General features: G+C 42.0%; 1 protein-coding gene across 1 annotated transcript; it reads right to left on the bottom strand.

Moving 5' to 3' along the window:
- Nucleotides 1-47037: 47037 nt before the first annotated feature.
- On the bottom strand, nt 47038-134798 carry LOC126281548 (venom carboxylesterase-6-like). Its single transcript, XM_049980609.1, has 10 exons — nt 134616-134798; nt 113004-113138; nt 107554-107842; nt 102999-103184; nt 89854-90053; nt 83515-83680; nt 78250-78431; nt 67216-67345; nt 62105-62237; nt 47038-47375 (listed from the first exon to the last, which is right to left on the bottom strand). Exons 1-10 carry the CDS (start codon nt 134682-134684, stop codon nt 47228-47230), a joined length of 1638 nt encoding a protein of 545 aa, XP_049836566.1. The 5' UTR covers nt 134685-134798; the 3' UTR covers nt 47038-47227.
- Between the last annotated feature and the right edge of the window lie 9381 nt (nt 134799-144179).

Raw genomic sequence — 144179 nt, 5'->3', positions numbered from 1 at the left:
TTTGTGATAAATGGCGTTGTAACACTCACAAACATCTAAGTACGTGGTATCACGTAACGTTCCGCCAGTGCGGATGTCATTTGTTTCGTGATACATTACCCGTGTTAAGATGGACCGTTTACCAATTTCGGAAAAGGTCGATATCGCGTTGATGAATGGCTATCGTGATCAAAATGCCCAACTGGCGTGTGGTACGTATGCTGCTCGGTATCCTGGACTACATCATCCAAGTGTCCGGACCTTTCGCCGGATAGTTACTTTATTTAAGGAAAGTGTTTAGCCACATGTCAAACATCAACCACGATCTGCAAGAAATGATGATACCCAAGTAGATGTTTTAGCTGCTGTCGCGGCCAATCCGGACATCAGTAGCAGACAAATTGCGCGAGAATCGGGAGTCTCAAAAACGTCAATGTTGAGAATGCTACAACAACATCGACTGCACCCGTACCATATTTCTATGCACCAGGAATTGCATGGCTACGACTTTAACGTCGTGTACAGTTCGGCCACAGGGCACAAGAGAAATTAGGGGACGATGACAGATTTTTTGCACGCGTTCTATTTAGCGACGAAGCTTCATTCACCAAAAGCGGTAACGTAAAGCGATATAATATGCACTACTGGGCAACGGAAAATCCACGACGGCTGCGTCAACTGGAACATCAGCGACCTTGGAGGGTTAATGTATGGTGCGGCATTATGGGAGGAAGGATAATTGGCCCCCATTTTATCTATGGAAATCTAAATGTTGCAATGTGTGGTGATTTCCTACGTAATGATCTACCGATGTTACTACAAGATGTTTCACTGCATGACAGAATGGTGATGTACTTCCAACATTATGGATGTCCGGCACGTAGCTCGCGTGCGGTTGATGCGGTATTGAATAGCATTTCATGACGGGTGGATTGTTCGTCGAAAAACCATACCATGGCCAGCACGTTCACAAGATCTGACATCTCCGGATTTCTTTCTGTGGGGAAAGTTTAAGGATATTTACTATCGTGATCCACCGACAACGCCTGACAACATGCGTCAGCTCATTGTCAGTGCATGTGCGAACATTTCGGAAGGCGAACTACTCGCTGTTGAGAGGAATGCCGTCACACGTATTGCCAAATGCATTGAGGTCAGCGGACATCATTTTGAGCAGTTATTGCATTAATGTGATATTTACAGGTAATCGCGCTGTAACAGCATGCGTCCTCAGAAATGATAAGTTCACAAAGGTACGTGTATCACATTGGAACAACCGGAATAAAATGTTCAAACGTACCTACGTTCTGTATTTTAATTTAAAAAAGAATACCTGTTACCACCTTTTTGTCTACAACTGAGAGCCTTATGTTTGTGACTATTACAGCGCTATCTGTCACATAACGGAAAAAGTGATCCAACTTAAACATTCATATTTCTTAACGTACTACGAGAATATGTAATAAAAATGGGGGTTCCTATTAAAAAAAAAACGCAGTTGATATCCGTTTGACCTATGGTAGCGCCATCTAGCGGGCCAACCATAACGCCATCTGGTTTCCCCCTTCATGCTAGACAAGTTTCGTTCTTTGTAGTTTTTTTCGTTTGACGCTTATTTCGTGAGATATTTGGACCGGTCACCATCAATGGACTACCCTGTCTACTCCAGCAATTCTGGCAACACTTACACCTCCAAGATGCAATATATCCGTCGGTTGAGTTGGAATAGAAAAATCAATCTATCATCTAGAATGCTGGTCCACACATTAACATCGAATCGCTGTCGATAATCACGAGGTCGAGTACCTCCTGTATTCACGTGTGCCCAAACATGCGAACAACCTTCACTAGTAAACAAAGCCTTGCGGTTGAAACCTTCCCGTCTCCTCTATATCTCTTTTGTTACGCAACCTTCCCTTCTGCAGTAACTTATGAAACCTTCCCTCAGGATTTATGTCTCTTGCTTAATAATAACAAATGAAATCTTTGAAATCTTCCATTTGAAATTAATTCTCTTTCTCAATCTTTGCATACAAATTTAAATTCTGCTTATTAAGGTGATTTTCTGATTACTTCGACGAAACATAGAATGTGTCGTCGTCGTGGTCCTCAGTCGTTACCTGTAATAATCCAAAACTGTTCCTTACCTTTTTTACTGTTACTGGATCGCCATCTGACTGCTACATCGAACTGCGACATGAATATACTTACCCTGTTTTACTATACTCTATTAGCTGCTGGTATTTATTACCAAAGCTAACGTTATTCTTTAATAGCAATCTGATGTTACTCTTTAATTAATTTGACTGAAGTTAAGTAATTCATAGTTAAACTGTTTCTTGACAACAATAAAATTTTGAAAAGTTTTACGTTGATGGTTTTTGGGATGGATTATAATCGGTAATGCAATACTGCCGGCAAAAAGTAATTATATTCTGAATGAAATGATTTTACAAACGTTCAAATGCGACTTACTTTTTACAATAACCTTACAACTAGCATTGCGCAAACATACCGTCAGTATTCTTGAGTTTCTGAAAATAATAATTCAATAATATTAGTTCCTCTTATGATAAAAGTTAGCTGATGGTCTCTGTATATGTCTTGTAAATCGTAGCTGGTGGCTGCCAGCCACACCGCTCCTCTCAACCTCTCGCTTCAGACCTGTTACCTGCTCGCTTCACTTCTCGCTTGCTAATGACGTCCTACGAACGCTTAAGTGCCGTCTCTCCCGCCAACAAAGCTTTATGGTGCAGACAATCCCTGCTACCATTACAAAATGTATCAATGAGCGCTCTTTCCCGCTTTTTTCTTAAAATGTATCAATACTCGGTCTCTCGCGCCCTTTTTAAAATTATATCAATGTGCGGTCTCTCCTGCCAACAATACTTTGGTGCAGACATTCCCTGGTACCACAATTATTCCAAACATGACAAACATTAATTGTTCCTATTTAATCCTAATAATAAAATATAGCCCGACGGAGTGGCCGTGCGGTTCTGGGCGCTACAGTCGCAGGTTCAAATCCTGCCTCGGGCATGGATGTGTGGGATGTCCTTAGGTTAGTTAGGTTTAATTAGTTCTAAGTTCTAGGCGACTGATGACCTCCGAAGTTAAGTCGCGTAGTGCTCAGAGCCATTTGAACCATTTTAATAAAATATAAACATCTTTCATAAATTGTGGTTTGACAATAGACAATAGAAATATACACGTCTTACTCGGTGTACAAGATTTTGGCCAGAAAAAATGGGAGCATTGCACAAACAACAGTGTGTTTTCAAGCAGATTTCAGAACCAACCATCCTTAAACAGAGCGCTTTCGAATGACGGTAGACATTCCCAGTCAGCTTACGTCAGCACCACCAACGTAATGTTCCCTAATATTACTATCGAGTAGTTCTCAGCACAACCTCCACTGCAACAGCCTTACAGCCTTTTCAGACTGTTTCTGACCGTCCTGTATGCACGAGGAAGAAAAATTCCCGCACTCAGACTTCGCAGCGCTATTGCTCACATCGTGGCAATACAAAAATCTCTTTCACAAAATTTCGTCACGCTCATGTCACGGACAGTAAATGAGCGTTAACAATTGGCAGTCGGGTAACACTGTAATCACGTCTACGGTAACAACCTCTGTAGGCAGGGGAGCATTGCTGTGAAATAACATTTTTCCTTTGACTATTTACAGACTTCTTGACTGGCGTGTGTACATGTGGGTTTGTCGCTCTTGTGTTGCTCACCTATGTGTAAGTTGCTTTTCCGAACATGAAGTAATAGAATGTGGAATGACTCTCAGTTGTGAGGTCGAGTGCAAGTAGGGAAGTTTTGGAACAACTATTTATACTTAGGATGTTTTTTCAAATTATTATGTTGTTGCTGAATATACATAACAACATCATTATGAGTCAGACATTTTAAGTATAAACAATTGTTCCAAAAGTTTCTTATTTGCACTTTACTACATTGTATTACTTCATGTTCGGAAAAGCAACACACACATAATTGAGGAACACAAGCGCGACAAAGTCACATGAACGCACGCCAGTCAAGAAAAGTGTAAATAGTCAAAGGAGAAATGTTAAGTAATTTGTTGGAGAAACTTTTTCTTTGCTTTCATTTTCTTTGTTTTAAACTAACGGTTACGTATAACTGCGAAGTAAATCTCGTTTCCAAGTGGAGAAGCTGCCACCAGAAAAGAAGCAACTTTCCTTCCTTTCTTTACGTTTATTAACTGTGAATAAGTCAAAATGGTTGAAATGGCTTTGATCACGATGGGACTTAACTTCTCAGGTCATCAGCCCCTAGAACTTAGAACTACTTAAACCTAACTAACCGAAGGACATCACACACATCCATGCCCGGGGCAGGATTCGAACCTGCGACCGTAGTGGTCGCGCGGTTCCAGACTGAAGCGCCTTGAACCGCTCGGCCAGCGCTGCCGGCAGCTGTGACTAGCATTCATGCGCAACATTCATTTGGGTATTAGAAGAAGAAAACCACTACATGAATGTGATACCCTTTATCATTTACCCAAGCTGGGAGAAAGAATCTTCAAGAGCGTGACGCTGAGAGCTCAAAAAGATACACAAAGAAACCGAAACTCGGGAACCCAGAGTGCGGATACAAACCTGATACGAAACGGAAAACCAAGAAAGCACCCTTTCAGAAGACCAACTTAACGCAGTCACTGAGAAGGATTTCTCATGCAGCGAAGGCTAGCGTAGACGGCTGATGCTACACTTTACGCGAATACAACACCTCACCTGATCGAAAGCTGTCCTCCTAAGATGAAGCCTAAAGCTGTACATCTCCTGCAGCGATTACGATCGTAAAATGAAATTAAAGAATGAATAACGGCTGTCATTTACGTATTTAAAAATGTAGTCAGTCTGCTTTAGGCAACTCTCGAACTACTTTCACTTTAATGGTACGAGCTGTAACATTTTTAACGTGGTTGAGCTCTGTGATATCGTTGGTGTGAAAAAAAGCAAATTTTTTTATTAGGTTGGTTGCAATGTATAGCGTTTCGAGTTAGCATGCAGGAAGTCGAGGCTTCGATTCTGGGTGGAGGCAATTTTTTGTACGTAAAAAGTAGTCTGCGTGGTATGGTATCTGCCATCTTAATTGTCATTAATGATTATAGTGGGTCTTGACAAAACATCTGCAATTACGTACTGCGAACACATAAATGGAAATACAATAGTGTTCACTGGTCAGCTTTTAAAGAAGGCTTTTACACGTCGTAGACGCGAATTGTTTCACACCACTACCTCTACTAGATTCCAAACCTGTTTTCTGCGTGCCCTCCCCAGTGGTCTCATCGAAATTATTTGCAAATCACTAGCCAGCCCTATTGGTCACGTTGAGCCCTAACGAAATGTAATGGACCTCAACGTGGCAAGAATATTAGTCGCTATTAATCGATGGGACCATTGGGGGAGGTTACACACAAAACACTTTGCAATCTAGTAGATGCAGTGGTATGAAACAATTCGCGTCGACGACATACAAAAAGTATCTTTACATTTGACCGACGAAAACGACTGTATTTCCATTTCTGTGTGTGTAGTACGTAACTACAAATGTTTTGTAGAAGCCCCACTATAAACGCAGTATGACCCTTAAGACTCCAGATACTGCGACACATAGATTAATTTTAGGAAATTAAACAAATAAGCTTCTTCCCAGGACTGAACCCTCGATCTAACCCAAAAAGCAACAGGAGGAGCTACCGTAACTTGATTACCATCTTTAACGTCTATTTACTGCCCGAAATATGCGCAGGACGAAATTTTGTGAGAGACATCTCTGTATTCCTAATATGTGAGGAATCGCGCTAGGATTTCAGAGTGTGCGAATTTTTCTTCACTCTATATGCAACGGCGCGTCATTCACAATGTTTGCTTCACCTACTAAGCACTTCGTCTGTTACACTACCATCATAATGTAGAAGATACGTTTTAAATACCTGTTCTCAGTGACAAGTAATGGCAATTTCTCGTCGCAGCATGTCTGCTGTATTCTGATGCAGGAAATAGCTTATGCTTCTCACAGTACATCAATCATTGATTCTGAAGTTGATATTCGAATAAAATCCTTTAGCTAGAAGCATACAAGTTGCTCCTATATAGCAAGCCAATCATTTTCCTGCAGGGGAGGCTGCCACAATTCGCATGTTTGGTTTTCTTTATTTTTACACTTTTCACTTGATCAGCGCGAGGTATTCAGAACTGAGGCAATAGAATAAGATAAATACACTGTTTCAACTTAAAACGTGATAGCTCACATTTCGTAGCCGAGCGCCACACGTTACAAATCTAGCGCTGCCGTCATATGTAAAAAGGAGTAAGTTGGTTGTATACAGTTAACGTACGCTCTGTTATCAGGCACATTCTAAGGCTAAACAGCGCGGAAAATAATTTATTATCGAGCGACTCAAAGCTCTTGAAACATCATCAAGCCTAATGTAAAGAATGTAATACAAAAGAACACTAATATTACTAAACAAAGTCAGGTATCCGCCGCTTTTTCGGTTGTTCACACGGACATGTCTTTAGGCCATACATGATTATTAAAATAATTGTAGAAAAACGTAGTAAATTGAAAACTAAAATTACAACTGCCACTTTTACGGACGTTAACACACATCTGTCAAGCGCCATTAATACAAACCAAATTAACCGTAACATTCAGATATGGTGGCTTGATTCCTCTTACGTCTACAAAATATTAGGGTGCAGTATATGAGGAGGGAGCTATTTAGGACACACATATTTACACTGACGACCCAAAACACTATTCCCTTGCCCACCACGAGGTTGTATGCTGCCTGGTGGCGCTGAAGCTATGAGACGCGACAAGGGAAGTATATGAGCGGAACAGAGTCAAATAGGGAATCATTCTACCAGTGATACGTGGCTCATATGCCAAGATTTGCCGACTGAAGCGGCTTTGACAAAAGCCAAATTGTTGTAGCCCAGTGCCTAGGAGCAAGTATCTCGGAAAGGGCGAGGATGGTGGGCTGTTCGCGTGCTACTGTCGTGAGCATCTATGGAATGTGGTTGAAGAACGCTGATATCACGAGCTGGCGACAAGAATCTGGACGTCCGTAGCTTATCACAGAACACAGTGAGAGGAGGCTTGCCACCTCTCTAAGGCAGAATAGGCGGCGATCTGTGGCAGATCTGTCGACATAGTACAGTGCTGGAGCACGCACAAGAGTTATGGTGCACACCGTCCACAGCACAGTGCTGAACATGGTGTTCTGCAACAGAGGACTCCTACGTGTTCCCATGTTGCCCAACAAAATCTTCAGTTACGATTACCGTGGGTACGAGATCATTGAAACTGGGCCACGGATCAAGAGAACCGTGTCGCCCGGTCGGATGAATTCCGAGGTCGGTGGTAGTGACTAGATACGCCGTCATCCAGTCAAATGGGTGCTCGAAACATGCAGCGCACCACGGACGCAGGCCAGTAGGAGGAGTATTATAATACTGGCCATTAACATTGCTACACCAAGATGAAATGCAGATGAGAAACGGCTATTCATTAGACAGATATATTATACTAGAACCGACATGTGGTTACATTTTCACGCAGTTTGGGTGCATGGATCCTGAGAAATCAGTACCCAGAACAACCACCTCACACGTAATAACGGCTTTATTACGCCTGGGCATTGAGTCCGTCAGAGCTTGGATGGCGTGTACAGGTACAGCTGCCCATACAACTTCAACACGATACCATAGTTAATGAAAAGCAGTGACTGGCGTATTATGACGAGCAGGTTGCTCGGCCACCATTGACCGGACATTTTCAATTGGTGAGAGATCAGAAATGCGCTGGCCAGGGCAGCAGTCGAACATTTCCTGAATCCAGAAAGGCCCGCACAGGACCTGCAACATGTAGTCGCGCATTATCCTGCTGAAATGTAGGGTTTCGCAGGGATCCAATGAAGGGTAGAGCCACTGGTCGTAACCACACCTAAAATGTAACGTCCACTGTTCAAAGTTCCGTCACTGCGAACAAGAGGTGACCGAGACGTGTAACCAATGGCACCCCATACCATCACGCCGGGTGATACACCAGTATGGCGATGACGAATACGCGCTTCCAATGTGCGTTCACCGTGATGTCACCAAACATGGATGCGACCATCATGATTCTGTAAACAGAACCTGGATTCATCCGAAAAAATGACGTTTTGCCATTCGTGTACCCAGGTTCGTCGTTGAGTACACCATCGGAGGCGCTCCTGTCTGTGATGCATCGTCAAGGGTAACCGCAGCCATGGTCTCCGAGCTGATAGGCCATGCTGCTGCAAACGACGTCGAACTGTTCGTGCAGATGATTGTTGTCTTGCAAGCGTCTCCATCTGTTGACTCAGGGACCAAGACATGGCTGCACGATCCGTTACAGCCATGCGGATAAGATGCCTGTCATCTCGACTGCTAGTGAGACGATGCCGTTGGGATCCAGCACGGCGTTCCGTATTACCCTCCTGAATCTACTGATTCCATATTCTACTAACAGTCATTGATCTCGACCAACGCGAGCAGCAATGTCGCGATACGATAAACCACAATCGCGATAGGCTACAATCCGACCTTTATCAAATTCAGAAACGTGATGGTATGCATTTCTCCTCCTTACACGAGGCATCACAACAACATTTCACCAGGCAACGGCGGTCAACTGCTGTTTGTGTATGAGAAATCGGTAGGAAACTTTCGTCATATCAGCACGTCGCCACCGGCGCCAACCTTGTGTGAATGCTCTGAAAAGATTATCACAGCATCTTCTTCCTGTCGGCTAAATTTCGCATCTGTAGCACGTTATCTTCGTGGTGTAGCAACATTAATGGCCAGTAGTGAATTTTACGGGGGACATTCTCGTGGGGTCCCTTGGGACCTACGGTAGTAACTGGAGGCAGCATGGCAGCTGGGAAATACGTGAACATTATTAGGGGTCGTCTGTAATCCCTTATGCTTGACGTCTCACCCAATGGCAGTGCCATCTTCGAGCAGGATAACTGTCCGTGACACAAAGCCAGAATCGTGCTGCAATGGTTTCAGGAGCATGTCTTGGTCACCAAAATGTGATGAAATCCCAACTGGGAAGCTATCGGACACCATCTCTGCCCACAAAAAGCAACTGCCCGTAAATTGTGGAAAGTATGTGATCTGGTGCTACAAACCTCTGGACACCTAACAAGGCCTTGTCGAATCCATGGCACGCAGAATCACTGCTGAATTGCGTTCCAGATGTCGATCAACACGTATTTAAGTAAGTAATCGTGATGTTTTGGTCCACCAGTATATTTGCAGCATACATATCTGGTACATAGAGAAATTTGCGCGTACTCACGAAGATAACAAATTTGAAACTACATGGAATTTTTGTATTTAAACCACACGGAAATTTGGAAGATCATTCATGCTGGCTCTGCTGACGTCGTAAAGATGGTAGAGTCGCCGCTTTTACGGGCATGAAGATTTATAATCAATTATAAAATCTCCTGTCTCCAACAACCATATCTCCGTAAATCGCTAAGCAGCTCTCAGCTCTTGGGTTCATGTCCTATACGCATGAACCAAAGTGTTAATAAACACTGTCTGCAGAATTATCGTTTCAGACACATTCTTCATTTTTAGAACTTTATGCAGCTTACCAAATGCTTCCCAAACTGATTTCAATCATCTGTCCTTTTTTTTCCTTGCGAGGCAGTCTTTGTCTTCAGCTCAGTAAAAACGTATCAAGCGCTTCTATGACTTTACTAATTATTCTCTCTGTTTTCTCCCCTCCATTACCACATTGAAGATTCCTTGATACCTCAGAATGTTTCCTATCAAACGATCTCTTCTATTACTCGATTGGTTCCATAACATTTATTCCCCATATCGATTAGTGCCTCTTCATTAATTATCCAATCTCTCTGTCTAAACGTCAGCACTCTTCTGCACCACCACATTTCAACCGATTCTGCTCTCTTTTTACAAATCAGTAGAAGGGCCTGTTCAAGCCTGATGCCCACATTTCATCAGGCGTTTGGCAGTAAATTATAGAAAAAGCGGTAAAGTTGGTGATCGTAACACCACCAACGAAGTTCAAAAGGTCAGACTTGACATGACATGAAAAGAAGTCGGACTTAATGCTGTTGACAGAATTAATCTCACTTAAGTATGACTAATTTTACAGTGATTTAAGAAAATCCGTTAACATAGCGAAAGTCGACCCCGATACTGATTCGAAAGAAAATTATTAAGAAGTAAGAAAATCGCGTCATTTTCGGCTAAAGAAACACTATTGTTTTGTACAACTTTTGTAACTATTTTTATGGCCTTTTTTTGAAATAAATACCTAGCTACGTGATGTTCTGCATTAAGTAGAGAATGTATTTTGTGTCAAATGATATTAATACTAATTTTGTTGTGTTTCATTCGTTTTATAGTTGCTGCATTCACAATAAATTTAATAAATTAATTTTACTTTATATGATTTATAAAAAAAAAAGTTAAAATCCGCTGAACAAATTCATTGCTGTTAAGTGATGTAAGTACAACCTGCCTTGTACATGTCTCTCGGTTGCATCTCATAAAAGCCAAAATAAATTGTGGAAGAAAACGAAACTGACCAGCATTTTAACAGAGTATGAAATATTAAGCGTGCGTGTTGGACGTATTTTATCTTAATAAGGAAACGGTGTTAAAGCTACTTATTTACTTCTATAAAAAGTCAAAATGAATTGTGGAAGAAAACAAAACTGGCTAGAATTTTCATAGATTATGAAATATTAAGCGTTCATTTAGGATGTATTTTATCTTAATAAAGAGATTCTGATAAAGCTACTTATTTAATTTCGTTGAAAGGGTGCTCTTTTTCTAGGAAACATTGTTTTAACACCTCTATAACATAAATAAAGTGCAACGAAGGAAATACTACATCTGTAAGCCAATTAGATGATCGAGAAATGAGGAGGTTCTTATCAGACCATCATCCTACTTCAGAGACAGTACAAAACGGCAAAAGGGGAAAGAAAACTTCAGTGATCAGTTTTTGAGAGCACTTCGTGATGTTAAGATCAGAGGGATAACTTCAAAAATGGCTCTGAGCACTATGGGACTTAACATCTGAGGTCATCAGTTCCCTAGAACTTAGAACTACTTAATCCTTAACTAACCTAAGGACATCACACACATCCATGCCCGAGGCAGGATTCGAACCTGCGACCGTAGCAGTCACGCGGTTCCGGACGGAAGCGCCTAGAAGAGGTGTTCCTGATTTCGTATATAATCGACGGCGGAGAAACTGAGGCCCATGAAACAAAGAAGTGAAAACAGTAAAGAAACTGAGGAATGCTGTGGTTATTACTACACTTTTCACCCTACATCAAAGTTTTACTGTGGCATCGCCATCAATGAAGTCATTTGCATCTTCGTTAGTGTGATTTCGAAAATTGTATCTCTGGGCATTATATCGGTACCTTACTGTTAACATTACCTTGTTTATTGCATGACAATCATTAGTCTTCGAAGTGCCCAATCACCAAGACAACCAAAACGTTTTGTCTCATGTCTTGGTTGGTGCCTCAGTTTCTTTCAGTGCTGCCGCTCTTCTCAAATGCTATTTGTCAACTGCAAAGATGGGACCATGACTGCAACACCTTTGAAAGGGTAACATGAAGTCGAGCTTCTAAAAAGAAACATAACAAAATAGGGAAGATACGAACAGTCTATGCCTCCAGTGAGAAATGGTCGCTGGAGACGATAACTTGCATCAAAGGTAGCAAGCAGTCGTGAAAAATTGCCGAAAATATCATATGTATTCTGCCCAATGGCTTACTAGAAGGACGCAAAACAAGTTACTGCCGCTTCACCGCCACTGCAACTTCCGTTATGTCGCCATCAAAGGCGTCCAGCTAACGCGAAGTTGATGTGGAAAACGCAATATCCGCACACCACAGCCATCTAGCGGGCCGCATCCACACTACTTGCCTTTCGCGGAGCTCACTTAGGCAGCTGCTGCCCCTTGCGGTAGATAGAGGATTCACGACGGACCTGTAGAATTCCTGTGGGTAATTCTGTTCTACGTCATAATATCGAGGGACTGCAATTAATATTTGATTTCTTCCTATTTCGTTTGCCTCTTCGCCGTTTCGAGTAGTGTTGATTTTCGAACACACATTTAACAAACAAGTGAATTTTGAATAAATGAAAGACCTAATTTCGAAAGTAACATAGCAAGATAATATTTACAAAAACAATATTTCGCAGCACAGCACTAGAATATCGGAATAATACCGGAGCTCTGCAATTTGTGGAATATATCTTGTGCTTTGTAGCCGCTTTTAAACGCTCTCTTACGTTTCTAGCGATTCTTGTGGTGCCCTCAGACCCAATAAGAACCCATTCTTTCCTTAACTTCGTTTTCAGATCTCCTTTTGAGTTGATGGTAGTTCTCCTGACCTTCTAAGTTCTTTCAATACTCTCTACAGGATTAAGGCCTGAACAAATTTTGGAATGCTGGAAAAGAAGCCATTCTTTTATTATGTTTTTGAATGATTTATTTATTATATGTAACTTGTGTTTCAGGTCACGGAAATATATAAATCTAGATTTAATTCCAACTTTTCTCCACACCCGTCAAGGTTTACTTCACTTCGGCCCTTGCGAAGTGGACCTTTTTGCCTCGGTTCACGTTATTCACCCGAACGGGATTAGCCGAGCGGTCTCAGGCGCTGCAGTCATGGACTGTTCGGCTGGTCCCGGCGGAGGTTCGAATCCTCCCTCCGGCATGTGTGTGTGTGTTTGTCCTTAGGATAATTTAGGTTAAGTAGTGTGTAAGGTTAGGGACTGATGACCTTAGTAGTTATGTCCCATAAGATTTCACACACACACACACACACACACACACACACACACACACACACACACACACACACACATGTTATTCAAACTGCGAAGTTTCCATGCCACTATTACACTGTATCCCTCTCCTCCGACAGCAATTCGGATAGCTGACTGACTTATTTCCTCACTGCGTTGTTGAAGGGTCTCAATAGCAATTTTAGTGCACTAAAACGTAAAATCTCGCTGACTGCGACGCATCGCACAAGATGTTGAAGCTAATAGATTAATTTTGGGTAGGCTTATATTTTTATACATGCGTCGATTTTTCTTTAAATCACTGATCACTTGTAGGTTGTTTAACCAGTCTTCTCTCTGTGATAATTGTGCAGATAGATCGTAGCCTATGACATGTCACTGAATTGCGAAGACAATTTTCTATTCTTTTAAGGACGCTCATAGTTCTTACGTAAGAAAATGTAGTGACAACAACTGTAAGAATCAGTTTGCTAAAGTTTGGTACTACCTTACAAATATTTTGAAGATCATTGTCCATTATTAATGTCAGAAGGTCTATGGTAAGTATTCGCTTTTGGCAACGTAAATGTGTACTAACTCATTTTCCAGTCGTTCTTTGTTTAAGAATGTGTGAGCTGCGAGAAGCTCGCTCAATTTCATTGTTGGGAATTTGATTTCTGAAGTGAGTCTTATGTAGCAACTTCATAAACTGAATATTCTGAAAATCTACAAAACGCATTTCCGTCTGCAGTTTCATATTATCTAAAATTCATAAGATTTTGTGTTGAAGAAGTGCTTAGAGATGGTCAACAGACACAACTGTTTCTTTATGAAGACAAAGCACGATAAAGAATTAAGTTTTATTAAGAATGCTATTGAAGCCAGAAGCACTGTTGAACGACTCTGCATTCCAGTCTTCATCATTTGTGGTGAATTTTGGAAAATGTCAATATTTAAGATATATTGTCTGAACATATGGCTAACTGAAATTCCAGCATGCAGTGCATGATGGACGCAATCTGAATCCTTTATTTTCTAAGAGTTTAATTCTCCTTAAGCTCTTGCTAAACAGTGAATAGAATGTTACAAGATTGTAGATGGAAAGCTTAACTGTATTTATATTTTTAGAACAACGTCACAGCCCTAGATTCAGTCCATCAGCATAACAGTACAAAAATATAGGTCATAGAAATTTTTGTTCAGCAATATTTTGGACACTTCTACGTTTGTCTGCCGATACTGAGGCTTCATCATACGTTTGGCTCACTATTTTGTCAGTAATTCTTAAAATATCAAGTGCATTGAGTACATTTACTGATAAACTCTGGGCAGTTTTGTAACTAGAAACACCGTGAAAGCCAATAAATATAACTATGGGACCGTCTTGTGTTCAAGAGCTAAGGACAATACTCATTTGTGACTAACAATTAACATCCAACTTTCCATCTTATGGCACTCCGACGAAATCATACGACTGTAACTCTTCTTTAAGGCGATCTTGATTTAAATCGGTAACCGATTCAATTAATTCATTTTTAATTGTGCTTGATTTTCCTTTGAACCCAGAAGTGCTCGGCAAGTGATCACGGTTAAAGTTTTCGTCTCTATGTAAAGGGTCTAGTAATTCAACGTAATTGCCATTGTTACCGGAACTTTCATCTTTAAAGTGTCCTTTGAACTCTGGCCCTTGCTTGCCCAAGAAGCAGACATCAATAAGTTTCTTAATTACTAATCTATTTGATTGAGCAGTTACATTATGTTTTCTGGCTAGAAGTTTGCTTTCATCATAGATTAAATGCTCAATTTGTCCATGACCCAAGAACTGAAAACTCTTTTGATTCTGGAGGTGCCTTCTTGAATTCTGGTGTTCCTGGGCTTTTCTTTTTTTCTCCTTTTCGACTTTTGTAGCACACATCCCGAAACAACCTGATGTCCATTCTTCTTCAGTCCCAGGCTCACCAAACAAAATACATGTGTAACAATACGGTTTATTTGTTACAAAACAACATGTAAGCCAAGAAATTTTTCATACAAGAAAACTGAAATTTTCTGATATAGCCACATCAACTTTTTTAATGACTATGTGTGGTGTTAATTGCTCGTCATTATGAGTGCACTCTTTCGTAAGTCCAGCCTGAAAATGGTAAAATGGAAAGAAAAATTTCTTATCTAATTCTCGAAATAAAGACTCAATTGAATAAAGACTGAAGAGTTCGCTCTGCACAAGCTATAATACAATTAGTTAATCACCTGCGCTAACAAATTATGCTACTAAAACAAGTTATGTTGAACCAGGATTGAAAAGAGCAAGAAATAAAACACCACGACTAAGGCAAGCCTGACCGCCACTCTCCTATGACACACGTGATCTCCAGCAGCCCTGACGGCTGCCACGGGGATACAAAAGGCTACTTCTAGAAGCCTCCAGTGAAGTGTTTAATTTTACAGCATGGATAATCCACTGAACTCTCGAGCCATCGAAAGATGGGATGAAACTGTCGTAACATGCAAAACAAGCTTATACTGTTTTCAACGCATTATTGTACTCACACATGACATTCTGTTCTTTTTTTTTTTTTTTTTTCGCTGAAGCCTCTTAAGAGCTTCTCCCCTGCTTGCGTCTCATTACGATCTTGTTCCCCGGGCGACTAGGCGGAACAACATGAGAGGGCGCGGAGAAACAGTAATGCGATAATGCGCTCATGTTCAGAAAAAAAAAACATAAGACCTTCAACGACCAGAAACACGACGTTCGTATTCACAGGACATGGAAATTAGTGTGTTTTGCAGAAATGATTAGCATTTCAGTCGCCTCAGTTCAGCATGTGTCCTGTTGTCTAATACGCGCAGGGTCCATCATGGACTCTGTTAACTTGTTCAATGCATGATGGCATCGACGTGTATAAGTCACCAATGGCGTCCTGTGAATGCTGCATTGACCTGACACCAAAGTTCATCCGTGTTGCTTGGTATTTGGTCGAGGAGCAGGATCCGTCGTCTCACCATATGACGCAAGTGTTCAGTTGGCGACAGGTCTGGTGATCTGGAGCGCCAGGACAAAAGGCTGACATCCTGTGACACCAGGGTCACGCGTGTTCGTGCAACAACTTGTGGTAGAACATTGTCTTGGTGAAAAATGGTGTCTGCGTTGCGCAGAAAGGGTTTGGCTACAGGTTGCAAGATGTCATTCACGTAGGTCACACTGGTCACAGTGCCCTGGACACCCACCCACCGTCATTACCAACTGTGATCTGTGTTTGGACCCAACAGCACCCCACATCATAAGGTCCTGAGTTGGCGCAGTTTGTCTCGTGCGAATGCAGTCACTGTGATGCACTCTCATTGTCTGTGGCGAAACAAACTGTGTCCATTATTTTCAAAATAACAGGTCCTGGATTCGTCCTACCATGTTTCTGCACGTTTTTCAAAGGTAGGCGGAGAAGTGGATGACGCGCACGTAAACAACGCTGAAATAAATGGCGACGGATTGTCACCTCTGATAGCGTACGACGTGTTACACCGTTCCACTATTGCGCCACAGCCGAGGAGGACGCAGATGTCTCCTGCAATGCCATTCGGATGAGGTGTATATGTTATCGGAGGCTGGTCTGGGTGGTGCGATCTGACCCGTTTTGTCGTGTTCCACCGCATTCCGTCAACCATTCTGCGCTTATCCGTTGCACTGTCGAATCACTTCGTCCCACACAAACAGCAGTTTCCCAGACGGATCTATCACATTCTCTCATGACAATAATGCGCCCTCTTTCAAACCCACTGATTTTACGGTACGGTTCGTGCATATAACTGCGAGGCGTTCTGCAAGTCTGCTCAGGTCAGATTGAGCCAATTCGTTCAGTTCATACCGACAACGAAAGCCGCCGACACATCTTACTGGTAGATGGTGATGCGCCGCGATATTGATGTTGACCCTGAACCCGTGGATCGAGATGGTCCAAATGCTAATAATCTATGCAGAACATACTGATGTATATGTCCTGTGAGTATGAACGTCCTATCTCTAGCCATTCAGGGTGTTCTGTTCTTTTTCCTTTTTGTTCTGAGCTTGAGTGTACTAATGTACCACATACAACGGACGTTTACAAGCAGGAATTCAAGTCATGCACTTACGTGAATGAATGTTAAAGATTCATTCCATTTTAGCAATTTTGAATTAACTGCTTCGAAAGATACGTATATGAATATCTTACTGTGTTTCAGTGATGCTGTTTTATTAACTGTTGTCTCCCTACACATGTGTAGCATTTTGTGTGCGTTTTGTATTTACGCAGCTAACACTGAAAACTATTGAAATCAGAGCCAGGTCCAATGTTAATAGCAGCCTGTGTATATGAACGTGAGATCTACTCCTTGGTTTCTGAATAAAGACTGCACTCAGTAGAGCGCAGTTTGTGGCTCGACTCCAGTTGAGAGATCTCCCATGACAAAGCTTGGCTTCGCGAAATCACAGTATTCAGTGGCCACAATCAGAGTGCAGAAATGGATGCGTTGCTCATGTTACAAAACACTGGAGAGATGTTGTCACATTTCGCCATTATCGACAACCGAATATTTTGTTCCAAACGCAAAATTAAGAACTGCCTAAGGTGTATAAACTAAAACATTTAGCTAAAAGAACCCGATATTAAAAGCAGGAGCTTCAGTCGATGCTCAAGCAATTTCGAAGCGCTTTAAGACATTTATTAGATACCACTCATTAATAAGTCACATAATGCACTTAGATCCTATACTTTAGTTGTCGAAGTACTAAATTCATAATTTACTCCTTTCAGCAGATATGATGTAGCGGCGATTAGTGACGTTAACATCAGACTAAGACAATGCAAGTTTGAATCCCTACACACGCCTTGTTCTCTACTTGGAACTTACATAATTGAAAGTATTTAGTAAAACTGAAATAATCTTCATTTTACACAGTAATTACAGGATGGTGAAAATATAGTAATACAAGTAAGAGTGATGTAATAAAGAGTGTTAGATAATCGAAATTGATATTGCTTCGTAATATTGTCTAGGCATTAGCTTCTGTTTTTTTTTGGTCTTATACTTATTGTTTTTTTACTTTTCATCTTACCAAATTTTCACTGTTTGCTCTAAAAATCTTTCGAAACGATTGCAGCCTTATCATATTTTTTCGACTAAATTCTGGATTCTTTAACACCGTATGCGGTAATAAGGTCATATACCATTTCGTATTATCGTTCACTTAACATTATCTATTTTGTTTTCATCATACACTTGGTTACTATCGTCCCTCTTAGCAAAATTCCAGTGGTTATTCTCACAATCTTTCTAAACCGTTATTGGGTTATCACGTTTTTTCTAAACAGTGACGGGATTCTTTAATGTAATATAAGGTGACAGATAGCTGTAGCATCGTTTTGCATTATCAATCATGCAGTACATTTATTTTACTTCGTCCGAACTTGTTGATTTCTATTTTTCTTTTTACCAAATTATCTTTGTTTATTTTCGCAATCTTTCGAAACCACTTCTGGGAGGAAAACTATTTTTTTCCAAACGAAGTCGGAATACTGTACAAACCTGACACTTCTAAATTGAACACAGTAGGGATCTTTTAGAAGCGCAGGTCTGACACCTTTATTTTACTAGTTTCTTTAATATTTTTTGCAAATGCAGAGTATTGGTTGTTAAAGGTAGAAATCAAAGTACATTGTAGTAAAATAAAACATTATTTATTTTGCTTAAATATTTTCATTAAATATATATTATTTCTTTCTTTTAGCAATATTTGAAAAATAACTGTCTCTGCTAAATAGCTCCACAACATCTTTGCAGTCTAAGTTAAGGTAAACAGGCAATTCATTTTCTGCTAACTTCAGAGGCTTTTTGTTTCTTTCGGATTATCAGTGTAGAGAGAGTTCTCGGTCCACTAAAGCTGCTTTTTATCCATGCGTCACTATTACAAAAAGATATAAAGCTTAATAAACGAACTTAACCCTAGGACGCCTGAGGGGTGGGGGGTTCGTTGAACCAACGATTTTTTGCTTTTGCCCATGTAACTTTTGTACTACATATTCCCATTGAGTTATTGCTTATTGACTATTTTATGAAACGTTTGTGTCACTATATCATATAGAAAATTCCTACTTTGAAAGAAAAAATAAATAAACTTATTATGGGTCCAACAACCTCCCCCCCTTTCCCCCATTAGGCTTCCTTGCTATAGAAAATTTCCCTTAGTAGGATTTCGTATTTCTCATCTCTTTAACAATGCAAGTTAGTTTCTTGTTGGTTGGTATTCTTGATATTCCCAACAATCGGTTTACTTTCAGAGGAAGTGATTGTTGATGTCAGTCAGCTGTTATTTATCTTGTAAACTTGCATTGAGTTAGTGCAGTTCGCTACTGTTCACAACCAGAAATGACTAAGAGAATACGTGACTCATCTTTAGAAAGAGTTCTGAATGAAATTTTAGATGAAGATTCTGACTCAGGGAGTGAAAGTGAATATGAGGATGGTGTTATGGAGTGTGATTGAGATTGGGAAAGTGATGTGGATGTTAGAGAAGATGAAGACAGCGCAGCTTCAGGCAGTGATCTTCAGAATGTTATTGTGGCCAAGTCTGGAAGAAGGTACGTAACCACACAGCCTAGAACTCATGGAGGTCTGTTGCTAATATAGTAAGAGAGCACGCAGAAGTAACTCCAGCTGGTGTTTGCCATTCACCTGGAGAAGCCTTGAAGTTACTTCTTACACCTGACATCATGGATGTTATAGTAAAACATTCAAGTGAAGAGGCAGTTCGGCGAAATGTTACTTTTACTAATGAGAGAGAATTGTATGCCTTTATAGGAATCCTGATACTTCTGGGGGCAAATAAGGACAATTCTGTCAGTGTACACGATCTTTGGTCAGACCTAATGGGTCGGCCAGTTTACAAGGGTATTATGGCATGAGAACGTTTTACCGAACTTATTCCAATCATAAGGTTTGATGACAAAAGTACCCGCCAGCTAAGAAGGGAAGCAGACAAGTTCACAGCAATGCGTGATATTTTCAACAACTACTATATAAACCAGGGGTCCACCTCACCATTGATGAGATGCTCAGCTTCTTTACAGGGCGGTGCCCCTTTTCAAAGTCTTTGTGAAGGACAAACCGGGCAAGTATGGCATCCTTATACGCATGATGTTCGATGCTGTTGACAGATACGTCTTGAATATGGAACCCTATGCAAGTAATGTTCAGAATTTGTCAAAAGAAGAATGGGGTTCAGCGGTTGTCGTCAAACGTCTGGTAGCATCTGTGAAAAATACTGGTCGAAATATTACTACAGACCTATACTACACATCGGTGGATTTGGCAGAAGAGTTATACCGATTACAAAGTTGCCACAGTAGGAACTCTCCACTCAAACAGGAAGCATATTCCAGACATAATGAAGAACATGTCAAATCGAGAGCTATATTCATCAATGTTCTTGTTCACAGATCCATCAAGAGGTAGGCCTCCAGTACCTTTGGTGTCCTACACAGCAAAAACGAAACCAAGTTAAAACTTGCTGATGTTGTCAACAATGCACCAAGGTAAAGGCACAGTTGGACGAGAGAAGAAAAAACCGAGATAAATGCATGTTATAATTCCACTAAAGGTGGAATTGATACCATTGATCAAATGACGCGTATGTACACCTGCAAGAGGGGAACAAAGAGATGGCCTCTATCTGTATTTTACTCTCTCATCGACATTTGTGCTATCAATGCAAACACCATATTCATCCAGCAACATCCAAGATGGAATGAAAAGAAACACAACAAACTTAAATTTTATCTTCAGCAAGCTGGGATGGAACTAGTGAAATTGCAAGTAGAAGAAAGAAGTGCGAATGCAAGAGGGTTATCTAACCAAATTGTTCAATCAATGGAGACTATACTACAAAAGAAAATCAATGAAGTGACAATAGTAGCATGTCAGCCTCCTGCAGGGAAATGTTGATGCCATATTTGTGCAAGAGAAGCTAAAACAAAGAAGCACAAATACAACAATCTTAGTAAACCAAAACAGTATTGTGGACAGCGTCATAAACATGTATGTAACACGCCTTCAGAAAAAATTGTGAAGTGTGTCTCTTGCCTTGAAGTTGAGGACTCAGAGTAGTCTATTGTATATGAACACATCTGTATTTTGTATTGTAATATGTCAATTTTTTATTCACTCAATCCAATATTTATAACAATAAACAACGTTTGTAAACCGATGCCTCAGTTAAAATACATAAACCATTTTGAAAGTTGTAATTTTTCGTCAGTACACCTATTTACTATCTGTGGGCTCGCCGAACCCCCCCCCCCCTCTTAGGCATCCAAGTTAGAGAAAAGGGCTTGGGCGTCCTAGGATTAATTGCGATCCATCCACCTCACACAAAAGAAAATGGAACACCAAACACAAGGCTATGCCACGCTGCAATGGTGCGACAACTGTTAGTTCGCTGGGCTTAGCCACTGCCGTCTCGTTACGGCACGAAACGTTGCGACTTGTGCTGATACGTGACGAGAAGTACTCTGGAGGTCGTTTTATAAGTTTTCGTTAGTTAAAGAACATCGTGAGGTTGACTTACCTCATGCGGTGTGGAAGACTCATAATTATGCGGTACTTAATAGTTGCGAACAGTATTAAATGAAGGGATCCACAGTGATTCTCAGTTAAAACTTCAATATTGACAATATCGATATTTGAGGTTGGTTGCGTTCAAAAACGAGTACTCAATTCTTGTTTGAGTTAAACAGTCGACGTATTATACACGAAATTACAATTATCTTTCATGGTCTTTGAATGATTTACGTAAAATGAATCCTAGAAAAAGTTAAAATATTTTCACGTACTTCGTTGTTCTCATAACATCCAGATAACAACTGCCCAACTAATGAACAATATTTTATTATGAAGTCTGAGTGGAAGCCCCATATTGAAATATGTACTAAAACTACTTCATAATTTTCATTTAATACAGTGTTTCAACGACAAGGCTAAAACAGAAAAACAAGCTCGCACTAAGGAAAGCACTTCATTTCACCTTACCCATATTTCTGTTCGACTGTCAGACTTCTCTGTACAATCTGAACTACATTTGTACTCCGCAAACTTTCTTACAGTGTGTGACGGAGAGTACTTCTCGTATCATCGCCGGATCCTGCCCCTTCCCTCTTCCATTCACAAATGGCACCTGGGGATAATGGTTGTCGTCGAACTTTCGTGTAACCAAAAATTTGTCGGATTTTCTTGTTGTGGTCATTATACGAGACTTAGCTTACGGGGAACAAAGTAATGTGTTGCCCGACTGTTCTCGGAAAATACTCTCTCGGAATTTCAATGGTAAACCTCTCGGCGGTGCACAATGCATCTCTTGCAGCGTCTGCCCCTGGAATTTGTTGAGCATCTCGTTTATTTACTTTCACTGTCAACTGACAGTCCCTACACAACTGCAGAATCTACTCCTCATCTTTGAGACTACGGCTAAACTGAAGGCACACAAATGACTTCATCATGAGGACAATAATGTTTCCTGGAAACATGCTAAAATATGAATCGCTCAATGTTACTAAAAAAAATAATCACTTCACCTTTATTAATCAATGGGTAAATTTCACACCTTCCTTTGTTGAGCTTGGATTACGATTTCAGCTTTTGCTTCTTTTTCGACACTGAAACTCCATTAGTTTCATTACTTGACGCCGAACCCAATTGCAAAAATGCCTCACGAACTATAAAACGGGCAGTAACATCTTGTTACCATAAACTTCTGACACGCTCTTGAATGCGAGTTAAGTTCTAAGTAAAGGCTCTTGAGTGAAGATACGACAACTTTGCTCCCTTCGGATTAAAAGCCGATTTTTATTCCGGATACAGGCGGAGCGGTTCTAGGCGCTACAGTTTGGAATCGTGCGACCGCTATGGTCGCAGGTTCGAATCTTGCCTCGGGCATGGATGTGTGTGGTGTCCTGAGGTTAGTTATGTTTAAGTAGTTGTAAGTTCTAGGGGACTGATGACCTCAGAAATTAAGCCCCATAGTGCTTAGAGCCATTTGAACCATTTTTATTTCGGTTACGTGTATAAGACTGCGTCTTAATTTGAGAACTCAGGTAACGGAAATTTTTTCAGGCAACTGTCAATAGCATCGATATACTTGCAGAAATGCATGATACACACTGTCGTGTCTTACAATATTGTGTTTAGTCACTACAGGCTAAGATCATGGACCACCTTCACAGTGGATTTTTCCATTGTGAAGATGATCCATGATCTAAGCCGGTAGTGAATGAATATATTGTAGGGCAGCACAGTGTGTATCACGTGTTTCTCCAAGTAAACTCGTGTAATGGATTGTACCGCAAGAAATACTGCCTGCATGCCGGGAAGATTGGACAGACAGTCGGGTTTTAAACACAAAAGACGGTCAAATATCGCTTAAATCGAGACAACGGAGAACTCGAAGCCATTTAAGGACAGTTTTGTTTATTTCATCAAATTCTGTCATAGTGGTGTTGTACTTTCCTAGTAGCTCATGTCTTCTCTTTAATGAGTGTCTCCTTGCATTAACGAATTTTTATTTTTTACTTTCGTCAGATTGTATTTTCTTACAGTTGAGTAGAAGCTCCTTACATCAATATACCATTACTGAAGTTCAGTACATCAAAATATCGTTCCAACACCAAAGTGATATTAAAAGCTCTTGAAACTGGGTGTTTTTCTCACATCGTGAATCATAACTTGATTTCAGTACGGAGTTATATACACAGCTGTGTCAGAAGAGATAGGTAGGTTACCTCACTCCATTTTGCAAGTGATAAAGACGTCTGGACCCGGGGTATGGGATACTTTCACTCGGAGCTATGGCAACCCATAAAAACTCCAGTAAAAGATTGGCGGCAGTAGGTTTAACTTCTAGTGATACCAGTTACTAAATATCTTATTAAAATCAAGCTGACCGAACTGGAATCTACACTGATACCGATGGTTGATGCACTGCTCAGCCAGAACATTATGAACACAGACCTACTATCGATACTAACTCGTCCAGGCGAAAGCAGCGTCGCCTGGCGAGGAATGACCGATAATCAGACACACGCACGGTGCATGCAGTATCAGCGAGCGTGCTGTCTGTGTGTAGAATGGGGAAGGCGCACGATCTATCTGAGTTTGGCCGAGGGCAGATTGTGATGGCCCGGAGGATCGGTACAAGCATTTCGGAAACTGCATGACTTGTCGGGTGTTCGATGGAGGACTACTCTGCTGAGTGTCTACAACACGTGGCGAAACCAAGGTGAAACTACGTCGTGGGGTTGGGCGGCCGTGCCTCATTCTGGTCGTCGTAAGTTGGGCACACTGATAGAACAAGACAGACGGCGAAATGTGACGGAACTAACATAAAACTTTAATGCTGGGTAGAGTGCAAGTGTGTCTGAACACAAAATTTACCGAACACTCCTGAAGGTGCGCCGCCGCTGCCGACAACCCATGCATGTGTAAATGTAAACACTACATCGGCAACCATGACCGAAATTGGCACACGACAATTGGGTTGTTTGGGGAAGGAGGCCAAACAGTGAGGTCATCGGTGTCATCAGATTGAGGAAGGACGGGGAAGGAGGTCGGCCGTGCCCTTTCAAGGATCCATCCCGGAGTCTGCCTGGAGCGAAAACGATCATTGGCACTAGACGTTGGCGCAATGGCAGAACGTTGCATGGTCTGATGAATCCCGACACCTTCTGTATAACACCGATGGGAGGGTGCGAATCCGTCGTCTTCCAGTGTAGAATCTTCTTGATAGCCTGCGGGACGTAGATAAGCTGGTGGCGGCTCCTCTACGCCCTGGGGAACATTCACGTCGGCATTCATGTGGTCAGTGGATATCGTGCAAGGCGCCACGATGGCCAAGGAGTATCGTACACTGGCTTAATCGCGTAATGGCTCTGAGCACTATGGGACTTAACTTCTAAAGTCATCAGTCCTCTAGAACTTAGAACTACTTAAACCAAACTAACCTAAGGTCATCACACACACCCATGCCCGAGGCAGGATTCGAACCTGCGACCGTAGCGGTCGCGCGGTTCCGGACTGTAGCGCCTAGAACCGCTCGGCCACCCCGGCCGGCCTCGTACACTGATTACTGACCACTTACGTCCCGACGACAAGATAATGCGCCATGTCACGAGGCCAGGATTGTGTTGGAGTGGTTCGTGGAACACAGTGGCAAGTTCCAGCGGATGCGCTGACCCCCCAACTCGCCAGATATGAATCCGATCGAACACATCGGGGACGTGATTGAACGAGGCGTCAGAACTCATCGTCCCCCTCCACGGAATGTACGGTAATGGGCTGACTTGTGTTTGCAAATGTAGTTCCAACTCTCTCCAGCGACCTACCACGTGTTCATTGCTTCCATACCACGACGCGAAGCCGCTGTTATCCGTGACAACGATGGACTTACCGCCTAATAGGTAGGTGGTCATGACGTTCTGGTTGATCAGTGAATACGTAACACTACTTGTTAGAAACAGCTATCGGAAGATTAACCCTTGCATGCAAAACTAACATCACACGCACATTTTCACATTCTGCACTCCATAGCACCCGTTCTAACACGATATTTTAAATGGAAAAAAGTATTTTTTATATCGTCATGCATAAATATTTGGTTTTAAGATTTATCAGTGTGATATCAAACAGGCGAGACCGTTTTTAATAGTTTTATTAACTTAAAACAGTATGCACTTAATCTTTAATAAATTTAATAATTTATTTCAGTAAATTACATTGTGAAAACTGAAACATAAACCCCCACTATTACGTATCCAAAGCTATTGACAGATTGCTGTTATAATATTGAAAAGAAGAAACAATTAAAGAAAGAAGCATCATATAAATTTTTGCAGTTGTTGCACACTACTCTGCCATTCTGTTGGCGCACATGTTTTGTGCATTTATAGCACACTTTGAAACTTCCTGGCAGATTAAAACCCTGTGCCGGACTGAGACTCGAACTCGGGACCTTTGCCTTTCGCGGGCAAGTGCTCTACCAGACGAGGTACTGGCAGAAGTCAAGCTGTGAGGAGAGGGCGTGAGTCGTGTTTGGCTAGCTCAGTCGGTAGACCACCTTCACGCGAAAGGCAAAGGTCCCGAGTTAGAGTCTCTGTCCGGCACACAGTTTTAATCTGCCAGGAAGTTTCATATCAGCGCACTCTCCGCTGCCGAGCGAAAATGTCATCCTGTATAGCAAAATTCAAATGGCTCCGAGCACTATGGGACTTAACATATTAGGTCATCAGTCCCCTAGAACTTAGAACTACTTAAACCTAACTAACCTAAGGACATCACACACATCCATGCCCGAGGCAGGATTCGAACCTGTGACCGTAGCAGTCTCGCGGTTCCGGACTGAGCGCCTAGAACCGCTAGACCACCGCGGCCGGCCATCCTGTACAGCAGATTTTGTTTTTCTGTTCTCTGAAGCAAGACATAATCAGCACCACCTTTTCTCATAATCTGCCGTACTGTAACTGTTGCTACTGCTGTTTTGTGTTTATGGTACAGTTATGAATTTCTTCGTAACAAGGTATATGAATTTCTATGAAAGGGATTAGAAGACCTTCTGATCATAAACGGTTGGTTCAACTCTATTGGCAGTTCCTTGATGAAAAATCTCTTCCTGTGGAAAGCCCCTCCGTGGCATGTGGGATGCTGTGTTTTGGAAAGAATAAAGGCAGTTAGTGTGCACACGTTCATTACGTTGCAACAGAGAGCCATGATCCAGCGTTTACCTTGTTTCTCGCGTACGTCATTAAGCACTGGCTGTTCCATAATATGCACACTACCCTTCGATTGGTTATAATATTTCACATTTTTTTTGGCTGCCGTTTTGGATCTAGTTTTTGTATAGTGTTATCGTACTGTAATTTACTTAGGATGATTACTCACTTGGTTTCCCTCGGCGAAAAACTAATCAGTGTAATTTCTTTTGTATGCAAACAGACTCGAATTTACTTGTCCGTTATTATGTAGTTTCGTCTCTTCTGGAATTTTTAATTTGTTCATCTTCATTGTTACCACAACAGTTAGGTTTTTACTCAAGAATTATTCTGCTAATGGTACACTTCTAAAATAGCTATCTGCAGTAACATTTCTGAGTGTACCAGCAATATTGCCTGGGATGGCACACTTGGTTCTCTTCCTGTACAAACAATCTCATGAGCTTCGCAGTTTCAGGTTCACACATCCATAATATTTTAATTCCATACTTTTCAGGCTTATTTGGCATATATTGCACGAATCCTAAACGGTCTCTAAATTGAACCAATTGTTCGTCCACTATAACATTAATTTTAGGTATAATTACTTTCCTACACTGTCTTATAAATATTTTCCATACTTAGGCCTAGCAACAAGCTCATCAGTTTATAATCTAGTTTTTCTAAATCTTTTGTCATCAAATCTAATGAATCATCTTCTTGCCTCAGACAGACTCAGACATTGCAGCTCTATATAATGAGCTGGGAAACTTTCTTAGAAAACGTTCCCCAATGGGAGCAACACAGTCTTTATCTGCTCCAGTATGAAGCAAAATTCCCCAGGAGGCGAACATTTCTTGTCTAGTCGTACCATGCCAGATTATTTTCTTGGTGCACAAACTTTCCTTACCTCTGCTTTAGTATCTCACAATTTCATCCTCAGTGTCTACAGGAATAAATAACACCCAAACGTCTTTGGAAGGTGTAAGTGATTATGCCCCTTGATGGTCCTGGTATAAATTGTGCGCGGCGTTTTATTATGCACTCCATAGCATACTACTCGATATATATATAAACCATGGACCATGGACCTTGCCGTTGGTGGAGCGGCTTGCGTGCCTCGACGATACAGATAGCCGTACCGTAGGTGCAACCACAACGGAGGGGTATCTGTTGAGAGGCCAGAAAAACGTGTGGTTCCTGAAGCGGGGCAGCAGACTTTTCAGTAGTTGCAATGGCAACAGTCTGGATAATTGACTGACCTGGCCTTGTAACACTAACCAAAACGGACTTGCTGTGCTGGTACTGCGAACGGCTGAAAGCAAGGGGAAACTACAGCCGTAATTTTTCCCGAGGGCATGCAGCTTTACTGTATGGTTAAATGATGATGGCGTCCTCTTGGGTAAAATATTCCGGAGGTAAAATAGTCCCCCATTCGGATCTCTGGACAGGGACTACTCAAGAGAACGTCCTTATCAGGAGAAAGAAAGCTGGCGTTCTACGGATCGGAGCGTGGAATGTCAGGTCCCTTAATTGGGCAGGTAGGTTAGAAAATTTAAAAAGGTAAATGGATGGATTAACGTTAGATATAGTGGGAATTAGTGAAGTTCGGTTGCAGGAGGAACTAGACCTCTGGTCAGTTGACTACAGGGTTATAAACACAAAATAAAATAGGGGTAATGCAGGAGTAGGTTTAATACTGAATAAAAAATAGGAATGCAGGGAAGCTACTACAAACAGCATAGTGAACGTATTATTGTGGCAAAGATAGACACGAAGCCCATGCCTACTACAGTAGTACAAGTTTATATGCCAAATAGCTCTGCCGATGATGAAGAAATTGAAGAAATGTATGATGATATAAGAGAAATTATTCAGGTAGAGAACGGAGAGGTAAATTTAATAGTCATGGTGACTGGAATTCGAGAGTAGGAAAAGGGAGAGAAGGAAACATAGTAGGTGAATATGGATTGGGGCTAAGAAATGAAAGATGAAGGCGTCTGGTAGAATTTTGCACAGAGCATAACTTAACCATAGCTAATACTTGGTTCAAGAATCATAAAAGAAGGTTGTATACATGGAAGACTCATGGAGACACTAAAAGGTAATACATAGATTATATAATGGTAAGAGAGAGATTTAGGAACCAGGTTTGAAATTTTAAGACATTTCCGGGGGCAGATATGGACTCTGACCACAATCTATTGGTTATGAACTGTAGATTAAAACTGAAGAAACTGCAAAAGGTGGGAATTTAAGGAGATGGGACTTGGACAAACTGACTAAAAAAGAGATTGTAAAGAGTTTCAGGGAGAGCTTAAGGGAACAATTGACAGGAATGGGAGAAAGAAATATAGTAGAAGAAGAATTGGTAGCTTTGAGAGATGAAGTAGTGAAGGCAGCACAGGATCAAGTAGGTATAAAGACGAGGGCTAGTAGAAATCCTTGGGTAACAGAAAAAGTATTGAATTTAATTGTTGAAACGAGAAAATATAATAATTCAATAAATGAAGTAGGCAAAAAGAAATACAAATGTCTCAAAAATGAGATCGACATGAAGTACAAAATGGCTAAGCAGGCATGGCTAGAGGACATATGTAAGGATGTAGGGACTTATCTCACTAGGGGTAAGATAGATACTGCCTACAGGAAAATTAAAGAGAACTTTGGAGAAAAGAGAACCACTTGTATGAATGTCAAGAGCTCAGATGGAAACCCAGTTATCAGCAAAGAAGGGAAAGGTGAAAGGTGGAAGGTGTATATAGAGGGTCTATACAAGGGCGATATACGTGAGGACAATATTATGTAAATGGAAGAGGATGTAGATGAAAGTGAAATGGGAGATACGATACTGCGTGAAGAGTTTGACAGAACACTAAAAGACCTGAGTCGAAACAAGGCCCTGGGAGTAGACGACATTCCATTAGAAATACTCACGGCCTTGGGAGAGCCAGTCCTGACAAACTCTACCATATGGTGAGCAAGATGTACGAGACAGGCAAAATACCCTGAGAGTTCAAGAAAAATATAATAATTCCAATACCAAAGAAAACAGTCGTTGACAGATGTGAAAATTACCGAACTATCAGTTTAATAAGCCACAGCTGCAAAATACTAAAGCGAATTTTTTACAGACGAATGGAAAAACTGGTAGATGCCGACCTCAGGGAAGATCAATTTGGATTCTGTAGACATGTTGCAATACGTGAGGCAATACTGACCCTACGACTTATCTTAGAAGAAAGATTAAGGAAAGGCAAACCTACTTTTCCAGCATTTGTAAACTTAGAGAAAGCTTTTGACAGTGTTGACTCGAATACTCTCTTTCAAACTCTAAAGGTGGGAGGGGTAAAATACAGGGAGCGAAACGCTATTTACAGTTTGTACAGAAACCAGACGGCAGTTATAAGAGGCGAGGGGCATGAAAGGGAAGCAGTGATTGCGAAGGGAGTGAGACAGGGTTGTAGCCTCTCCCCGATGTTGTTCTATCTGTATATTGAGCAAGTAGTAAAGGAAACAAAAGAAAAGTTTGGTGTAGGTATTAAAATCCAGGGAGAAGAAATAAAAACGTCGGGGTTTGCCGATGATATTGTAATTCTGTCAGAGACAGCAAAGGACTTGGAAGAGCAGTTGAACGGAATGAACAGTGTCTTGAAGGGAGGATATAAGATGAACAAACGAGGATAATGGAATGTAGTCGAATTAAATCGGGAGATGCTGAGGGAATTAGATTTGGAAATGAGACACTTACAGTAGTAAAGGGGTTTTGCTATTTGGGGAGCAAAATAACTGATGATGATCGAAGTAGAGAGGATATAAAATGTAGACTGGCAATGGCAAGGAAAGCGTTTCTCAAAAAGAGAAATTTGTTGGCATCGAGTACAGATTTAAGTGTCAGGAAGTCATTTCTGAAAGTATTTGTATGAAGTATAGCCATGTATGGAAGTGAAACATGGACGATAAATAGTTTGGACAAGAAGAGAATAGAACCTTTCGAAATGTGGTGCTGTAGAAGAATGTTGAAGATTAGATGGGTAGACCATGTAACTAATGAGGAGGTATGGAATAGGATTGGGGAGAAGAGAAGTTTGTGGTACAACTTGACTAGAAGAAGGGATCGATTGGTAGGACATGTTCTGAGGCATCAAGGGATCACAAATTTAACATTGGAGGGCAGCGTGGAGGGTAAAAATCGTACAGGGAGACAAAGAGATGAATACACTAAGCCGATTCAGAAGGATGTAGGTTGCAGTAGGCACTGGGAGATGAATATATAGGGTGTTTCATAAAGGTGCATGCAAACTTTCAGAAACATCAAACAAAGAAAAGATGTTATGTGGACATGTGTCCGGAAACGTTTAATTTCCATGTTACAGCTCATTTTAGATTCGTCAGTATGTACTGTACTTCCTCGATTCACCGCCAGTTGGCCCAATTCAAGGAAGGTAATGTTGACTTCGGTGCTTGTGTTGACATGCTCTACAGTACAAGCATCAAGCACATCAGTATGTAGCATCAACAGGTTAGTGTTCATCACGAACGTGGTTTTGCAGTCAGTGCAATGTTTACAAATGCGGAGTTGGCAGGTGCCCATTTGATGTATGGATTATCACGGGCCAATAGCCGTGGCGCGGTACGTTTCTATTGAGACAGATTTCCAAAACGAAGGTGTCCCGACAGGAAGGCGTTCAAAGCAATTGATCGGCGTCTTAGGGAGCACAGAACATTCTAGCCTATGACGCATGACTGGGGAGAACCTACAACGACGAGGACACCAGCAATAGACGAGGCAATTCTTCGTGCAGTTGACGATAACCCTAATGTCAGCGTCAGAGAAGTTGCTGCTGTGCAAGGTAACGTTGCCCACGTCACTGTATGGAGAGTGCTACGTGAGAAGCAGTTGTTTCCGTACCATGTACAGCGTGTGCAGGCACTATCAGCAGCTGATTGGCCTCCAAGGGTACACTTCTGCGAATGGTACATCCAACAATTGCAAATGTTCTCTTTACGGATGAGGCTTCATTCCAACGTGATCAATTTGTAAATTTTCACAATCAACATGTGTGGGCTGATGAGAATCCGCACGCAATTGTGCTATTACGTCATCAACACAGATTTTCTGTTAACGTTTGGGCAGGCATTGTTGGTGATGTCATGATTGGTCCCCACGTTCTTCCACCTACGCTCAATGGAGCACGTTATCATGATTTCATACGGGATACTCCACCTGTGCTGCTAGAACATGTGCCTTTACAAGTACGACACAACATGTGGTTCATGCGCGATGGAGCTCCTGCACATTTCAGTCCAAGTGTTCGTACGCTTCTCAACAACAGATTCGGTGACCGATGGATTGGTAGAGGCGGACCAATTCCAAGGCATCCACGCTCTCCTGACCTCAACCCTCATGACTTTCATTTATGGGGGCATTTGAAAGCTCTTGTTTACGCAACTCCGGTACCAAATGTAGAGACTCTTCGTGCTCGTATTGTGGACGACTGTGATACAACACGCCATTCTCCAGGGCTGCATCAGCGCATCAGGGATTCCATGCGACGGAGGGTGGATGCATGTATCCTCGGTAACGGACGACATTTTGAACATTTCCTGTAACAAAGTGTTCGAAGTAACGCTGGTACGTTCTATTGCTGTGTGTTTCCATTCCATGTGAAACGTCCCCTTTGAAAAATTATACACAACTGTGCTTAAACTGACACACAAAATTTTTTATTAGCGCAACGCAATATGACTTTCAGTAATCCCTACAAGAGAATGGCCCTCACTAACATTAACCTATACGCTTCACAAATCACTTACCTCACAAAAATCTTCGTTACTCGAACTACTGCAATACAGCGTGCGCCACTACTGCCAGCTAAATAAAGGATTCAAACTACGGAAGGCACTAACTACTGATAGGGATAGTTAGGAAATGAAAGATTTTAATACAGAACAAACAATGTATTTACCTTAACAGTCATAATATATATGGCAGTTCATGACATCCAGTCTTACCAATTTCAAAACTCCGCCATTGCTCTCCCCACATCCACCACTGCTGGCGGCTCACCTCCAACTGCGCAACGCTACGCCCTGTTAGCATCCAGCTGCCGCTGCCCGACACTACAATGGCGAGTATTACAACAATGCCAGAGACTGCACATGGCACAGCCAGTGATTTTCATACAGAGCGCTAAGTGGCGGCGGCGTTACCAATAAAAAAAACCTAAACAGCCTACTTACATAGCCCCCATGCTCCCCACAAAAAATTTAGAAATTGTTTTGGGCAGTGACCAATACAGATTTGGAAAATTTTTTCATAATTACAATAACAAAGAAATGAAATGCACACACTTATCGATACAATGTTGGTCAAAAGCTCAAATTTTCTCACCGTCCATGAAGGCAGTCCTCACAATTCATCAAAGTAAAATTGCAGTGTTTTTCTTAAAGTCTGAGTAGTAAAAGAAATTGCACTTGGAAGTAGTGGATTTCTAAGCAGTCTTGAAGAAGTAGTGTTGTCCTTCCAATGGAAAGACTGTGCTGACTCTTGACATGCAGACAGGTAATGGGCCACAACAGAGCAAACCCACACCAGAGTCAGTCGAAGTTTTGAAGAATATTGGTAGGTAGGTCGTCACAGAGTAGACCCATTGTAGTCCTGGTAGAGATTACGGTATTGGAGGGCCACCAGAGGTGCAGACCCACTGCAGTCCTTGTAGAAATAATGGTATTGGTGGGTCATCAAAGGTGTAGACCCACTGTAGTCCTTGTAGAGATAGCCAGCAGCCATCTGTTTGACTGTGCAGATGCACAATCACCATTGAAGAGTCTTGCAGATAATATAGCAAGTCCATAACCACCACTTGTGCACTCACAAAAATTGATTTTGAAATGTCCTTAGAACCAGCAATGCTGTTACCCAGTCCCTTACTGAATTATTAACACACGTGCAAACACTATCAGTCCCCACTTCTCACATATTGTCCATATACTATGACCAACAGAAGTGTGTGCAGTGAAATGTAACTTACAAGTTACTTAATTTGATGAACAGGTGTCAATTGCAATTTTATAACATGAGAATACAATAACAAAGGTACAAAATATATCATTGAAGAACATAATAGTACAGATAACATTTGCAGTAATACAGGCTTTACAAAAGAATCGAAAAACATATACATCAGTGTTACAGGAATTGTGACAGGAGCACATACATAAAAAATCAGAATAAATTTCGAAACATTAACTTCACACATGAGCATTAAAACAGAACAGAATAAATAATTTCTAAACATATTTACAAAGAAAACGACATATTATTAATGCAAATTATATTTGAGGGTAACAGTATTCCTCATCATAGTGAATGTAGCTTAGTATTAGAACAGAAAAAATTCTATGAAACAGTACACAGAGACAGGAAGAAAATAAATACAGAAGGATACACAAACACATACTGGGATAACACAAGGAAAGGGCAGGGTTTGTTTTACTGCAGTATTTTGCAAACAAAACTTTCTTTACTTCTCGGAGATCTCCCTTCGTTCTTCATTATTTACAAAAAGTCCTGTCTATACCTGCTTTCTGTACTTTTCTCATATAACCTCTCAGTGCATTTCTTCAAATTCATCGCAACTCCTTCTCTTATATAGGTCACCCCCTCCTAAGCTAAGTTAAATGTACTGAGCTCAGATGCTTAACTAAGGGACAAGGCAATGCAGCAGCACAAAACAATTTACACAAACAGCAATGATATAAAATGGAAATTGGCAAAAAAAGGCAGCAATATTACAACTAATATAAGGCAATGCGCACCAAACAAGAAAAATAAATCAGTAATAAAATTGGCTTAACCTAGTAATACAAAGTGACATTCAGTAGCACTATGAATGGCAAACAGCCGCAGCAAATGCTATAACTTATACCTAAACATGACAAAAGTCAAGCAGAAAAAATGTACACTAAAGACAACAATGCAGATACGGACAATGTCCATTCACATCTTAAAGTCTATGTAATTAAAGTGTTGCACCACAAAAACTTATTGTAAAAAAGTATTACCGTGTACTTGAAAAGAAAATTTTGTATTCAGTTACTGTGATTAATCCCTTCTTATTGTTCTTTCTATTCAAAGTGCTCCTTTTTTTCGAAGAATATGGATCATAAAATTATTGTTTAATAGATCTGTTGGCTAAAAGTGTTTACATTAGCAAATGCATTTAATTTCATTTTATAAAATCAATGATGCAACACAGCTGGAAAACAGATATCAAATGAAATAAGCAACTATGGACAAAGTATAAAAATATAATTCAATAGTCATGTGACATTTCATAAGTTAGTAGAATTCTCTCAACTCTCGTAGAAAGACGTTTGTTATAATCAGGTGTCAGATGTAAGTATCTTTCTCAGTAATGAGCGTGTCGTATTTGCGGTGCTTTCTACAAAGGAATGTGAATAGCGAGGATAATGGCCTCCCTTTTTTTTTACCTGTGCCTCTGAAAGACACACACTAATGGCTTTCTTTTGTCAGGTGGTTGTCGCGCAGCTGGGTGCCCACGACGCATTACGTGCAGGTGGTCACTTAACTGTCTTATCGAAATATTTACGACACCAGTTTCCGCTACATTGGCAGTCTCATATAAAAAAAATTCACAGGTCAAGAATTTGGTTACAAATCTGTAGAAACAAAATTCAATTAATATAACAGTGTCCAAAAAGATTTCGTCGGCATTGTAATACATTCAAGCATTTACATACATTTCATAACTCTTAACGTACGATTCTTGGTTTCCAACAAACTTTTTCACAAACCAGACTCCCTAACCACTACTCATTATTCCTTACCTTATTCGTCCACACTTCTTCAATATATCATCATAATAGATACGTAGCATAACGAAATAACTCATATAGCATCAGCTTAAACATACCTCAAGAGCATAATACATATCGTCATCATAACTTCAAAAAACCTCAACCAAATCTCAAAATCATCTTAGCTTTCTGCAATAACTTCAAAACCTAAAAAATATTCTCTGCTCATTTCAATAGTGTCATCTACCTCAAACGTACTTTAAAAATCATGATCCCATACCAAATACATCATTCAAAGCTCTTATATTTTAACAATGATTCCGAAAAATATGAACTGTTCACAAAGTACTGACAAAATACAATCTCATACGTGTGAAGTTATCCAACGGTGTAATTACGTAAACATCTGTCACTGATGTAGTAAAATAAATATTTCTCTCTCTCAGTTAAATGATCAGATAGCTGTGTAATTCTGTGTTAGAGAAATATGGTACCGATGTGTAAAGTTGTATAAGCAAATACCATATTAGCTAGGGCTCCTTGTGCTTGCCATACACATGGTACACAAAGTAAGCGTGTACCCCCTGAGGATACGCTTATTGCCGTGAGGAAGAAAGTACTGTGCTGTAACGTATTGTTGTGCTACAGAAAAGGCTGTCTCGTTGTACCTTTACCACAAAAGTTACTACTAAAACATGTTTTCCTTTCCAGAAGAATTCAGAAAAACAGTGCAGATATAAAACAGAAACACCGCAAAAGCAACATTGTAAATTGTCACTCATTAGTAGCGTTGTGATAAAATCGGTAGCTGTCACATAAACTAACCACTGTGTCATCTGGTATCTCACAGAAAGTAATTTAAATCCAGAATGTATTTTCAAGTAAACCAAAATGTTGCATTAAAATTTCATTAGTAGTACTGGTAAATGCTATAAGTATGTGAGCCTTATAGACGTTACGTAATCTTACAACTAACAAGCAAGAATGTACACACACAATAACACTGTGTCGTCTGTTCGCTGCAACAATGCATTCGTAATTTCTGTTTGGGTAAGTTCTCTTGGTTCTTGATTGGATATTTAACTTCAAAACATTGTTGCATGTTAAGTTTCTCAGTGTGACAAAGCATACTAGAAATGTGAAGTGAAATGTTTTATGGCAAAGACAAAGTTAAAAAGCAGATTATATTTCAATAAACGGTTTTACATGTGAAATGTGGTGTAAACCTTTACGCTTCCTAGTACGCAGACTGTCAACTGAAAAGCAATTATCATGTGATTACGTCGGTAAGGAACACTGGAATTTTGCTCAAGGTTAGCTTATGCTTTTTTTCTCTGAGCCAGCCGGCGCACGCGGCTGCCTGCAGTGCGAGTCATTGTCTGTTTCTTTGTTGGCGCGCGTCGTTATTGGGATTAGGAGACCTAACTTCTACAAATTCACCTTGCTGAGAGGGCCCAGCTCTGTTTGAATCCCGCCAGTTCTGACGAAATTCCGGTCTGTCGTTATGATTATATCGTCTGTTGTCATGTCGGTAGATTCCATAGTTTCTTTCTTGTCGGTCACGTCGTTGTGAATTTCTCCCTGAATCGACACTGCGCGCTGGACCGTTGCGTCTAAAGTTATTCTGTCTCCCTTGATAATAATTATTTTGGTTCCCATATTGTCTGTGTCTCTGATTGTCTCTGTGATAGTCATTACCGCGGAGAGACGACCTTTCTCTGTAATTATTACTACTCTGCCAACGGTTGTCATACAGGTGGTGTCTGTTTTGGTCACGATTTACGTTGTAAGAATACCCTTGTCGTGTCCAGTTATGTCTTTCATCGCGGAATTGCGACGGATATGACCTGTAATTGTTGTGCTTCTGTTTTCGCGTTCCGCAACTGTCAGTGTCAATTTCCAGTTCTTGCAAGAGTCGCTGAAAAGCTTTAGTGTTGTCTTTGCATCGTCCTGCTAAAATAATATTCCACCAATTTCATTAAGCAAATGCGGATGAGTTCTGAAGGGCTGTATGGGTTTGAAAGATATTGATTCTTTTGCAACATGTCTTCAAAATATTTGACAAAACTGGAAAATTCAGATTGTTCAAAGTGTTTCATCATTATAATGCTATGTTTTACTTGGTCTTGTGTAGCTTGAGACCAATATGCTGAGAGGAAGGCATGATAAAATTCTCCCTCACTGTGACAATCGTGAATGACCGATCGCATTCTTACAGCTGGTTCATTCTCCAAGTAGCCACACATAAATTCTAACCTGTGCTCCAATGACCAGTTGGGAGGAAAACAATGAGAGAATTGATGGAGCCGCGGTTGTGGGTGAATGTCGTTGCCAGTATTCTTAAATGTTTTGAATTTCCGTGTAGTAATAAACAGCTTATATTGACTATCATCGTGTCTGCGAGTAGCATATAGGGCATTGTTACGTCGTCTCGGCGGTTCCATCTCAAAATCGGTGCCCCTTACCAATTTCTTTCATAATTTCCGAAATGCCCTGTGTTATTATTTTGTGGCTTTCCCGTATTTCTAAGTCCCTCATCCCGTGTTGGAGCGCGAGTGTCCTCTGAAATATATAATTTTTCTGTTACCTTCATCAACTGATCTTGTACTTCCCAGATTTCTCTTTGGTGTTGCGTATTAATTTGATTCTGATTTTGTTTGAATTTCCTAATTTGTTCGCACTCTTCTGTAGGTCATCATCTACCTTTGCAGATAAGTTAATGAACTGATCCGAAAGTTCGGCTACTTTCTCCGATAGTGTACTTGTTTTACTCAGTGTGTTTTTCTGAACCAAATTTCAGTGTGTCCATTTGTGTTGAAATCCCTGTTCACAAATTGTTTCACTGCCTACACCATTATTTGCAGCCCGCTCCATTTCCCTATGTACAATTACCAAATTACTACTTTGAACATTAGTTAATTCATTACTCCGTGGCGCGAACACACTGCTTTTGTCTTCACTGTCATTTCTCAGTTTACTTTGGAGCCTAGTATTACGTTTTTCACACGCCATTATTGTCACAATATTTCACACGACAACACAGAAAAGCACAATTTGAAAAGCAAAATAAGAAAACACATTAACATAGCACTGAAAATAATATCTAGTTAATTGCAAGCGCAGCTGCGAAATACTTCGTGCATAACTACATGCATGCCACAACTGTTTTACTGCAAAACAATGAAAAACTGCAGCTACAAAGGAAATTCTGTCTATGATTACGCGCTAGCAATAAACAAAAGCTACACTAATTACACAAACTACAAGAAAAAAATCAGAAGATTCCAGTGAGGTATCCTCGGCTAAGGGTCGACAAATGAAACGTCCCCTTAGAAAAATTATACACAACTGTGCTTAAACTGACACACAAAATTTTTTATTAGCGCAACGCAATCTGACTTTTAGTAATCCCTACAAGAGAATGGCCCTCACTAACATTAACCTATACGCTTCACAAATCACTTACCTCACAAAAATCTTCGTTACTCGAACTACTACAATACAGCGAGCGCCACTACTGCCAGCTAAATAAAGGATTCAAGCTACGGAAGGCACTAACTACTGATAGGGATAGTTAGGAAATGAAAGATTTTAATACAGAACAAACAATGTATTTACCTTAACAGTCATAATATATATGGCAGTTCATGACATCCAGTCTTACCAATTTCAAAACTCCGCCATTGCTCTCCCCACATCCACCACTGCTGGCGGCTCACCTCCAACTGCGCAACGCTACGCGCTGTTAGCATCCAGCTGCCGCTGCCCGACACTACAATGGCGAGTATTACAACAATGCCAACCAGCCACAGACTGCACATGGCACAGCCAGTGATTTTCATACAGAGCGCTACGTGGCGGCGGCGTTACCAATAAAAGAAACCTAAACAGCCTACTTACATAGCCCCCATGCTCCCCACAAAAAAATTTACAAATTGTTTTGGGCAGTGGCCAATACGGATTTGAAATTTTTTTTCATAATTACAATAACAAAGAAATGAAATGCACACACTTATCGATACAATGTTGGTCAAAAGCTAAAATTGCATGATTAATGTGATTTGAAGAGAAGTAATAAAATGAGCTCCAACATGGAAAGTAAGCATTTCCGGACACATGTCCACATAACATATTTTCTTTCTTTTTGTGTGAGGAATGTTTCCTGAAATTTTGGCCGTACCTTTTTGTAACACCCTATATATATATAAACCTTAAATATATATATATATTCACTGCTTATTCGTCCAGAGACATTATTACCTACATCATCTTCAGGACCACCACTACTTTGTTGTTCATCCAAAGAGTTGTATGCCACTACCTGAGGTACATCTTCACGGTTTACATCCGAAGCACAACTTGCATCTGAAAGGAAATCGTCATCTTCAGCTACCCATTGACTAACAGCTGATTGAAAATTTGGGCTTGAAATTAGCACTAATATCAAACCCAATACTGCTGTATAGCAAAACGCTATACCATTTCTATACCGCTCCATACATACGTGACCATCTGCTGCAGTATTTACACGTCGCTTTCTGACAATGGAACTAAATTGCAAGTTGTAACAACGTATTTTTTACGATCACATCACATATATTTGTCAACAACGTGTTCTTTGAATTCCAACAGAATGTAGTTGATTACACCTGAATCAAATTCATTAACACTACAACATAAACCATCGGACCCGAATTATGTAAATCTGTGATGTAAACAAAAAATCTATGTGACACTAATGACACAGATTTCTAATAGTATATCTAATGTGTTATTGAATATTGCAAGAGAGGATACTTGATAATTGACGGATCACTCTTAAGAGTTAATAAATGAATAAAATTAACGTGATGAATGTTAGCAGTGATGCCTGGTTTCTGCTGGAAACGGGGTCAGTGCGAGTAAGTGAGATAGCGTTAGGTGTGGACATTAAGCAGAGCCTAGCTCCGTGCTCGTTAACGAACTCTCATAACACAAGACCTTTTCCGGACCTGGGCCAGTCTTCGTGTGGAATACATTCATCTACATGTTCCCATAATTAGTGCTGGACATAAATGTAGCTAACGTATACATCTCGTTTCCACATTACATTTTCCGCTTTTTCCACCAAAATATGTTATTAATTAACATGATAATTATTGTTACTGCCATATATTTCTTTCATACAGTAGTGGCACTTTACATGTTAGTAACTTCAGAAGCACTCACTACAGCCAATGTGGTTATGCAGTAGCGTTTTAGATGTTGGTGTTATTAAAAAGGAATGTGGGCAAGATGTAGTTACAGCGTTGTTATGTTAAATAAAATAATCTTTTACTGAGTCTGGTAGCGGCTATTATTCTACACTCTACAATGGAATTCAGTTGCATCTTTTATGTATGAAACGAACTCTCATAATCCGCATTATAGGGGTTTCTGAATTCCTATTCTAAATGAAGGCAGTTGTGCTTCGGTCGAAATGAAAGTACTACCTCTGAGTAGCGTTCTCGCTTCTCACTCCCGGGTTCCCGGGTTCGATTCCCGGCGGGGTCAGGGATTTTCTCTGCCTCTTGATGACTTGGTGTTGTGTGATGTCCTTAGGTTAGTTAGGTTGAAGTAGTTCTAAGTTCTAGGGGACTGATGATGATAGCTGTTAAATCCCATAGTGCTCAGAGCCATTTGAAGTACCTCTGATGTCGTTGTCGTCGCTTTCCTGTTGGCGGAAATATCCATTCACGCTCTACTCTTAGGTTCTACTAAAATTTACGACTACAGAATTTGATTTAGGCCTAGATCCGTTGTGATTATAATCAATAAATAGACAAGTGCGATATTGCAGTGCCAGTGTTGTTCAGAACTGCGGTGCATTGTTCCTTAAGACATGCATGCACGTCCGAAGAAACAAGGCATCGAAATTCTGAACAACACTTGGCACTGCAATTTCGTATGTATTCGCCGACACCGGGCAAGCCACCTTCAACTAAAGCCTCTCCCCTGTACGATAACATACACAATATAGGTACAACTGCAGGTTGTAGAAACATGATTGACTATATATGGAAGTTTGGGCTGGCCGTGGGACATGCTCGGGTAGCCTAATGTTAAAGCGACCTCTCACGATAAGTGGGTAATTCGCGTTCGAGTCCCGGTCCAGCACGGATTTTCATTTTTATTCTGTTAAACAGCTGATGGTTGTCTATATTCACAACTGTGGAAACATTTCATGAAAATAGAAAAGCTTTATAAAATCACCTTGTTTACTTGACGGACGGTAATTATGTTCCCATTGCGTTAATATGTAGCCTTACACTAAAACACACGGATGCGTCAGGCTCTGTCGACAACCAAAATTCCAGAGAGCGATAAATTTGCAAGAAGGCTAGAAAGTATTAACAGTGCAGCTGAAGGATTCTCCACTTGTATCTTTTATTGGTATCACTATATAACTGAAAAAGTTCGCCGACTGGGGGCGTTACAGAGCGACTAAGAACCTCGTACAAAATTTGCTGCTATGCGAGTATTACAGAATTCTCAGAAAAGACAATAAAATTAGATATAACTGTGTTTGTTCTTAGGCCCCCGTTTCCACTGTCGCAGTTATACAAGTAATACAAGTTACATGCCCTCTTTTCGTACTGTAATTCAAATGGCTCTGAGCACTATGGGACTCAATATCTGCGGTCATCAGTCCCCTAGAACATAGAACTACTTAAACCTAACTAACCTAAGGATATCACGTACATCCATGCCCGAGGCAGGATTAGAACCTGCGACCGCAGCGGTCGAGCAGTTCCAGACTGAAGCGCCTAGAACCGCTCGGTCACCCTGGCCGGCATGCGAATTGGTTCAAATGGCTCTGAGCAATATGCGACTTAGCTTCTGAGGTCATCAGTCGTTTAGAACTTAGAACTAATTAAACCTAACTAAGGACATCACACACATTCATGCTTGAGGCAGGATTCGAACCTGCGATTAGAGCGGTAGCTCCGCTCCAGACTGTAGCGCCGAGAACCGCACGGCCACTCCGGCCGGCCCGGCCTGCGACTGTAATGAAGTCTTTTTTAGAGCATACGTTACAAGTATGTTTGCCAAGATCGCAAACAGTCCTCATGTTTTAAATTACTGTTGATAAATAGTATTAAATTGCAATTATTAGTCAATCTTTTGTTTTGTATCTGATTCCTAATGTTCTTCTGCATGTAGGTAATTGATTCAATCCCACTGAGGTCCAGCACGTATGTTTGCTTAGAATTAAGCAGAAAACAAAAACGCGAGTAATAATTGTAATTTAATACTGATTAACGGTAATAATATAAGAGGAGAACTGTTTGCGATGTTCACAAACAGATTTGTAAAAATAGATCTATAATAAAATTGTTGTGGTGACCACTGAAGATGCATTGAAACAAACGAAAAGCGTGTGATGTTAATAAGACACATATTACAGCTCAAAAGACTGTGTACAACATGTAGTACGAAGGCACGCTGAAAAGTAATGTCTCCGATTTTTTATTTGAAAACTCTTAGCTACTTTTAAAGGAAAGAAACATTCTTCACATTCTGAAAATTCATTATTCATGTCTACATATTTCTAGCTCTCTGTCGCTAGAGGGCTCCAATTTCTAGCCTACCGATCTGTAACATAACTATGCCGATCCGTGAGAAAAAGCATACTGTAATCGAGTTTCGGATTCGAATTAATCATTGGAAGTCAGGTTGTAATTTTTTGGAACAGTCACATTGCCTTGCGCTAGAATATTGTGGGTCAATGTTGGCATGATAAGAAAAAGTAAATAAAATGCAGGCTCAGTACATTCAGTTTTACTCAGCTGTTTCAGAATCAAATAACGTAGAAGTTTCATCTTCTCAGTCATTCTGCAATTTAAGTACCGACACATACATTTGAATAAAGAAGTTTCAATCGCAAATTTACATGAATCACTGGAAAAGAACCCTCGAAACTAACATGTTCTTGCTACTTGACTACAAGTACGTCGATTTGCAAATTTCACAGTTAACTGTAACAGAATAATATAACATGGAAGGTAAGGCTAGAAAGTGAGTCCAGGTGGAACCTGCAAACTACAGGAAGTTCAGCAGGGCGATAGAGAAAAGTAAAGCCCGATTCCTTCCCCGCCCCTCTTCCCGCCACCCTCAGAAAAAAGAAAACTGACACAAAGACATTTACAATATACGATCGGATCCCAGTACTGGACTCTGGATCCGTTCCTGCGACTCCTTTTCCAATGGAATCAACGAGGTATCTTTAGAAGACATTAGGTAAACAGACGTCTCATCAATCAGTGAAACAATGAGTGCAGACTGGTCGGGATTTACTCTCGCAGTTTATCCAATGTGGCCCTTAATACGCAGCCTCTCTTAGGAAACAACTTAGGACATTTTTATATTCCGAAATTGCTACAAAGTGAACCAGAATTTGCGAAAGTGTCCAGTGTGTTTTGGCCGCTCCTGTGCTCGGTGTACTTCCGACTATGTCTACGATTTGATCAGCGATTATTGTCCGGGAATTATGCACGAGTTGACGTAGCAGGCCGTTTTTACTGACCGAGGTTCAAAACTCTAGACACTGAATCTTTGCCTCTTGCGGAATACACTTGGAATATTTTATTTCCATTCTGTTACTAAATAAATTCATTTACCATTTTTGCTGCTCTTGAGAATGACACCTGCTATAGTCGACACTACGCTGACGAACTATTCCTAACCTATTTACACATAAGTTTACAAATCCAAAAAATTGCGGCTTAATATATAACAAAGTGCCTGGGCCAGTAAGCGGAGGACTATTGGGAGCGCATAACTAAGTTACAGCACGGATCTACCTTATTTCGCTGTGTACACAAAGACCAGCTGCACAAGATCGACTTGTTAACCTTACCTGCCAGTCGTTCATGCGCTGCGCTCGCAAACGGGAAACCTAATTAAACGTTATATTAAAAAAACAACGCTCCGTGGAGTTTTGGTGCACCATAAAATAAATATCGCGCTAGTCTGGTGAAATCTAAGCGTAGTGTTGTTGAGGTCATGTGTCCTCCAGTTTGGATGGTGTATATAGTTACAAAAACGTGGAAGTGATGTTCAGCAGAAGTCATCTAAAACAGTTCTTATTGTCGAGACACTTCCACCTTCACCCAAACAGCTATGTTCGCATAAAAGTAACATAAACTGCTGCTTTGCCACATGAGACTCAGGAAAAGAAACGCCAAGATAATTCTACTTCTACTGACACAATATTATCCAAGACACAGAATAATCTAAACTCACAGTAGCAAGCAGAGTGTCGTCAGTGATGATATATTAACAACACTGAGATAGTATAAAAACAGATATTCAACACCAACTTACGAACATTAGGTTGAATGAGGACGTATTAAGTGACACATGTTTTGTACATTACACTACCTTCATCTAAAGCTGTAAATAATGTAAACATCAAAACATACCTTAACGACACCAACTAAAAGCACTGCTTATGTGAATGTACGTATTCGGATTTTGTCGACATAAAACGAACAAAGAGAAAGCTTATTTCGCATCTGAAGTGGATGTCCTATTTGACACAGTTCGTGTCTCAGCTTTCCTTTTACAGAATGGTTTGTCACCCCTATTTAAAACTTTTTGGACTACTGTGACATCAGACAAGCCACATAAGTAATATTTTTCCTTTTGACAATATAGTGCACTACATCAGTTCTTCCTTTGTAGACTCTTTCAGAAAGCTACTTGAAATTATTTTCCTTCCATGCCAACTCATAAAAAACGTAATTTGTGGATGGACTATGTTTCCTTTCTCCAGCTTCAAGGCCTGCGATGGGCCTCCTGCTTTATACTAAGGTGTGGCTACTCCACAAAATGCGTCAACTATTAGTTCTTGCCCTTCGTATTTCTAAGCCAGGCGTCCAAAACCATTTCCGTCGCCGCGATCCGAACTCTCGCCATTATGAATTACCATTGTCGGGTGCTCTACTGACACAAAGTGCGACAGTGGATTCCTTCCTCCTTCACACGATACAGCAAATTCTGAGCCAAGCTCTTAATCAAATGTGGAATGTCGCAAGATCACAATGCGGTTTGGACCAACAGATCTTAAATAACAGGCTGGATAGATACTAATTATGTTCTAAACTTCTTTCTTATATTAATCAATTATCATGATCCCAGAAGCTAAGAACTCTGAGATGTATCCTGAAATGATCGGAGGCAGTGAAATTATCTACCACCGCCATCCTTAAACTGTACTCTTTAACATAGCCACTCATGCTTCTCGACCTTCCAGCAATATTTCTGAGGAGATTATAAAAGAAAGAAAAAATACGGGTGAATTAACGTCTGTGAAAACAAACGAGATACAAGAGGAGCTAGAAACGACAGGAAGGCAAGAGCTATCTCAGTTGTTTAGAAGCTAAAGAGAAATAAATTACCAATGAGAACTTTAGGCTTGTGAGTTTATTCTCTTGAGTTGAAAAATGTAAGAGACAGATACTGTTAGACAGATCGCTAACAAATCTTTAATATTAAGAAAAGTGGAATAGAGATGCAGGAAAATCACGCATCTCATTAGGGGAAACATGTTTGAGAGAAGTCATTAGTATACAAAAACATGGTATCACTCACAGGCGATAGGAAAAACAGTGGAGAGTATTTGATAATACTTTTTCAGTAATTTAGATATATTGAAGAATGTTGGTAATATATTGCAGTTTAAACTGTAACTCTCTTGAGGGTAGATGCGAAGATGGTTCAGTGCTCTCTGAAAATTTTACGAGGTAAAAGAGGCACTAGTTGATGAATTGCATTAACAGAATTTAGAAACATGTAGACAGTGGTAAATTAGAACAATCTGTGAATTCAGAAAAGTGTAGAAAAAACATATTGGTTGACCTCTTTCTGAATGTTGTAAATGAAATAATGTTAGTAGATATACTCATTATGTCTGACCTAGATATATATTCTGATGACTCGGTTACTACAATATCAGACAGTAAACGCAATATCATGTAACGAAATAGTTATCAGGCAAAAGGAGTTATGTAGGATCTCTCTCCAATTCATAATACTTCTGTCAATGTAATGCCTTACTGATTTAGACGTTCCAGTGGTTCAAAAAGACTCTCTGTGCCACATCCTATACAATTTTGGTTGTGATGTTTGAATTTATTTCAGTTTATCTATAAAGTTTAAGTTGCATCAATCTAGCGCATGTGTGTGTATGCTACTATGATTTACTACTTCTTTGGATTTCGATGCACTTCTAGCAATGGCCAATCCACTCTTGATGACGTGTATTAGTACCTACTATATATCAGTTCAATGGTTCAAATGGCTCTGAGCACTATGGGACTCAACTGCTGTGGTCATCAGTCCCCTAGAACTTAGAACTACTTAAACCTAACTAACCTAAGGACATCACACACATCCATGCCCGAGGAAGGATTCGAACCTGCGACCGTAGCAGTCGCACGGTTCCGGACTGCGCGCCTAGAACTATATATCAGTTGGAGATCATTTGATTGGTCTTGCTCCAGAATATTTTCGAAGAAAGTGTATCGACGTGGAAAAAGATTATTTCAACATCTATCGTTAAGTGAGGAGGCATGGGAAACTAGTGATAAAACTGTATCTTGTATTTTCAACATAAAAAGGTAACATAAAACATCAGTACACAATCCAGTATTTGTGTAGCAACTGTACCAGCATTTAACTTATGAATTCCGCAGTTCTTAGACGTCTTGTAGTAATTTTACGACACACTGTAATCAGAAGTTCGTCCTCCTTCGCCAGCCGAACGCAGTTTCACATGGGGATGTTCTCGTGCCAGAAGTCCATCCGCTCCTTATCCTTGTTCTGCTCCAGACTGTACTCTTCAGTGATGTGCAGAAAGTTTGGCGACGACACGCTGAATGGCTCCCACCTCACACTGTCATTTCCAGCATTTGGATCCCTGCAATACATGATTGATGGTTTCCATGATGAATCACTGTTGCACAAAGTCTTTGTCAGGTTAATTATGTTAAAAGTATAGCATAGGAAAAAAACATCCACTATTGTAAAACTATAATGATCAGATGAATTATTTGTAGCACAGAACACGTTCATTCTCTTTCAGGACAGTGGCCAGCTCGCTCCGAGACCTCCACAAAATACTACGAGGGCAGTTCAATACAGAATGATCATAATTTTTTTGAAACATACATACCTTTACTCAAACTCATAACGTTGAGAGTCTACTCAAACTAGTCTCATACGAATTTGATGTACTAGCCCCAGAGTTTCTGACAGCGTGCAAAGACGTATTACAAATTATTTTGTGCAAGGTCCTTCAGAATCACTACCGGCAGCTGTAATTACTACTTCTTAAGAAGGAAAATGCCAGATACGAAGATATTTAGTCAGGTTAAGAATTATAAAATAGTCACCAGCGACCATAATCGGACTACGTGGCTGGTAAAAGATGCACTTCATTTTGATAAGCATGCCAACAATGAAACTAGTACCGCGTGTTTATCATACATTAACCTAACAGAATATCATAATAAATTCTTCCGCAGGAAATTATGACCACAAAAAATTATAATATTATATTTAACAGCCCTCACATACGGGACGTAGAGATGTGATGGTTCGTGATCGTATCAGCTAATTTTGTAACATTTTGTCTATGAACGATCACAAAAATTATTAGTCGTGTCGCATAAACCAAGAACAATATATTTTTGTGTAGGAGGCGAGAAGCTGATTTAGCACCCTTTCTAATGTGGTGGGTTGTGCATATGATACCATGCAGTTCCTTACTGGGTACAGCGATGTGTGAACATTCAGTGATTAATAACGAGATGTTTGTTACTGTAGATTTTGGGGACGAACGTATGCACGAAATTATTCAAGTGGTTCAGATGGCTCTGAACACTATGGGACTTAACATCTGAGGTCATCAGTCCCCTAGAACTTAGAACTACTTAAACCTAACTAATCTAAGGGCATCACACAGACCCATGCCCGAGGCAGGAGTCGAACCTGCGACAGAAACGATAACGCGGTTCCAGACTGAAGCGCCTAGAACTGCTCGGCCACAGCAACCGGAAACGAAATTATTGTTCCTCTTAAATCACTATGTTCTAGCTTTCTGAATGCATTACATCACCTGACGTAAATTAGTGCTGCAAGTGCTCAACAGTTTAGAGGTCAGTTACTTTTGGCAGCTAAAGAAGCAGAGTCAATAAGCCTGAAATGTCCATCGAACAACTACAATCCACTTGTGTAGCCACTGAACGTTCCTTGTCTTACAGGATGTTAGTGTCTGTAGTGGTAACCCATATATCCACCAGGCAGTGCTCTTTTTTCAAAAAATAATTTCTCAGGTTTCATTAATCAGAACGAGCCTAGTTGTGGCTCTTGAAATTTTCCAGGCACAAAGAGTATTGCATGAAGTATCGGGACTGCAAACCGGATGACGTCGACCTCTGGTCACGATATTTGGGCTGACAAGCATTCATCCATCTGCTGGAGTGTTTATCACTAGAAATTGCTAGGTCATGTCGCAAACTTCTTGCCAAAAATTGGCGCAAACGCAGCCGCTACGTGAACGACCTCTGTCGAGTTTCGCATCTTCTTCGAATATTGCTCCATCTATGGTGCACAGGCGCATATGTAAAGATGGTATTGCATGCGCGCTCTGTGTCGGAATACTCTCTTGCGGAGATAGGTTTCAGATGTCAAAGCTGATAAAATTAACTGTCGCTAAACTGCCTTTAGTAATAAAATGTTTTCTTTCTGAAGAAATTAAAGAAATCACCGGGTCCCACGACTTATCCAGCTTAAAGCCGCCATCGCGATTAATAAGATCTTGCGCGAAAAGTATTTCCACCGGTCCCAGAAGGATCCCGTCGAAGCCAAGATTTAAGTGGCAGAATAATCCATGAAATTCCCTGTGGAGATAGAATGCACGGCTATGTCTGATTGAACTGGGCTACGAAAGGCGTGTGTGTGATCATATCCAACGCATCTTTCACATATTGTGAGCGTTGATGAACCTGTGCAGGCTTTGCCACACTATCAAGGTACTGTGCAGATTCCATCCCTCCGCAGTCCGAGATCGTCCTTTGCCAAATCGAGAAGAGCACAGCATATTGGTATAAAGTTAGGGTATGAACTAGCAGTGTCCGTTTCTAAGCACTCACCTGGAGATGGCTGGATGATTGTCTGCCGAAATATCGTGGCAAGAAGTCGGTGTTATCACGCTGCAACCCCGTAACTTCATGTAATACGAGCTAAGTTTTGACACGACATGTCTATAGTATCTGTACACATTCCAACCCTCATGCGGCATTTTAGTAGCATGAAGCTGGAGGATCCGAAACAAAACACCGCAAAATGAGTAGCGACGGTAATTAGTTTTAATATCAGGCAGTGGTGAAGCCGTGCAGACACTTCCAGTGTGGTAAAACGCAACTTAGTGACGAAAAATTAAGTGTCAGAGAAAAAAAGGTTCTGATGGTTGAACACGGGTGCAGTACCATCTCGGAGCCAATCTAAAATTGGTAATACAACCACGGATCGCTCTCTGAAGTACTGGTGGGGACTAAGAAATGACATTAAGTTCCTAGACCCGATGAAGGGAAACTCCTGACCTAGACATCCACGCGGTAGAGAGTGGGCAACGTCAATTCGTGTGATGACTAATGTAGACAGGGATCGAAAGATGACCGGGATCAATCATCACCCCAGCATTCGCTGGGCAGGGCACCCTCTAGCCCTGGAAATGAGAAATCATTTCCTAAGGCGGAAGAAGCAGCTGATGGTCAACGGCATAGGATGTGGGAAGCAACGGGAAACCACCACATTAAAGAACTACCAGTTATCCCAACCATCAGCAGTAATCCATGCCAGTATCTTCTGTAAAATTATCCGGAGGTAAAATAGTCCCCCACTCGGATCTCCGGGTGGGGATTGCAAAAGACACAGGCAAGGTTAAGGAAAAGAATTCCAATTTTCACATAGAAACTTGGAATGTGAGAACACTGCTTAAGTGTAGCAACCTAGAAAATCTAAGACTTGAAATGAACCGACTGGAAAACAATATCCTAGTCATATCGGAGTGAGGTGGCCCCAATCGGGTGATTTCTGGTCGGAATAATACAGAGTCACTGACCAAAATAGACCAGGAATGGGAGCAGTGGAAATAATTTTGAGGAAAACTATGGCTCACGTGTCAAGGGATATGTGCAACATAACTCTCGAATAACACTAGTCCAACTTGAAACTAAACCAAAGAGTAAGATGCGTTCTTTGACGAAATATACGAAGAAACAAGTAATGCGCTGAGAAATGTTAAGGGAGATGATAACCTGATTCCCATGGGAGACTGGAATGCGGTTTTGGGCGAAGAACTTGAGGAAGGAATTGTTGGCAAATATGGACTTGGAATAAGAAATGAAAGAGGAGATCGACTTATCGAGTTCTGCTCGAGGCACCAATTAGTTATAGCAAACACACTCTTACAACATCACAAACGAATAAAATACATATGAAAGGCCCCTGGAGGCCTGAGGATTACATTTTAGTGAAAGCACGTTTTGTGAACCAGGTAGAAGACTGCAGGAGCTATCCATCTGCAGACATAGGCAGAGACCATAACCTGGTCCTGATGAAAAGTTCTCTTAGATTCAAATTTTTGAAGAAAAAGAAGAAGCCAGTAAAACTTAAACGGGAACTAGAAAAACTGAAAACTGAGGGATTGGTAAAGCCCTAAGCTCAAGAAACAGGAAACCTAGCTAAAAATTTTCAACATGGTGGAGTAAATGAAGACTGGGATCAAAATAAGTCTGGTATATACAAAGCAGAAGAAAAGATAGATGGAAAAAATAAACCCAAAAATGAGAGGAAATGGATAACAGCAGATATTATTGAGCTTATAGAAAATGGGAGATTATCCAAAAATGCAACTGATGAACAAAGAAAAGCTGAATACAGAAGACTAAGGAATTTAGTCAATAGAGAAGCTAGGAAAGCAAAAGAAAAGTTTCTTGAGGAAGCGTGCAGGGAAGTGGAAGAAAATATGCAAAACGGAAGAACCGATTTAGCCTACAGAACAACAAATAAACTTTTTAACAAATGTAAAACAACTCTCTCAGGCAAATTAGAAAATAAAGAAGGGAAAATGCTGTTTGGTGAAGGCATGGTGAAGAGATGGGAAGAATATATAGAGGAATTTATGCAGGAACACCTCTTTCGGAGGAAGTAAAAGAAAGAACAGAGCAGGTAGACGAAGATGTCAAGGGAGATGATATTTTGCAAGAAGAATTTTACAAAGGTCTAAAAGTACTATGGGACAACATAGCAACGGGGTATTGACCACATAACTGGAAAACTAATAAAGAATGCTGGTGACAGCATGAAAACGATGCTGCTTAAACTTATTAGGTCCATCTATAACACAGTAGAGATTCCGACAGACTTCCAGAAATGCATCATTGTTCCCATACCAAAGAAGGCAGCAGTTACAAAATGTGAACAGTACCGAACTTTAAGCCTGATATAACAAGCACCAAAAATTCTCATAAAAATAGTTCTGAAGAGAACTGAAGAGAAGGTGGAGGATATGCTGAGGGAAGACCAGTTTGGTTTCAGAAGGGGATTGGGAACAAGAGAAGCGATTTAGGCACTGAGACTCCTTATCTAAAAGCAATTACAGGAAAATAAAACAGCTTATATAGCCTTTGTAGACCTTGAAAAGGCATTTGATAACGTTATCTAGCAAGAGATGTTTAGAGTACTGAAGAAAAGTGGAATGAAGAACAAAGACATCCGTGTGACACTCAGTTTCTATAAGAATGAGGTGGCAGTGCTTAGGAACTGTCACCAGAAACAAGAAGTAAATATTAGAAAACGGGTAAAACTATGATGTGCTCTCTCGCCTCTTATATTCAACGCTTACGTCCAGGACGCTCTAGACCAAGTTCCAGAAACTACTGATGTCCCCACATCAGTAGTTGCAAAATTAATGGGCAGAAGACAGACATGCTACGTTATGAAGATGATATTGCTATAGTCACGGAGACAAAAGATAATCTAAAGGAGGTCCTCAGAACAACGGATGGATTCTGTGCAATCAGTATGGAACGAGAATAAACAAGAAAAGGACTAAAGTGATGGTATGCAGTACAGGAGCAGAATATGAGCCTCTGAGAATGAGAATTAGATGAGAGGAGCTGGAAGTGATAGAGGATTATACTTGCCTGGGAAGCCAACACACAAGTGATGGTAGAAGCCGGAAAGAAATTGTGAGCAGAATACAAAAGGAAAAAATTGCATTTAATCGGATGAGGATCTTACTCACCAGCAAAACATCAGGCTGAAAATAAGGAAACGTATCATAAAAGCTTTCGTTTGGAGTGTGGCCCTATACGGATGTGAAACTTGGACAATTGGAAGAGAAGAGAGAAGATGGCTAAAGGCGCTGGAGATGTGGTGCTATAGAAGAATGATGAAGATCAGCTGGAGAGAGAAAGTAACAAATGAAGAGGTGCTTAGAAGAGTACAGGAGACCAGATCTCTGTGGAGGTTAATCCAAACAATAAGATATAAACTTGTAGGACTCATCCTACGACACAACAACATTATTGGACAAATAGCAGAAGGAGATACTGAGGAAAGGAATCGGCGGGGCGACCAACGATACCATACATGCAACAGATCATGAATGACGCTGGATGTAACACATACGTGGAAATGAAGAGAAAAGGCAGACAGAAGAGAGGACCTGCTGCAAACAAACCTCAGGGTTGAACACAAGAAGAAGAAAAAGAACCATGGATATATTGTTAGCATCTTGCTCGACCCGCTAGGTTTCGAGATTACTCACTCCAATTCGGAAAGCCAGCCGAAACGAGGCAGCGAATGTTGAGGCTGTGTCAGGCCAGTCCGCATGTTCTCTTTACCTGAGGGACTACTGGATATTCACTCTGACACACATACACACACACAAGAGCAACACGATCCACCTCGGAGGAGATTATGCAAATTGATCACAAACTGAGATTCAAAAAGGTATCAACGGAAAATGCAAAGTTGTAAATATTGGCGGAGGATGGATGACTTTGTACGCTGCAGCGCAATTTCACCGGGCATCTGATAAGTACAGTAAATATATTACATGTCAATAGAAGGGCATAAAGTCGTTGCAAATTTCGTTCCATGTGTTGAATTGAACATCTATATGCCTCGCAGAAAGGCGGGTGAAAAATATATGCAATTTGAGATAAGATACGTAGTTCGGCTCGAAGAAGCCGGTTGGAGTTATCAACTAATTGCTCGGCATTTTAACAGTAGTGTTACCACTATTTGACGATTTTGGAATGAATGGGTAAACCATGGCCAAACATAGTGTCAAGAAGGTAGTGCTGCGACCTGCAGTGGTGACACAACGCGAGGACTCAGCTATCGTCAGACACGCACTCAGAGCCCTGGTGTCATAATTATCACCTATCCAACGGGCAGCTGGTGCTCCAGTGAACACGAGTATCATTAACAGGTGGCTCAAAGAAAGGAGTCTGAGCTCACGGTGCCTCTTGCGCCAACTCCCGTTGACCTCTGTACACCAACAAGCCCTTCTGCATTGGTGTCAAGCACATTCGGCCTGGACTCAAATGACTGTAGTGATAAATCTCGCTTCGAACTGAGCTCCAACGCAAGCGAAGACTGTGTCTAGAGACTCCCAAAACTGCAGTGACATTTCAACCTGAACGTCGCCCGCCATATGGCCCGACAGCCAGCAGTGATGATCTGGGGCTCCATTTAATTTCATAGCAGGATCCCTCTGTTTGTGCTCTTCGACACCCTTACTGCAAAACGATACGTGGACGATATTATCCGACCCATTTTGTTGCCCTTCGTGGTAACCATCCTGGACTTACATTTCAGCAAGATAATGGCCGCCCGCACTTGTTTAGAGTTTCTACTGCTTGTCTTCGCGCTTTCCAAACCCTACCTTGGCCAGCAAAGTCGCTGGATCTCCCCCAATTGAGAGTGTTTGGAGCACTAAGGCCAGGGAATTCCAACCAGATCGGGATTTCGAAGATCTAAAGCGCCACTTTGACAGAATTTGACTCGATATCCCTCAGGAGGAACTCCAACTCTATCAATCAATGCCAAGCCGAATAAGTGCTTGCAGAATGACTTTACTGACTTGTTTAATTTATGAATCTCTCTATCTTTAATAAATCATCCAATTTTTCTGAAACTTTACTAATTCTTCCGTGATGGGTCGTTTTTCTAAAATGCACCTCACGTCTACTGACATTCGTGGTACATCGTTTTCCGCTTAGAATATAACTCTTATCACCCAGGACAAACGAGCAAAGAGAGTAATGGAAACATGTGTCTTCATCCTCGCCTAAAATGGTAGTGCTGAGCAGTTTTTTGTCCTGGCGTAGTGCTAACAAATTGTGGTCGTAAATGGCGATCTGTCACAGGAGCGTATTATCAAAATCTCCTGGTGGGCCTTCGAGAGGCTATGAAGGCGAAGCTTTGCAAGGATTTGTTGAAGGGGGTGTATTTGCTCCACGACAAGCTCATTCTACACTACTTGTTTGGCCTCTAAAATATTGCCACACCGCCGTTATTCTCTCTGCTTGGATGAAGAAAACATTGCGCGGAAAGCATTTCCAGAATGACATCGAGGTGATTTTCGAGATGGAATGATTTTTGAATAGCCGAAATGCAGATCTCTACAGCCAAGGTCTCGGCCATTAATTTGTGTTTGGGATCAATGCGTAGCATTGAAGTGTGAATATACAGGATGTTATTAGGCGTAAAGGTACAGATAGTGTAATGATTGGTACCTTAAAAAATATTTGCCCACTTCAGTATATGAGCTGGTTTTTCTCTGAGTTTAACGATCTTCCCGCAAACACAACACAAAATTTCCTACCTGATGTTTCCCTCACAGTCATAACTGCGCCGAGAAGTACGCTACCCCTGTCGGTATAGTCTGTTATTTGTCCACGCGTTCACACTTCAGTACCTGACCTGATTCCAGCCGGGAGATAAACGTTAATGGCTTGCTTGTGCCATCCTGCCTTGAGTCATTCCTACTTACTGCAACCTGAGGTCTGTTCATTGTTATGTGAAATTCAAATTTCTACTCTATTTAAAAATGTGCAAATGTTAGTTTATTACACGTGCTTACGTTCTGCTGTTAGCTTTTCGAAACAGAGGATGCTATAGCAACATTTACAGTACTGAAACGTTAAAAGTGTAGTGGAGTTTGATCAGCAAATTTGAAAGATTTTCCTTTATCCTAGATCCCCAGTTGCTAAGAATTTATCCTCGATACACGCAATTGTTAACGGAAATGAAAGGTAAATTAACAACTGAAGGCACAATGGAGTCATTCAAAATATAACACTACATTAGTGGTAATCAATGTGCTTATAGGGTCATTACTTTGGTTTATTTCTGTACAATTTTTTATCAATATTCTGTAGGTGCCATAGAGATCCTTACAGTCCCATCGCTATACGGAGTGCCTAATTTTTCTTGAACACCCCAAATGGGTCTTTGTCCAGAAGAAAAATAAAACAAAAGTTCTGCAGCTTTCACGGGGACATTAATCAAAAGGCTCTATTCGTTATAAAGTCATACATTTAGAAGACGTGACCGGTAGTTCGTCTTTTCTCAGTATTTTTGTTTGGTAAGCCATTTCCTGTCAGCAACACCTGTTCAAAAATGTTTTGTAGTGTAGTATTCACGAAATGATGACGTTGCTAAAAATGTATCACGAGATTAACTTTGACTCTCACATATTAGCATACAGTGCAGCCATGCAGGGTAATGTAACTCGTCCTCTTACTGGAGCTGGCACAAAATAAATGGAAACACAAGAAATCTGTGAAATAGTCTATTTCCGTCTCGACTCTTTTCAGTGACATTAACATGACGCTATGCTTCGTTATTCACAGAGGCTAGCACATAGACATTCTGGTACCTATGGAGAATTGTCTAGCATAGCTCTTTGGCTTAGCCAGACAATGTCCATATCTCAGGGGGGCTCTTGGTTTGCGGTCGACAATCGGATGCTTTTTGTCAGAGATCAAATTGAATTGGGATGGCAGACCGGAGTGGGCGTGCGGTTCTAAGCGCTACAGTCTGGAGCCGAGCAACCGCTATGGTTGCAGATTCGAATCCTGCCTCGGGCATGGATGTGTGTGATATCCTTAGGTTAGTTAAGTTTAATTAGTTCTAAGTTATAGGCGACTGATGATCTCAGAAGTTAATTCGCATAGTGCTCAGAGCCATTTGAACTATTTGGATTGGGATGTGGTGTTCCCAGTTAATCTGGTGACTTGCCCTGGTGATGCTCGGCAATGCTGTCGTCATTGGCTGATTTAGTACATGTCGCTGCAGATCTGACGGTGAGATCGCTACATGCAGTTGGCTTAAGCAACATATTGCAAATATCTTCCGGCTGCATGTTTCCAATGTCGCGGCTACACAAAGTAAATCTACTTTTAGGTGGAATTCTGATATAAACACTTAACATAGCTCTCTGCAGAGGGGTTTTAGTCGTGTGCATATCAATATACAATGTCCATTTAATAAATAAAGTTGTATAAAGTTATTTAAAAAAGCAAAACTTCGACCAAGTTTGTGATTTTTGGTGATATGCTACACCTATTGTCATATCTGGTCGGCATCTCTGCCTCGCGAACAGAATGCTGGGGAACAGTGAAACAAGATGGCAGCACCCTTTCAGGGTTACACCAGCGTGGAGCAGCGGAGTGTCATTAGATTCCTGTTAGCTGAAGGGGTGAAAGACATCTAAATTCACCGTTAGACAGCAGTGCAGTATGTTGAAAGTTGTTTGAGTCGAACACAAGTGTTCCAGTGGGTAGGTATGTTCAAACGGGTTGTAATAATAGTTGAGGATTTGTTACGTCCAGGACGCTCTGTCTATGCAGTCATGGAGAACAACATTCTGAGAGTTGTGAGTAATATTGCAACGACGATGAACATTAGCGTCTCCTTAGCACTCCATAATGTTCGTGATGCACTGATGTTCAAGAAAGTGTATCCGAGGTGGGTTCTAAAACATTTGCCGTCAGAATTGAAAGAAAGCTGCATGAATATGTGGAGGGAGCTTTTGCGACAGTACGAGGCTGTAAAGGAGGTATTTTTTCACAGTACTGTAACGGTAGATGAAATGTGGGTGCATTGTTACGAATATAAACGAAAATAGGCTTGAATGGTGTGGCTACAGTCTTCATCTTCAAAATCCAAGGAGGAGCGAACTGCCAGAAGTGCTGTTAATGTCATGTTGACTTCGTTTTGGCTCAATAAGGGAGCAGTTCTTGAATATTACGTGCCGTGAAGTAAAAAACAGTGCGACTTAGCCAAAGCTATGCGTGAAAATTTGAAACCAACAAATTTTGAAAAGGCTCCTTGGACTGGTTTCTAGTGGCGTCGTGTTACTGCGTGACAACACGAAGCCATCCAGCGCTAGATTCATATTAGATACCATCAAATGCCTATAGTCCACCTCCTTGTCCCTCTCCACCTCTCCCCCCCCCCCCCCCACCAACCCCCTCATATTTACCGAATTTGGCACCTTCAAATTACCACATTTCTAACCTAATAATTACGCTCATAGGGACTCAAGGTTCACTGATGATGAAGTCCGGGCAGCAGGGGATAAATGGGTTTGCACACACCCTCAAAAATTCTTTCCACGTGGAATTCAGAAGATAGTCCAGCACTGGTACAAGTAGAGGCAATTATATTGATAAATCCCTAAGTGTTGTATTCTATTCTTGCAATAGATTATTAAAAAATCCTTTTTTTTACTTCTTGAATGACTAGTGCCACACATGATTAATCTGTATAACATACCCCTCTCATTCAGTAACAAGTCGACTCGATTCTTTAACATCAATGTTTTGTATATCCTGTAATATTATCGATTTCTTTTGCAATTATCTTGAAGCTCGGTGTTAAATAACCAGTCTGAATGTACATCTTCTTATTCCGTAAAACAAGTGATTTTGCTAATAGAGCAAGTTACAGGCTCCCAGGTAGATGTTATTTTCCTTGACTTCCGGAAGGCGTTCGATACAGTTCCGCACTGTCGCCTGATAAACAAAGAGCCTACGGAATATCAGACCAGCTGTGTGGCTGGATTGAAGAGTTTTTTGCAAACAGAACACAGCATGTTGTTATTAATGGAGAGACGTCTACAGACGTTAAAGTAACCACTGGCGTGCCACAGGGGAGTGTTATGGGACCATTGCTTTTCACAGTATATATACATGACCTAGTACATAGTGTCGGAAGTTCCGTGCAGCTTTTCGCGGATGATGCTGTAGTATACAGAGAAGTTGCAGCATTAGAAAATTGTAGCGAAATGCAGGAATATCGGCAGCGGATAAGCACTTGGTGTAGGGAGTGACAAGTGACCCTTAACATAGACAAATGTAATGTATTGCGAATACATAGAAAGAAGGTTCCTTTATTGTATGATTATATGATAGTCGAACAAACACTGGTAGCAGTTACTTCTGTGAAACATCTGGGAGTATGCGTGCGGAACGATTTGAAGTGGAATGATCATATAAAATTAATTGTTGGTAACGTGGGGACCAGGTTGAGATTCATTGGAATAGTCCTTAGGAAATGTAGTCCATCAACAAAGGAAATGGCTTACAAAACACTCGTTCGACCTATACTTGAGTATTGCTCGTCAGTGTGGGACCGTACCAGATAGGGTTGACGGAGGAGATAGAGAAGATCCAAAGAAGAGCGGCGCGTTTCGTCACAGGGTTATTTGGTAACCGTGATAGCGTTACGGAGATGTTTAGCAAACTGAAGTGGCAGACTCTGCAAGAGAGGCGCTCTGCATCACGGTGTAGCTTACTCGCCAGGTTTCGAGAGGATGCGTTTCTGGATGAGGTATCGAATATATTACTTCCCCCTACTTATACCTCCCGAGGAGATCACGAATGTAAAATTAGAGAGATTCGAGCCCGCTCGGAGGCTTTCAGACAGTCGTTCTTCTCGCGAACCATACGCGACTGGAACAGAAAACGGAGGTAATGACAGTGGCACGTAAAGTGCTCTCCGCCACACACCTTTGGGTGGCTTGCTGAGTATAAATGTTAGCAAATGTGGTGTTAATGTGCCCTTCTTCCCGAAACTTTCCTTGTTTTTACCCGTGACAATGTTCTTATGTAAGCTCACGATCCAATGTTTAATTGCACCGCACACACACCAACATCTTTCACATTTCCCAACGCCATATTATTATATATTATTGTATTTTTATGTATTACGTGATTTTCAGCATTGTTGGGTAAGTAATCCTGCAGCAGACTGATGGTAAATACAGCAGTGCAGACAGCATACGTTACAGATCAGATCTCATACAACTATAATTCGTTTTATGTTCAGAGCTCTGGGCTTTTGTATTGAACCAATATTCAGAGTTTTCAGATTACGCAAATTGCACAACATGTGCATTGCACGGATGACCAACTACGAGGCGATTTCTACCAAATTAGCAAGAAGTTCGCAAACTTTGAATTCACTAAGTCGCCTATCTTTTTATGGTGGTTGGTAATCATTACTTGTTATTCAGGAGTCTGTTTTGGACTGGCCTGTGAATGTTACATGTCATTGTTCCATAATGAATAGTGATTCGTGTTTAATAGGTTCCGTCGGAATAACGGCTATAAACAGTTATAAACTGCTTAAATTTTGGCTTGAGTGCTGAGGACACAGAAGATGACAGCTTTCAAATGCACACCAGTCATTCTCTCTACTGTCTCGAGTTAGTATGTGTGAATACAACGTACACCAACGAACTGGATGTAGAAGTTCAACCTACCATTTAAAAGTACTACACAACTGTACCACGTGCACCCATGTTGTAAATAAGAAATCATTATTCCAGCTACTATGCTGTTAACGCACAGTCTCCACAAATGAGTAGCATTTCTACCCTCATCTCTGTGTCGGTGTAAATTGTACTCTCATAAGTCTTCAACTGAAGACGGTTGACTGAATGATCGATGATCATTTTCCTTGTGTTATCCTATGTTGCTGCACTGTGAGCTAATAGTAGAGGAGGACGCTGTTCTGAGACACGTTGTTAAACAGCCGTTGAGGAGAGTAACTTGATTACCGAATAAAAATGTGGAGCGTTATTTAAAAAGACGAATTGTTGCTCACATCTTTGTAACGAACGACACCAGGAGAAAGGCAATGAAAGACTTCATGTCCCACTGGTAGTTCACCATTTGCTTTGATACCTATTTTATTCTGTTTCAGAACTAAAGGCTGTTTGAGGTGGTCAGGACTGACGGAGCCCCCTGTATATAACCTGTTATGGAATTTCACATAAATTGACATTTCGAGAAAAATTTAAAGGGCTTTTTGTGTGCTAAAAAATAGTGAGGTGTGAACCATAAATTGTTGAAAGACTGTGTTCATGTCCGCGATGAATATCAAATACTATAAAGTGTAGTTTATTATCTGTGAAGCTCGCAACCAGCGTTGCGTTGAACAAATAGCCTTTTGTTTATAGTATCTGTGTAGTGTAGATGAAGAAGAACAGAAATAATTTTTTTGAGGTTGGGTTTTCTGTTTTCCTAGCTTGTTTCGTATAGTGGAAGGCCGCCATCGTCTCACAGTCTGATATTTAATGTATGTCGTCTGTAAGTTATCAGAATATACTCCAATTGTTATTAAAAAATGATGGTCATTGAAGTAGTGAGCACCTCCCATAATAGCCACCATTAATTGTAATTAATAACTCTATTTCAGAACTTCGTGTTGCGGGGAGCTGTCTCTCCCTAGCAGCATTTGGTCGGCCATTACGCTGACGACATTTTTTTAGTTAGAAATTCAGTCTGTAATATTAAATGTAAATGCGGGAGACTTCTGTATTTTGATATTTTAATAGTTTCAAAGCTAGTAAAGTAATGACAAATTCCATTCATTAATGTTTTCGTACTGAATGAGTTCAGTATGTGTAAGATTGTCCGCTTAACGGCAGATGAGATTCTCCTCAGTTTTTGTCTTGCAGATAACGAATAGTAAATACAGAAAAATATTCCGTTTAATAAGCATAAAAAATATCTCAGTTTCTTTGTAAAAGTGGTACATAAATGACCAGTAGCCACTGATATCCAAATTAATCATTACAGTTTGGGTAAAAGCACGCATATTTTCTCTCCATAATAGCAGCGCCACGTGAACTATGTGTTAGAAGGCGGTGAGTCGCGCGCTGTGTATAAAATATTATTTTGTGCGTACTTCGGAATAGCCAATGTCCGTGCGTATGTTATCGTGGTACTGAGTTATTTCAGAGTCTCATGCTAGCCCACAATATTTAACAGAGTAAATGATTTTACAGTACAGAGTGAATAATATTGCAGTATTCAGTATTTATTTTTTATGATTAATCACTGCTCATAACCTATAGAATTTAACAAAACTCCCAATCCCTTGTACCGCGATAAACCTCAGTCAACAAACCGATCTGGTGATTCTGACTGGTCCATAACAATGTTTCCTTCGATGCAAGACGACCATTTACATAAAGTTCGCGGAGAAAAGGAGGGAATAAAGTAAATTTATCTGTCATGCAGTTCTTGAAAATAACTTATTTTGTATACTTACCCAAACTTTATGAAGTTGCTCCATGTGTCAACCATCCTCTGTCTCAAAGCACCCTCCAGAGTGTTCGGGTCCCACTCCACAGTGCTGGCGGTGTTAAGGAACAGGAATTTCGTTTCCGCTGCGTGAGGGGTACCTATGAGAGATAATTGCTTTATAGTAACACCAGCTTGCCAACAAAGCAAATAGTGTGAGATATATTAACTTCGTAGAGCATTTTGTAAATCCTAATGGTGACCTTCGTCCATTAGCAAAAACGTATCCATCACCATAAAAAATTACTTGCACATGAAGACATATGTCAATCACGTAAAGATGTCCGTACAGTATATCGATGATAGGCTTACAAGTCTGTAGAGATTATTCTAATGCGATTATTTAAGTGAGAGGCGTTTGTCCTTTAGAGTGACTTAAAAAGAAAAACCATGAAAGAATTTCCGATCACAAGAGAACTAACTGCACACCATATCAGGGGTTAGTTGTTTATATTATCAATCTCTCTCAGGGGCATGTCCTTTCGGAATTCTTGTACGTCTACCGTAATGTAAAATGATTTACCTAATCACAAAGTTCACTCACCGACTTCAGGTTTCATATATATGGAACAGTTTTCGAAACTACTTTTGCCCAGAGAGAGAGAGTAACTTACCTCCTCCAGCTACGAATTCTTCCAGCCGACTTGTCTACTCGTCCGTTTATTTCAACATGCGTACTCTGCAAGCCACCTTACGGGAAAGGTGGAGGGTACCTTTTACTGCTGATCGCCCTAACCTTTTGTGTTCCACTTTCAAATGGATCGAGGGAAAAGCGATTATATGCTTGTGTACGATCCATGACCACTCTTGTCTTCGCAGTCTTTACACGTAATGTATGTTCGTGGCAGTAGCACCATTCTTCAGCTTGTCAGAAATGTCCTTCTCTAAGCTTTCTCAATACTTTCTAGCGATAAGAACGCCTTCGTCACTCCAGATATTTCTGTTTCAACTCACTTAGCATTTCCGTAATACGTATGTGTTGATCAAATCTACCAGTAATAAATATAGCCCTACAGCTCTGGATTCATTCGATGTCTTCCTTTAATCCGAACTCCGACCTGGTGGGGAGTCCAGAGACTTGAGCAATACCCAGAAGTGGTCTCGAAAGTCTCCATCAAACATGAACTGAAGTCAATCATTCGTCTTCCTTACAATTGACATTACGTGCTCGTTGTATAATACGTCGCTTTGCAACGCTGAACCTAAATATTTAATCGATGTGACTGGCAAGCAGAACGACAGTAACATTGTATAAGAACATTATACGCTCCTTTTCCGCACACATCTGCTATGATTTACATTTTTCCACAATCATAACAAGTTACCATTCATCTTACCAAATAGGAAATCTTGTACAGTCAGTCTGTGATGACACTTTCCGGGCACTGTAACGTCATCAGCAAACAGTCTTAAACGGATACTCAGATCATCCGTCAGATCACATACGTCTGTACGGAACAACAGTGGTCCCGTCACACTTCCCTGGGGCACTGCTGACGATGCTTTTGTCTCTGACGCACACTTAACGTCGAGGACAACGTATTGCCTTCTATAACATAAGAAGTCTCCGAACATTCATACACCTGAGAACATACATACACCTGAAAACCTGTTCAGTAATATCGGAGGTTTAAAGTGTCAGATTCTATCCATGAATATTTCTCTCACTGAAAGTGGTGGACCGTCTGTTTTACACAAAGCTATAGTTTATGTGATAGTACTATATTTTGGTTGAGGACGAAGTCATCCTTTGTTTTACAGATGACTAATTTATTGAAAATGGGTGTAACGACGTTTCTTGCTCAAATTCTTGAGATTCTACCTCCGTGATTAAATTAAGTCATATGACGTGTTTTGATATTAATTTCTCATGCGATCTATGGTGATATACAAACTTTCTTATATATCTGAAGCCTCTGATTAGAACTCGTCTTGTTACATCATATTTCGTCTTTGACACCCCTTGAATATAACACACTGTAAATGACTCATCGCTCTTTAAGGTGTAAAATGCCTGTGCTGATTTTATTACAGTGTGGAAGGATTACATCGCTTCATGAAAGATCGCACTTACGGATTATTTAACGAACTAATTCACAACCAAAACACCCACTAAAAATACCAACTTACACGGCCAGCGACATTAATGTGATCATCTCTTATATTCGACTTCAACGTGCAATAACCAGTCACAGACGGCAGGTTGCAGCACTAGTAGTGGACGGGATATTAAGCGTGTCGTGAGGACGTGGACAACAGTGCAGTCGCTGTCTTAATGCAGGAACGAATTGATTTGTCTGTCGTCCAGAATAGCATGGTCACTGGCATTTGGGCCGAGGGCTGAAGCATTTCCCAAAAGGTTGAGTTTATAAACTGTACGCTGTGGCTTAAGTATCCCATGCCTAGTAAAATGGCGCCATCTGAAACCGTAGCCGATATAACCGTAGCCAGAGCCAAAGGTCCCAGGTGACAGGCGTAAACAAGGGCTGCGGAGATGTGTATGGGTGGATGGATGACCAGCTGACTGCCCAGATCAACAAAGGGGTTAAAGGGAGTGCCTCCTCAACGACCGTTCGCCGATTATTGCTGACTACGGACCTCCGCAGCAGGTGTCTGGTGAACACACCAATGATGACTGCCGTTCATGGGTGGCGAAGGCTGTAATTTGCACGCCAACACCGCAACTGGGACTGTGCGGCTGGTGCCGGCGGAGGTTCGAGTCCTCCCTCGGGCATGGGTGTGTGTGTTTGCCCTTAGGAAAATTTAGGTTAATTAGTGTGTAAGCTTAGTGACTGATGACCTTAGCAGTTAAGTCCCATAAGATTTCGCACACACACACACACACACACACACACACACACACACACACACACCGCAACTGGACGTCCACTGAGTGGTGACACATCGCCTTTTCATGTGAATCACATTTAACGATCGATCGCACGGATTCAGCTCGTGGTCATGCGGTAGCGTTCTCGTTCTCCGCGCACAGGGTCGCGGGTTCGATTCCCCGCGGGGTCAGGGATTTTTCCTACTTTGAGGTGACTGGGTGTTCTTGTGTCATCATCATCATTCATCCCCACTACGGTCGGAGAGAGGCAATGGCAAACCACCTCCACTAGCGCCTTGCTAGTACAGCTGTGCGGGTTACCCGCATCGTCGCTTACGCTCCTTGGAGTATGGAACCTCATCATCATGAGTGAACAGATGGCCGCTGGCGTGTACTGAATGAAACATCTGGAAACAAGGGGAGGTGGATGGAGCTTTATCATCTGGGGAATATTTTCGTGGAATTCCGTGAGCTCGTCATTCTGGAAGGCACAATAGATCAACACAAGGATGCATTTATCCTTGTGGAACTGAATTACAGTTTGTTCTTCCTCCCTCGATGACATGTACCAGCACAAGGTGTCACGCAACTCGCAGTGTACGTGCGTGGTTCGAAGGGCACCAGGATAAGTTTATCATGTTCCCCTAGCCACCAGTTCCCCAGATTTAAACCCATTCGTGAGTTTGTGGGAGCACATCGATCGGGCTGTTAGCACCATGGGTCCTCCCTCAACCGAGAAAAATAGCGCAGCTGGTTACGGCACTGGAGTTGGCGCGACTCCACAGCTCCACGGCCCAGTCAGTAGCTTCCAGAATCTCACCGACTCTCTTTCTGCAGGTCCGGCAGCTGTCCGTGCTGCAAAACCTTTCAGGCTTTTGACAGGTGGTCACATTTTTGTAACTAATCTAAACTGAGACTAGCAACATATGCCATGTAACATGAAGTATACTATATAGCTATACTACATAGCTAGATAGTAAACAAATTCTTAGTTCGCGCAAGGCATCTGTCTCATTCTCCAGACGAAGGTTTCTTCAGATTCCTAGGGCACTTTTTGCGTCTCACTTAACAAGAAAATGAGGTGCTTATTTTGGAAATCCAAATATTATTTTCAAAACTAAACTTCTTATACTAATGAGAGCGAAAGTTTTCAGTGTTTGTTTGGTTTCTCTTATAACAGTGTGATATGGTCTTTAAATGCAAGATGCCTGATGGGATTTACGCGTAAAAATAGGAATAAGACTAAAATGTATCAGCGAACAGAGCAGAGTTGAAGACGTAATTGCAGACGCAATCAAAAATGAAAAGTGTGAGGTGATACACAATGGAGCTAAAAGGAAACCGTCGAACTTCAATTATACGATAAATCAGTCAAATCTAAAGGCAGTAAATTCAACTAAATGCCTACGAACTACAATTACAAACAACTTAAATTCGAAAGAGCTCATAGAAAATGTTGCATAGAAGAGAAACCAAAACTGTGTGTTATTGACAGAACGCATAGAAAATGTAACACATCTACTAAAGAGACTGTCTACACTACGCTTTTCCGTCCTATTTTGGAGTACTACTGCGCGTTCTGGAATCCTTACTAGATTGGATGAACAGAGTACACTGAGAAAGTTCACAGAAGAACAACGCGTTTTGTATTCTCGCGAAATAGGGGAGAAAGTTTGTCGGACATGATACAGGATTTGGGATGAACATCATTAAAACAAAGGCGGTTTTCGTTACAGCGGAATGTTCTCACGAAATTTCAATCACCAACTTTGTCCTCTGAATGTATGTTGAGGCCGACCTAGATAGGAAGAAACGATCATCATAATGAAATAAACGACATACCGCACGGAAAGATATAGGTGATCGTTTTTTCCGTCATTTGTAATAGATTGGAATAAAAGAGAATTATTGTGAAGCTGGTTCGATGGAAAGATATAGGTGATCGTTTTTTCCGTCATTTGTAAGAGATTGGAATAAAAGAGAATTATTGTGAAGCTGGTTCGATGAAACCTGTGCCAGGCACTTCAGTGTGATTTGCGAGTATCCATCTACATGTAGATGAATGGAGACATGTACTGGGAGATCGTTGTGCAGCGGAGAGAGTAAAGAAGGGCCTTATCCAGAGGTGATCGGCAAACATTTAATGATGATTAATACGTGCCGTGAAAACAAATTGCGAAAAGTTTAAATTTATTAAAATCATCTCGTTTCTAAAACAATCGCGCTCAACAACCGGTGTTGCAGCTTACCATATGTGGTGTTACCGCCACTGGCGCCCCGGTAGTCGAACAGGTAGTAGTAGACGGGCTGGTCGGACAGCTGCGACACGTAGCGGACCAGCGAGTCCGTCGGCTCGGCAAAGTGCTGGTCCGTCCCCAGCTGCAGCAACACAAGAGGGGATTCAGCCAGGAGTTGATCTCATACAGGGTGTAGCAGTGTGAAAGATCAACGTTAAAACTTCTAACCGCTACATCAAGACTAGCCAGTATATCAGACAATTTGCCTGCGAGAAAACAATCGGTTTTCAATGAAATTTACATATCCTGTCTGACTGTGAAACAAATAATTCAGATTAATGTGTTAGCCCTGTATACAGGTAATCTTAATTTGTGCCTTGCAAACATTGACTGTAGTAACTATACAGCAAATGAACGTAATATTTAACGCATCTGACTTTCTTACAGAACTGCATGAAAACTCACAAGACAGCAATTTACTGAGCTCTTCTATAGGTATTAAGCCGATTAACTGATATATTACTTTCACAAATAACGCTCTGACAATCAGTGAGCCTTACAATGGACATGAACCTTGATGGTAATTAAATTCATTGGCCTACCTATACGCACGGAACGCTCGTCTTTTCTGCAACCTGTCATTATTAAGATAATGATGAAACTATCAAAAGACAAATTTCATTTACCGTACTTGCGATGCACAATGCAATGCGGTATCTCACTAATTTTCACAAAATGGTTCAAATGGCTCTGAGCACTATGGGACTTAACATCTTAGGTCATCAGTCCCCTAGAACTTAGAACTACTTAAACCTAACTAACCTAAGGACATCACACAACACCCAGCCATCACGAGGCAGAGAAAATCCCTGACCCCGCCGGGAATCGAAACCGGGAACCCGGGCGTGGGGAGCGAGAACGCTACGGCACGACCACGAGATGCGGGCATTTTCACAAAAATGCTTCCACAGCACACAACTCGCGATGTGCAATTCGATTATATAAACGCGACCATGAAGTTAAAGAATGAAAAATGGGGAGCTGAACTTAACAACCGATAACTGAGAACATAGCGTTCAAGTTAAACTATGCTTCATTAAGTCATAACAACAATACACCCTTTCATAAAGTTACCACAACTAGAGAAATCAGAAAAATATTTCTTAAAAATTTTCTTGCCTATAACTGCCTTCTTTGACACTTACTGCAAATACCAGACAAGTTCATATGCTTCGCTACAAAATTTCTGCAGCCAACTTTAACCACACTTAACCACACGCAGTATTCCGACAATAACAAATTACACACTTACATATTAAAAATTCTGCATTCATATAATCTCTTCTCCACAATTTGCTTCTGAACATATTACTTCAATATCCCTCTGAAATAATGCTGCCTGCACCACACGGCAGGCGAGTTTCTCCCTTTGTCAAAACAACTACATAGCCAGACTGTCCAATACTTTCTGATTCACTGCCACCCTCTACAAAACTTCTCCCTTTCTCGAAGCAACTACATAGCCAGACTGTCCAATACGTTCTGATTCACTGCCACGCTCTACAAAACTATAACTAACCTGAATGAGATTTTCACTCTGCAGCGGAGTTTGAGCTCATATGAAACTTCCTGGCAGATTAAAACTGCATGCCCGACCGAGACTCGAACTCGGGACCTTCGCCTATCGCGGACAGGTGCTCTACCAACTGAGCTACCGAACCACAACCCACGCCCGGTACTCACAGCTTTACTTCTGCCAGTACCTCGTCTTCTACCTTCTAAACTTTACAGAAGCAAAGCAAAGGTCCCGAGTTCGAGTCTCGGTCGGGCACACAGTTTTAATCTGCCAGGAAGTTTTATAACTAACGTCTCTGACCAGCATCACTGGTCACTAGTGTAGTTCCAGTGTTCATTATCATAAAGGGAATGTTCCCAAAGCGATATTCAAATGGTTCAAATGGCTCTGAGTACTATGGGACTTAACTGCTGAGGTCATCAGTCCTCTATAACTTAGAACTACTTAAACCTAACTAACCTGAGGACATCACACACATCCATGCCCGAGGCAGGATTCGAACCTGCGACCCCTAGCGGTCACGCGGTTCCAGAGTGAAGCGCCTAGAACCGCTCAGCCACTCCGGCCGGCTAAAGCGATATTACAAGGCTTTGAGAACATTTACCTGATTTACAAATTAGCTCATACTCGTGACCCACTACACACTCAAAAAATTTAGCAAGTAGGACAGCCATTTTTCAAGCATATCCTAATCTTCCTTTCTCAAAGCAACTACATAGACAGACTGTCCAATATGTTCTGATTCACTGCCATGCTCTACAAAACTGTAACTAACCTGAATGAGATTTTCACTCTGTAGCGGAGTGTGCGCTGATATGAAACTTCCTGGCAGATTAAAACTGTGTGCCCGACCGAGACTCGAACTCGGCACCTTAACCTTTCGCGGGCAAGTGCTCTACCAACTGAGCTACCGAAGCACGACTCACGGCCGGTACTCACAGCTTTACTTCTGCCAGTACCTCGTCTCCTACCTTCTAAACTTTACAGAAGCAAAGCAAAGGTTCCGAGTTCGAGTCTCGGTCGGGCACACAGTTTTAATCTGCCAGGAAGTTTTATAACTAACCTCTCTGACCAGCATCACTGGTCACTAGTGTAGTTCCAGTGTTCATTATCATAAAGGGAATGTTCCCAAAACGATATTCAAATGGTTCAAATGGTTCAAATGGCTCTAAGTACTATGGGACTTAACAGCTGAGGTCATCAGTCCTCTATAACTTAGAACTACTTAGACCTAACTAACCTAAGGACATCACACACATCCTTGCCCGAGGCAGGATTCGAACCTGCGACCGTAGCGGTCGCGCGGTTCCAGAGTGAAGCGCCTAGAACCGCTCAGCCACTCCGGCCGGCTAAAGCGATATTACAAGGCTTTGAGAACATTTACCAGATTTACAAATTAGCTCATACTCGTGACCCACTACATACTCAGAAAAATTTAGCAAGTAGGACAGCCATCTTCCAAGCGTACCTCAAGCATTTAAGGTATATATGTGTGGCTTTGCTACGCTTACAAGAGATCTTTAAGCGAAGTGTTTTACTGCCAGGAAACACAGAAAGGGATTCGAAGTTGAGCGTTTGAATGCTATGGATTTTTTGTGAGATGAAGTAGGTGCAACCGATAACAAAGGAAGATTGTACTGATTTAGTGAAACTTAGAGTTCAGCGATCGTCATATTCATCGCTTGTGCAATACATTGGGTCAGGAACAAATACCACGGAAACGACACGGCAGGGGAGGAGTTTAACCCTCTATGAAATTCAAGGTCAAAAACAATAATTTCTGGTGGTGTAAGGTTTTGAAATACTCATTTCCAGGCATTGATACCTTAGATGTTTATGGTCCTCCACGTCACTGTGGTTTCGATCATAATGATTTGGGACAAATTATTTTTCATAAAAGATACTGTTTGATATTGCTGAATGCTAAATTTCATTGAGTAAATACACAAGGTATTCCTTCCTTACCAGAATAATAGATCTCAGTCTGACAGGAGCATACGTTGGTCGATTTCTTACACTATTTTTCCATCCATTCGGTATTGGTCATTTTAATTTTTGTTGGCTTGTATATTAGAGATAAAATTGTAACTTGAAAAAAAACTTTTTTGTTACAAAAAGTTTTAGTTAGACCGTAAACGATTATATATATTAAACTGAAATAAGTACAAGTTATATGCCTTACTTCTAAGTTTCTACGTCCTCAGAAGATTGACTCAAATAAGCAGAAATTGATAACACAGTCATTAAGTTTCTTTTGTATAGAACTGGTCTTCTACAGAATAGGGCAAATAAAAATATTCACTTTCAGTGAAACACTTTTCACACATATCATAAAGACTGACGAGTGGTCTATTTTGAACGAATTTTTAAGTGCACTTGAGCCATTTTAATTCTCAACACTGCAATTTCTACTGGAAAGGAGAGTGGGCTGCTACGGCAGCGAAAGAGTTACAGCAGCATCTACACAACTCACTAAGGCTCGGATTAAAAGAGATGAAGTATATGTAGTTGCTACCATGCTGTAGTTCGTAAATAAAGCAGCAGACTAAAAAGTCAACTGGTTCTAATCGAAATTCAGCGCTAGTGCTGTAACTGGAAGTAAAAATGAGTTCTGATGACTAACACTACTTTTTGTCTATAATAAGTAAACCTATGTAAGGAGTTTCTGGGCATAATAAGTTAGAGCATTTCTCTATTGTTTAAGTATACGTACGTGAGGAAAGATAATGGTTTTTTTTTTCTTTCAAAAAGAATACAGTTCTTGTTTTGTGCAAATTCTACACTTTTCTTAAATAAGAATTCTATGATAGTTCTACGATTTTTGTCTTCTGAAAAATACACTATTATTCAATAAAAATTAGTGTAGGTTGTATACTTGATACCAATGTAGAAAGCGCAATTTGAAATTCTTCTTTGCACGTACGGAAGACAACAATTACTACTCATGCGACTCAATGCTTCCTTGTTCAATAGTTTAAAAGTTTCTTGCGGTCGCTTAGAGAGCGCAGCACCGCCACAATATCTCAAGAGTACCCGGAAAATTATCGAGAATTTGCCTTAATTTTGGGCGTTTCTCGTGTTCGATCATAGATCATCCTTCGATTTATGGATGAGTTCGCGAGTATCAAAATATGTGACATAAACAGACATGTCTATTGAATGTATTGAGTTAGAAGCTTACATTTATTACACTGCCAAGAGACTTTGGATCTTAGCACCATCAACCAGTGTAATTTTTTGCCAGTGAGGGTATCGCAGTACAAGTTACTACCCTTGTTTCAAATGACTGCTGCTCCCCTTACTTGCATTACTTTGTATTAATATGAAACGTTTTATTTCCTCTGTGCTTTCTAATTAGTATTTCAGTTGTCTTCCAACATCCTACACGCTCTTGAGCCTGTGATTATTCTGAATTGCTTTGGCAGTGAAGAGTGCTTCTGGCGACAGTGGTTTAAGTTGAACAATGCCAGATCGGTACAAATACCTTGATGTTTCAAAGTAAACCTGAATTGTGAATTAACACTGTTTTTTCTTTCTTATTAATACCTGATTTGCTTCTGGTACCATCTAAATTTACCCGTAACATTAGTTATAGGAAAAAGTATTTGATTCTTAAGACCGATCAAAAACTGTTCTGAAGGAGAGTATGTCTTTGTACGAGGATTAAAATTGAAATTTTGTTATAATAGGACATAGTTAAATAATCAACGGAAAGATAACGTCCTACGAGGCCGGGGCGTGGAATGTCAGAAGCTTGAACGTGGTAGGGAAACTGGAAAATCTAAAAATGGAAAGGCAAAGGCTCAAACTAGGTATGGTGGGGGTCAGTGATGGTAAATGGAGAGAATACAAGGATTTCTGGTCGGATGAGTATAAGGTAATAACAACAGCAGCAGAAAAAGGGTTAACAGGAGTAGGATTCGTTATGAATAGGGTGGTAGGGCAGAGAGTGTGTTACTGTGAATAGTTATGTGACAGGTTTTATCTTATCAGAATCGACAGCAAACCTACACCGACGACGGTAGTTCAGGTATACAAGCCAACGTCGCAAGCTGCAGATTAAGAGATAGAGAAAGTGTGTGAGGATACTGAAAGGGTAATACCGTATGTAAAGGGGGATGAAAATCTAAAAGTCGTGGGAGACTGGAATGCAGTTGTAGGCAAAAGAGTAGAAGAAAAGGTTGCAGGAGAATATGGGCTTGGGGAAAGGAATGAGAGAGGAGAAAGACTAATTGAGTTCTGTAACAAGTTTCAGCCAGTAATAGCGAATACCGTGTTCAAGAAGCAAAAGAGGAGGAGGTATACATGGCAAAGGCCGGGTGATACAGGAAGATATCAGTTATATTACATCATGGTCAGACAGAGATTCCGAAATCAGATACTGGATTATAAGGCGTAATCAGGAGCAGATATTGATTCAGATGACAATATAGTGGTGATGAAGAGTAAGCTGCCGTTTAAGACATCAGTCAGGACGACTCAATACGCAAAGAAGTGGGATACGGAAGTACTGAGGAATGACGAGATACGTTTGAAGTTCTCTAAGGCTACAGATACACCAATAAGGAATAGCTCGGTAGGCAGTACAGTTGAAGAGGAATGGACCTCTAAAAAGGGTCATCACAGAAGTTCGAAAGGAAAACTTTGGTACAAAGAAGGTAACTGCGAAGAAAGCATGGGTAACAGAAGAAGTACTTCAGTTGATTTATGAAAGGAGGAAGTACAAAAATATTCCGGGAAACTCAGGAATACAGAAATACAAGTCGCTGAGGAATGAAATAAATAGGAAGTGCAGGGAAGCTAAGACGAAGTGGCTGCAGGAAAAATTTAAAGACATCAAAAAGGAAGTGATCGTCGGAAGGACAGACTCAGCATACAGGAAAGTCAAAACAATCTTCGGTGACATTAAAAGCCAGCGTGGTAACATTAAGAGTGCAGCAGGAATTCCATTGTTAAATTCATAGGATAGAGCGGATAGGTAGAAAGAATACATTGAAAGGCTCCATGAGGGGAAGATTTGTCTTATGTGATAGAAGAAGAAGCAGGAGTCGATCAGTATTTAAAAGAGCTTTGGAGGACTTAAGGTCAAATAAGGCAGAAGGAATAGATAAGTTGCCATCAGAATTTCTAAAATCATTGGGGTAAGTGGCAAGAAAACGACTATTCACGTTGGTGTGAAGAATGTATGAGTCTGGCGACATACCATCTGACTTACGGGAAGGCATCATCCACACAGTTCCGGAGGCGGCGCGAGCTGACAAGTGCGAGAATAATCGCACAATCAGCTTAACAGCTCATGCATCCAAGCTGCTGACAAGAGTAATAAACAGAAGAATGGAAAGAAAATTAAGGTTGCGCTAGGAGACTACCAGTTTGGCTTTAGCAAAGGTAAAGGCTCGAGAGAGGCAGTTCTGACGTTGCGTTTAATAATGAATGCAAGACTAACGAAAAGCCGCGTTGATTGGCCCCGCGGTTTGAGGCGCCATGTTACTGATTGCGAAGCCCCTCCCGCAGGACGTTCAAGTCCTCCCTCGGGCTTGGATATGTGTGTCGTTCTTACCATAAGTTAGTTTAAGTAGTGTGTAAGTCTAGGGACCAATGGTTCAAATGGCTCTGAGCAATATGCGACTTTACTTCTGAGGTCATCAGTCGCCTAGAACTTAGAACTAATTAAACCTAACTAACCTAAGGACATCACACACATCCATGCCCGAGGCAGGATTCGAACGTGCGACCGTAGCGGTCGCTCGGTTCCAGACTGCAGCGCCTAGAACCACACGGCCACTCCGGCCGGCTAATGACCGACGATGACCCTAGTAGTTTGGTCTCATTGGAATTCACACACATTTTGGACTGAAGAAAAATCAAGACACGTTAATAGGATTTGTCGACCTGGGAAAAGCGTTCGAAAATGTAAATTGAACATGTTCGAAATTCTGAAAGAAGTAGGGGTAAGCTATAAGGAGAGACGGGACATATACAATATGTACAACAGACAAGAGGGAATAATAAGAGAGGACGACCAAGAACGAAGTGCTCGTGTTAATAAGGATGTAAGACAAGGATGTAGCCTTTCGCCCCTACTGTTCAATCTGTACATCGAGGAAGCAATGATGGAAATAAAAGAAATGTTCAGGAGTGGAATTAAAATTTAGGTGAAAGGATATCAATGATACGATTCGCTGATGACATTGCTATCCTGAGAGAACGTAAAGAAGAATTACATGATATGCTGAACGGAATGAACAGTCTAAAGAGTACACAGTATGTACTGAGAGTAAATCGAAGAAAGACGAAAGTAGAAATGTTTACAACGAGAAACTTAACATCAGGACTGATGGTCACGAAGTAGATGAAGTTAAGGAATTCTGCTGTCTAGTCATCAACAATGACGCACGGAGTAAGGAGGACATTAAAAATAGGCTAGCTATGACAAAAAAGGCACTCCTGACCAAGAGAAGTCTACTAATATCAAATATCGGCCTTAATTTGAAGAAGAAATTTCTGAGAATATACATCAGTAGTACAGAATCGTGTGGTAGTGAAACATGGACTGTGGGAAAACCGGAACAGGAAACAATCGAAGCATTTGAGATTAGGTGGACTGATAAGGTAAGGAATGAGGAGGTTCTTCGCAGAATCGGAAAAGGAAAGGCATGTGTGGAAAACACTGATAAGGAGAAGGGACAGGATGATGGAACATCTGTTAAGATACGAGGGAATGACTTCCATGGTACTCTGAGATGAAGAGGTTGGCACAGGGGAGGAATTCGTGGTGGGGCGCATCAAACTAGTCAAAAGACTGATGACAAAAATGGACGTATTTATATAAATTTTCACTTTTCCAAGCACTCATATATGTAAAAGGTCTGTTGTGATGTGCAATTTATTTAGTGTCTAATATTTTCTAAACCTGGTAAAATGGAGTACAAAGTTTCCGCGATTGACTGCATGAGACATAAATTTTAACTTGAAACGTTCCTGAGAAAAAAAGGACGGAAGGACTGACAGGCAGTCGGATGATTGATAATGAGAAATATTTTTTCGTTTGTTTTACTTACAAATTAACAAGGATTTTTCCTTGACTTTCAGTATGAAATTCTGTTGCTTGCCAGATATCAAGACTCTAGGCTAAAGTGAAGTACACTATGGGTTTTGATGAGTGAGTTTGTGAGTATCAAAGTATGTGACATAAATAGCTGTCTCTTTCGATTCTATTAATTTAGAAGATTGCATTTGTTACAGCGCCAAGAAACGTTAGACCTTAGGACGTGACGTAAATTTAAACTTGACACGTTTACCCAACCCTGAGAAGAAATTTGGAATTTGTTTCGGGTCTGTTAATAGTGTCACCCTAAGTGAGACATTACGTGTAAATGACGTACGTTGCGACATTCAGAATTATGAACGGCATGTCTTGCCAACAATATGAATAAAATTATCCATTCATATTTGGCGAAAATGAATTTTAAGAAACTAGCCGGAAAAATTTCGCATTTTTCCAGCACTGAAACTGACTGATAGCTTCATGGGCGTTTCTTCACATAATAGTGTGTGACGGTAGCAACATTTCGACGGTGCACCTGATGATTACGAAGTACTGATGCACCCCAAGGTAATTCACTTGTTGTCTATGTGCTTCGTGACGCGTTTCCCCATAAACTGGCCTGCCTGCGGCACTGCAGTTGACGCTCTGTACAACTACATCTCTAAATCTACATCCACACGATACTTCGCAAGCAGCATCATGGTGTGTGGCGCAATATACTTGTGGTGCAACTACCTGATGCCCCCCCCTTACACTGATCCACCCGCGAATGGCGCGTGTGAAGAATGAATGTCGGTAAGCTTCTGTATAGGCTCCAATTGCTCGAATTTTCTCGTCTTGGTCAGTAAGCAAGATGTATGTGCAAGTAAAATGTTATCCGTTTGCTCCTGCAAAGTGCTCTCTCGAAATTTGGAAAGTAAATTTCCCCACGATGCACAACGTTTCTCGTGTAATGTCTGGTAATGGAATTTGTTGAGCATATCAATATTGCTCTCGCGCCGACTAAACGCTCCTGTGATGAAAGGCGCAACTCTTCGTTGGATCTTCTCTGCCTCTTGTATTAGTCCTACCTAGTAAGAGTCTCACTATTAGATTGATGAACAATACTGAAGAACAGGTCGAAGAAGTACATTCTAAATCACTTCCTTCGTGGATGAGTTATGTTTCCTTCAGATTCACTCTATGAATTTCAGTCTGGCATCGTCGGCCGCTGTGGCCGTGCGGTTCTGGCGCTGCAGTCTGGAATCGAGCGACCGCTGCGGTCGCAGGTTCGAATCCTGCCTCGGACATGGGTGTGTGTGATGTCCTTAGGTTAGTTAGGTTTAAGTAGTTCTAAGTTCTAGGGGACTTATGACCTAAGATGTTGAGTCCCATAGTGCTCAGAGCCATTTGAACCATCAGTCTGGCATCTATTTTTCCTGTACTTCCTTTTACGTGGTCAAACCACTTAAGGTCGCTATGGATAGTTATTCCTGCATACTTTACGGAAGATACTGCTCCGAGCAGTTTCTCATCAGCCGCGCGGGATTAGCCGAGCGGTCTCAGGCGCTGCAGTCATGGACTGTGCGGCTGGTTCCGGGGCGGAGGTTCGAGTGCTCCCTCGGGCATGGGTTTGTGTGTTTGTCCTTAGGATAATTTAGGTTAAGTAGTGTGTAAACTTAGGGACTGATGACCTTAGCAGTTAAGTCCCACACATTTGAATATTTTTGTTTCTCATCAATAGCTGTACAGTAGTGGCTTTATTTTTCTATGTATGCACAGAGCGTTACATTCATTTACATTCAGACTTAAGTAACCTGCACCCTTCACAGACCTCTGAGGGTCACTCTGCAAATCGATTCTGTTTTCTGCTGTTGCTACATTTTAAAGTGCAATCGAGTCATCCGCGAAGAGTCTTCAGAGCATCATACACTTCCTACTATATCATTTACATACACTGCAAACGGAAACGGTCCTACCACGCCTACACCTGGCACGAGAGGGACTCTCGTTTTTTATGATGTAAGCACCATCTTACGAAACGCTGAAGTTGTTCTCCAGTAAAGAAAATTCTGTCTGCCACTTCTGTGTAAACGCCCCTTTATACCTTCCATAAAGGTAAGCTTGCGGGCCCGTGATTTACAGGGTTGGTAGCCAGCGTATCTTCCGATACGTTTTTCCCACGACTTGGTGTCAGTTGCCGACGACTGTGTCATTAGTGAAGTAATCGTGTCGGTCTTACGCTAGTGTGCGGTGAATACTCGTGATGATTTCAGTTAAATTACACGGTCTCTGTGGAGCAACATTGGTATCCGAAAGGCGCTAAAGGACACGTTAAAGCCGATGGCCACATGTTTAATGTCACGGCAAGAAACACGACAAGCAGCGTGGAGAACTACCGACGGAAGGGGAAACTTGTAACCGGTAAAGTTTGAGTACTCACGTCGACAAGACCCTGAGCATCGTCCAGTGTGATGTCGCCGTCCCCGAAGTAGAAGTCGTGAATCTTCCTCGTGGCGTCGATGCGCTCCTCCGCGGTGGGCAAGTGCACGTGGGGGGCCGTGGCGACCTCAAACTTGTCGTTGAAGTTCTGCAGCTCCGCCGGGTCGGCCAGGAGGCCTTCATCTGCAACAAACAGGACGCTTAGCAGATGTCTATTAATACAACTTTACACGCGTTAAGAGTCACTGCAGCACCTACATACAGCTTCGTTCAAGAACATCCTGTAATGGTTGTCTGGCTGTCGCAGTTGTTGTTGCTGTTGCTAGTTGTTTTCATTTCTATAATTTATCTCTCAACACCTCATCATTCTTTCATAAATACTGCAAGCTACAATAATTTGAATGTGTTTACCGTTTTCAAGTCTTGGTCTGAATCGGCGAAGAAAGGAACATATGGGAAAGACTGCCAAGTAGAAGGGACAAAATGACAGGACATCTGTTGAGACAGTACAAAATAACTACCTCGGTACTAGAGGAAGCTGTAGATGATAACATCTGCACAGGAAGACAGAAATTGGAACACATCCAGCAAATAACCTGGGACATCTGTTGCAAGTGCTACTCTGAGATGAAAACATTTGTACAGGAGACGAATTCGTGGTGCACCGCATCAAACCAGTCGGACTGGTAACGCAAAAAAAAAAACCTTTGGTGGTACAAATCCTTCTCTCCTTTATCAAATCAAGTACTTCTTGATGGATCATTATGCGTCCTGTGAACATTCCCTTTATGGGAAGCGAATTGGAATAATCAACAACGACGAAATGGTACGAGCGGCCAATAAAGTGTTTATCAAGGAGAGGAAAGCACTGTGATATGTTTAACTGGTGACGTAGCACACTGCCCGATGGAAAAAGTGAACCACACAGAACAGATGGTCGTATTTCAATGTACTTCGTGTACGCACACTCTGTTGGCCGATAATTATATGACTGGAGTTGCAGTTCTCTGTAACAAGTAGAAAGACAACGATGGCATTAGTTTTCTTCGCGTTTAGTCTTGTTACCAGGTATGGCAGGGTCGGAAAGGAGGAAGAACGGCGTCAGATGTTGGTTGATCACTTTGAAGGACACGGAGATGACGCGTACTAATATGATGCAGCATTATCAGCACCTGACAGTGTTTGAACCGTGCTTCATTATAACTTTCCATTTGGCCAGCTGGTCGATTCCTGCAATATTCATGTTTTTGGAAAGTCGGATGTGACAGTGGTCGTACGTTGGATTGCATGAGAGAGAGAGCAGACATACTCATCCGAAAGTTTGCTGTCGACCACATCTGACCACCTCAAGGGATGATCGTAGTATGTTGGACGAAGCACATCGTAAGCCCTTGGCGCCTGTATCTGCCATCCGAGAACATGTAGTGGCTACGGTCGCGGGTTCGAATTCTGCCTCGGGCATGGATATGTGTGATGTCCTTAGGTTAGTTAGGTTTAATTAGTTCTAGGTTCTAGGCGACTGATGACCTCAGAAGTTAAGTCACATAGTGCTCAGAGCCATTTGTACCATTTTTGAACCAACACGTAGTGGACGTCTACAACATTCCGTGTCATGCCGAATCATAGCTCATAGACTAGCAGCAGCTGGAATATGGAATTACCGTTCCATACATAAACTGGCTTAAACGCTATTACATAAGCTGTTGCGTCTGGAACGGTGCCGTGAATGGGAAGCATGGGCCGCTGCTTAATGGCGCACATCGTGTTCAGCGGTGAATGGCGGTTCTGGAGTCTCCTGGACGACCATCGTCGACGAGTGTGGCGGCGACTTAGGTAGAGTTCCCGTTCTTCCGATGTTTTGGAGAGGTGGCTCTGAGCACTAAGGGACTTAACATCTATGGTCATCAGTCCCCTAGAACTTAGAACTACATAAACCTAACTAACCTAAGGACATCACACAACACCCAGTCATCACGAGGCAGAGAAAATCCCTTACCCAGCCGGGAATCGAACCCGGGAACCCGGGGGTCGAAAGCGAGAACGCTACCGCACGACCACGTTTGGAGAGGTACAGCGGTGTTACTATCGGGCTCATGGTGGGGGGAGCCATCAAGTCACGGATGTCAATGATTGAGGAGACACTGACGATACAACAATACGTCATGTAGGCCTACATGACTCCAATGGGACAGTGTTCTTATGCCATTCTTCTGTAGGACAGTGCTCGTCCCCACTTAGCTTTTGTCTCAGTGAACTGTCTGAGTGATGCCGAGGTGATCCCCAGGTCTGTCCCCATTGAGCATGTGAGGAACAAACTCGGATGTCAACTCCGTTCCAGTACCAGTATCCGGGATATGTTGCAAGTGTTACAACAGGTGTGGGCCAGGTTGCCTCAGAAAAGGACACGACAGCTTGCGGGAACGTTCCCAACCGAATCCGCGCATGCAACCAGGCCAGAGGGGAGCGAAATGTCCTACTGATTAGTGGCAAATTTGACTGCATCCTTAATGACTACCGTAATATCAAATATCCCCTTAACCTTTGGAGTTTAATTTAGTTTCGTCCTGTCCTTCCAGAAGTTTCACTTGTTTGAAACCCATGTATTTTATGTTCGATGTCATATCTCCCGAAATTTTTATTGTCTGGGACTAGTCGGTCAGCGTATACCTGTATATAGTGATCCCGAGGAATCCGTATGTTTGAACATCTCCATTCCTCGTCTTCAACTCAACTATGTATGTAGAAAGTATTCACTTGCTCATTGTGGCTGAAGATACTTACTGAGTGAGACATTGCCTGTTCTAGTTACCATATCGAATGGGATATTTCGGCGTGCTGCCACACGATTGTAATGTAATCTGGTCTTTTACTTGCTCTCCGCGTGACGATAGACTGTAAGATGTACAAGACACTTGGTACTACCTTATTTGTTCGCATACACATCATGCTGTATGGCGGACAGGACGCTTGATATTATCTCAATGAATCGCACACACATCGACCTCCATACCTGGGACACTCCGTCTGTATGGTCCTGTAGGTTCTCAGTTATCAGTGTGTCAAGAGTTTATTGGCAGTAGCTCGACAGGGGGAAAGTCGTTGTCCACCGAGTCTAGGCCAGCAACGTGTCTAGCGTCGTCGTCTCAAATCGTCATTACTGTAAAGTTTTAATTACTGCTCTTGGTGGCATAGTAGGAAACGAAGCACGATATGTGATAGTATTCAGGGCTGTGTTGAGGTTTCAGAAAGCAATGTACTATTAACTATCAAAAGTTTACCTAAAATACTTTAATACTTCTGTAATGGTCGTGCAAGTACCCTTAATCAACTTTAAGACGAAATTCATTTCGTACTGAGAGCCCAAATTGATGTCTGTTCTTCTTAGAAATCTTTCCTTATCCGAGGATTCTCGTCCAATGTGTGATAAACTGAAGAACCAAAGAAAGTGGCACGCCTGCCTAGTATCGCGTAGGAACCCCGCGAGCACGCAGAAGTGCCACAACAAGACGTGGCAGGCACTCTACTAACGTCTGAAGTAGTGCTGGAGGGAACTGACACCATGAAGCCTGCAGGGCGGTCCATAAATCCGTAAGAGTACGAGGGGATGGTGATCTCTTTTGAGCAGCACGTTGCAAGACATCCCAGATATGCTCAATAATGTTTGTGTCTGGGGAATATGGTAGCCAGACGAAGTGTATAAACTCAGAAGAGTGTTCCCGGAGCCACTGTGTAGCAATTTTGAACGTGTGGCGTGTCGCATTGTTCTGTTGAAATTACCCAAGTTCGTCGAAATACACAATGGACATGAATGGATGCAGGTGATCACAAAGGATGCTTACGTGCGTGCCACCTGTCAGAGTCGTATGTAGGCATATCAGGGGTCTCATATCATTCGAACTGCACACGCCCACACCGTTACAGAGTTTCCACCAGCTTCAGCAGTCCCCTACTGACATACAGGGTCCATAGATTCCTGAGGTTGTCTCCATTTCAGTATACGCCAATCTGTTCGATATAATTTGAAAGGAGACTCGTGCGACTAGGCAACATATTTCCAGTCATTAACAGTCCAATGTAGGTGTTGACGGGTGCAGGCAAGGCGTAAATCTTTGTGTTGCGCTGCAATCAAGGGTACGCGAGTCGGCCTTCGGCTCCGAAAGCCCACATCGACGCTGTTTCGTTGAATTTTTAGCACGCTGACACTCTTTGATCCCCAGTACTGAAATCTGCAGCAATTTTCTGAAGGGTTGAAATTCTGTCACATTAAAATGTAAATATCGCGTGACTAGGGCCTCCCATCGGGTAGACCGTTCGCCGGGTGCAAGTCTTTCGATTTGACGCCACTTCGGCGACTTGCGGGTCGATGGGGATGAAATGACGATGATTAAAACAACCCAACACCCAGTCCCTGGCGGAGAAAACCTCTGACCCAGCTAGGAATCGAAACCCGGGTCCTTAGAATTGACATTCTGCCGCCCTTACCACTCAGCTACCGGGTGCGACTTCTGTCACATTGAATGATTCCCTTCTGTTGTTGTTAGTCTCGTTCTTACAGGATCTTTTCTCGACCGCAGCTATGTCGGACATTTGATGCTTTGCCAGATTCCTAATATTCACGTTACACTTGTGAAATGGTCGCACAGGAAAATCTCCTCTTCATCGCTACCTCGGAGATGCTGCGTCTCATCTCTCTTGCGCAGACTATAAAATCACGTTCAAACTCACTTAAATCTTGATGACCTGCCATTACAGCAGCAGTTACCGACCTAACAGATGCGCCAGACACTAGTTTTACGTTGACGTTGGCGACCGCAGGGCCGTATTCCGCCTGTTTACACATTTCTGTGTTTGAATACGCCTGCCTGTAACAGTTTCTTTGGCGCTTCAGTGTATTAAATGTCTTGTAAAATCTGTCTACAGTCCTAGGGCTGTGGAAGATTGATTTAGATGTTTTCATTTAGGTGCTGCTGCATTATCAAGCACATAAAAACATACATGTGTATCAGGAACATCAGTGTGAACAGTAAACGCGATAAAGTGATACATGCACCAACTTGTGAATAACGAGTGTAACCTCACGGCAAAGATACAGGTTATAAGCTAGAAACTGTCCAATTGGTGCACAAAACATGTCAGAAAATAACTTACTTTTTGTTAGAATTGCAGATCATACGGCAATAATATGGAAATTGTAGACAAGCACTAGGTAAATATTAAAGTTATACCATAACAAGACAGTAATTAACGCTAGTGTGAAGACACTTACTTGTTACGAAGAGCAAACCCTCTCCAGATGTCACTCCCGTGATGACGGGAACCTTGTTGAAGCGTCCCTCCTTGAGTACTTTGATTGGGTGTTCGGTGACGATGGCGCCTTCGACGTCGGGTTCGACAACAGGTGCGAAGCCGAGGTGGGACAGTCTTGCTTTCTCCTGAAACGCGACCGATGTAGTGACGAGAAATGAAGATACCAGCATGATATTCGAATCGTTTCGTACTACGACTTGTCGATAACAATAGTTTCAGAAATAAATAGGATTTACAGTTATATGCAGTTTGTCTTGCATGTCGTCAAAATGGCGTATTCATTAGCTCCCTCTTTATAGTCCAAAATATATGTACCAGTGATGTATAAAGAGGTCGATTGAGGCAAATAGACCGACGAGTCTACGATGTCCTCCAAATATCAGTAACTGATAATGAATCAAAAGTGCTTGACTTCTTGCAAGAAAACAGTTTCATTTTATTCTCCAAACACATTTCACCGCAGTTGTGTCACATTTATTGGGTTTTCTTTTTATTGCCTCTGAAATATATACATACAAAATTTTGGATGGATCATGATCATCAGTTTGCTGTGACCTGTAACAGAGGGACGTTAAGGCAGTGTATGTTTTTCTCACTTTGAACAGTGGACGTTACATTTCAGATGTGTTACGACCCGTGGCTCTACCCTTCATTCGATCCCTGCGAAACCCTACATTTCAGCAGGATAATGCACGACCGCACGTTGCAGATCCTGTGCGTGCCTTACTGGACACAGAAAATGTACCACTCTTGCCCTGGCCAGCACATTCTCCAGATCTCTCACCAACTGAAAACGTCTGGTCAATGGTGGCCGTGCAACTGGCTCGTCACAATACGCCAGTCACTACTCTTGATGAACTGTGGTATCGTGTTGAAGCTGCGTGGACAGCTGTACCTGTGCACGCCAATCAAGCTCTGTTTAACTCAATGCCCAGGCGTATGAAGGCCGTTATTACGGCCAGAGGTGGTTGTTCTGGGTAAATATTTCTCAGCATCTATGCACACACATTGTCTGAAAATGTAATCACATGTCAGTTCTAGTGTAATATATTTGTCCAATGAATACCAGTTTATCATTTGCATTTCTTCTCTGTGTAGCAATTTTAATGGCCAGTACTGTAGTTACATTACACATCAACGTGTTACACGCCATAATTCGGAGCTCTCTAATGGTAGAACGATGTAATTTGCTTCAGACAAGCGAGAAAGTCGACCAAGTGATGTGCATGACATGTAATCAAACTGATGATGTTCCCATTGCTGCAGTGCGGGCTGTACATATATTAGGACGCTGAAACATCTTAGGTACGTTCATTAATCAGTGTGCTCTGAGTATTCCGGAAAAAAATAGTTTCACTTTCTGCCTCCAGGTGAAAATCGGGGGCCGTAAGCAGTGAGCAGTCAGGAGTAACTATCCCCATGGAGCTTGGCTTTGGTGGCGTGGCTTGTGTGTCACGGCAATACAGTTAGCTGTACCATAGTTGCAACCACAACGGAGGGGCATCTGTTGAGAGGAAAGACAAGCGTTTGGTTCCTGAAGAGAAGTAGCAGCTTTTCCAGAAGTTTCAGGGACAATATTCTACCTGATTAAATGATATGGTCTTGTAATAACAAACAAAACGGACTTGCTGCGCTGGTACTCAGAATGCATGAAAGCAAGGGGAAAAGACAGCACAAATTTTTCCCGAGGGCTCGCAGCGCTACTGTATGGTTAAATCCCGACAACCTTATGTTACATGGCTCTTGGCCGACTAATGTATCTCGAAAATGCCTAGAGATGATGCAGTCATTAGCGAAAGTTTCTCGAAGCAAATGTTTCACGTAGCAACCGACTTGTGTTGTCATCCTATATTGCATGAAAATGGTGGCGTGGACGTAGTTGTGTTCTTGCAAAGCTGGAAGCACGTGTTACATCAGGAGGTCCTTATAAGTGACATTTACACCGCACACCTGACAGATCCCTGAGGCGTTATCTCCTTGAAGAAAAAAGACCAAGAGTGAGGGAACTTGTGAAACCGCACCACACAGTCACAGAAGCTGAGTGAATTGGATGTTCCTGCACAACATGTGGCAGAATAGAACCCCATAGGCGACAGTTTTGTGCATTTACGGCACCGTGCTGAGTAAAATGTGCCTCGTTCGTCCAAAGAATTATTCCTCAGCCACACGTCATCCATTTTCATGCGTGGAAAAAGTGAAGAGCAAAGCCGCGTTGCTGTAGCCTATCTCATGGCTTCATTTGATGCACTTTTTGGTTCTTATAAGGATTCAAGCGTAAAATGCGCTGCAAACTTTATTGAAATTTTAAGTGGTGATAGAAAATTCCCGTGACACAGCTCGAGCACTGGCTGTAGAAATTGATACATGTACTGCATGGTCGTCTATGGTTAGAGTAACGTCATTAACAATTGACTGGGTATGGACCGCCTCCCTCCCCTGATGCATCTGTAATTCACCCGTTTCTTTAAATTTATTGGTCATGTGATGCATCTGTAATTCACCCGTTTCTTTAAATTTATTGGTCATGTTCTTTAGCCGATTCATTGACATGGGGCCTCTTCGCAGCTGGTTCTGGCTTCAGTATTTCCGCAATGCAGCGCTGCTATTGCTGTCGTTCCGATAAAACAACTTTACCAGCTGTGCCTCTTAGCCTTCGACAAACAGCATGCTGACGGCAAGGCAGGAAACATTTCAGATTCTCAGTGCTCATAGCGCCATATTTTCACGTGGAGGCAATAAGTTGAACTATTATTTCTCAGCGTGCTCCGCATATTCACCTACTAATGAACTTAACTATGATATTTCAGGTTTCGATATATATATATATAGGGTGTTACAAAAAGGTACGGCCAAACTTTCTGGAAACAATCCTCACACACAAAGAAAGGAAATACGTTATGTAGACATGTGTCCGGAAACGCTTACTTTCCATGTTAGAGATCATTTTATTAATTCTCTTCATATCACATTAATCGTGCAATGGAAACACACAGCAACGGAACGTACCAGCGTGACTTCAAATACTTTGTTACAGGAAATGTTCAAAATGTCGTCCGTTAGCGAGGATACATGCAATCCCTGATGCGCTGATGCAGCCCTGGAGAATGGCGTATTATTTCACAGCCGTCCACAATAGGAGCACGAAGAGTCTCTACATTTGGTACCGGGCTTGCGTAGACAAGAGCTTTCAAATGCCCCATAAATGAAAGTCAAGAAGGTTGAGGTCAGGAGAGCGTGGAGGCCATGGAATTGGTCCGCCTCTACCAATCCATCGGTCACCGAATCTGTTGTTGAGAAGCGGACGAACACTTCGACTGAAATGTGCAGGAGCTCCATCATGCATGAACCACATGTTGTGTCGTACTTGTAAAAGCACATGTTCTAGCAGCACAGGTAGAGTATCCCGTATGAAATCAAGATAACGTGCACCATTGGGTGTAGGTGGAGGCGTAGGTGACGAAACTAAAATGAGCTCTAACATTAAGCGTTTCCGGGCACATGTCCACATAACATTCTTTCTTTGTTTATGTGTGAGGAATGGTTACTGAAAGTTGGCCGTACCTTTTTGTAACACCCTGTATATATAAACAGTACAGAAAAGTAAAGAGCAAACTTCTTTGGTTTTGACACTGCACTGTTTTCCACCAGTTCAAAGAAATCCGAACAATGAACTTGAAGAACTAGTGTAAGTTAACAATGAAGGAATTTATAAGTTTTTACACTTACAACTGTTCGAAACATTGACTCGTAGAACAACAATAAAAATAAACAGAAGATTAATCTAAAGAGGATTTTCGTAACATAGGTTCTAATGTGCCTGAAAAGTAAAGCTTGCAGTGTGTTTCGCCTATTGTGACGTACTGCACTGATACATGGACTTCAAATGGAGAAAACCCTGAGGTAATTTACTAGAAGAGGCAGTGTAACATTGAAACGATTGTAGGCAAGCAGGACAGTAATGAAAATGGAATTAAGATGGACTGGACGTGATGCTAGCGAATCGATGGTAAAATGCAGTAAGAAAGTTCTCTGCAGGATCCAAGAGACAAGAAGTGGTCGAAACGATGATTAAATGGCAAGTGGACATAAGGCAATAGAAGACAAGTACCATAACATGGGAATATATAGTTGAGGACCGTATGCACTAAACAATCTGGAGGAGTCCTTTATCTAACAATGGACACAGACGGTGTAACACCAGATCTTATAGCGAGAGACCCAGATGGGATTCGCACGGCAGATTAGCGACCGCAGACAACCTGTGGGTAGTTTTTAGACGATTTCCGTCACTCGTTCAGGGAAATTCTGGGCGGGTCACCAGATTCCGCCTCAGAGAAAAATTACGTATATAGTCACATTAGACTACAGGAAAAAAGTTATATACCTGGAAATCCGAACCTGAAAGGCGGATGTCGATTTTGATGCGACGACATGCCACCTGATGGACAATTGGTGCACTGATGATGGTTTCAGCGTGGTCCGTCAACTAGATAGCGTGGTGGCATAGCATGTCTGCCCATCAGTAGTGAATAGTAATAGTTACAAGGCTCTGTACGGTGCATGCCACGGAGACGCCAAATGAGTGAGTTTCAAAGTGGTGAAGTTGTCGCCTTCCGGGTGACAAGATGGTCCTTTCAGAGAACTGCCACCCAAGCACGCACTGGTCACGTGAACATTCTCATACTGGCAGACGAGGTTCTCAGAGCCATTTGAACCATTTTTGAACTTGTGCGGCAAGTGAACACAATTATGCACTGTTGCAATAATAAATATTGGGTGAATTGGAAACCTCTAAAAGAGTGTACTAATTGTTTTGTCCATTAGTGTACGATAATACACTATTACTTCTTATGTAGTACAACCCAGTACGTTGTCCTCGATGGTGAGTATTCATCGGAGGTGAGGGAATCATTTGGAGTGCTACAGGGAAGTGTGGTACGTCCGCTGTTGCTTTCTATCTACATAAGTGATCTTTTGGATAGGGTGTATAGCAATATGCGGCTGTTTTCTGATGATGCTGTGGTGTACGGGAAGGTGTCGTCGTTGAGTGACTGTAGGAGGATACTAGATGACTTGGAAAGGATTTGTGATTGGTGTAAAGAATGGCAGCTAACTCTAAATATAGATAAATGTAAATTAATGCAGATGAATAGGAAAAAGAATCCCGCAATGTTTGAATACTCCATTAGTAGTGTAGCGATTGACACAGTTCACGGAGATTAAATATTTGGGCATAACATTGCAGAGCGATATGAAGTGGGAAAAGCATGTAATGGCAGTTGTAGGGAAGGTTGATAGTCGTCTTCGGTTCATTGGTAGAATTTTGGGAAGATGTGGTTCATCTCTAAAGGAGACCGCTTATAAAACACTAATACGACCTATTCTTGAGTACGGCTCGAGCGTTTGGAATCCGTATCAGGTCGGATTGGAGGGGGGCATAGAAGCAATTCAGAGGCGGGCTGCTACATTTCTTACTGGTAGGTTTGATCATCACGCGAGTGTTACGGAAATGCTTCAGGAACTCTGGTGGGAGTCCCTAGAGGAAAAGAGGCGTTCTTTTCGTGAATCGCTCCTGAGGAAATTTAGAGAACCGGCGTTTGAGGCTGACTGCAGTACAGTTTTACTGCCGCAAACTTACATTTCGTGGAAAGGTAAGAGAGATTAGGGCTCGTACAGGCATATAGGCAGTCATTTTGCCCTCATTCTGTTTGGGAGTGGAACAGGGAGAGAAGATACTAGTTGTGGTACGAGGTACCCTCCGCCACGCACCGTATGGTGGATTGCGGAGTATGTACGTAAATCTAAATATAGATGTAGAACAAGGTAAATACGATTCATAGACAGGTGGCGCACATGGTCTCAGGAACGACGTCCGGCCACAAAGTTAAAAAGAAACTGTGAAATCTTAGAAAGATGATTCCCATACTAGACGGAATAAATGACAGGAAATAGAAAGTAAGAAATCGATGCCGAAAAGGGTAATGATCATGATAATGGTGATAAGGAACTCTGCGTTACGAAATTGATATTGTATTCGTATTATAAGAGAACACTGAACCCTGATATTGTCCAATGTAGGAATCTAAATGGTGGGATAAAATAGAAGCCAGAACAATTTATGTGAGGCGCTATGTAAGCAGCGTATAATGGGAAACTGTCTTCGAAAGAAACTTAGATGGAAATCTTGGAGAAGCGTAAACCACGTTTTCGCTAAGAGCGCAGTGCGATACGCGGTCTTTAAAGAGGTTTCACTGTTAGACACGTAGCGAAATAGAAGAGTTTATTTGTGTATACTGACGTCTTCGGTGAGGAGCTCGTCGAGGCGGTCGATGAAGAGGGTCGCGTCCTGCTGCCGCAGGAAGGCGGCCAGCTCCTGCGAGTCGTTGGTCTGAAGGCCCAGGAGGGCGCCGAGTCGGAAGGCCATGCCGCGCGCGTTCTGGAAGATTCCCCACGGGGACACCGACTGCCCGTTCTGGATCATCACGGCCCGGAACAGACCTGCGTGTAGACCAACATACATGTGGGAGTGTCTGCAAAGCAATAAAATTAGTTGCTGAACAATCCGGTCTGCTCGGGGATAGTTTACAAAGCGCAGGAACAAGATGCAAATACTGGGTATCAAACTAGTTTGTACGAAAAGGTAAGTTAGATATTATTGTGTAACACTCCGTCTCCAGGCCACGAGTGGCCTACCGGGACTCTCCGACCGCCGTGTCATCCATAGTGGACGATGCCTATATGAGGGACGAGGGGTCAGCCCACCGCTCTCCCGGTCGTTATGATGGTATTCTTGACCGAAGCCGCTACTATTCGGTCGAGTAGCTCCTCAGTTGGCATCACGAGGCTTAGTGAACCCCGAAAAATTGTAACAGCTCTTGGCGGCCTGGATGGTCACCCATCCAAGTGCCGACCACGCCCGACAGCGCTTTACTTTAGTGATATCACGGGAACCGTTGTAGCCACTGCAGCAAGGCCGTATTATTGTGCCACGGCAAACAAATGTTATTGAACGCTGCATTACGATTGGAAGTGACAGATACACGGCACTATTTTTCAGCAAAGTCATCAAGTCTCTGTAAACAAGGTTAACAACGTTTTACCACTCGTTCACAGCATCGACGCTTGAAATCTGCTCCGTGGTCCATTTGAGAAGCACTTTGTGAAGGTTCTCATCTTCGGAAAATCTGAGATTGCTGCGAATCATTTCCTCGATTGCTTGTACATTGTCTTCTGTGGTCGATTCCGAAAGTCTTCCTTCCCGTTCACCATCACTCAAATCCGCGCAGCTTTGGTCAACTTGTTGGCACCATTTCACAACCGCTGGACGCGACATTGCCTTTGTTCCATATGCCACCAAAATTTCTGTGCAAATTAGATGTGTTGCCCACAAGAATCGTACAGCATAGCGTACATTAAGAGAAAGTTTCTAGTTGTTCCACCACTTCACTCCCACACTTTCATGCATCTGTTTCCCTAACCGCAGCAAGACTGTGTCTACAGAAAAACCAAAACATACATAAATAATTTCTTCTGACAAGACACTACTCTTGTTGCGCAATGGTCGTAGCGCGGGACAACATGTGCAGCTTACAGGCGTTGTACAAAAATATGGAAACACCGCGGGATATGCATGCTTGAACATAAACGCAGATCCTAGCCAAGCCTGCTGAATTCACTGTAGTATTTGACCATGAACAGCATCTCCACAATGTCCTCAAAGTGTTGCATTTGTCGGTCGTCTTCAGAACAGTTTCTGAGCAGCAATTTTGAGTGCATCTTGTCAGAGCTCCGGGAATTCTAACGCGGACGTATTGATGGTGCTTGTGTGGTGCGTGGTTTCGTAACCAAGATAGCCAAAGTGTTCAGTGTTTCACGACGCAATGTTTCTAAGATATATATAGCGTACCGGGAAATCAGAACATCATCTGCTATCACAACGCGGACGAAACTGATTGCCGAGTGATCCTGACGGACGTTCGCTGAAGAGGATTTCGACGCAAAATGAGAGGACGAGAAAATTGAAGTCGCACTCACAAACGCTGTCGATAACAGCCCAGCCAATCAATACCAAAAAAGGTGGAATAAGCCGAAAAGGTTCTGCAGTTGCAAATTTTTGTGCGGTAGTGGGAGGGAGTGTCATGAATAACATAGAAAAAATTCCCACTGGGAAGCATGCGTGTAGAGGGACATTTGAAGGCCAATTTTATATGTTTTTCACGAATAGCTTGAAAATAGCAGCGTGTAACGAAAATGTTTCGCGGAACAAAATTAGACTTCGTTAAATTTCTTATAAGCTCCTATTCATTTACTTTTCCTTACTACTAACAGTGCCGTACTGCAGTGTATGCAGAAACTGCAAATTATTAAAATTGGCGTCTTAATGGTGTAAAATTAGTGTTTATTAGTAAACTACATGGGTTAAGAACAAATATTAAATTTATGTGCCACGTTTATTTGCAGTAGAGCCATACTAAGGAATAAATTGTGTTCTGAGAGTGCAATTGGGTGAAGGGCAGGATGGTGGTGGAGGTTAAAAGTGCCATGGAAGGTAGGTCACTGGACTGTTATCATGCCTTTCCCGCCTTCGTTCAGGTAGGTCTGCAAACTGCTGACCTAGCCAACTACGTCACAAAAAGTAGCTCTTGTAGCATAGTGGGAAAGACAAAATTGGTAATCATTTTCTCGCTCTGGAGCTTACGGACAGTCAACTCTTAATCAAATCACGAGTGAACATTAACACCAATTAAACTCCCTTTAACATGAAGCAATGTTCACCCGTGATTAAATGACTGCTGAAGTCCATGAATAAATACATGTTACAACAGCTTTCGGTGCTCTCTTTGCTAGCGTTCTCTAAATACGTTGAAGCTGTGACTCGCTCCTTAGAGAACGGAGTTACGTAACATGTGCTCCGACGCCAATTACTCTCCTGCACTGAACTCTTCGTCTCGGAGTAGCAGCAACTGCCCTCTGTTTCTTCAGTTTTATGTTGAATGTATTCTGATGTTTGTCTTCCCATGTAGCTTTCTTGCTCTAAGCTCTCTCTAATATCATACACATTTACTCCCTGGTGTCCTAATACATACTGTATCATCTTATTTCAACTTCTTGTTAATCATTTCCACACTTCCTCTCCCCGGTAAATCAGTGGAGAACTTCCTCATTCCTCCTCTAGTCGCTCCCCTTAATTTTCAGCATTCTACTGTAGCAACACATCTGAAATACTACTGTTATCTTCTTTTCCGATTTTGCCGCAGTATATGGTTCTCTACCATACAAAACTCCGTTGCAAATACATATTCTTATGATTTTCATTCTCACAATACATGTTGTAACTAATAAACGACAGTTGTTCCGGAATGCCCGGTTTGCCTTTTGTAGCTTGCTTTGTATGCCAACCTTTCTTCGTCTGTTATTTTTCGTTTTGCTTCCAAAGTATCAGAGTTCTCTAATTTTGTCTGCTACATAAGCATAAATTTTTATCTTAACTTTAACCTCATTTCTACTACTCTTTCGTCTTTCTACGGTTTCAATAAATTTTCTCTCCACGTTAGATTTTCATTCCATTCACTCCGTGCTGTAACTCTTCTTCACTTGCACTAATCATCAGCGACTCTTATCACTGATATCCTTCCGCCTTTAATTTTAATCCAACTCCTGAAATTTCGTTTTATTTACGTTACTGATTCTTCGATGTTGAGACTGAGCAGTAATCGACGATAGATTCAATCTCATCTTAAACCCAATTTAATCCGAGCAATTTATTCTTTATCTATCACGTCATTTATTTGGCAAACTGAGAAATCTAATAAGTAAAACAAATACTTTTATAAAAGATTCGAAACATTTTTTAGAAATTATATGCAAACTGAGGATATCAGCAGGTGACATTCTTGTTAGCTTCGATGTCACATCGTTATTTACTAACGCCCCAGTATCAGATACAATGAAGATTATAAGAGAGAATGTTGCTCCAGATGTTTGTGACTTAACTGAACTATGTCTTCGTACGAGCTATTTTAAATATAATGGTGAATTCTATAAACATTTCACCAGTTGCAGCTGACGTGCTTATGGAACATTTTGAACAACAAGCGTAGTGCTCCTTTGAAGCCTTCTTGCTGGCGTCGCTATGTGGACGATACATTTATTATATGGCCACACGGCAAAGAAGAACTTCATGCGTTCCACAATTTCTTAAATGGAATTCAACCCAAAATCAAATTCACCTTGGAGGTTGAGAGTGAGGTCGGTCTCCCGTTCTGAGATGTGTTGGTATAAAGAAGATCTGATAACACTCTAGGCCACAGAGTGTACAGAAAGCCGACTAACACAAACGGGTATTTAGATGCCACTTCGCACCACCACCCAGCCCAGAAGCAAGCAGTACTCAACACTCTGTCTTCACGTGCCTTCTGTATCAGTGATGACGAGAACTTGGAATCGGAGTTGAATTTTTTAAAGAGGACATTGAAGACAAATGTGTTGACAGTTATACAATCGTCAGAGCTTTTAGATGGAATATTTATACCGCTATTATGAATTACGAGGAACCGCCTTCTCACTCCGTCAGGGTACGGTTCGTTTCTGGGGTCACTGACCGCATAAGCAGAATTTTAAAGAAAAATGGTATTCAGATATCTTTCTTTAGTCAGAACAAAACACAAGACTTTTTTCCGACGGTAAACGGATGCACCTGATTGCCTCCACAATGCAGGCATCTATCAAGTGACATGTGGCTGCGGCAAAGTGTATATAGGCGAAACAGGAAGAACTGTAAAGGAACGCATTAAGGAACACGAACGGCACCTGCGGCTAAAACAAAGTGCAAATACGGCAGTAGTGGAACATCATGAGAACTGTGGCTCTGGCATCGGCTTTAATATCGTACGTGTACTGGCTAAAGAAACAAACATTTATAGAAGAAAGGTCCGAGAAGCGGTTGAAATTTCTAACAATGCATCTAATTTCAATAGAGAGGATGGCTGTAGGCTTCCGGCATCGTGGCTCCCTGCCATCAAGGAAGTAAATACGCGGCCGCGGTGTGTGTGCGGCATAAACAAAGCGCTGCATGTCACCTCGGCGGACAATAATATTGTGGGTCCGTTTCGAATCTAGCCACTGATGACAACGAACCAATAACGGTAGCAGACTTTTCAATCAATAACCCTTCTCCAGCATAAGTGTGGTATAGTACCTTCTATCCAATAACGATGGGCGCCAATGGTATCCACAGGAGACGAGCTACCAACGCCCCTTATTCTGCATCACAGCGCGAATATTAGCCGACTATCGCCCACCAATGTTAGCCATATGAATTTTAACCAATACTATTGCTTATCCAACACGAACGCGTGAAAATTCCCCCTTTATAAGAGGACGCGACACTCGTCTCGGACAGTGTTCTAGCAGTAGTGGACACCTGAAGATCCTGAGGAAGATCCCAGCAGATGGGTCGAAACGCCGATCATTTTAGAAGAAACATGACGCAGCCTAATAACCCAGAAGATTTTAACTTCACTGTTCTTTATCTTCCATTGTTATTGTTCGCTCGTGAATTTTGTAGAAACTATATTGTCCATCTTTCCCGATTGCTCACGCCAATTTTTCAAAGAATTTCGAGCATCTTGCACCGTTCAACATCTCAAACGCCTTTACAAACTCGAAAAATACTGTAAATGTGTCTTTGTTTTTTTAAGTTAAGCTTCCATTATCAAATGCAATGTCAGGACTGCCTCTCTGGTTCCATTACGTAATCGAAAACCAAACTGACCGTCATCTAACGGATCTTCAATTTTCTTTTCCATTCTTCTGTATATTAGTCTTATCATCAACTTCGATGCATCAGCCTTTTAGCTGACTGTGCGAAAAATCCTGCATTTACCTGATTTGCTACCTGTTTTGGGTGTGTGGACGATATTTGTCCAAAAGTGTGATGCTTTGCCTCCATTCTCATAGATTCTACACACACCTTAAAATAATCTTCTGGTTGCCGCCCACTGGTTTCAGAAATTACAAAAAAAAATTTACCGATCACTTCTGTGTTTGATTGCATGTGCTCCAAAGCTCTTTAAACTCTGACTGTGTCTTCCATTTCCATATTGAGTCCCATCTCTACTTCCATCAGGTCATCAGGCAAGACCGGCCCGTCGTAGCAGCTCCTTTAATGTACTCATTTCTCGTGTCCGATCTTTCACCGGAGCTTGATAATGTAGTTTCACTTGCACTCTGAATGTTGCTGCCATTGCTTTTAATTTCGTCCAAGGTTTTTTTGAGTCCTCTATATACTGAATTTCCATTTATTTTTCAGTTTCTTCATTCCCCCCCCCCCCCCCCCGGCCCCGCCCCGTTCATGGACCATAGTCCTTGCCGTTGGTGGGGAGGCTTGCGTGCCTCAGCGATATAGATAGCCGTACCGTAGGTGCAACCACAAAGGAAGGGTATCTGTTGAGAGGTCAGACAAACGTATGGTTTCAGAAGAGGGCCAGCAGCCAATTCAGTAGTTGCAGGGGCAACAGTCTGGACGATTTCTGATCCGGCCTTGTAACACTCACCAAAACGGCCTTGCTGTGCTGGTACTGCGAACGGTTGAAAGCAAGAGGAAACTTCAGCCATACTTTTTCCCGAGGGCATACAGCTTTACTGTATGGTTAAATGATGATGGCGTCCTCTTGGGTAAAATATTCCGGAGGTAAAATAGTCCCCCATTCCGATCTCCGGGCGGGGACTACTAAACTGGACGTCGTTATCAGGAGAAAGAAAACTGGCGTTCTACGGGTCGGAGCGTGGAATGTCAGATCCCTTAATCGAGCAGGTAGGTTAGAAATTTTAAAAAAGGAAATGTATAGCTTAAAGTTAGATATAGTGGGAATTAGTGAAGTTCAGTGGCAGGAGGAACAAGACTTTTGGTCAGGAGAATACAGGGTTAGAAATACAAAATCAAATAGGGGTAATGCAGGAGTCGCTTTAATATTGAATAAAAAAATAGGAGTGCGGATAAGCTACTACAAACAGCATAGTGAACGCCTTATTGTGGCCAAGATAGACACGAAGCCCACGCCTACTACAGTAGTACAAGTTTATGTGCCAACTAGCTCTGCAGATGACGAAGAAATTGAAGAAATGAATGATGAAATAAAAGAAATTATTCAGATAGTGAAGGGAGACCAAAATTTAATAGTCATGGGTGACTGGAATTCGGTAGTAGGAAAAGGGAGAAAAGGAAACGTAGTAGATGAATATTGATTGGAGCTAAGAAATGAAAGAGGAAGCCGCCTGGTAGGATTGTGCACAGAGCACGACTTAATCATAGCTATCGCTTGGTTCAAGAATCATAAAAGGAGGTTGTATACATGGAAGAAGCCTGGAGATACTGACAGGTTCCAGATAGATTATATAATGGTAAGAGAGAGATTTAGGAATCAGGTTTTAAATTGTAAGACATTTCCAGTGGCAGATGTGGACTCTGACCACCATCTGTTGGTTATGAACTGTAGATTAAAACTTAAGAAACTGCAGAAAGGTTGGAATTTAAGGAGATGGGACCTGGATAAACTGACTAAAAAGAGATTGTAAAGAGTTTCAGGGAGAGCATAAGGGAGCAATTGACAGGAATGTGGGAAAGTAGAAGAAGAGTGGGTAGCTTTGAGAGATGAAGTAGTGAAGGCAGCACAGGATCAAGTAGGCATAAAGACGAGGGCTAGCTGAAATCCATGGGTAACGGAAGAAATATTTAATTTAATTGATGAAAGGAGAAAATATAAAAATTCAGTAAATGAAGCAGGCAAAAAGAAATACAAACGTCTCAAAAATGAAATCGACTGGAAGTGCAAAATGGCTAAGCAGGCATGGCTAGAGGACAAATGTAAGGATGTAGAGGCTTATCTCACTAGGGGTAAGGTAGATACTGCCTACAGGAAAATAAAAGAGATCTTTGGAGAAAAGAGAACCACTTGTATGAATGTCAAGAGCTCAGATGGAAACCCAGTTATAAGCAAAGAAGGGAAAGCAGAAAGGTGGAAGGAGTATATAGAGGGTCTATACTAGGGCGATGTACTTGAGGGCAATGTTATAGAAAGGGAAGAGGATGAAGAGGAAGATGATATGATACTGTGTGAAGAGCTACACAGAGCACTGAAAGACCTAAGTCAAACAATGTCCCAGAAGTAGACAACATTCGATTAGAACTTCTGGCAGCCTTGGGAGAGCCAGTTCAGACAAAATTCTACCATGTGGTCAGCAAAATGTATGAGACAAGCGAAATACCCTGAGACTTCAAGAAGAATATAATAATTTCAGTGCCAAAGAAAGCAGGCATTGACAGATGTGAAAATTACTGAACTATCAGTTTAATAAGTCGCGGCTGCAAAATACTAACTGCAAATATTTACAGACGAATGGAAAAACTGGTAGAAGCCGATCTCGGAGAAGATCAGTTTGGATTCCGTAGAAATATGGGATATCGTGAGGCAATACTGACCCTATGACTTATCTTAGAAGCTAGATTAAGAAAAAGCATACCTACGTTCTTAGCATTTGTAGATTTAGAGAAAGCTTCTGACAATGTTCACTGGAATACTCTCTTTCAAATTCTGACTCTGGCAGGGGTAAAATACAGGGAGCGAAAGGCTACTTACAATTTGTACAGAAACCAGATGGCAGTAATAAGAGTCGAGGGGCATGTAAGGGAAGCAGTGGTTGGGAAGGGAGTAAGACAGGGTTTTAGCCTATCCCCGATGTTGTTCAATCTGTATATTGAGCAAGCAGTAAAGGAAACAAAAGAAAAATTCGGTGAAGGTATTAAAATCCATGGAGAACTTTAAGGTTCGCCGATGACATTGTAATTCTATCAGAGACAGTAAAGGACTTGGGAGAGCAGTTGAACGAAATGGATAGTGTCTTGAAGGGAAGATATAAGATGAACATCAACAAAAGCAAAACGAGGATAATGGAATGTAGTCGAATAAAGTCGGGTGATGCTGAGGGAATTAGATTAGGAAATGAGACACTTAAAGTAGTAAAGGAGTTTTGCTATTTGGGGAGCAAAATAACTGATGATGGTTGAAGTAGAGAGGATATAAAATGTAGACTGGCAATGGCAAGGAAGGCGTTTCTGAAGAAGAGAAATTTATTAACATCAAGTATAGATTTAAGTGTCAGGAAGTCGTTTCTGAAAGTATTTTTATGGAGTGTAGCCATGTATGGAAGTGAAACATGGACGATAAATAGTTTGGACAAGAAGAGAATAGGAGTTTTCGAAATGTGGTGCTACAGAAGAATGCTGAAGATTAGATGGGGAGATCCCATAACTAATGAGGAGGTATTGAATAGGATTGGAGAGAAGAGGAGTTTGTGGCACAACTTGACTAGAAGAAGGGATCGGTTGGTAGGACATGTTCTGAGGCATCAAGGGATCACCAATTTAGTATTTGAGGGCTGCGTGGAGGGTAAAAATCTTAGAGGGGGACCAAGAGATGAATACACTAAGCAGATTCAGAAGGATGTAGACTGCAGTACGTAGTGGGAGATGAAGAAGCTTGCACGGGATAGAATAGCATGGAGAGCTGCATCAAACCAGTCTCAGTACTGAAGACCACAACAACATATTTTTCCTCTATCACTGGCTGCCCAGCACTTATTGCTTGTTTCATTATGAAGTGATTTACACTTATAACGACCATTGTCCATCGCGATGTTTGGTGGTAGCGTTGCGGACACGTGGCGCGATAACAAAAGTATGTACGCTGAGCAGACACGGACGGGGCATCACGCTAGCGAAGAATAGGCTGCAGATGGAGAAAACCATTGAGATAAGCGACTTGGACAAAGGGCAGATTATTAGTACGCAGATAGTGTGAACGGGTTTCTCGAAAACAGCGAAGCTAGCCCAATGTTCACGTGCTTGCCTTGAGCATCTATAGAAAGAAGTGGAGTGACAATGAAACTACCGCTAAGAGCTAAGTTGTTGGACGTCGACGCCTCTTCACAGAATCTGGGATTAGGATACTTGTCTACTCTTTAAACTGGGGTACATGGTGACCTCTGGCATCTCTGTCCGGAAGAGCACAATAATGGTCCACGCACAAGTGTTTAGAGCACACCGTTCATCGTACGTTGTTGAACATTGAGCTCTGCAGCAGTCTAACTCCACAGCATCATCAATTACGATTGCAGAGAGCATGGGACCATCGAGATTCGACCGTCAATCAATGAAATAATGTCGGCTCTCTGGGTGAATCACATTTTTGCTACATTACGTCGACGGTCGTCTCCACAAGCGCCGTCGTCGAGGTGAACGGCGACTCGAAATAAGCAGCGCTCCACGGGCGCAGGCTGGTGTTAGCGGTATTATGCTGTGGGAAACATTCTCCTTCACTTGCATGGGACCTGTGGTAGTAATCGAAGACACGCTGACAACTGCAAACCACCTGCATTCCTTCATGCTAAGTGTCCTCCCCGACGGAGATGTCATCTTTGTTTCTGTCTAGGAGAAGAACACTGCTACACCCTGCTACAGTGGCTTGAGGAGGGTTATAGTGAACTTACGTTGACGTCCTGGCGACGAAATTCATGTGATGTAAATCCTATAGAACCCATCGGTCGCTGTCTTGAGCCATCACCACGTACGGAAGTCAGCGGCCCCTTATTGCCGCGAATTACTTGACTTGTGCGTAGACATCGAATGCCACATACCTCCACAAACCTACCAACAAGCTTTCGGATCCGTGACACGCCGAATAATTTATGTATTTTGTTCTAAAGGCGGGCAAACAATATATTAAGCAGATGGTCATAATTTTCGGCTCATCAGTATGTATTGTTGTATTCCTGACTTTCTCTGAACATTTTTATACCTTCTTCTTTAGCCAATGAATTGAAGTATTTCTCGTGTTACCTATGGTTTATTTGCAGTTACCTTCGTTGTACCTGTGTTTGTTTTTCCAACTTCTGTGAAAGCCGTTTGTACAGAAATCTATTCTTTTCCAAGTGAACGATCTACTGTGATATTCACTGTCGAAGTATCTACAGTTTTCGAAAACTTCAAACGTACCTCATCTTTCCTAACTCTTTAAGTAACCTGTTTCTTTCCGCATAGAATCTCCGAGACGATTCTCTTCAACGTCTATCTGCTCTTCATCATTATTAAATTGTGAATTTAGACCATTCCCTTAAGCTTCAATCTAAACTTTATTATTATTAAACTTTGATCTATGTCTACCTTTGCTTCTGGGTACGCCTTACTATTCAATACTTGATTTACGAATATTTGTGTCACCATTTTGGAATATACCTGAAATCTTGCCTTCTTGTCTACGTCTTTTCCAATGTACCTCCTCCTCTTACGATATGCGAACAATATATTCACTATTAGTAGCTCAAATTTATTGCAGAACTCAATAAGTCTTCCATCTCTCTTATGGTTAGCACACTGAAGTTGTATTCTGGAGGACGGTGTTTAAATCCCCTTTCCAATCATGCAGGTTTTGGTTTTCTCTGATTTTCCTAAGTCACTTAACGCAAATTCCGGTAAGACTCCTTTGAAAGGGCGTGACGGATTTACTTCCTCATCCTTCCTTAACACGAGCTTGTGCTCCATCCCTAATGATCTCTATTATTCCTACTGCCAAGTGACCATTGCCACAACGAGTGTGACTCCTTCCAACGGTATTCTTCGCCTGCCATTTCTGTTGATTTTTATTTGAAATTAGTGGATGGGACCCACCACGGAACCTATGCTATTTTCATTACTAGCCAAAGACGCTACGCTTAGGCCACGGCCTTATCCATCAAGTCCCATATTTCAAGATAGTAATCCAGTATAAATTATCCACTGCGTTTATCACAGCAATATCATTGCAAGGTGAGACATACAGCGCCAACGGAGGAGTAAAGGTAGCCCTTGTCCTCAGCTCGTTCTGCTCTCAATGAGAACACGAAGGAAAGACTAACAACAACGTCCATCACGCAGTATTCAATGGGTTCCCAAGTGTTTGAGTAAATGTTGGGCACATAAGAGGGGCGTGGCATGTTCCTCAATACGTTAGGACACTTGTCAACACTTCATGCCATACCTATAATGTTATGTGACTTACAACACAGGCATGTGACGCGCTTTGATAGCCTTAGGCCATAGAAGAATTTTCCTGTACGAGACTCATATGTGAATAAGCTACATGTCCACACTTCTTCAAGGTCGTAGAGTGCAGTCGGAAGGGACCTGACAAATAATCATATAGTGATTTATAAAATTGGGTTCTTTTGAAAATCAGCGTTATGCAAACACCATTTCTTTACATTTGTATTCACCCACACATGTTTTGGCACCTCTTTGTCATCTTCCGTGGGTCAGTTTTTTTTAAATTTTTGTGAAGTACAATATGACATTTATAATAATGTAACTGTTGCAGACTTAAGAATTACATTATGAGAAAATTGCTTTGTTTTCTTTAGACGCTCACCTTAAAATTACATCGCTAATTGAACTGCATTACTGTACAACAGTTTTGTGTGTTCTTTACGTCTTTCTTTTGACAGAGTGTCATCTGCAAACTAGGCATGAAGAAAATTAATGCGTTTTTTATCAAGAATTGTTTCATGGATAGAGGTTGTGTGCGTTTCAGTAGTTACATTTTTTCGTCCCGTTGCATGTCTGTTTCGTGTCTTGATCAACGGGTATTCAGTGTACTGTCTCCACACAGTTCTTCACACAATTTTTTCTCACTGGTTCACTTCACATGCACTTGCACAGAATGTGGCGAAACGTGACATGGGCAGACATTTCTGATTCCATTCTCAGTGAAAAGTGTTATGTTATTGCCACTGCTCACTTGTTGATCGTTGGCCTTGTGTTTGTTTAGGCAGTGATTTTGAATGTTATGTTAGAACTGGTGTGGTCCGGCTGATGGGAGAGAGCTGAATGTATGTAATTTGTTTGTATGTGTGCGTGTGTGTGTGTGTATGTGTGGAATAAGAGAGAGAGTATATATATATATATATATATATATATATATATATATATATATATATATATATATATATATATACCTGGGTACACCAATACAGTTCATTTGGCGATGTAATTTTAAGGTTAGCGTCTAAACAAAACAAAGCAAATTGCACATATTGTAATTTTTAGGCCTACAATATTTAAATTATTATAAATTTCGTATTGTACTTTACAGAAATAAAAATTTGACATACAGAAGATGACACGTAGGTGTCGAAACATGTATAGCTAAACACAAAAAAATAAATTGTGTTTACATCAGGCTGATTTTCGAAACAACCTAATTTTAAATCGCCAGGCAAGGAAAAAGAACAAGAGGAGCTTCAAACCGAAGTAAATGAGTATAGATGTATAAGCAATTTGAGTGCTACACTGTGAGAGTGGACAAACATTTAGCTGTTGGCTGTTGGCTGTTGTACGAGTACACATGGACCTACCAGCGGACTTGGGCGTGATGAAGTGGTGCGAACTGGAACAGCCTCCCGCACTCTCTCCGCCAATGGAGACCTTGGCGGGGTCGCCGCCGAAGGAAGCGATGTTGCGCTGCACCCACTGCAGCGCCATCTGCTGGTCCTTGAGGCCTGCGTTACCAGGGATCAGCTCATCCTCCAGGCTCAGGAAACCTGGAAGCAGAAAGTGTGCTAGCTCTACACCAACACGTAGATTTTTACCTGCAATCTTGGTCGTGGAGGACTTATTGTATTATACTGCAATATTGTCACTATCTTCCGGTTAAGAATTTTCAAAATTTCACGTAATCCTGTCTATTTTCTAGAACTTTCCACACAGTCTGCTGCTTCATATTCCTCAATTTTCCTGTATGTGATCATTTCTTTTTATTTTATTGTGGTAGCCGAAGTATTACATATATTCGGATCTTACTGTTATTGATTCTTTCTTGTAATTGGTTTCTCTATGACTTTCCACATTTAATATCTCTTAAAGTAGTCCTGTGAGCTATTAATCTTATTTTATTTTGTTTATTTATTAATGATATCTGTTATAGGCACAGTTTTCGAGTGTAGTGATTGTAATATTTGGTTGACGAGATATTTGAAACTGAGCATCGTTGAATCATATCAAAAACCGCTCCAGTTATAAAGGATTGATTTGTTCATTCTCAAACTGTTTCTGGCAGTTTTAAGATCACCTTTCGGTGAACAAAGAGGATGATAGGCGTCCAATGTGCAGCGGCCACGTGCCTCTTCGGTTTTGTTTCATATGAAGATTAGGTTATAGAAACCTGAAACCGGTCGTGACTGAACAAATGAATATTTTACAAATGAATCCGTTTGTTATCTGATTTAATATCATTTTAACTGTTTGATCCCCTTATGTGGATTTACTGTGCTACTTTTTACTTTGATAAATTATATTACTACATCTACATGCACACACCGCAATCCACCATAAGGTGCGTGGCGGAGAGTACCTCGTGCCACAACTAGCATCTTCTCTCCCTGTTCCATTCCCAAACAGAACGAGGGAAAAATGGCTGGCTATGCCTCTGTAAGAGCCCTAATCTCTATTATCTTATCTGTGTGGTCTTTCCGCGAAATATAAGTTGGCGGCAGTAAAATTGTACTGCAGTCAGCCTCAAATGCTGGTTCCCTAAATTTCCTCAGTAGCGATTCACGAAAAGAACGCCTCTTTTCCTCCAGAGACTCCCACCCGAGTTCCTGAAGCATTTCCGTAACACTGGCGTGATGATCAAACCTACCAGTATCAGATGTAGCAGCCCACCTCTGAATTTCTTCTGTTCCCCCCTCCAATCCGACCTGATACGGATTCCAAACGCTCAAGCAGTACTCAAGAATAGGTCGTATTAGTGTTTTATAAGCGGTCTCCTTTAGAGATGAACCACATCTTCCCAAAATTCTACCAATGAACTGAAGACGACTACCAACCTTCCCCACAACTGCCATTACATGCTTTTCCCACTTCATATCGCTCTGCAACGTTATGCCCAAATTTAATCTCCGTGACTGTGTCAATCGCTACACTACTAATGGAGTATTCAAACATTACGGGATTCTTTTTCCTATTCATCTGCATTAATTTACATTTATCTATATTTAGAGTTAGCTGCCATTCTTTACACCAATCGCAAATCCTGTCAGAGTCATCTTGTATCCTCCTACAGTCACTCAACGACGACACCTTCCCGTACACCACATCGTCATCAGCAAACAGCCGCACATTGGGTATCCACCCTATCCAAAAGATCTTTTATGTAGATAGAAAACAACAGGGACCTACCACACTTCCCTGTGGCACTCCAGATGACACCCTCACCTCCTTTGAACACTCACCATCGAGGACAATGTACTGGGTTCTATTACTTAAAAGGTCTTCGAGCCACACCAAACTGTCAAAGATGACTCTTACTGTACGGTTGTGCCTGAGATGAGATTATTAGCTTCTTTTCTAATGTTGTTTGGAAACATTGTAACTTGTGATGAAGGCCTTGTAAACCGAAAACCGTAATAAATTCGTGCTGTAGTACATATGCAATACAGCGAATCCATAATGTTGCTCCACCAAGCACCGAGGGAAATAATTGTGTGTGAAATAAAGTTACTTTTTGTGAGCCCCTTATACGCACAATCATCTCGGATTGTATCTGTCATTTCGAGACAAGTATCGAAAAAGAAATAGTGTTTTGTTGGATTTATCTTAAAATGTGCGAAACCGGAATTTTAACAATAACACTTTTCGTCATGCCTTTCGCCACTGAAGCTAGATTCTCATATTTGCGGCGCTCTGACATCGACTAAATGGGTCTAACGAGATCTGGAGAATCGCAGACATTCAGTGCGGCCATCACGGCTGCGGCTTATTCTGATATGGCAGCAGAGAGAGGGAGACGCGACGTAACTGGACGCAGGAGTGCCAACAACACGTACTCTTTTTCAGATGACTCCAGAATTAGCACACAACATCACGATGGAGGTATCCAATGTTGGAGGTTCCAAAGAGAACGAACGTTGCAAAATTTGCATTAATCGTCATCAATGCAGTTGGGTACATAATATGAGCATCTCTGGCTCGTTTGACAGGTGTTTACAGTGTAGAGAGACCGGTAGATGTGCCCTTATGTTGCATATCACTGTGACGCTATATTTCAGCATAATAATGCAATACCGCTTGGCTGTGATATACACTCCTGGAAATTGAAATAAGAACACCGTGAATTCATTGTCCCAGGAAGGGGAAACTTTATTGACACATTCCTGGGGTCAGATACATCACATGATCACACTGACAGAACCACAGGCACATACACACAGGCAACACAGCATCACAATGTCGGCACTATTACAGTGTATATCCACCTTTCGCAGCAATGCAGGCTGCTATTCTCCCATGGAGACGATCGTAGAGATGCTGGATGTAGTCCTGTGGAACGGCTTGCCATGCCATTTCCACCTGGCGCCTCAGTTGGACCAGCGTTCGTGCTGGACGTGCAGACCGCGTGAGACGACGCTTCATCCAGTCCCAAACATGCTCAATGGGGGACAGATCCGGAGATCTTACTGGCCAGGGTAGTTCACTTACACCTTCTAGAGCACGTTGGGTGGCACGGAATACATGCGGACGTGCATTGTCCTGTTGGAACAGCAAGTTCCCTTGCCGGTCGAGGAATGGTAGAACGATGAGTTCGATGACGGTTTGGATGTACCGTGCACTATTCAGTGTCCCCTCGACGATCACCAGAGGTGTACAGCCTGTGTAGGAGATCGCTCCCCACACCATGATGCCGGGTGTTGGCCCTGTGTGCCTCGGTCGTATGCAGTCCTGATTGTGGCGCTCACCTGCACGGCACCAAACACGCATACGACCATCATTGGCACCAAGGCAGAAGCGACTCTCATCGCTGAAGACGACACGTCTCCATTCGTCCCTCCATTCACGCCTGTCGCGACACCACTGGAGGCGGGCTGCACGATGTTGGGGCGTGAGCGGAAGACGGCCTAACGGTGTGCGGGACCGTAGCCCAGCTTCATGGAGACGGTTGCGAATGGTCCTCGCCGATACCCCAGGAGCAACAGTGTCCCTAATTTGCTGGGAAGTGGCAGTGCGGTTCCCTACGGCACTGCGTAGGATCCTACGGTCTTGGCGTGCATCCGTGCGTCGCTGCGGTCCGGTCCCAGGTCGACGGGCACGTGCACCTTCCGCCGACCACTGGCGACAACATCGATGTACTGTGGAGACCTCACGCCCCACGTGTTGAGCAATTCGGCGGTACTTCCACCCGGCCTCCCGCATGCCCACTATACGACCTCGCTCAAAGTCCGTCAACTGCACATACGGTTCACGTCCACGCTGTCGCGGCATGCTACCAGTGTTAAAGACTGCGATGGAGCTCCGTATGCCACGGCAAACTGGCTGACACTGACGGCGGCGGTGCACAAATGCTGCGCAGCTAGCGCCATTCGACGGCCAACACCGCGGTTCCTGGTGTGTCCGCTGTGCCGTGCGTGTGATCATTGCTTGTGCAGCCCTCTCGCAGTGTACGGACCAAGTATGGTGGGTCTGACACACCGGTGTCAATGTGTTCTTTTTTCCATTTCCAGGAGTGTAACTCTACACAGAGGCTGTTCGACTGTTGCTCTCACGAACAGCTTCTGCAGATGTTACCCATCGAAAGCATGTGGTTGCGTTTTGCGTAGAGACTGGCTCTCCATCACTCGCCACACCCTAAGTTTGATGTTCTGAGAATGAATCGAAACAGCGTGGTGAAGATTATCGAATCTGTAATGCAAGTTCACTTCAACTCGACACCCTTCCAAGTTGGAGGCACGGTATCCGTCTAGTGTGACTACTCACCCTGCATGCCTCCCAAATCACTTTCAAAGTTAATCATTTATTCATCCTACACTACTATATAGGTATTTTGTTACTTGCTGTGCTTCACGCTGTTCCAATTTTCGTGGACAGCAGAGAAACGCGAGGAAGGGGTGAACACCATGAGAGCACGTGTTTACCAACCCAGAGCTGCGAGTCTGTAGTTCATGGTGACGACGATGATGCCGCGGTCGAGGAAGAAGTCTGGCCCAAAGGAGGCCAGCGAAGCTCCTCCGTGTTCGTACGCGCCGCCTGGTATCCAGGCGAGCACGGGCAGCAGCTCCCCGGAGGCGTTGGCCGCCGCCGCCGCCTCCTCCGGCACGAAGACGTTGAGGTAGAGGCAGTCCTCGGAGCCCTTGTCCGGCTGCAGGCACAGCGGCGCCTCCTCCAGGGCGTCCCGTACGCCCTCCCAGGCGACAGGGGGCCGGGATCTCTGTAACAGGCAATGCTTTGTTTCAGTTCGCACGGTAAATGTTGAATTAGTGTGCCATGACGGATTACTGGCAGTGTCCGTCATGGATGAGAACGGCACAGTTTTCACGTCGCGAGGCGGCGCTGTGGAATTGGAGGTGAACACAGGTAGCGCCAACTGAGAGGTGGAGGGAGGCCCAACCTGAATTAGATTTTGGTGATGCAGAACCGGTGGACTGCTACACATCGATAATCGAGACCATAGCGCTCGAAGCTATCAATGTGCTTTCTTTCATCAGGATGCGACCCACTACGGAGTAATCCACTATACCTGCAGTGCGATATTTCTAAGACAGACATCGATAGGCTGTGGTTGTTTGCTTTGAGGATGCGTCGGAGACTTTTATTGCATTGACATGGCACGTACAGTCTTACTCTACATCAAGTCATAGACGTTTCTTCTCTTGTTATTTCCTGTGCTGGCTATTATTTCCATCTCTGCTCAAGGTGACCAGTGTGGTCACCGACTGAATTTATTAGATACGACTGGACTCGTTATTTAGGATTAAATACTTGCAAATTCATTTTGGGCTTATAGGTTTTGAAAAGACTCTTGATATACTGCACTACAATAAAATAGGGAACTTAATGAATGTCAGACGATATCCATAACACTTCTCTTGAACTGTAAATAGAATGAGTTGAACATCACGCGCTATTCTGAGCATGGTTAAGATTGTTGTCGTTGTGGCCATCAGTGTCGTTTGATGCAGCTCTCCATAGCAGTCTATCCTACGCTAGCCTCTTCAACTCTCCATAGCTGTTGCAACCTGCCGGCCGCGGTGGTCTCGCGGTTCTAGGCGCTCAGTCCGGAACCGCGAGACTGCTACGGTCGCAGGTTCGAATCCTGCCTCGGGCATGGATGTGTGTGATGTCCTTAGGTTAGTTAGGTTTAAGTAGTTCTAAGTTCTAGGGGACTAATGACCACAGCAGTTGAGTCCCATAGTGCTCAGAGCCATTTTTTTTTGTTGCAACCTACATTCATTTGAGGCAATTACTCTCGTCAGGTGTTGCTCTTCTCCTGCAGTTCCTGCACACCACACCCTCTGCTGTTACCAAATTAATAAGAGTTTTTTTTTCTTTTATGTATTGCACGTTACCATCCCAGATACAAGCTGCATACTATTTCGAACTGTAAGTCATTCAACGATTTACTCATACTTTTGGGTGGTCCGCAGCAGTGGTCCTCCATCCTTTACAACCAGCTGTGAGTCTGTTGCTCCCCAGGACTCGTCCCTAGCAACTTGCCCATTAAACCACCAACCCCCCCCCCCTCTCACACACACACACACACACACACACACACACACACACACACACACACACACACACACACACACAACATTATTTTTTTAACGAAAGACTGTGCATGTTTTCGTAAATTTTTGGCATTTTTAACACAATGTCTTTGTGAGACTGACAAAAAGAAATTTCATTAGCCTGAGTCCGTAAACAACTGTGACTTGTAGATGCGATAATAATTTAGATCGGGTGGTGAAAACTCTTTTCTTGGAAAAAATGCCTATTTCTAACGATAAATGCGGTCTTAATTGAAACTTGGAAATATAAAAACTGCTTTCAAGGTGAGCACTTAATCTGGAGGATTTCGTAAGTTCCCTTGATAATGCGTTCTCACAAACCAAACACAGTGATTATTGTGTATACAGTATGTGATCAAAAGTATCCTCACACCAGCAAAACATACGATTTTTATATTAGATGCTTTTTGCTGCCATCTACTGCCAGGTACTAAATATCAGCAACCTCAGTAGTCATTAGACATCGTGAGAGAGAACAGTAGGGCGCTCCACGGAACTCACGGACTTCGAACGAGGTCAGGTGATTGGGTGTCACTTGTGTTATACGTCTGTACTAGAGATTTCCACGCTCCCAAACATCCCAAGGTCCACTGTTTCAGATGTGATAGTGAATTGGAAACGTGAAGGGACACGTACAGCACGAAAGAGTACAGGTCAACATCGTCTGTTGGCTGACAGAGACAGCCGACAGTTGAAGTTTGTAATGTGAAATAGGCAGACATCTATCCAGACCATCACACAGGAGTTCCAAACTGCATCAGGATCCACTCCAAGTACTACGACAGTTAGGCGGGAGGTGAGAAGACTTGGATTTCATGGTCGAGCGGCTTTCATAAGCCTCATCACGCCGGTAAAAGCCAAACGACGCCTCTCATGGTGTAAGGAGCGTAAATATTGCACGATTGAACAGTGGAAACACGTTGTGTGGAGTGACGAATCACGGTACACAATGCAGCGATCCGATGGCTGGTTGCGGGTATGCGCAATGCCCGGTGAACGTCATCTGCCAGCGTGTCTAGTAGCAATAGTAAAATTCGGAGATGGTTGTGTCATGGTGTGGTTGTGTTTTTCATGGATGAGGCTTTCACCCCTTGTTGTTCTGCGTGACACTATCACAGGCCTACACTGATGTTTTAAGCACGTTCTCGCTTCCCACTGTTGAAGAGCAATTCGGGATGGCGATTGCATCTTTCAACACGATCGAGCACCTCTTCATAATGCACGGCCAGCGATGGAGTGGTTGCATGACAATAAAACCCCTGTAATGCACTGGCCTGCACAGAGTCCTGACCTGAATACTATAGTACATCTTTGAGATGTTTTGGAACGCCGACTTCATGCGAGGCCACACTAATCGACATCGGTACCTCTCCTCAGTGCAGCACTCGGTGAAGAATGGGCTGCCATTCCCCAAGGAAACTTCCAGCGCGTGATTGAACCTATGTCTGCGAGAGTGGAAGCTGTCATCAAGTCTAAGGGAGGCCCAACACCATATTCAATTCCAGCATTACCGATGGAGGGCGCCACGAACTTGTAGGTCATTTTCATCCAGGCCTCTGGATACTTTTGATCACATAGCGTATGTATGCTAAGGAATGAATCAACATTGAGGTATGAATTCGAGCACTAGCCGTACTTCACTTTCTCAACGATTTTGAGAAAATATGTGTCTGAAGGGAGCGTGTTGAATCACTGAATAGACGCAGAAGATTTTCTCAGTGCTGCACTGAATATTACCACAAAGCACCAGAACGCAAACTTCGCTTTAGCGGTTCCAGTTAGAACACTCGACGGCTGCTAAAGGTGTCAAACATTCCGTGTGGATTTAGGAACTCGCTTATCGGCGTTTTTCTTCTCATCCTTAGCTCTTCCGATTTGGTGTACCAGTACTGACAGCAACTTAGAACACCTTATAACATTGCGGTGCGATTATAAGTTAAAGTATTAATAGATATGAAAGTTTATCTGAAATCATCTTCCTATATAACCTTTTGAAGTTTTTATGGTGTTATTCGTAAAGCAACTCCTGATCGATAAATGATATTAGTCAATGATGTTGGATTTGTCTTGTATGTTGGTCCTCCGTTCCTTGAAATACTGGAGTTCCTTCGATATGAAGACAATCTGATCTTTCGAACGGAAAGTTTCAAACAGAACACACCTGGCAACAAGTGATACCTTATGCCTACCTCCCGCTACGTGCTTTTAAGCAATTCCCAAACAAAATTATTAATTATAGCTGAGAGTAAAAGACTTCGTCCACTGCTGTACTTTATTAATCTTCAAACGACAGAACATGCCCATGAATGTCTTTACTACTTACACTGATGCGATTCGGAAACTAAAGTCCATTTATTCCACAGAAACCACAGTTTGTTCATGTTGGTTCAGAAACTGGTAATGTCGGCTACAAATTATTTCGTGTGCCGGTATCGATACTTCAGGTCAAAGAGAAATAGTCTGCAATTCACGTCATTTGATTAACCTTTCTGCAGGGTGTAACGTGTAGAAGTACAAATTTTTGTATTGGTGGCTGAGGACGGTGTACTCAACAACATTACAACAATGTTTAAGTCATTTTCTGACTAATAGTTATAGCTATTACTAGTATTATGTTTTTAGGTTGGGTATTACCTAGCCGGCCGGTGTGGCCGAGCGGTTCTAGGCGCTTCAATCTGAAATCGCGCGACCCCTACGGTCGCAGGTTCGAATCCTGCCTCGGGCATGGACGTGTTTAATGTCCTTAGCTTAGTTAGGCTTAAGTAGTTCTACGTTCGAGGGGAGTGATGACGTCAGAAGTCAAGTCCCATAGTGCTCAGAGCCATTTGAACAATTATGGTATTACCTCAAAGAACAAGTGGCAAGAACAAGCTACTTACACCTACTTTTCCACGGGCAGCAGGCCAGGTGTTGAAGTGTGGACACGTGGATGCGAAACAGTTAGTCTACAGTGCCAGGTGTCGTTCACTTCGCGGCCCAGTTACGGCTATGCAGAACACGTCAGGTCGTAAAGTTTGTGGAGCGATTGTGGCAAGATTGTTCGTCGGAGAGAAAAAGAATCAATACACTGATGTATGTTGATATCAAGGTACCACATATAAAAATATATGCACTTACACCCATTACACCACGCACATCAAACAACATCCACTCGAAGTATAATTGCTTGAGTACTCATCACGTTTTCACTTTCCCACTGCTGTGACTCATTTTTCAGATGTTAAGTCGGTCAATGTCAACTGTAATCATTTTTCTGCGGATGCTACAGTGCCCCAGCCACCGCAAAAAAAATCCGCAACAATAAAGAATACTAGAAGGCAAGGTTAACCAGCTAGCGTGCGCTCAGTCAGAACATATTACAAACCGTCTTGTATTGTCGTGTCAATATTTAGGAAACTGAGTTTTCATACATTTCTCTCCACGTACATCCATGAAAGCTAACACACCTGCCGCCCCCTACAGTACCCAGTAAAGTGATAACAACCCTTTTCTTCAACATCTTTGTGGCTATAACGCTCAGTTCTGAAACCGTTGCCATACATTATTTTAGCTTAGTATCACGTGGCTTCTTTTAGCGGAAAACTACGGAAATATCCATATCGGATATTAGCAATCGTGTAAATATTGGCTGAATGCTTGACGATTTGAGCGAGTAGATGAAGATGTTTATAGATATGTGAGGGGCACTCCATGTGATGGTCTGAACAACCAGGCAGTGAAACTAGTCCCATAGACCCATTGCGATGCCTCCGGATGGGGCTCACCTGGAGACGGCTAGAGTAGCGAAGACGTCAGTATACTCACCACGAACCTGAGCTCCCCTAGCGGCGGCTCGGCGAACGGGATGGCCAGGTACCTGTGGTACGTCGTCCCCAGCACCGTCTGCTCCACGCTGCCTCGCAGGTCGCCCTGCTCCACCGTGGCGTAAGCGTACTGAGCCTGTGAACGCAGGTAACGTTTCAGCAAGAGATGATGCGTGCTATTGAAATCCACCTTGAATTATTAACTGTAATGCTATTTCTATTTATTTACAGCGAGGAGGAGACATGGCTGTAGCGTAACCACACGTAATATTCTTTGAACAAGCAGTAAAAGAAACCAAGCAGAGTTTTGGAAGGATAATATATGGGTAAAGATTATATAGGTTAAAGGACGAGGGCTAATAGAAATCCTTGGGTAACAGAAGAAATATTGAAATTAAATGATGATAGGAGAAAATATAAGAATTGAGTAAATGAAGCAAGCTAAAAGAAATACAAATGTCTCAAAAATGAGATCGACACGAAGTGCAAAATGGCTAAGCATGTATGACTAGAGGAAAAATGTAAGGATTTAGAGGCTTATCTCACTAGGGGTAAGATAGATACTGCCGACAGGAAAATTAAAGAGACCTTTGGAGATAAGAGAACCACTTGTATGAACATCAAGAGCTCAGATGGAAACCCAGTTCTAAGCAAAGAAGGAAAAGCAGAAAGGTGGAAGGAGTATATAGAGGGTCTATACAAGGGCGATGTACTTGAGGACAATATTATGGAAATGGAAGAGGATGTAGATGAAGATGAAATGGGAAATATGATATTGCGTGAAGAATTTGACAGAGCACTGAAAGACCTGAGTCGAAACAAGGCCCCGGGAGTAGACAACATTCCATTGGAACTACTGACGGCCTTGGGAGAGCCAGTCCTGACAAAACTCTACCATCTGGTGAGCAAGATGTATGAAACAGGTGAAATACCCTCAGACTTCAAGAAGAATATAATAATTCCAATCCCAATGAAAGCAGGCGTTGACAGATGCGAAAATTACCGAACAATCAGTTTAATAAGCCACAGCTGCAAAATAATAACACGAATTCTTTACAGACAAATGGAAAAACTAGTTGAAGCCGACCTCGGGGAAGATCAGTTTGGATTCCGTAGAAATACTGGAACACGTGAGGCAATAATGACCTTACGACTTATCTTAGAAGAAAGATTAAGGAAAGGCAAACCTACGTTTCTAGCATTTGTAGACTTAGAGAAAGCTTTTGACAATGTTGACTGGAATACTCTCTTTCAAATTCTGAAGATGGCAGGGGTAAAGTACAGGGAGCGAAAGCTATTTACATTTTGTACAGAAACCAGATGGCAGTAATAAGAGTCGAGGGACATGAAAGAGAAGCAGTGGTTGGGAAGGGAATGAGACAGGGCTGTAGCCTCTCCCCGACGTTATTCAATCTGTATATTGAGCAAGCAGTAACGGAAACAAAAGAAAAATTCGGAGTAGGTATTAAAATCCATGGAGAAGAAATAAAAACTTTGAGATTCGCCGATGACATTGTAATTCTGTCAGAGACAGCAAAGGACTTGGGAGAGCAGTTCAACTGAATGGATAGTGTCTTGAAAGGAGGATATAAATGAACATCAACAAAAGCAAAACGAGGATAATGGAATGTAGTCGAATTAACTGGGGTGATGCTCAGGGAATTAGATTAGGAAATGAGACACTTAAAGTAGTAAAGGAGTTTTGCTATTTGGGGAGCAAAATAGCTCATGATGGTCGAAGTAGAGAGGATATAAAATGTAGTCTTGCAATGGCAAGGAAAGTGTTTCTGAAGAAGAGAAGTTTGTTAACATCGAGTATAGATTTAAGTGTCAAGAAGTCATTTCTGAAAGTATTTGTATGGAGTATAGTCATATATGATAGTGAAACTTGGACGATAAACAGTTTGGACAAGAAGAGAATAGAAGCTTTCGAAATGTGGTGCTACAGAAGAATGCTGAGGATTTGGTGGGTAGATCACATCACTAACGAGGAAGTGTTGAACAGAATTGGGGAGAAGAGGAGTTTGTGGCACAACTTGACAAGAAGAAGGGGCCGGTGTGTAGGACACGTACTGAGGCATCAAGGGATCACAAATTTAGCATTGGAGGGCAGCGTGGACTGTAAAAATCGTAGAGGGAAACCAAGAGATGAATACACTAAGCGGATTCAGAAGGATGTACGTTGCAGTAAGTACTGGGAGATGAAGAGGCTTGCACAGGATAGAGTAGCATGGAGAGCAGCATCAAACCAGTCTCAGGACTGAAGACCAGAACAACAACAACATATTATAGGGGGAAGAATTAAAAACTTTGTTTTGAAGATGACACTGAAATGGAATGGATAAGGTCTTGAAGATTTATAAGGTGAACATGTAAAATAGAAAAATGAGCGTAATGAAGTGTAGTTGAATTAAAACAAGTGATTCTATGGAAAATAGATTAGGAAATGAGACTCTAAAAGAGGTTGCCATTTTGGCAGAATGTCTACAACCGAAGCAGCGATTATACATTGGTGATTTTTTCCACCGCGTACAAACTCTAGGGATTGACCGACGGCAGGATGTGGAACAGAAAAGATCTAATGAACTTATCTTCGGAATTGCATGGTTTTCGTGCCTGTGACCACTTATTCAATCATAAATTGTTACAGAGACTGTGGTCTAATACTCGCTGTACCATGAGGCCACAGTTACAACATGTGTTGCAAATGTGACTCAACGCATGCGTGTACGCGTCGTAGCATGTTCTGTCGTACACGTACATGTCAGAAAGGTTGCATCCGAACAGTGTTAGAGGCAGCATGAATGTGTGGCTCCAGTGTCTCCACATATGGAATGGGCTCTGCATACACTTTTGAGAAGGCCTCATAACCAGTAATCGCACTGGTTGGGATCCGGTGAACAAGCAAGCCATGCAACTGGACCCCCTCGTCTGATCCATCGACCAGAGGAGATGTGTTCCGACGTTAAGGGCAAAGTGAGCTGTAGAACCATCATGTAACAGCCACATAACCCTCAGAATCATCAATGGCACTTCTTCCAGCAGGGGAGGCAAAGTCACCATAGTTCCGGCCTGTTAGGCGAAGTGGAAGGAAGATAGGTCCCAAAATACTGTAGCCAATTATGTCGACCCGCATATTCCGGCTGCGCCGATGCTGACGATTCGCTGTCACCATACAATGGGAGTTCTGCATACTATCCCACAAGTGACTGTAATGAAAGCTGAGGATAGCACACAGTAAATTAACTTACCATGCCTATTTTCATTCTCTGGTTTCGTATGGTATCATATTCTGGGGTAACTCATCATTGAGTAAAAGAATGTTCAGTGCTCAAAAGCGTGTATTCAGAATAATTTCTGGAGCTCATTCAAGATCATCCTGCTGACACTTATTTAAAGAGCTAGAGATCTTCACTGTTGCCTCACAATATATCTATTCTCTTATGAAATTTGTTATTAACAATCCGAACGAATTCAGATGTAATAGCAGAGTACTTGTCTAGAACAAAAGGAGAAAGGATGATCTTCACTACTCAAGGTTTAATCTAACTTTGGCTTAGAAGGGGGTAAATAATGCTGCCACAGACGTCTTTGGTCACTTACCTAATAGCAACAAAAGTCTGACAGATAGCCATATAGCATGTAAAAGAAAATTAAATGAATTTCTTAATGGCAACTCCTTCTACTAATTAAGGTCACAGTGGCTGTAAATTAAGCGGTAATGAATATCATACAGGCAGATCAGGTGAAGTTGACTGGGCATCTCTAAAAACGGGAATCAAAGGAGTGGGACAGGCAAAGGCAGATAACAGCGTAGACTCTTTGGATACAGAAGAAACACTTCAACTGATCGGCGAAAGAAGTACAAAAACGTTCAGAGAAAAATCAGAAATAAATACAAGTCATTTACGAATTAAATAAATAGGAAACGCTGGGAACCCAATGCACGTACGGTTGTGAAGAACTCGAAAAGAAATTTTGTCGCAAGGAAGGAACCAGCACAAAGAAGAGTTTAAAAGTCTTGCGGTGAAAGTGAAACCAATGACGTCAACATTAATGGCGTATGGAAATTCGATACCAGCTAACGGGAGAGCGGATAGAGTGCGTTGAAGACCACTACGAGGGGTAGGAATTGTCTGATGATGTGACTGTGGCTGAAATGAGAGACACCGATGGTCGAGTATTCGAGTTTAATACTGCTTTGAAGACTTCAGATAAAATGAGGCAGAAGGGACAGATAATATTCCTTCAGAATTACTGAAGTCATTTGGGAAGTGGAAGATAAGCGACTATTAAAGTTGGTGTGTTCAAAGTATGAGCCTAGTGACATACCATCGAATTTCATGCAAAAATATCATCCACAAAATTCCGAAGGCAGCAAGTGCAGATACTTGCCAGAACTATCTAACAGCTACGGGTCATGCAACCAACTTCTTGACAAGACAAATACACAAGAGAAAAGACAATTTATAATATGTTGTATGAGGATCAGTTTGCCTTTAGGAAAGGTATAGGTGCCACAGGAGCAGTCTGACGTTGCGAATGATAAAGGAAGCAACACTTCCAAAAGACCAAATAACGATGCTAGGATTTGTCATCATGGAATTTGCGTTCGATGATCTAAGAGAAGTACTGAGAACAGTAGAAATAAGCTATAAGGGAAGAAGGACAATATACAATTTGTACAAGAGTCAGACGGAAACAATAAGCGTGGAAGACAAAGAACGAAGAATTAAAGGAAAGGTTCAGGCTTGGGCTTAAAGTTAAAGGCAGAGAGATATCAATGATAAGATTCGCTTATGAAATTTCTGTTCTTAGTAAGAGTGTAGAAGAGTTACAGGCCGTGTTTAACGAAAAGGACAGTTGAATGAGTACGGAAAATGGAGTAAGAGTAAATCGAAGAAAGCGAAAGTAATGAGGTGTAAAAGAAATGAGATTAGTGACAAACTTAACATCGACATCGAGTAAGCGAAGTTGAGGAATTGCGCTTCCTTGGAAGCAAAATAACACACGATGAACATAACAAGGAGGACGTAAATAGAGGATAATAGTGCAGGCTGACAAAAGTCTTCTAAAATCAAACATAGACCTTAATGAAAAGAAGAACTTTCTGAAATGTAGTTTTGGACTGTATCATTGCATAATAGTGAATCTTCGGTTATGGGTAAACCGAAACATAAGGAAGTCTCAGCGTTTAATGTGTTGCTAGAGATTGGTGTTAAACATTAAGTGGACTAACTAGATCAGGAACGATGAGGTCCTTCTCAGAATTGGCGAAAAAAGGATCATACTGGAAACACTGACAAGAAGAATGGTCAAGATGATAGGACATTTGTTAAAACATCAAGGAATACTTTTTTGTGGAAGACAGACATTGAGAGATATCTGACACCTAACTGAGGACATAGGCTGCAAGTGTTACTCTGAGATGAAGAAGTTGATACGAGTGAATAATTCATGACGAGCCGCTGTGAACCAGTCATAAGAGTAATAACTAAAAAAAAGCGTTTGAGTTTAACAAATGCTTACGTAACACGTCAGTGGCCGAGAAATGCAATAAGCACATCGCAGAATTAATTTTGTGTTGTTTTAAGAGATCGTTTCGCTTTATCCTCCTAGAAGTAAAATAGTCATATGACGTAATCGTTGCAAGTGCTGAAACTTCACACATACAAATCAAGGAATCGTGTACAATGATTGCAGACGAAACCGCTTTATCTCTGTAATTTGCTTCGAGGGAGGTGAATTATCTTCCAGTGGTGGGAAGTTATTTACTCAGGAATGTCTTAGATAAGACAGAATCGAACAGTAACTGTATGTTGATCATTGTGATATGAAGATTAAACTGCAATATTAATCATGTAAAGCTGATTTAAGTTACGTGAACAGTTTCAGTATTCCACAGATGGTTCGATTTATCGAGAGATGATTTTCCTTACGTTTATTGTTACGCCATGGATGAGACTTTATAATTAGAACTGGTGATTTTTATTTATCGAGACATAGTAATAACGTTTTGCTTAAATGAAATTATGTATTAGGAAGGATAGGATCACAGCAATTAGTCACAATCCTGCTGGTTTTTCCTGATTCTTACTTATCCAGATTTCAGCTATAAACAGCCGTCATAAGTGAATTTGAGTGAATTATAACCCAACATACATCCAGTAGTACATACCACTGTATGACTTTAGAGGTGTGCAAGCAGGAGGAAACTGTGGAAACTGTCAGTTTCATTATGACTGTACAGCAGTAAAGTCATATGGTGACATGCTGGCTACAACTGGAGGTTTGTTGGATTACAACTTGCTCAAATGCACTGAAGATGGATACTTGTAGCTTAAATTTGGATATGCAAGAATAATATAAAACCAATGTGCTGTGTTCCTATCATTCCTTACAATAACATACAGCCTCTGTGTACAACGATTTCGTATGGATTCATAGTTAGTGAAATGACATACTTCTCTTAATAGCATTCAATAGCTCCTGAATATATAGGAGTCGTGATATAAGGCTCGACAAAGCTTGCAGTGAAATTTATAGCAAAAAGTACTATTTCTAAGGGAGGTGTCAAAAGCTTAGTAAATGTTCTGAGAATCTTCATAAAATGCAAGCAATAATATTAGTTTAGTGGGACAAAATCTGGGTAATACATTACTTTGTCATGAGTACAACCGCTGCAATACATTCAACGTTTTGTGATTCTTACAACTGTAAAACATCTAAATAAAAAATACGCACCTCTAGAAATAGTATCAAAATTAATATTTATATCCCTATGGACTAGTGGAGAGTGTGTGTATAAGAAATCTGTCGGGAGATAGACAATTTTTACGCTACAGGTACAAACATTTAAGGCATTTTGCTCCTACCTTCCGCATCATCTACAGAGTGGAAAATCGGAAATATCTTATGTTTTTTACGATCTTACATTTACAGGAAACTGGCGGACAAAAATGTCCAATTCTAACCGCTAATGTAACAATAGGATCTAATCAGAGAAAGGACATACATATGCCACACGAACATCCAACCATTCGCAACCGCCTCAACATTTGACGTTTTTATCAAATCAACTTGTTGCTAACAACTGTAATGTACCAGTAGAATTTTAATCCAGGAGACGTGGTAGAGTATAATACATTGTTTTCTATTTTGTTGCTGTGCTACAGAAATTGTTCCTCTCCACACATCCGTTATAATATCAGATCATTGTCTGTTATTTAAATTGTAGGAAATGGAAGTAATTACTGAAATCAACTACTTCGAGACTTCATGCGGAACCAGTGGCAGCAAGTTAAAATGTCTGGGGGAGGAGGATTCGAACCCGGGATCATCTCATTAGTAAGCAGTTGCGGTAGCTTCTGTGCCACCCCCACACAGCGTTCATCGCAAGTGCCCCTATTATCTCGGTACATCATTCGGCCGTACCACATTCCCTCCTAGCGCCATCTGTCATCAGCCCCCGAACATGACCTCCATGCTCGCCATTTCTAGATTCCCACAGAAGTTCTAACATAACTGTGCATCCACGTTGAAGGTGGTGGATTAATTACCCATCGAGGCGATTCAGTTATCCGAATGTGTGATGTCTGTTCTTTCGGACAAGTAAACACTGCCTGATCAAAAAGTGAAGCACCGAGAAGGCATGGTAAGATGTAAATTTAAATTTACTCAAAGGCACAGCATCGGCCTGAAACGAAATGATTAGAGCCGCAATTCTCTGTGACAGGTAGAAAGACCAAAAGAGGGGTTTAGTATTGTAAGTATTTACTATTATTACCACGCCTCGTAAGGGTTATGAGGAGCGTAAAAAGCGCCAGATGTTGAGTGATCTCTGTGAAGGATTTGAAGATGCCATGTACTCGTGTGAAACAGTGTCATCAGCACCTCACAAAGTTAGGAAGGGGCCTCAGTGTGTGTCTCCGTTTCGCTGATTAGTCAAATGAAGCGGTTTCCAAAATTGTAGGTCATTCGGATATGACACTAGACGATACTGGAGTGGGTGTGAACGTGAGGGGAGGCATTCTTGTCCTCAACGTTCCATTTGACGATATCGGACCTCAACAAAAGAGGAACCCAGTATTGTGCACGAAGCACAGCAGGACACCTTCACATCAGCGCTTACCGTCTGAGAACAAGTAATGGACTTATTCCAACATTCTATGTCACGCTGTACCATTGGTTGTGACTAGCATCAGTGAGACCAGGGAGTTACTGTGCTTAGCTGCTGTTAACGTTTGGGGCAGCCGTGACTGGGAGACGTAGACTGCTGATGATGGCGTTGCATTGCGTTCCGTGATTCATAGAAGTTCTGCACTGTTCCGGATGACAATCGTCAGCTTGTATGGCGGCGACCTATGGGAGAGGTCCCACTCTTCCCATGTTTTTAAGTTGCATATATAAGTCGCTCCGAGCTTCATGGTGTGGGGGGCCATCGGTTATGACTTCACGTCACGGCTGTTTGTGGTTGAGGGAACTCAGATGGAACGGTGGTACGTTATCGGAATCCTGCGTCCTCATGTGTTTTCTCTCATGCGACAGCATCGTGGTGCAGAACAGTGCTCGACCACACATGGCATTTGTCTCTATGAACTGTTTGCGTGATTTTGAGGTATCCCCGTTGCCAGTAAGATACCCGAACCTTTTCCCAAAAGAACATTAGTTGAAGTAATGCACGCAAGCGACGATTACATTAGCATACTAATGCCACTGTTAGGATTTTTAACATTCCTCCAGAAAGGCCCATATTCTATTGAATCGTGTTGCTCATTCTTAGCTAATGTTGTTGCTGCTACATGTTTGATGAACAAACGAAACGTTGAAACTACCTGGCAGATTCATATCACCGCACACTCCGCTGCAGAGTGAAAATCTCATTCTGGAAACGAAACGATTATTATCAGCCTCAACAGGCATACAGCAGACGTTTAACGAAGGATACGGCGAGGCTGCTTGCAATATTTGTGTCCAGTTCGGGGTTTCTTGTAGCGGGGCGTGAGGTCTTAAGGTCAGGACGATAACAGTTGGCTCTGCAGGACAGAACTTTGCTCACACAAATGCGTAACAGACGCTCTGTGTGCAATGCTGCATTGTAAAGCACTGATACCAGAGTGTATTTTATTATTTGTTTCTCTATCCTCGCTTGGAGCGCTCTCTTATAATGCATTAGGTATCCTTTACAGCGTGTCTCTCCTAAGAGTCGTCAGGAGCATTTTCTCTAGTTTTATGGTGGATGTTTGTCCCTGAAATATGTAGCTGCAATCTGCCCAAACATTGTTCCTCACATGTTTCATGCGACGGTGAGTGTCAACGGGTTGTTTTGGTGTGTTCCCAACTGGAAAACAATTACTTCTAGAGCAGAAATTTACGTGTTAACTCGACAAATTGCATCAATTTAACTTAGTTCGGTATTAACAGGAACAGTAAAACAGAAAGAATTACTACCACTCCAGCAGCAACTGAGTAGCGCTGCTGCATTGTAGCAGTCACGGCGCGCCAGGATGGCACGCGAGTTCCTGCTGGAGTACTGATAACTATTTTCGTTTTACTGTTCCTGTTAATACCTATTGATAAATCGTTTCTACATCTACATCTACATTCATACTCCGCAAGCCACCCAACGGTGTGTGGCGGAGGGCACTTTACGTGCCACTGTCATTACCTCCCTTTTCTGTTCCAGTCACGTATGGTTCGCGGGAAGAACGACTCTCTGAAAGCCTCCGTGCGCGCTCGAATCTCTCTAATTTTACATTCGTGATCTCCACGGGAGGTATAAGTAGGGGGAAGCAGTATATTCGATACCTCATCCAGAAACGCACCCTCTCGAAACCTGGTGAGCAAGCTACACCGCGATGCAGAGCGCCTCTCTTGCAGAGTCTGCCACTTCAGTTTGCTGAACATCTCCGTAACGCTATCACGGTTACCAAATAACCCTGTGACGAAACTTGCCGCTCTTCTTTGGATCTTCTCTATCTCCTCCGTCAACCCGATCTGGTACGGATCCCACACTGATGAGCATTACTCAAGTACAGGTCGAACGAGTGTTTTGTAAGCTACCTCCTTTGTTGATGGAATACATTTTCTAAGGACTCTCCCAATGAATCTCAACCTGGTACCCGCCTTACCAACAATTAATTTTATATGATCATTCCATTTCAAATAGTTCCGCACGCATACTCCCAGATATTTAACAGAAGTAACTGCTACCAGTGTTTGTTCCGCTATCATATGGTCATACAATAAAGGATCCTCCTTTCTATGTATTCGCAATACATTACATTTGTCTATGTTAAGGGTCAGTTGCCACTCCCTACACCAAGTGCCTATCCGCTGCAGATCTTCCTGCATTTCGCTACATTTTTCTACTGCTGCAACTTCTCTTCATACTACAGCATCATCCGCGAAAATCCGCATTTAACTGTCGACACTATCTACTAGGTCATTTATATATATATTGTGAAAAGCAATGGTCCCACATCACTCCCCTGTGGCACGCCAGAGGTTATTTTAACGTCTGTAGACGTCTCTCCACTGATAACAACATGCTGTGTTCTGTTTGCTAAAAACTCTTCAATCCAACCACACAGCTAGTCTGTTATTCCGTATGCTCTTACTTTGTTTATCAGGCGACAGTGCGAACTGTATCGAACGCCTTCCGGAAGTCCAGGAAAATAGCATCTACCTGGGAGCTTGTATCTAATATTTTCTGGGTCTCATGAACAAATAAAGCGAGTTGGGTATCACACGATCGCTGTTTCCGGAATCCATGTTGATTCCTACAGAGTAGATTCTGGGTTTCCAAAAACGACATGATACTCGAGCAAGAAACATGTTCTAAAATTCTACAACAGATCGACGTCAGATATATAGGTCTACAGTTTTGCGCATCTGCTCGACGACCCTTTTTGAAGACTGGGACTACCTGCGCTCTTTTCCAATCATTTTGAACCTTCCGTTCCTCTAGAGACTTGCGGTACACGGCTGTTAGAAGGGGGGCAAGTTCTTTCGCGTACTCTGTATAGAATCGAATTGGTATTCCGTCAGGTCCAGTGGACTTTCCTCTGTTGAGTGATTTTAGTTGCTTTTCCATTCCTTGGACACTTATTTCGATGTCAGCCATTTTTTAGTTTGTGCGAGTATTTAGAGCAGGAACTACAGTGCGGTCTTCCTCTGTGAAACAGCTTTGGAAAAAGGAGTGTAGTATTTCAGCTTTACGCGTGTCATTCTCTGTTTCATAGCCATAATCATCCCGGAGTGTCTGGATAAGCTGTTTCGAGCCACTTACTGATTTAACGTAAGACCAGAACTTCCTAGGATTTTCTGTCAAGTCGGTACATAGAATTTTACTTTAGAATTCACTGAACGCTTCACGCATAGCCCTCCTTACGCTAACTTTGACATCGTTTAGGTTCTGTTTGTCTGGGAGATTTTGGCTGCGTTTAAACTTGAAGTGAAGCTCTCTTTGCTTCCGCAGTAGTTTCCTAACTTTGTTGTTGAACCACGGTGGATTTTTCCCGTCCCTCACAGTTTTACTAGGCACGTACCTGTCTAAAACGCATTTTAGAATTGCCTTAAACTTTTTCCATAAACACTCAACATTGTCAGTGTCGGAACAGAAATTTTCGTTTTGATCTGTTAGGTAGTCTGAAATCTGCCTTCTATTACTCTTGCTAAACAGATAAATCTTCTTCCCTTTTTTTATATTCCTATTAACTTCCGTATTCAGGGATGCTGCAACGGCCTTATGATCACCGATTCCCCGTTCTGCAATTACAGAGTCGAAAAGTTCGGGTCTGTTTGTTATCAGTAGGTCCAAGATGTTATCTCCACGAGTCGGTTCTCTGTTTAATTGCTCGAGGTAATTTTCGGATAGTACACTCAGTATAATGTCACTCGATACTGTGTCCCTACCACCCGTCCTAAACATCTGAGTGTCCCAGTCTATATCTGGGAAATTGAAATCTCCACCTAAGACTATAATATGCTGAGAAAATTTATGTGAAATGTATTCCCAATTTTCTCGCTGCTGTTCTGCCACTAATGCTGCTGAGTCGGGAGGTCGGTAAAAGGAGCCAATTATTAACCTAGCTCGGTTGTTGAGTGTAACCTCCACCCATAATATTTCACAGGAACTATCCACTTCTACTTCACTACAGGATAATCTACTACTAACAGCGACAAACACGCCACCACCGGTTGCATGCAATCTATCCTTTCTAAACATCGTCTGTGCCTTTGTAAAAATTTTGGCTAAATTTATCTCTGGCTTCAGCCAGCTTTCTGTACCTATAACGACTTCAGCTTCGGTTCTGTCTATCAGCGCTTGAAGTTCCGGTACTTTACCAATGCAGCTTCGACAGTTTACAATTACAATACCGATTACTGCTTGGTCCCCGCATGTCCTGACTTTGTCCTGCACCCTTTGAGGCTGTTGCCCTTTCTGTACTTGTCCGAGGCCATCTAACCTAAAAAACCGCCCAGTTCACGCCACACAGCCCCTGCTACCCGTGTAGCCGCTTGCTGCCTGTAGTGGACTCCTGACCTATCCAGTGGAACCCGAAACCCCACCACCCTCTGGCGCAAGTCGAGGAATCTGCAGCCCACACGGTCGCAGAACCGTCTCAGCCTCTGATTCAGACCGTCCACTCGGGTCTGTACCAAAGGTCCGCAGTCAGTCCTGCCGACGATGCTGCAGATGGTGGGCTCTGCTGTCATCCCGCTAGCGAGACTGGCAGTCTTCACCAAATCAGATAGCCGCCGGAAGCCAGAGAGGATTTCCTCCGATCCATAGCGACACACATCATTGGTGCCGACAAGAGTGACCACCTGCAGATGGGTGCACCCTGTGCCCTACATGGCAACCGGAAGGACCCTTTCCAAATCTGTAATGACTCCCCCCGGTATGCACACGGAGTGCACATTAGTTTTCTTCCCCTCTCTTGCTGCCATATTCCTAATGGGCCCCATTACACGCCTAGCATTGGAGCTCCCAACTACCAGTAAGCCCACCCTCTGCGACTGCCCGGATCTTGAAGACTGAGGGGACACCTCTGGAACAGGACAAGTAGACCTCTCCGACCGAACATCAGTGTCAGCCGGAGACAGAGCCTGAAACCGGTTCGTCAGACAAACTTGAGAGGCCTTCCATTCAGCCCTCCGGAATGTCTTTCGCCCCCTGCCACACCTCGAGACGACCTCCCACTCTACCACAGGTGAGGGGTCAGCCTCAATGCGGGCAGTATCCCGGGCAGCCACAGTCTTAGCCCGATAGGGGGATGCGTGGGACGAGCTGGCCTTCCCCGACAAATCCCCATCCGGACCCCCACAGTGATGCCCATTGGCAACATCCTCAAGCTGTGTGACCGAAGCCAACACTGCCTGAAGCTGGGAACGAAGGGATGCCAACTCAGCCTGCATCCGAACACAGCAGTTGCAGTCCCTATCCATGCTAAAAACTGTTGTGCAAAGAACGTCTGAATTAATGTACAGAGAGAACAAACAATTCGACACAAAATTTAAACGGTTATTAAAATACAAGAGTGCCTAGTAAATGCAGTAATGCTCCTACTTGCGCACCGCTGACACACTGCTTGGCGGCGGAAGGAGACTACGCGATTTTACACTATTCAGGTACTAAAAACGCGATGCTACTATAATACGCCCGAAATTTATGAATTAAACAATGCACGTACCAAAACACGTAAAGAAATTAAGAATTAAACTATGTAACAAATGAGTGAGCTAGGAGTATACGACTTGCTGCTGCAGCTGCTTATCCAACGGCGGCAGGGAGCACACTGACTGACCATCCAACACTGGCCGTTCAAAACAAAACAGAAGACACTAAGCTGATTTCGGACCACATTGTCGAATGGACACATAAAATTTCGCTTTAAATATCATTCCGTTTGAAACGGGAAACAGGCCGGTGCTTTCTATTGACAGTGGGCGTCGCGTGAAAGGTGTGATGAGCGGTATCTTTTTGGGTTGATTCCAGCTACGCGTTTCAAAAAGAAGTTGCAAATACCTGCCGAAACAATGGAGAAAATGGCGCCTGAAGACTCTTAAGAGACAGACAGCAAACGAGCGTCGCACATGTCTTACCTGGGAGGGCCGTGTCGAACAAGCATGTAAAATTCGGCTTTAAAAATCATTTTGCTCGTAACGTGAAACAAACCGACGCTTTCGGCGATGCCGGGCGTCTGCTGCTAGACTTGACGAGCAGCACTTTTTTAGTTGACTACAGCTACACAATGCAGAAACGGCAGAAAGAAAGAGAGAGAGAAAGAAAGAAAGCAAGAAGTTAGTACTTGACTAAGACTTTTTACGGCTGCTCATACAACTTAATACGCAGTGCGATAGTTTGCCAGATACGGAAATGAGCCAGACTGAACTCGATATTTTATGGCGGATAAACGCACTTTGATCTTGTATATCGACCAGTCTGTGTATGTTTTCCGTCGGGTTTCTACATTCTTTCAGGCAAACGCCGTCCTTATCCCCAATCTTCACCTCACAAAATAGGATACCAAATAAATTTATACCATATACCGACTAATGGCACACACATCTTCCCTCCCTTAGGGTATCTTATAACTGCGGTGACAGAAAAGGTATATGGCCACAAAGTTAAAATAAAGTATCGAAATCATGAACTATGCAAGCAATGACAGAGTGTATTTATAGCGAGTTTTGACTGATGGCAATCGTGAAAACAGCGGACCTCATACTATGAGAAAAGCTCTATGAAAGGCTGACATGGAAGTGTCTAGAGATGGGTCATTATTTTTGAATTATCAGTAAATGTCGGATGATAAGACAGTGGGTCACTAAGTAATTGACACCTGCCATAGGCTAAGAAGAGTTAACAATACAGAACTGAAATAGTATGTCATCGCTAATGAAGCAAATGTCAGCGAGACATAGCATTCAGTCCTTAGTTAAGGAAACATATAAGACTAATGGCAGTTATTATCGTCAGATTAGTTTGATGGTTTTACTAGAAGTGATTATTCCGCAAGCTTACACACTATTTAACCTAAATTATCCTAAAGACAAACACATAGACCCATGCACGAGGGAGGACTCGAACCTCCGCCGAGACCAGTCTCACAAACCATGACTGAAGCGCCCAGACCGCTCGGCTAATCCCGCATGGCTTTAAATTGTAGTAGTCTGATGCGGATATCAATAATCTATATAATATGCCTTTCCAGACTATCAAAGCAGCTAATAAGTGACACACGTGACGTGGAAACCACTTTTATTCCTGGCTGACGTGATGAATGGTAATGCCGGCCGCAGAGGTCTCGCGGTTCTAGGCGCGCAGTCCAGAACCGCGCGACTGCTACGGTCGCAGGTTCGAATCCTGCCTCGGGCATGGATGTGTGTGATGTCCTTAGGTTAGTTAGGTTTAAGTAGTTCTAAGTTCTAGGGGACTGATAACCACAACAGTTGAGTCTCATAATGCTCAGAGCCATTTGAACCATTTTTTGAATGGTAATGCTGATGTAACATTTGTATCTTCAAGTGGTTCTAATGAACCAGAGTAATATTCTAATTTTCTGAAATACATTTTCAGTGCCGTACACGGTGTAAAATTTGGAAATGGAAATTTTTGCAACGTTTATCTACATACACACACACACACGCGCGCGCGCGCGCGCGCGCGCACGCGCATGCACTCACGCACAACTGTTACCGAAAATGGAATGATACGCAAGAGACATCCACCCACATACTCTACAGTCATCGGCAATGGACTGCTACACAACAAACAGTGGATGGAAAAGCTCCGAGGGAGAAAAACCTTTACGACTGTGTGGCTGATCCTACGCGTCTAGGTCTCCCAGCCAACAGTACCACATGACTCTTTCTTCATACGCCAAGAATGGCTAAACAGCGCTCCGATCGCACTGCTGTCCAGTACACCGAGTGTTTTGGTGACTGGGGCTGAGTGGCGAGGAGGAACGGTGAGGTCTGCAGCCGGACGCCGCTAGAGCGAGGCAGTCGCTTTGTCGGACGCCAAGCACTATGCTAAGAATTCTACACTCGTTCTCATAAATTAGCGATAATGCTGATACATGGTGAAACAATGCTCTGGTGGGCGGTCTGCGGGTTTAAATCGCCTCGTTGTGTGACCATGAGGTGCATTTGATCTGCGGTCGTCGCACAGTGGCGCTGGCAGCAGTCCACATACGCAGAGGTGTGTTGCTGCAAGTCAGAGTACGGTGCATCGAGTAAGTGTGCAGACTTTTCAGATGTGATAATGGTGACTGTGTGTTGAAAATGGCTCAAAGAACACACATTGAAGATGTTATGAGGGCTAGAATACCAGGGCGCCTGGAGGCTGGTCAAACACAGCAGGTCGTACCTCGGGCGCTCCGTGTGCCACAAAATGTGATCTCAAGATTGTGGCAACGATTTCAGCAGACAGGAAATGTATCCAGGCGCTACAATATTGGATGTCCAAAGTGGACAACACCACAAAAAGACCGATGTCTCACCATCAATGCCCTCAGACGGCCACGGAGTACTGCAGGTAGCCTTGGTCGGGGCCATACCGCAAACATTGGAACAGTTGTCTCCAGACACACATTCTACAGACGACTGAACAGACATGGTTTATTCACCCGGAAACCTGCAAGGTGCATTCCACTGACCCCTGGTAACAGGAGAGCCCACAAAGCCCGGTGTCAAGAACACGGTACATGGCCAATGCAATGTCCCAGGTAATGTTCACGGACAAGTCCAGGAATGGTCTGAACAGTGATTCTCGCCGGGTTTTCATCTGGCGTGAACCAGGAACCAGATATCAACCCCTTAATGTCCTAGAAAGGGACCTGTATGGAGGGCGTAGTTTTATGGTGTGGGGTGGGATTACGATTGGTGTACGTACACGTCTGCATGTCTGTGACAGAGGAACTGTAACCGGTCACCTCTATCGGGACGTCATTTTGCACCATCATGTCCGTCTTTTCAGGGGTGCAGTGGATGATAACGCACGGCCCCACCGAACTGCCATTATGGAGGAGTACCTTGAAACAGAAGATATCAGGAGAATGGAGTGGCCTGCTTGTTCTCCAGACCTAAACCCCATCAAGCACGTCTGTGATGCTCTCGGTCGACGTATCTCTGAACGTCTTCAAACCCCTAGGACACTTCAGGAACTCCGACAGGCACTGGTGCAAGAATGGGAGGCTATACCCCAGCAGCTGCTCGACCACCTGATCCAGAATATGCCAACACGTTGTGCGGCCTGTGTACGTGTGCATAGTAATCATATCCCATACTGATGTCGGGGTACTTGGGCAGAAAAGAGTGGCATTTTGCAGCACATGTGTTTCGGGACGGTTTTCTCAACTTATTATCAATACCGCGGACTTACAGATCTGTGTTGCGTGTTCCCTATGTGCCTATATTATTAGCGCCAGTTTTGTGTAGTGCCACGTTGTGTGGCACCACATTCTGCAATTATCCTTAATTTATGAGCATATGTGTAGTTGCGTAATGTTACATTTACGTTCTGCGTTAGGAAAACTAGGGCGACTACGCCCCCTTAAAAAAAAAAAAAAAAAAAAAAAAAAAAAAAAAGGAAAAGGAAAAGTGGGGCAGCCGCTTCGATCAACTCCGGATGGGAATTTCTATACTTTTACTATCGTCCGATGGCCGAGCGAAGTTGTTTGTACACCACCACACTCTTATAAACAGGAAACTCGCTTATTGGAACGTCAGTGCAACACCAACCACGACGACGATCTGATTCACAACACCGAATGCTGGTTGATTGAGGATGGGCATCAATGAAAACTGAGTTAAGGATAAGAAAAGTAGTAACAAAATATTTTATAGGCGGCATAACTAATTATTTCGCTCCATTATGTGGCTTAATGCAAGACGGAAATCGTTTGGTAACAGATACGTCGGAGGGAGTGATGCTGTTAAACGAAATTGAATCCTATGGAAAATTCAGCTTTAAATTCATTATAGGGAACAATTTCCCAGAACTCAAGGCAATCACTTGTGAACCAGGCCTGACTGATTCCGTTTCAGTAACCGAAACATTTCTTCGCAAACTCTCAAAGAGATTCTAAGATTTTGCAACAGTGAAGCCTAATTTCGATTTATTTTTGAGACCATTCTTGTTTCGCGTTCTGATGTACCACATTACCTTCAGCTTGAGCAGATAGACATGCTGTGCACCAGCCAGCTCAACGTCCTATTTGCCAATCTAATAAATTACAAGAAACTTATAAAACACTATCCAAAGAGCAAAATTCTTGGCCACACAGTCAAGTCGCTCAAGTTATTTCAATTTTTGGATCAATGTAAGTGCGGAAAGGTCTTTTCTTCTGTTAGGAAATTGACAAAGTCCAGCCAGTATTCGGGTTTAACAGATTTTAATCTGCGCAACTCCATGTTCTTGACTAGTATACACTGAAGAAAAAAATGCCACACAGAAAAATAAGTAATGAAATTTCGGGCATATATTTGTGTAGGTAACATGTGTAAGTGATTCACATTGCAAGATCATAGATTAATGTAAGCACGAGATACACCACTGCAAATGTGGAACGCTGGTACGTTGATAATCGGAGTAACCACATGCACTGTGTTGTACAGGTGCCGGAAATCAGGCTGTGGGATGGAGTTCCATGATTGTTGCACTTGATCGGTCGATACAGGGACGGATAATGCTGTTTGTGTATGGTGTGGATAACGCTAGAATTGTCACCTGATGACGTCCAATATGTGCTCTATTGGAGACAGATCTGGTCATCGATTAGGCTAAAGTAACTGTTGATACGCTGCAGAGTGTGCTGGATTACAACAGTGTTATGTGGACAGCGTTAGCCTATTGGAAAACACTTGAATGCTGTTCATAAATGGCAGCACACCAGGTAGACTCACCAGACAGATGTGCAAATCTGCAGTCAGGGTGCGTGGGATAACCATCAGAGCGATCCTGATGTCACACGAAATCGCACCCCAGACCATAGCTCCAGTTGTAGATCCATCATATCTAGCCCAAAGACAAGGTAGTTGCAGGCCCTCAACTAGCCTCCTTCTCACCAAAACACGGCCATCACCGCCACCGAGGTAGAACCATTTTTCATCAGAAAACACAACAGACCTCCACCCTACCCTCTAATGAGGTCTTGCTCGACACTACTTAAGTTGATAATTTTGGTGGTTTGAGCTCAGTGGAATTCAGAGCTTCTGGCTCGGAGCGTCCTTGAAGTAACCAATTTACAACAGTTTGTTTCGTCACTGCAGTGCCAACGGCTACTTTTATAGTTTCTACTTACGCAGTGCGGTGCGCCAGAACCATACCCTAAACACGATGGTCTTAATTCGTGGTAGTGCCCCGTGGCTGTCCGGAGCCCACTCTTCTTAAGACCGTACATTCTCATGACCACTGCTGCCAGCAATCACGTACAGTGGCTACATTCCTCCAAAGTCTTTGCTCAGTATCGCAGAAGAACCATCCAAATTCTCGTAGCTCTACTAAACGACCTCGTCCAAAGTCTGTGAGGTGCTGAGAGTGGCGTCTTGGTCGCCTTAAGGGGGATATTCGCCAAAGGGGCCAACGTGGAGCAGGAGAGGCACCGCACGACATTTTAATTTCCACTGCCTATAATTTTACAAATGAATTCATAAAACTTTGTCAGCATGACCAGAAAGGATTCAGGATTGATACTCATAGCAGTGGAAGTTCGAAAACATAACAAAATAATTTAAAAAATTTTTGTTTGTTTGTGAAACATCATCATATTTTCACTTACCATTGGCTGCGTTTGTTGCTAAAGGTACACTTTTCTTCATAAGTAAGAGATCTTCTTCGACGAATTTACAGGTGTATGAAACTTTAGAATTTACTTAATTTGCAAAAAAATGAATGAGCTGTTACATTTTAAACTTCATTTTTAGAAAAAAATCCAAATTTTATAGTTACATATCTATTTTTACCACAGTTTTTAATAGATATGGAAGATTCTAGAGTTTCGTACACCTGCAAGTATGGTTTGTATGCTGTACAAAATTCATCGACGAATCTTGCTTATGAAGGAAAGAGTACCTATACCAACAAATGCAGCAGTGGTAAATGAAAAAATGATGAAATGTTAGATGTAAAAAAATTGTTTTGTAATGTTTTTGAGCTTCCACTGCTAGGACCACTCCTATGCGACTGACTTGAAATTTGAATAGACTTCGTCTTTAAGATGTAAAAACAGCTCTACCAACCTTTTCTTACGTCTCACTACTCCTTCTTTCCTCCGTCAGTGTATTCTGAAATCTAAATGTGTATTAATTTAGAAACACAAGACGTAATGTTACAGGGTGCCGGTTATTGAACTGTATAAAGAAACGTTGATTACTTACAAATTATGGCGTGCACACACGTTGTTCAAGAAGTAAACGTCACTACAGATATTCGGATTTAGGTTATCACATGTTCGATATGTCTGCCATCATTTATGATGATGTGCCGCAGACGAATAGCGAAATTCTGCATGATCCACTGAAGTGTCACAAGATCGATGCTGTTGATGATTTCCTGAACGGTGATTTTCAGCTGAGCAATGGTTTTGGAACTGTTGCTGTACACTTTGTCTTTAATATAGCCCCAGACAAAGGAGTCGCATGTGATCAGATCCGGAGAATATGGCGGCAAATAGAGGCCGTTCCAAGAATATGGTCCCTCAAAATCCTCCACCAGGACGTCAAACACCTTCCTGCTTCGATGGGGTCCAGCTCCGTTTTGCTTGAACCACATCTTGTCGAAATCAGGGGCACTTTGGATAATGGGGATGAAATCGTCTTCCAAACCCTTCACGCACCGTTCGGTAGTCACCGTGTCATCGAGGAATATGGCACCGATTATTCCGTGACTGGACACTGAACACCATAGTCACCTGTAGACGGTGAAGAGACTTCTCGATCACGAAATGCAAATTCTCAGTCCTACAAATGCGCCAATTTTGCTTATTAACGAATCCATCCAAATTAAAGTGGGCTTCGTCGCTAAACCAAGCCATGTTTGCACATACTTGTTTCCATCATATCCAGCTGCAAACCGTGCAGTTTGAACTAGCTAACTCAAACCGTTCAGAAATTATGACGATTCCATTTCATACAGTTCAATAATTGTCACCCCGTAAAGCCTGTACTGAAGCTTTCTTGTACTGCTCACTGTGTTAGCACTAAGTGCTGTTTAATGCAGTAATAAGAATTCCTGCTACATCAGAAAAATTAGTTCGAAGGAAACACACGTGATGAAACTCTGCTTTGAAAGTGTGCTACATTATTCGCCTCTTAGATGTAGTTGCACTGTGTCACAAACACGTCTGAGTTTCCCTCACGTGCAGCCTGCGGCATATTGACATCTCACTCACACATCTTCTCGGAAGAGCACAGTAGTGGGGAGAAGCTGTGTGCTGAGCAGACTACGCGACGTCTGGCGGAGTGCGAGCGCTCTTAAAGCACAAATCTTGGCAGGCCTGTTCTGTTAAACGTCATTTTATTATTTGCAACGGCTAATAAATCAGTCTAGTCCTCTGAGTACACTTGATACTGTTTCTGAGAAGACACCAAGCTTCATACTCACATCGCAGGAGAACGCTAAACTGGCAAGAATCGCTGCTACCAGCTGCCAGGCAAGACGGTCCATTTCCATGAGCTGAGTTGCTGTCTCAACGCGCGGGAATTCAACAGGCCCTGGATGCTCTTCCTTTTGAGGTTCTTATCAAGCGCGCTTGTGATATCAGTCGGTCGCCCCCTTCGATAACACACTCATAACGAGACATGTTGTATTACTTAAATGGTTCTGTTTACCGATAGCATGGAGATAACTACTAGTGCCTATCGGCATCACCTTCTTAACCTTCAAATGATATCCTGAAATCTCGTTTGTGACTGGAGAATGTCTCGAAGTGCTACAACGAAAATGAGATAATATCAACTCTAGAACGACTTTTTTGTCGTCGTAATGCCTACCACCGAATTATGATGGCCTCACTAATCAGATTAAGGCAAGGAGCCAATTAACGATACGACTAATCAGATCGTTATCTTCTAGGTAGCCAGACACTACTATCTAATGATCATGAGTCTATTACTAAGTAATACAGTTAACAAAGGTAACCAGACACTGAAATGAAACAATTTTAAGTGCAAATATTACTTCTTCGATTTATTAAAAAAGAATCTTGTTTTTAGGATGAATGCTTCATCTTCTGAAACTACACATCTTATAAACTGCTCAAAACATTTTTTACCCACCTGTCTGTCTATGAACTTGAGTGCGCTCAAGAAAGGTGAAACCACAGGCCTTGAGTAACTGAAAAAGGAAACATCTCGAAATACACCGCCAGCCACACACTCGTAAGAGAGGAGGAAACGATACGAAACTTCTCAGGTTCAGAAGGTACTTATTATTATTTTAGAGATCACAACAGCGAGTCTAATTCACAAATATCTAGGCATTATAAGCCTTTCACCCCTTATGACTTGGATGAATGAAATGATTCCGTTGTGAAAGGTGTCAGAAAGCAGTAGTAACCCTTCCTGAGGGAAGCTGGAAATATTCAATTATGCTGCATAGTGGCATTGGGATAGAGTTAAACGTCCGAGCAGGTCCCACACATGCTCTGTTGAGGACAGATATGGTGATTTTGCTGGCCAATAGGAGCACCACAACATCACGCAGGCAGTTGATTGGGAGGTGTGCCAGTCTCCACGAGCATCGTTCTGTTCAAAAATGGCGCCACGTTATCATTGCATGAGAGGTAACAACTGAGGACCTAGTGCGTTGCGTGACGCAACGTTATGCAATCAGAGGTCCCTCAGTAATCACCAACTATGAACTGAAGTCATGTCTGATGGCAGTCCACACAATGACGCGACGAGTACCACTGCTGTTCCTCTCCAAAACACAGGGAAGAATGGGACTTCTCCCCATCTCGCCGCCACGAGCGCCAATGCCTCTCATTCGAGATACGCGCTACCGCGATTCATCGATGAATACAATGTGACGCCATTCATCAACAGTCTATCCTTCACAGCCACGTCACTCCAAATCCAGCCGTTTGTTTTGTAATGTTAACGGTTGTCTTTCAAAAAGAACCCAGTTTTATAAATCACTGTTTGTTTATTTGTCAGGCTCCATTCCGACAGCACTCTACGAACTAGGTGTGTGGACATGTAGCTTATTCACCTATGAGTCTTGTACAGGAAAAATCATCAAAAGGCAAAATTCTTCTATGACCTAAGGTTTTCAAAGCGCGTCACATGCCTGTGTGTCAAGTCACATAACGTTTTAGGTATGGCTTGAAGATTTGACAGGTGTCCTAACGTATTGAGAAACATGCCACGTCCCTCTTACTTTCACAACATTTACTCAAACACGTGGGAACCCACTGAATACTCCGTGATGGATCTTGTTGTAACGGTTTCTCTTCTTTACTCATCACTCGATGCCACTTCCTCCAGCCTGTCGGCGTCTGCAAAAGCGACGTGTCCCGGCCCTTTGTGACCCGCAGCAGCGGTGGTATCCTGGGATCCTGTCGCGCATTTGGTAAGCTTCATGGAGCAGGACAGTCAGCTGTTATTGTCGGCTGAAGAAACCCTGCCAGCCCCTGACTCGCCAAAGTGCACCGAGGGTGCTAATCATCATGACGCACAAACGTAAAGTTACCGTTGCCGACGCAAGACACCTTAAACCACGAGGGGCACATAAAACTGAAATCATTTTGGAGTGCTTCGGATGCTGTACCACAGGCGCCAGTGCCACTACCTGTGGTAAACGGTAAGAAGGAAAGGAAGAAATCAAAAACTCACACTTAGGATACAGACGAGGTGCCTTACGCACTCAGATTGTGCCTGTAAGAGATAAGACTTTTGGAATGTTCATAGACACTCTTTACTACATTGTGTTATGATTATAACATTGTTTTCTCTTTTTGAAGTTACTGGAGAGTTAGGTTAACGGGATTTCTCTTTTCATTTTCTACTATGTTTTGATAATGGTGATGGTAGTTAGTGTAGTGTTAGTGGGCCTTGTGTGTCCAGGCTTTCAATTTTCAAGAGAGGAGATAGAGTGATACGGTTCCTTTCCCCCACGTTTCGTTACTTCTTTTGTTCTATTTTCTGTCATCAGTCTTCTGACTGGTCTGATGTAGCCTTCCACGAATTGTGGCAATCCTTTCATGTCACAGTAGCACTTGCAACCTATGTCCTCGATTATTTGCTGGATGCATTCATATTTCTATGTTTCTGTGCAGTTGTCACCATCTACAGCTCCCTAACGTCTTAACAGATGCCCCTTTCATCCTGCCCCTTCTTGTTGTCAGTGTTTTCCATACATTTCTCTCCTTGTCGATTCTGCAGAGAACCGCCTCCTTTCTGATCTTTTCTGTCCACCTAACTTTCAACATTCTCCTGTAGCTCTATATCTCAGATACTTCCAGTCTATTCCTTTCCGGTTTTCCCACAGTTCATGTTTCACTACCTTAAAATACTGTGTTTCAAACGTGCATTTTCAGAAATTTGTTTCTCAAATTAAGGCCTATGTTTGACACTAGAAGCCTTCTCCTGACCATGAATGCCTTTTTGGCAGTTCCCGTCTGCTTTTGATGTCCTACTTGCTCCGTGCAGCACGCGTTGTTTTGCTAACTAGGTAGCGGAAATCCTTAACTTCATCTACTTTGTAATTACCTATCCTTATGTTACGTTTCTCAGTGCTCTTATTTCTCCTCCTTTTCATTACTTTCGTCTTTCTTCTAATTACTCTCAGTCCATATTTTGTAGACATACGGCTGTTCATTCGACTCAGCAGATCCTATACCTCTCCTTTACTTTCAGTGAGGATAGTAATGTCATCAGCGAATCTTATTACTGATATCCTTTCACCTTCAATTTTAATTCAGCTCTTGAACCTTTCTTTTATTTCCGTCATTGCGTCTCCGATGTATATATTGAACAGTAGTGGTGAAGGACAATATCCCTGTCTTACACCCTTTTTAATTCGACTGCTTCGTTGTTGATCTTCCCCTCTTAGCTCTTGCACATATTGTATACTACACGTCGTTCCCTGAAACCATTCTAAGAGTTTCGAACTTGTTGCACCATGTTACATTGTCGAACGCTTTTTACAGGTTGACAATGCTATGAAGTGTCTTGCCTTGAATTTTATTGTCTTACTAAATTTGCAACCGCAACGTCAGAACTGCTTTCCTGATGACTTAATCTGTCCTAAAACCTGACTGATCGTCATTGAACACATACTAAATTTTCTTTCTCATTCTTCTGTGTGGTACCCCTGTCATCAACTTGGATGCATGTGCTGTTACGTTGATTGCGTCATATTTCGCGCAGTTGTCAACTCTAGCAATCTTCGGAATTTTGTTGATGCTATTTTTACGAAAGTGAGATGCTTTATTCGCAGATTCAAATATTTTGCGCAACAACGTGAAAAGTCGTTTTCTTGCCGTTCTCGAAATGATTTTAGATATTCAGAGGGAATGTTTTTTATCCTTTCTGCCTTATTCGATCTTAAGTTCCCAAAACTCTTTTAAATTCCGATTCTAATACTGGATCGCTTATTTCTTCGATATCGACCCTTGTTTCTTCTCCTATCAAGTCATCAAACAAGTTTTCCCGCTCATACAGGCCTCCGATATACTCTTCCCTCCTATCAGCTCTCTCCACTGCAGAGGAATTCCCATCACACTCTTAATGTCACCAACCTTCCTTTTGATTTCACCGAAGATTGTTTAGGTTTTTCTGCATGAAGAGCCAGTCCTTTCAACGATCATTTCTGCTTCGATTTCTACACATTTGCCACATGGCCATTTAGTCTTAGCTTTGCTGCACCTTCTATTTATTTCACTCGTAAGTGACTGGAATTTCTCTATTCCTGAGTTTCCGTGAACATTTTTGTACTTCCTTCTTTCATCGACCAGCTGAAGTACGTCTTCTGCTGCACATAGTTTCTTTGCAGTTTTCTTATTTGTACCTATGTTTTTCTCTCCGACTTCTGTTGTTGCCCTCTTTGGAGATGTCAATTTCTGTTCAACTGAACTATTTATTAAGTTATTCCTTATCGTAATATCTGTAATCTCAAAAAGAACTTCTAACGTATTTTTTCATCCCTTCTTCCTTCCGTATCCCATATGTTTGCCCAGTGATTCTTCCTGACTTGTCTCTTAAGCTTCAGCCTACTCTTCATCATTGTTGACTTGGTATCAGAGCCTACAACTGCTCGTGCTATTCCTTACAATCCAGTCAGTATCTGATTTCTGTTTGACTGTGGTGTAACCTGACTGAGATCGTCCCGTATCTCTCGGCCAAAAAATGGTTCAAATGCCTCTGAGCACTATGGGACTTAACATCTGTGGTCATCACTCCCCTAAAACTTAGAATTAGTTAAACATAACTAACCTAAGGACATCACACAAATTCATGCCCGAGGCAGGATTGGAACCTGCGACTGTAACAGTCGCGCGGTTCCGGAATTAAGCGTCTAGAACCGTTTGGCCACCGTACCCGGCAAGTATGCCCCCTCCTCTTGCGATTCCTGAACGAAATATTCGCAATCACTAGGTGAAATTTGTTGTAGAATTCAATTAGTCTTTCTCCTCCCTCATTCGTATGACAAATCCTATATGCCCCCCGTAACGCCTTCTCCTACTCCTTACCCTGCACTGCATTCAAATCGTCCTTGATTATTAGATTTTCATCTCCCTTAACGTGCTGTATTACCCGTTCAACATTCTCACATACGTTCTCCTGCTTGAGAACAAGCCTACAACTTTCTAGCTTAACTGCCCGTTTCAAATTTATGACATTCCACTCCCCGGTTTGTGGAATGATAGTCTTTCGTCGGCCATTCAATCTTTTTCTCATAGTCACGTACCCCTTGACATTACCCTGCCGGAGATATGAGTGAGGGACTACTCTTGAATCTTTCGACAATGGAGAGATGATCATGGCACCTTTTTGTGAATTACAGGCAACATGTTCTGTGGATACACATTATGTGTCTTTAATGCAGTTGTTTCCATTGGCTTCTGCATCATTATGCCGTCGATCATTGCTGATCGTGGCAACTTTAATGACAGTTTCCCACCAAAAGAGGAAGAGAATGTTCTGAACCTCTGTCCGTCCCTCTGTCCTCTTTGACAATGCCATACGTTGAATGATGGTGACTTCTTACGCCGGAAGTACTCGTTCGCCATTACTGGTGATTTTTACTTAAAATTTGTACCGTGGCGAGGTTCGATCACACGATTGTGATACTATTAGCGTAGAAATGGGAACCTCTGGGGAAATAGGTGCAAGTGGGTACCCAAGGGATAATGTAGGTTTCCAAGGAACGGGAAACAATGCGTTTATGTCGATGGATGAGATTTTTCAATGCCACAAAGAAAGAGTTATTATATATTCTTAACCAGAATGGTCCAGATCGAAAGGAAATCATGTGAGATACCATAATTGTTAGGTAAAATGAATGAATAAGGATGCCAAAGGTGTGTTCTGACGTTGCATCCTTATTTTCAAATAATCAGCATGCGTTGTTTTTACTTGTATTCTCACCAGGAAGAGTACCTGTAAACTGTTATGAAATGGGTTGACACAAGAGAATGACGATGCTGTAACTGCAAGGTAATGTTTAATGGTGCTGCGTGTGAAAAAGGGGAAGCTGCCTTCAATCTTTCGGCTCCTACCATTGGGACTGCTAAAATGAGCTATCCACAGCCTTCATTGTACTTGCTGCGAAAAGCTCTGGACGTGTTGCCGATACAGAATCTGACCTATCTAAGGAACACATCAAAACCAGAACTTCTCAGTTCATTGGATGAACTTATAGGTATGCAGAAAGATGTTATTACGTACGATGCTAAAGCACACATTAATACCAGACCTTCTCCATAAGCTGGGTGAAATTATAGCCAGGCAGAAAGGTGTTATTACCGTTGAGCACATGCTCAGGCCGTAGGATTCGTCTTTCATTCATGACCATGATTGTCTCTGTTTCTGGAAACGTTGTGCTTTAGACTCTGTTTTGTGTACTCTGGATCCACTTAACAGTGGAAAAGGGGAGTGGCACGGTTATATTGACCTGTGAGTGAGCATATTTTACTTAACCAAAGTTTCATGCATTTAAAAGAAAATAACATCAGTGGTCAATGAAAGTCAAGCTAGTAACAGCCACGTATTGTATATACAAGGATGTCACGCAATGAGTGATAATGTTTTGTATGACAACATTACTCCTCCAAAAATCATTTAAACATTGATTGTTTTCTTGTGCAACTCCTGTACATATCCATAAGAGTTAAAGTAAAACACATTTAATCTTAATAGTACCCAGCCAATCGATAATTAGTGAATGGAATAACTCTGTATTAATATGAGAAATCACTGAAGTTTTGACTTAACAACAACCTAGATTAATTAAAGTTGTGACACTTCTGAATAAATAAAACTGTTACTTGATTACTCCAGAAGAACTCCTCTAACCATAGTTTTCACAGTGATAGAATCGAACGCATAGAGAATTAAAATATCACTGGCTACACACGTAAACGCCTTGCCACAATTTGAGATCATGACGATTAAAATGATAATCTTATCGATTCAGCCTTACCACATGGATAATTATACAAACATTCCCTACAGAACCTCCCCGATGATATTAGGTAATAATAACAAAATCATTGCCCTTTGAACGGCTCATCGACATCACGTTGTGACCTTGGAACAATCGTCCTCCCCGTACACAGATGGCGATACATCCCAATACTCGCCGCCCATCCAAAAGCCTTTTTTTTTCCGGAGCTCACCTCTAGAGTCGACCTGTATCAGCAACGCCCCCCGACCATATTCGACGGCGTGCTTCACTGCTGTCATGCGTGCATTGCCTTGGCGCCACATTTAAATTGCCGCGGAGTGTGAGGTCTCGGGACGGTCTATAGTTCATAGGAAAGATTTAAAATACAGAGCCACACAATTTAATTAACCTTCTGAAATAAAAATATAGGTGGAAATTTGATAGGCTTGGTTCATTACAGATCAGGAACACTTAAAGAATAACACTTGTCGAAAATTTACGTTCTTCAGCAGAGTAAAAGTACGTTTAAAATAGGTTAATTCCGTCTTACTATCATTTTTTTATGTTGCTTCTTGAAAACGTCTGAAACATTTTTTGACAGTTTACTAAATCACCTTTCAGTGTAGAGTATGAAGGAAACACTCGCTGAGTGCATCAATTATACTTTACAAACGTCTTAATGAGCTACCTTTTTACAGAACAAAAGACTAAGTTACATTAAAGATGCACAGAAGTGATAAATTAAACGTTCACTGGGCTTCTGCACCACTATCGTCAGACTCATTCAATCAAGAATATATACAATTAATAAGTGGACAAGGGATTGGAAATATCTTTGGCACAGGTGGGTGGATACATGAAAACTACCTAGTGAATACATCTTATGATTGCGGAAAAGCCCATCTTCTTCCTCTTCGAGGGCTGTCAGTGTTTTGAAAAAGTTTTGTCTGTCACTCGTCAAAAAAGAAAAACGTTCCTTGAGGGCTTGATCTTTCGACTTCTTAATCTTGAGTATATTGTCGTAAATGTGACTGAAGTTTAACTCACGTGAAACATTCAGTTTATTTCGAAGTGCAACCTAACACCAGGGTCCCACGCAAAAATGAAGCTTCGGGCTGTCTCAATTTTATAACCCATTAGCCCTTTCTAATTAACATTTTTATACGTTGATAATTTGAGGTACCATTGACTAGCCTACTTTGCCGATGAATAAGAAGTGATGACTTTGTCCCAATCGTCAGGTACTTCAACGATGTTTTTCTGCTTCTTGTGTGAAATTAAGGAGAAATTTTCATCACTGAGAAAGAAAGAATAAAGTCTCATTGGGTAGGTGCAAATTATTCTGTCTTTAGACCGTGCACTAGCATATGCAGAAAATACACAACTACCAAATTTTTATTCTCACCAGCGCTTATATTTAAAATTAAAAGCAAATCACTCCCCAGACGTTGCGAAACAATAAAGAGGCCACTTAACTCTGTCCCTCTCGGCAACCCATAATGATAAGTAAACATTACGGCTTCATCAGTGGGAAGCTCGTGCACACCAAAAATATGGTATTGTCGCTGTACCACATAAAACACTCCGTCAGTTGTTAACTGAGGTGCAGGGAAGTTTTACATATAATCGAAAGAAACGACTTCTCACTAGCTCCCATAGAGGATAGTGCTTGAAGCGAATTCTTGAGTTATGAAGAGCTTCATACGTGTTCTTTTTAACCAATCAATCCACATTTATTATTGGCGCTAGCAGCCAATATATGCTTCACTAAAGCGTTAGAGATAGTACAAGTGTCAGAAAGATGATATCCAAAAGATAAGTTGAAGTTATTGAACACTTTCCAACATATTTGTATTGCACTTTAATTTGATAATACTCCAGGACATAATTCGTGTATTCCTTGCCTATCAACTTCCTCTTCATTACATTTTGCTTCCTTTCGTGAAGTTTCTGCGATTTAGACCACTGAACATTGTCCTCGGAATTCATTTCAGAAGTACAAACACTGAAATATCACTTGCCAAAGCGTAGACTGAAATAATCCAAAAAGGGCTATGAAGGCGACAATGAATATTGAGGACCATTGCCACATGCTTTCACACTAAAATAGTCATTCTCAAATGACAAAGTCTGCTTCTGGCAGAAATTATTTTGACAAAACTTGCTTTTGTGGAACCATCACATTTTTGATCTGCAATAAGTCAGGACAAGGGACCTAAGTTGATCTCATTACAACATATCGTGAGTCTTGTTGATGGCTACAAGATTTCGCTGAAATAACGAAAACGAGAAAAAAGGCTGGCTAGGGCTTTTTTTGTAATGAAGTCATCATTATTGTTGACAATGTCTAGGAAGAAAGGAAGGAAGATTAGGTTATAATGTCTCGTTGACATCGAAGTCATTAGACGCAGAGCACAAGTTCGGACTGATTCAAGGATGGGGAAGGAGATTGGCAGTGATGTGTTAAAGCAGGAACCATTCGGGCATTTGCCCGGAATAATTTACGAAAATCACAGAAAACCTAAGTAAATGACAAGGCAAGGCGTGTGTTTTCACGAA

The sequence above is a fragment of the Schistocerca gregaria genome, chromosome 7 (assembly GCF_023897955.1).
Source record: "Schistocerca gregaria isolate iqSchGreg1 chromosome 7, iqSchGreg1.2, whole genome shotgun sequence".
NCBI lineage: Eukaryota > Metazoa > Arthropoda > Insecta > Orthoptera > Acrididae > Schistocerca > Schistocerca gregaria.
Note: the sequence above shows the minus strand (reverse complement) of the source record. Positions and strands in the feature narration are given on the sequence as shown.

What these genes read in the sequence shown, in the direction of transcription:
- LOC126281548 (XM_049980609.1), bottom strand. Translation starts at nt 134,684, where the DNA reads ATGGAAATGGACCGTCTTGCCTGGCAGCTGGTAGCAGCGATTCTTGCC. An exon ending in ACGAGCTCCTCACCGAAGAC is followed by an intron (nt 83,681 to 89,853) that starts GTCAGTATACAC and finishes GTCGCGTTTCAG; the next exon opens with GAGAAAGCAAGACTGTCCCA. An exon ending in ATGCTCAGGGTCTTGTCGAC is followed by an intron (nt 67,346 to 78,249) that starts GTGAGTACTCAA and finishes GTGTTGCTGCAG; the next exon opens with CTGGGGACGGACCAGCACTT.